At 44.9% G+C, this 144,179-nt stretch overlaps 4 protein-coding genes across 5 annotated transcripts in view; 2 read left to right on the plus strand and 2 right to left on the minus strand.

Moving 5' to 3' along the window:
- The first annotated feature begins 12,143 nt into the window (after nucleotides 1-12,143).
- LOC106606130 (eomesodermin) lies at nucleotides 12,144-19,102 on the plus strand. Its single transcript, XM_045719378.1, has 7 exons — nucleotides 12,144-12,462; nucleotides 14,647-15,297; nucleotides 15,562-15,716; nucleotides 15,862-15,983; nucleotides 16,590-16,745; nucleotides 17,012-17,073; nucleotides 17,889-19,102. The coding sequence occupies exons 2-7, from the start codon at nucleotides 14,774-14,776 to the stop codon at nucleotides 18,655-18,657; spliced, it is 1,788 nt and encodes a 595-aa protein (XP_045575334.1). The 5' UTR covers nucleotides 12,144-12,462; nucleotides 14,647-14,773; the 3' UTR covers nucleotides 18,658-19,102.
- A 10,093-nt stretch (nucleotides 19,103-29,195) lies between these two features.
- On the plus strand, nucleotides 29,196-89,842 carry LOC106593896 (ankyrin repeat and IBR domain-containing protein 1). The gene is made up of 21 exons (XM_045719379.1): nucleotides 29,196-29,511; nucleotides 35,025-35,305; nucleotides 45,009-45,309; nucleotides 55,974-56,150; nucleotides 57,757-57,874; nucleotides 58,563-58,759; nucleotides 59,108-59,125; nucleotides 62,671-62,759; nucleotides 63,673-63,817; nucleotides 64,413-64,579; nucleotides 69,252-69,340; nucleotides 73,257-73,387; nucleotides 77,422-77,556; nucleotides 78,435-78,521; nucleotides 79,210-79,276; nucleotides 79,494-79,639; nucleotides 80,168-80,346; nucleotides 80,544-80,595; nucleotides 82,574-82,676; nucleotides 86,161-86,207; nucleotides 86,555-89,842. The coding sequence occupies exons 2-21, from the start codon at nucleotides 35,118-35,120 to the stop codon at nucleotides 87,497-87,499; spliced, it is 3,381 nt and encodes a 1,126-aa protein (XP_045575335.1). The 5' UTR covers nucleotides 29,196-29,511; nucleotides 35,025-35,117; the 3' UTR covers nucleotides 87,500-89,842.
- Nucleotides 89,843-93,925: 4,083 nt separating this feature from the next.
- LOC106606129 (protein lifeguard 1) lies at nucleotides 93,926-101,957 on the minus strand. Of its 2 annotated transcripts, none has more exons than XM_045719380.1 (10): nucleotides 101,693-101,956; nucleotides 100,894-101,283; nucleotides 98,812-98,890; nucleotides 98,072-98,125; nucleotides 97,091-97,181; nucleotides 96,957-96,994; nucleotides 96,061-96,148; nucleotides 95,196-95,285; nucleotides 94,835-94,882; nucleotides 93,926-94,531 (listed from the first exon to the last, which is right to left on the minus strand). In XM_045719380.1, exons 2-10 carry the CDS (start codon nucleotides 101,243-101,245, stop codon nucleotides 94,382-94,384), a joined length of 990 nt encoding a protein of 329 aa, XP_045575336.1. In that variant the 5' UTR covers nucleotides 101,246-101,283; nucleotides 101,693-101,956; the 3' UTR covers nucleotides 93,926-94,381. The 2 variants fall into 2 exon arrangements, with proteins under 2 accessions (XP_045575336.1, XP_045575337.1); XM_045719381.1 differs by lacking the exon at nucleotides 94,835-94,882 and adding an exon at nucleotides 94,713-94,812 and having other exon boundaries at nucleotides 94,269-94,531; nucleotides 101,693-101,957.
- A 32,921-nt stretch (nucleotides 101,958-134,878) lies between these two features.
- Nucleotides 134,879-144,179, minus strand: part of LOC106606155 (CUB and sushi domain-containing protein 3) — a 492,730-nt gene continuing 483,429 nt past the window's right edge. The window contains 4 exon segments of the mRNA XM_045717778.1: nucleotides 134,879-135,636; nucleotides 135,941-136,079; nucleotides 136,555-136,572; nucleotides 136,575-136,641. Coding sequence (XP_045573734.1) covers nucleotides 135,477-135,636; nucleotides 135,941-136,079; nucleotides 136,555-136,572; nucleotides 136,575-136,641 — 384 coding nt within the window. The 3' untranslated portion in view covers nucleotides 134,879-135,476.

Below are 144,179 nucleotides of genomic sequence, written 5' to 3' on the forward strand. Positions count from 1 at the left end.
GGAGGCTACCAAGGTCAGATAGAGAGATATGGAGGAGGCTACCAAGGTCAGATCCAGAGATATGGAGGAGGCTACCAAGGTCAGATACAGAGATATGGAGGAGGCTACCAAGGTCAGATCCAGAGATATGGAGGAGGTTACCAAGGTCAGATCCAGAGATATGGAGGAGGCTACCAAGGTCAGATCCAGAGATATGGAGGAGGTTACCAAGGTCAGATCCAGAGATATGGAGGAGGCTACCAAGGTCAGATCCAGAGATATGGAGGAGGTTACCAAGGTCAGATCCAGAGATATGGAGGAGGCTACCAAGGTCAGATCCAGAGATATGGAGGAGGTTAACAAGGTCAGATCCAGAGATATGGAGGTTACCAAGGTCAGATACAGAGATATGGAGGAGGTTACCAAGGTCAGATCCAGAGATATGGAGGAGGTTACCAAGGTCAGATCCAGAGATATGGAGGAGGCTACCAAGGCCAGATCCAGAGATGGATTGTGGAGATCGTAGATCCACTGACAGCGACCACAACGATCACGATCATCACAGTGTTGTGAACGTCTTATTGAGGTGTTTCTTCCATCTCGCTTTCTTTTTTCTTTCTTTCTTTCTTCCTTTCTTTCTCTGTGTTTACTGGCTCCCTATTCTCTCCCTCCATCCCCATCTCCTCCTCTCTCCTCTCCATCTCTCCATCCAGCCCCATCTTCTCCTCTCTCCTCTCCATCTCTCCACCCAGCCCCATCTCCTCCTCTCTCCTCTCCATCTCTCCACCCAGCCTCATCTCCTCCCCTCTCCTCTCCATCCCCATCTCCTCCTCTCTCTCCTCTCCATCTCTCACTCCATCCCCATCCCCATGCTCCTCCTCTCTATCTCTCCATCTCTCCCCCCAACCCCATCTCCCCTTCTCTCCTCTCCCAAGCACAGGGAGCAGAGCAGCAGCCTCTCAATTAACGACCTCTCCTCACAGCTCCTCACAGCTCCTCACAGCTCCTCACACCTCGTCTGTTTCTGTTAATCACAGGATTAGTGACTCTGATTAAGATGCATTTAACCCACAGCACCAGCTACCATTCAACCACCATTAAAAACCCTATTAAATGAAGCAGGGTCCTCAATTAGTGACAGACAAAGGCCACAGCACCTAAAGTGTGTGTGTGTGTGTGTGTGTGTGTGTGTGTGTGTGTGTGTGTGTGTGTGTGTGTGTGTGTGTGTGTGTGTGTGTGTGTGTGTGGTTTACCTATCCTTATGAGGACCACAAGATTCAGGGTTGAGGGGGTGGCGTTGATGGGAGCAGGGGGGATACCCTTGTATTTAGCATCTGCCCCAGCAGCTTGGGGGGGGGGAGTAGGAACATAAAAAAGGAGGTAACATGTTTCCGCCTGCGGGTGGGAACCAATTTCCATGACGATTTGTTTTTTGTTAATCTTTGAGCAGCCGAAAGGAATAAAATTGTTAAATGATATGTGTGGCTTCGAATATCCCTTATTTCTCAAGAGCATTTCTAATGTAATTAATTTAGAAAAGGGGTTTAAAAATATAACTTTACATCTCTAAAGTCTGATCACATTTATCTTGTTCGACCTTTGATTTGACGTGAATGCTTCATATTCCTACTCTGTCTGTAGTCCACCTCAGATTCATGGGAACATTTCTACTTCCTTTAAAACTTCTCCCAAAGCCCGTGATGATAACGATCTAGAGTTTACATGATTTATTCATTTAGCAGACGCTCTCATCCAGAGAGACTTACAGTTTGGACAGTTGGGACAGGTCAGACAGGTGGGACAGGTTGGACAGGTAGGACAGTTGGGACAGGTAGACATGTGGGACAGGTGTTAAGGTGGGACAGGTAGACATGTGGGACAGGTGGCAGTTGGGACAGGTAGACATGTGGGACAGGTGTTAAGGTGGGACAGGTAGAACAGGTGGGACAAGTGGACAAGTGGGACAGGTAGACGGGTAGGACTGGTGGGACATGTAGGACAGCCACATATCACAGGCATAGTCAGTACATGGCCTCCTAGGACGCTTGTTATTTCACTGCTGCTGTTTAATTATTTGTTACTTTTATTTTTTCTATTTTCAATTTTTTACTTAACACTTATTTTTTATTAACTTCTTAAAGCTTCATTGTTGATTTAAGGGCCTGTAAGTCAGCATTTCACTGTAAGGTGAATGTGAGAAATAAAATTGGATTTAATTTTATTACATTTTTCCTCAATAAAGTAGTTACCAGCAAGGTCAGAGTTAATCGGGGGGGTCAAGGTCAGAGTTAATCGGGGGGGTCAAGGTCAGAGTTAATCGGGGGGGGGTCAAGGTCAGAGTTAATCGGGGGGGTCAAGTGTGAGTGTTCGTTCACTAAAGGGGGGGGCTGTGGGCTTATTTAAGATACACTTTGAAGAGGTAGGGTATCAGTTATTTTTCTGAAGCTGGCCAGGGACTCCACCAATGGAGTGCCAGGACAGAAAAGAGCTTGGACTCGGCTGAGCGGGAACCCGGGGGTTTGGCCGGGAGTACCGAGAGACCAGAGGCGGTAGAACAGAGTGCTCGAGTTAGGGAGATCTGTACCCCTTCCCCCGTGCCGCCGCTGGGAAACTTAAGGAGCTTACCCATTACCCCCCCTGGGGAAGTGATTAGCCACAGAACCGATAACAGTACATCAAATCAATGAATCCCAACGAAGCCTGAGCATCTCCACTGCTTATTATCTATGTGCTCTGATTACCAATCATCTGTGGAAAAACAATGAAAACAACACAAGAGTCCTTTGCAGGTTGTTAATCCTAAATGTGAGGACAGACTCAGCACATTCCACACCAGAGGCAGGCGTCTTTAGCTCTGAACCGCAATAAGGGCAATAGTAATACCACTCTCCATTTCCTCAGATAATGTATTGTAGGAGCTATTCCTTGGTGGTCACAAGATACATTCTAATTGATATGTATGGGATTGTGTTGACGTTTCTTTGTCTCTCTCTGTCTCTCTGTGTTCTTGTGACAATGAGGAAGTTTGACAATATTTCACTTGTGAGTTGAGCGCTTAGATCAAAATCAAGGAAAATTTAAGACAAAGTTGTTTAATTCAAATGTTTTTTGTTTTTTTGCTTGATGTGAGTGATTTTAATTGATTTGATATTTTAATCTAAGAGCTCTGTTCAAATCTCTCGATTTGTCTTCAGGTAACTAGAGTTTTTGACGTGACATCTCCTCGCATATCGTCCCGGATTTAACGGCAGTAAATAACATCAGCATCGGGTTTTTTCTCGACAGACGTTCAAATTCACTACCTTCTAAAAGTGTGTTGCATCTAAAAAAGAATTATGCTAATAGAATCTAATTAGCAAATGCAAAAGGAGAAAAGCTGAGATGTTCAGCGAGGCAGAAGAGGAGCTCCACAGGAGACCTGGAACATGTCAGCTCGACCACCCACCCCCCCCACGATGGGCACCAAATGTGATGGTCCGCTCCTGCTGCTGCTCTACACAGGACACTGGACTCTACCATTAACAGAAAGGCGGGGGGGGAGAAGAGGGGAAGAGGGTCACTGGAGTTCTTCACCTTCTGGCATCCGTACCTCCCCTCTCCAAAATGTCCCCATGGTACATTTGACTGCATGGAGGGGTTTATGTACTGTTATTCACATTCCAATAATTGTATGTAAAACTGTACACCCCTGAGTCAATCTGAATTCCACTATTTGCTGAGCATCAGATGGTAGGTCTTCCCACTGCCAAATCAGGTTGACAGTTCTAGAAGCAAATCAGAGCTGCGGAGAAAGATGGAACTCACCATTCCACCAATCGCAGCCTCTCACCGGCCCCTGTCATTATGACATCATGAGGAGCGTTGGAGCGTGGTGTTCCTGGCATGGCGCAGGGGGACCGGACCTTCTGCTCTCCGCAGGGTGGGATTGGCCTCACCCTCGGCAGCGGTGGCCTGGGTCACAAGCTCTTTCTTCCTGCCTGGGCACGGCGGGGGGAGGGGGGGGGGGGGCAGGATGGCAAGGTGTCAGAAACAACCCTTTAGACGTGTCAAAAAGAAAACACAGGGGAAGCTGCTCATCAAGCGTGACGGTCGAGATAATCTCCCTTCCGAGACTGTCCACTCTGCATTCAGGAACTCTACTGTTACCCTGTTACATGTCATGTTATCTTAGGTCTCTTTTTATGGTCTCTCTTTATGTAGTGTTGTGTTGTCTCTCTTGTCGTGATGTGTGTTTGTCCTATATATATATATTTATTTGTTTACATTATTATAATCCAAGCCCCTGTCCCCGCAGGAGGGTTTTTGCCTTTTGGTAGGCCATCATTGTGTCACGTCCTGACCAGCAAAGGGGTCATTTTGTTTGTTTTGTGTGTTTCGGGGTTTTTGGTGTATGTTCTATGTTTTCTATTTCTATGTGGGTTTTCTAGTTTTTCTATTTCTATGTTAGTTTTGGGAACGACCTCCAATTAGAAGCAGCTGGTTGTCGTTGCTTCTAATTGGAGGCCATATTTAAGTGGGTTTATTTTCTCTTGTGCTTGTGGGTGGTTGTTTCCATGTTTAGTCATAGTACCTTACAGGACTGTCGTTTTGGTTCAGTGTTCACCAGTAAATAAAAGTATACTTACCACGCTGCGTATTGGTCCGATAATTTCTCCTCTTCAGACGATGAAGAATATGACACATTGTAAATAAGAATTTGTTCTTAACTGACTTGACTAGTTCAATAAAAAAATAAAAATAAAATGGAGGTACAGACCAGATAACATTACACATTATAGAGGTACAGACCAGATAACATTACACATTATAGAGGTACAGACTAGATAACATTACACATTATAGAGGTACAGACCAGATAACATTACACATTATAGAGGTACAGACCAGATAACATTACACATTATAGAGGTACAGACCAGATAACATTACACATTATAGAGGTACAGACCAGATAACATTACACATTATAGAGGTACAGACCAGATAACATTACACATTATAGAGGTACAGACCAGATAACATTACACATTATAGAGGTACAGACCAGATAACATTCCACATTATAGAGGTACAGACCAGATAACATTACACATTATAGAGGTACAGACCAGATAACATTACACATTATAGAGGTACAGACCAGATAACATTACACATTATAGAGGTACAGACCAGATAACATTACACATTATAGAGGTACAGACCAGATAACATTACACATTATAGAGGTACAGACCAGATAACATTACACATTATAGAGGTACAGACCAGATAACATTACACATTATAGAGGTACAGACCAGATAACATTACACATTATAGAGGTACAGACCAGATAACATTACACATTATAGAGGTACAGACCAGATAACATTACACATTATAGAGGTACAGACCAGATAACATTACACATTATAGAGGTACAGACCAGATAACATTACACATTATGGAGGTACAGACCAGATAACATTACACATTATAGAGGTACAGACCAGATAACATTACACATTATAGAGGTACAGACTAGATAACCAATAATGAATGTTGGTTTAAAGGTTTTCCTTCACAAAATGGTTGTAATTTATTAGTTATACTTTACATAGGCAGATCAAATGAATATCAAAATGAACTTGGTTCTGTCAGAGTTGTGATGGGAACATGCAGTAAATCTGTCCCCTCCTGTTGTTACGCTCGTCGTAAACATTGGACCAAGGTGCAGCGTGGTAGACGAACATTTTACTTTTATTTAAAATGAACACCGACAAAACGACAAAATACCAAACGAACGTAAAGTTCTACAGGCTACACAGCAACTATGCAAAAACAAGATCCCACAAACTAAGGTGGGGGAAAAAGGCTGCCTAAGTATGATCCCCAATCGGAGACAACGATAGACAGCTGCCTCTGATTGGGGACCATACCCGGCAAACAAAGAAATAGAAAACTAGAATGCCCACCCAAATCACACCCTGACCAAACCAAATAGAGAAATAAAAAGGCTCTCTAAGGTCAGGGCGTGACACCTGTCCCCTTCTGCCCCTCCCCCTCCTGTCCCTGTTTGCCCCTCTGTCCCCTCCTGTCCCTGTTTGCCCCTCTGTCCCCTCCTGTCCCTGCTCTGTCCCCTCCTGTCCCCTTCTGCCCCTCCCCCTCCTGTCCCTGTTTGCCCCTCTGTCCCCTCCTGTCCTATCCAGTCCCCGTCTGCCTCTCTGTCCCCTCCTGTCCCCTTCTGCCCCTCCCCCTCCTGTCCCTGTTTGCCCCTCTGTCCCCTCCTGTCCTATCCAGTCCCCGTCTGCCTCTCTGTCCCCTCCTGTCCCCTTCTGCCCCTCCCCCTCCTGTCCCTGTTTGCCCCTCTGTCCCCTCCAGTCCCCGTCTGCCTCTATGTCCCCTCCTGTCCTATCCAGTCCCCGTCTGCCTCTCTGTCCCCTCCTGTCCCCGTATGTTCCCTCTTGTCCCCGTCTGCCTCTCTGTCCCCATCTGCCCCTCTGTCCCCTCCTGTCCCCATCTGCCTATCTGTCCCCTCCTGTCCCCGTATGTTCCCTCCTGTCCCCGTCTGCCTCTCTGTCCCCTCCTGTCCCCTCCTGTCCCTGTCTGCCCCTTTGTCCGCTTCTGTCCCCGCCTGCTCCTTTGTCCCCGTCTGCCCCTTTGTCCCCTCCTTTCCCCGTCTGTTCCTCTGTCCCCGTCGTCCCCTCCTGTCCCCGTCTGTCCCCTCTCTCTGTCGCTTTCTCTCGCTACAAGAGGTGTTGAGGGGGCAAGAGGTGTTGAAGGGGTCTGAGCTATGAGAGCGAGGAGAGCCCACCTCTTCACACCTGTGGCTGGCAGCAGAAAGAGTCAATGAGTCACTGAGAACAGCCAATACTCCCACATCTTGAACACACACACGCACACACACACACACACACACACACACACACACACCTATATACCCCCCACACACAAACACACACACACACACACACACACACACACACACACACACACACACACACACACACACACACACACACACACACACACACACACACACACACACACACACACATATACCCCCCACACACAAACACAGACACACATTGTTGCCAACCAACACTTGTTTATCCGTTTGTGTACATGCATCTGTGCGTACATCCTGATGTTTGTGTTCTACTGTCTGTGTGAAGACAGTGATCAAGTGTGTCTTTCGTATCTTCGCTTGAGAACCAAACCCACAAAAACTACATAACCCATCACAACCTGGGCCACACCAGGGGAAGCCAAACCACATGTCTGGCGGCCGACCCAGGGTTTCTCTCTATCTCTCTCACACACTCTCTCACACACACGCACACAGACGCACGCACACACACACAGACGCACACACACACACACACTCACACACACTCACAGACGCACACTCGCACACACAAACCCACACACACACACACACACTCACAGACGCACACACACTCACAGACGCACACTCGCACACACGCACACACAAACCCCCACACACACTCACACACATTTTGCAGTACAATCAATCTCTACAGAGAACAACAAATCAAATCAAAGTTTATTTGTCACGTGGGCCGAATACAACAGGTATAGACCTTACAGTGAAATGCATACTTACAGGCTCTAACCAACAGTGCAAAAAAAAGGTATTAGGTTTAGAATTCTTATAAAAAAATATAATTAAAATCATGTGATAATTGTATTTATTTTTGTTAAATCTTGGAGCATTTTGAAGTACAGGGTTTGCAGACAGCGTTCTGACTCCAAACACCTCCATCTTGGTCTGAGAAGACAGTGATGCAACATCAGGAGTCACTTCTACTGAGGAGGGGGAAGAAAAACGCTTTTTCAAACTCCACATTGGAGCAGGAGTTGGATCTGGGTGTAATGTGGGATGTCTATGTGTGTGTTCCTGAGAGAAAGACGGAGATAAAGAGAGGCCGGAGAGAAGCAAAGCCTTATCAAGGCTGTATCAAAACCGGCCGTGATTGGGAGTCCCATAGGGGCGGAGCACAATTGGCCCAGTGTTGTCTGAGGTGGGCCGTCATTGTAAATAAGACTTGCCTAGTAGCCTTGTGGTTAGAGTGTTGGACTAGTAACCGGAATGGTTGCAAGATTGAATCCCCGAGCTGACAAGGTAAGAATCTGTCGTTCTGCCCCTGAACAAGGCAGTTAACCCACTGTTCCCCGGTAGGCCATCATTGAAAATAAGAATTTGTTCTTAACTGATTTGCCTAGTTAAATAAAGGTCAAATACAAATTACGGTCACAGGACAAGCACAAGAAATGGCAGGCTACTCAGAGTTTGATCAAAACACATATTCATCAGATGAATATACCTTGATAAACACCGTCCTGAAAAGGGGACCGTTTTAACTGGATGCCGTTCAGATTGAATTTAAATTGGTTTTATTAAAACAGGATAAATGAAAAGATAGAGTCTCTGTGGAGTTGATTTGAGGTGGGACAGCTACACTAATCTCTTCACCATCAGCCTGTCTTTCACATGTAAAAGACCCAGTAAGCAGCGTCTGGAGGTTTGACTGTGGCCTTGAAGTTCATGTTGTGACAGGATGTGTTTCAGAGGGTCTTTAAGCTGCTATCAGCTTAAAGAACCCCAACAGATCAACAGATGACCCCCCCAACAGATCAACAGATGACCCCCCCAACAGTTTCACAGATGACCCCCCCCAACAGATCAACAGATGACCCCCCAACAGATGACCCTACAACAGATTCAAGATGACCCCCCAACAGATCAACAGATGACCCCCCCAACAGATCAACAGATGACCCCCCCAACAGATGACCCCCCCAACAGATTCACAGATGAACCCCCCAACAGATTCACAGATGACCCTCAGCCCCAACAGATCAACAGTTGACCCCCCCAACAGATCAACAGATGACCCCCCCAACAGATCAACAGATGACCCCCCCAACAGATCCAGAGATGAATGCTCATCGTCAACACACACCAACACAGTCGTAAAGACCCCTTTTCCCCCTCAGGAGGCTGAAAATACTTTTCATGGGCCCTCATCCTCAAAAAGCTATACAGCTGCACCATTGAGAGCATCTTGACCGGCTGCATCACCGCCTGGTATGACAATTGCTTGTCATCCGATGGCACAGAGGGTAGTGCGTACAGTCGAGTACATCACTGGGGCCGAGCTCCCTGCCATTCAGGACCTCTATACCAGGCGGTGTCAGAGGAAGGCCATAAAAATGATCAAAGACTCCAGCCACCCAAGTCATAAACTGTTCTCTCTGCTACCATACAGCAAGCGGTACCGGAGCACCAAGTCTGGAACCAACAGGATCCTGAACAGCTTCTACCCCCCCAAGCCATAAGACTGTTAAATAGTTAGTTAAATAGTTAACCAATAGCTACCCGGACAGTCTGCATTGACCCTTTTTGCACTAACACATATAGTATACTGCTGTTAATGTTTATTATCTATCCTGTTGTCTAGTCACTTTACCCCTACCTATACATACAGTACATATCTACCTCCATTACCTCGTACCCCTGCACATGGACTCGTACCACATGTATATAGCCATGTTATTACCTCGTACCCCTGCACATGGACTCGTACCACATGTATATAGCCATGTTATTACCTTGTACCCCTGCACATGGACTCGTACCTCGTGTATATAGCCATGTTATTACCTCGTACCCCTGCACATGGACTCGTACCCTGTGTATATAGCCATGTTATTACCTCGTACCCCTGCACATGGACTCGTACCTTGTGTATATAACCATGTTATTACCTCGTACCCCTGCACATGGACTCGTACCCTGTGTATATAGCCATGTTATTACCTCGTACCCCTGCACATGGACTCGTACCTCGTGTATATAGCCATGTTATTACCTCGTACCCCTGCACATGGACTCGTACCGCGTGTATATAGCCATGTTATTACCTCGTACCCCTGCACATGGACTCGTACCTCGTGTATATGGCCAAGTTATTACCTCGTACCCCTGCACATGGACTCGTACCTCGTGTATATGGCCAAGTTATTACCTCGTACCCCTGCACATGGACTCGTACCGCGTGTATATAGCCATGTTATTACCTCGTACCCCTGCACATGGACTCGTACCACGTGTATATAGCCATGTTATTACCTCGTACCCCTGCACATGGACTTGTACCATGTGTATATAGCCATGTTATTACCTCGTACCCCTGCACATGGACTCGTACCGCGTGTATATAGCCATGTTATTACCTCGTACCCCTGCACATGGACTCGTACCTCGTGTATATAGCCATGTTATTACCTCGTACCCCTGCACATGGACTCGTACCCTGTGTATATAACCATGTTATTACCTCGTACCCCTGCACATGGACTCGTACCGCGTGTATATAGCCATGTTATTACCTCGTACCCCTGCACATGGACTCGTACCCTGTGTATATAACCATGTTATTACCTCGTACCCCTGCACATGGACTCGTACCTCGTGTATATAGCCAAGTTATTACCTCGTACCCCTGCACATAGACTCGTACCTCGTGTATATGGCCAAGTTATTACCTCGTACCCCTGCACATGGACTCGTACCTTGTGTATAGAACCATGTTATTACCTCGTACCCCTGCACATGGACTCAGTACTGGTACCCTGTGTATATAGCCAAGTTATTACCTCGTACCCCTGCACATGGACTCAGTACTGGTACCCTGTGTATATAGCCAAGTTATTACCTCGTACCCCTGCACATGGACTCGTACCTCGTGTATATATGGATATCATAAGGTGAATGCACCAATTTGTAAGTCACTCTGGATAAGAGCGTCTGCTAAGTGACTTAAATGTATACAGCCAAGTTATCGTTACTCAGTGTGAATTTATTCCTCATGCTATTATTTTTCTGTTATTTCTCTATTTTTTTTTTATCTCTGCATTGTTGGGAAAGGCCTGTAACTAAGTATTTCACTGTTAGTCCACATATGTTGTTTACGAAACATGTGACAAACACAATTAGATTTGATTTATTCATCATGATGGGATCCAATCACAGCGTGATCAATCTGTTGGTCTTTGATCAGGAAAAGGCCATCACAAAGAGAAACCAGCTCTCAAACAACTTCTACAAGTTTATCCGTTGGCAGCAATGATCAACCATGTCCCTGATACTACCCTGTCTACCCAAAAGCATATATTCTACCGTTAACCTAAACAAAGATATCTGTACCACTAATCTCATCATGTACAATGGACCACTGGTTTATAAAAATCAAATCAATTCACATGTTATTTGTCACATACCCATGGTTAGCAGATGTTAATGCGAGTGTAGCGAAATGCTTGTAAATAATATATATCAAGTCATCTCAGGTTACACAGACCCACAAAGAATTAGAAAACAAACCCAATTTTGATAAACTCCCATATCTACAGGGTGAAATACCACGGTGTGACATCACAGCAGCAAGATGTGTGACCTGTTGTCACAAGAAAAGGTCAACCAGTGAAGAACAAACACCATTGTAAATATAACCATATTTATGTTTATTTATTTTCCCTTTTGTACTTTAACTATTTGCACATCGTTACAACACTGTATATAGACATAATATGACATTTTAAATGTCTCTATTCCTTTTGGGAGTGTAATGTTTAATGTAAATTTTTTAATTTTTATTTCACTTTTGTTTATTATATATTTCACTTTGGCAAGAGAGAGAGAGAGCGAGAGAGAGGGAGAGAGAGAGCGAGACAGAGAGAAAGACATCAAGTACCAAGTAGTTGATTGGTGTGTGATAATGAATTTCAGTCTGATATGACGTGGATGGATGTCAGTCCCCAGTCATGTGCAGGTTTGTGCCTCTAAATACGCCTCATCAGTTGACTAGGAGCATCCTGGCCGTTTCATTACCCCCTATTACTGATGTGTTTTCCCGTTCTGCTCCGACCTTCTACAATCTAACACAACTACAATTAATTAAGCCTGAAATTATACGACTATTCAGGGGGCCGCTAATGAGTATCACCGAGTGAAACAATCGCTACAGCATAACGTGCGTTATTGCTGGCAGCGTGTTTCTCGTGTTGTAGGCCTATATTCTGTATATATTCTGCTTGCCCAGTCACTCTTGGGAATCGAAAGCTACATTTATAAGAGGCTGCTATGTGCGTAACTTCGACACAAGAGAGCGCTCCTAAACGGGGGACGGTTGCAGCTGAACCGCAAGAAAGGATTGTAGAGCCAGTAGTCTACATATAAGCGCATACTTTTAACCATCTCCTTCAAAACAAGGAGAGGAGAGAAGATGCGTTGAAATACTTACAAATTAACGTTCTCTCTTATTTTCATTATTGTGATTGAAAACAAAATATATGTCGCGTATTTATTTATTTCCAAATTGCAGCCTATATTTCAATATTTTTTTATTTTTATGTATTAGCTATATATATTAGCCTCATTTGAAAACGAAGTAGGCCAAACAAGGACCAAGATTGGTAAGTTTGTTCTATTGATTTGTATATAATATAAATCGACTAACCCTATTTAAACATATGTATCGGTATAGATTCATGCATTAACAATTCGTAGGCTATATGTTTTTTATTTTATTGTTTTATTTTACCTTTATTTAACCAGGTAGGCAAGTTGAGAACAAGTTCTTATTTACAATGTTACAAGATAAGTTACAGAAATTATATTTTAAGAATTTCATTTAAAAATATATATTCTGTCAGTGAAATCAGTGCACTATATTTGACTGATCACTGCTGCTACAATTCAGTCGGAGCTTTGTGTCACCAATATGCTTGTATCTGTATAGCAGTTCCTACAGCAGTTCCTACAGCAGGCTGTCGGTTCGGCAATACATCACAGGCTTCTTCAAACGGAAAGATAATTGACCGTTTCCACTCTGTTCACAAAGGGCAGTCCGGTGGGACAGAATAACGTGAACTCGTCTCTCTGGGAAATTAATGCAAATTCATGACTCTAAATTTATTGTGAACTCCGGATGTGAAAATATATTAATTAAATTATCTTAAAATTGAAGGAAATATAGTAAATTATAGCCATAGTCTAAACAAACTGTTTGGAAAATAATTTCTAAAATGATCTAATAATTGTCTGAACAATCCGTTTAGGCTAGCCCTATAGCCTAATCATTTTATAGACAAAAAAAATTACAATTAACAAAATTAAATAGAAGAAAAAAAAACATTGAAAACATTACAGGCCTAGTTAATATATCAGGGAACATAACAAGTCAAACCTTTGTCGCCCAAACGTGATTCCGTGGCGCTACATGAGAAATACCGTGGAAAGCGTGAACACAAAAAATACTAGTAGCTGTTTCGATGAGGGTGACAACTTTCCATAGAGCGTTTTCACACCTTTATACAAACCCTCAGCTCTCGGCTTTTCTGAAAACAAATCTACAATTCGTCATGTGGTTTACAAGAAAACGAATAGTTAAGTGAAAGGTATAAATACCAAGCGATGCAATATTTTACCGTAGCTAATTCCTCTTTATAGGTCTAACAGACGAATTTTACTACAAATATCTTTGCTATCAATTGAATTGCTACACCATAATTAAATTGTTTTTATCATATTGCTGTTATAAATCAGTCTGCCAGAAAAGAGAGCTTAAACAAACATTTAGATGTACCGCGGGGCCCGGGGAGGTAAATCCTATATGTCTTAGTGAAGGCTTCCTTAATGAGGTGATAATTGTCGCTCATCAGCCGGTCAGTGACCTGATGGGCTGTAGAGAGATGGTTCGGCGAGCGTTGTCTGCCGGGAATACACAAATAACTAGAGAGATGGGGGGTGGGGGGACACGGGAAACCTGGATGTACATTTTTATTTAGGATGTTACAAAAAAACAGACACAACATTTACTCCAAGAAGTTCAAATATATAACAAGAAAAAAGACTTTCGTGAACATTCGCACTTGACCCCCCCCCCCTTACTAACTCTGACCTAGCTACTTTATGAGGACAAATGTACTGACTACGACTGTGATATGTGGTTGTCCCACCTAACAATCTGTAGATTAATACACTGACTATAAGTCACTCTGGATAAGACCGTCTGCTAAATGAATAAAATGTATTCAAATAATAATAATAATAATAATAATAAAAAAGCCAAATATAGGCTAGCCATGGGAAGTAGGTTACTCCTTTATTAATAAAATGTACAGAGCAGAATAAGAATCCTTCCTCTCTGACAGGGTCCTTATCTGGGAGATATAGTGCAGCGCAAAGTTTCACTATCAGTCTTACTGCGCAATAATATATTTTATGAACTAAAACATGTTTTTTTATCAGTTAATATCCCACCCCCAAAATGGTAAATCTATGTGGACTGAGCCATCTATCACGATCCATCCTAAAAGCCACACCCATGGCCTTCACAGCAGATTGGGAGTGTGAAACGGGAATCACGTAATCACCCGTGCAGGTTATCACAGGAGATCAGCACGTCAGTCTCCACAGTGGTAACTCAGTGCACACGGCCAGCCAGACTGGCAGGAGGACTTCCCTGCCTCTTGATTTACAGCCTTTAGCCACTTAGCCCGTTTGAGAGTATAGGTCTATAGCCTATGCGATTCTAATTAGGATATTTTTGGATATACTTAAAAACAAAAAATAATTGTACTTTTATTTCTCAAAAGGATGCAGAACTTTTCAGGAAGATCTCTGGTTCCGGTTCGTCTCCAATCCTTCTGACAGAAGCCCCGGACAAGAATAAAAAAGACCGTGGGACCGAATAACATTTAATCTTGCCTGACAAAAATTACCATGCTCGGAGAGGGAGAGAGCAACACCTTTCCTTCCCCCAAGGACGCCCCCCGCCCGGAGGAGAGGAGAAAGTCCCCGGTGGTGGGTGCAGATGACCCGGCTATGGCCGGCAGCGCTAGCCGATACACCGACGGACTCGGGCCGGACCGCTATTATATCTCACCCTCATCCAAACAAACTGGAGACATGGCGAGTCCATGTTCGTTATTCCCTTATTCCCAGTCCGGTACCGTTTACACGGCATCCGGCGGATCCAGATATTCGACATCTCTTCACTTCAGCTCGGTGTTGCCTCCCACGGGATTCTCCTCGGCGGTGTGCGCGGGGCGTAATCAGTTCGGCTCGGCCTACCAGTTAGGACAGGGTGGATGTCTCTACCCTCCATACAGCAGCGGGTCCGGGATCGGCTCGGTGCCCCTACCCTCAGGCACGGGGGTGAGGGCTCAGGTCTACCTCTGTAACCGGCCTCTCTGGCTCAGGTTCCATCGGCATCAGACTGAAATGATCATCACCAAGCAGGGCAGGTGAGTGCGATGTGGCCAACCGCTAAACCGAATGCTTCGGTTCCGCGGGTGCGGAGTGAGCTTTTAAACTCCGTTTAAAATATAGGAAACGGCTCCTGCATGCTGAAAAGGATGCCATCATCAGTTCGATTTTATTTATATTTGATGTTGTGAAACTGTATTCTCTGAAACGCACCCACACATTCATTTGTTGTCAAATTCTCACCAGATCTGGCACATTTAAAAATACACACACACACATTTGAATCCCTGTCTGTTTATCAGGCGGATGTTCCCGTTCCTGAGTTTCAACCTGATGGGTCTGAATCTCTCTGCTCATTACAACGTGTTTGTGGAGGTCATGCTCGCTGACCCCAACCACTGGAGGTTCCAAGGCGGGAAATGGATCACCTGTGGAAAAGCGGACAATAATATGCAGGGTATGATCCTAGAAAGTATAGGCAGTATAAAGATTATAAACTATTTCTAAATAGTTGTTTTTTAAATTACATTAACCACAGCAATTAATAAAACATTTTTTAATTATGAAACAATTTATTTTTTATACCCATTTTCCTTGTTTAGGAAACAAAATGTACGTCCACCCTGAATCTCCCAACACGGGAGCACACTGGATGAGACAGGAGATCTCCTTCGGCAAACTGAAGCTCACCAACAACAAGGGAGGCAGTAACAACAACGCACAGGTGATGCGGTTTATATACCACCTGCATGGGGGATCATTTTAATAAGGAAAAAATATAGATATTCTAATAAGCCTGGGAATGTATTGATTTATGTACAAAATATTTTCATCATTTAAAAGTAAAAAAGTAAAAAAAATCTTCCTACTGTGGTTAATGTGTAACTTCTAGACTCACCCACAATGTTTTAAATGCAAAACAAAATAAACACCTATTTATTTTATTGTTATTATTATGAAGATCATCCATACATACATAGATATCTTGATTAAGTCAAATCCTGAAAACTTTCGCATAAAATTGCATTGATGTCAGTGGTATGTGTCAATATTTTTTTAAATGTATTTTACCTTTAATTTAACCAGGCAAGTCAGTTAAGAACCAATTCTTATTTTCAATGATGGCCCCTGAACAGTGGGTTAGCTGCCTTGTTCAGGGGCAGAACGACAGATATTTACCTTGTCAGGTCTGGGATTCGATCTAGCAACCTTTCGGTTACTGGCTCTAACCACTAGGCTACCTACCTGCCCCACCACCTGCACCTGTATAGGATTTGGCCCACAAATAAGTCTTGTCCATTGACTTTCTGTTCTGTTTTTCTGTGTACAGATGATAGTCCTTCAGTCTCTTCATAAGTATCAGCCGCGGCTGCACATTGTTGAGGTGACAGAGGGGCTGGAGGACATGAGCAGTGACCCAAAGACCCAGACCTTCACCTTCCCTGAAAACCAGTTTATAGCCGTCACTGCTTATCAGAACACTGATGTAAGAATGCATCTTTCACTCTCTCTCTCTCTCTCTGTCCTCTCCCTCTGCTTTCTCTCTCGTTCTCCCTCTGCTTTCTCTCTCGCTCTCTCTCGTTCTCTCCTCTCCCTCTTTCTCTCTCTCGCTCTCTCTCACTCTCTCCCTTTCTCTCTGTCCTCTCTCTCTCTGCTCTCTTTCTCTCTCTCTGTCCTCTTTCTCTCTCTCTCTCAATGTTTATCTCATTATAAGACATTGAGTTTTCTAACTGCTTCTCTCTTTTTCCATAGATCACACAACTGAAAATTGACCACAACCCTTTTGCAAAAGGATTCAGGGATAACTATGATTCGTGAGTATCTTCAATATTTATATTCACTTACAATGACTGTAACACAACAAAGGTTTTTGCGTGATGTCTTATCCCTGTCACATTTCCTTATACACAGAGTGTACAAAACATTAAGAACACCTTCCTAATATTGTGTTGCAGCCCCTTTTCCCAGTCTCAATTTGTCAGGACATGGATTCTACAAGGTGTCGAAAGCGTTCCACAGGGATGCTGGCCCTTGTTGACTCCAATGGTTCCCTCAGTTGTGTCAAGTTGGCTGGATGTCCTTTGGGTGGTGGACCATTCTTGACACACACAGGAAACTGTTGAGTGTGAAAAACCCAGCAGCGTTGCAGTTCTTGACACACTCAAACTGGTGTGCCTGGCACCTACTACCATACCCCGTTCAAAGCCACTTGAGTCTTTTGTCTTGCCCATTCACCCTCTGAATGGCACACATACACAATCCATATATCAAATGTCTCAAGGCTTAAAAATCCTTCTTTAACCTGTCTCCTCCCCTTAACCTGTCTCCTCCCTTAACCTGTCTCCTCCCCTTAACCTGTCTCCTCCCCTTAACCTGTCTCCTCCCCTTAACCTGTCTCCTCCCCTTAACCTGTCTCCTCCTTAACCTGTTATCTAATTCTCCTCCCTTAACCTGTCTCCTCCCCTTCATCTACACTGATTGAAGTGGATTTAACAAGTGACATCAATAAGGGATCATAGCTTTCACATGGATTCCCCTGGTCAGTCTATGTCATGGAAAGAGCAGGTGTTCCTAATGTTTTGTATACTCAGTGTACATTCTCCATCTCTCTTCTCCTGTGGTATTGTAGGATGTACACAGCTCCAGAGGGTGACCGACTGACCCCCTCCCCCACTGACTCCCACCGCTCCCACCAGATCGTCCCAGGTGCCCGCTACGCCATGCAACCTTTCTTCCAGGACCAGGTCATCAACAACCTGCCCCAGAACCGCTTCTACAGCGGTGAGAGGACAGTACCCCAGACCAACAGTCTCTTTTCCCCCCAGCCAGAGGACAGCGCCTCCCAGAGGTGGTTTATCTCCATGCAACAGGGAGGAGCTGGCCCCAACAAGCTGGATCTCAGTTCCTATGAAGGGGACTACTCTAGCAGCCTGCTCCCTTATGGTATTAAGTCCCTGCCTCTACAGAACTCCCACGGTCTCACCTACTACCCGGACTCTCCCTTCACTTCCATGGCAGCAGGATGGGGCTCTAGAGGATCTTATCAGAGAAAGGTGACCACAGGCTTGCCCTGGTCCCCTAGACCCAGCCCCACTGGGTTCCCAGAGGACCAGCTGTCTGTGCCTGACAAAGACAAGGCTCAGGGGGAAGAGATCAACAGCAGTAGTGTTGGTAACATAGCTTCAACGTGGACTGATACTCAGTCTTCCACGCTGAGCCTGGAGAAAGCTGACTCTGGGGCCATGGTGTGTAAAAGGAGACGAGCGTCTCTGAATGGACCCGGCACAGAGAACTCCTCCACTATAAAGTGTGAGGATCTGACTGCTACTAACACCTACAGCAAAGAGTCCTCTGTTTCTAAAAGCATGGCTTACTATTCCTTCTACACAAGCCCTTAATTAGCTTGTTTCTTGTCACCTTTAAAAAAAAATCATCTTTGATGCCAGATTTCCCCCTTTTCGTATTTGTTGGAAGTTCCAAGTCGGTTGATATTCTGCCAAACCAGTGCTACCTGTACCAACCGTACTCACCAGGTGTTTAACAACATGTGACTGGACGGTGTGATTTTTCTTAAAGGGCCAGAGTACTCGATACACCCAGTGGGTTGTGCTCTAATGTGTATTGTCCTTCAATGTACCCAGTGATGTGTGTTTGTACAAAATATGCCTTCACATTGAAGTTTTGTTTACATATGTGACTAATTTATTGAAGGCTTGTGAATATGATATTTGTGCACTGTAAAATGTGAGGGATCTTGTATCAAATATACTGTACATTGCAATGCTAAGAAGTTTTTTGGTTTTTTTTGTAATAAAAAACGCTTCAAGCTTCGTTATCCAACTACTGAAAGAATAGAAGTCTTTGGTCCATCAGAGAAGCGGATTAAGATAACAGCCTAAATCATCGACTATACCATCGACTCTATATCTACAACACAATACGGTCTCCATCTGTACCATTTATATTCTATTTAACTAGGCAAACCATTTAAGAACAAATTCTTATTTACAATGATGGCCTTCCCAGGGAACAGTGGGTTAACTGCCTTGTTCAGGGGGCAGAACGACAGATTTTTACCTTGTCAGCTCGGGGGATTCGATCCACCAACTGTTTTGGTTACTGGCCCAACGCTCCGACCACTAGGCTACCTGCCGACCACTAGGCTACCTGCCGACCACTAGGCTACCTGCCGACCACTAGGCCACCTGCCGACCACTAGGCTACCTGCCGACCACTAGGCTACCTGCCGACCACTAGGCTACCTGCCGACCACTAAGGCTACCTGCCGACCACTAGGCTACCTGCCGACCACTAAGGCTACCTGCCGACCATTAGGCTACCTGCCGACCACTAAGGCTACCTGCCGACCACTAAGGCTACCGTTTCGGATACTGACCCAACGCTCCGACCACTAGGCTACCTGCCGACCACTAAGGCTACCTGCCGACCACTAGGCTACCTGCCGACCACTAGGCTACCTGCCGACCACTAGGCTACCTGCCGCTACCTGCTGCCATCAAGGTCCAGACATCTTGGCAGTTTGTTACTTCGGTTGCTACAGGCTCAGAAATACATATCCTCTCTTTTGGTCACAGAGATATATATATATTTTATTGTCACACACCGGATAGGTGCAGTGAAATGTGTTGTTTTACAGGGTCGGCCATAGTAGTATTATAGGTGCAGTGAAATGGGTTGTTTTACAGGGTCGGCCATAGTAGTATTATAGGTGCAGTGAAATGTGTTGTTTTACAGGGTCGGCCATAGTAGTATTATAGGTGCAGTGAAATGGGTTGTTTTACAGGGTCGGCCATAGTAGTATTATAGGTGCAGTGAAATGTGTTGTTTTACAGGGTCGGCCACAGTAGTACAACGCTCCTGGAGCATATTGGCACGTTATAAAGAGGCAATAGGCTGGATTTGACTCTGATCATCAGTCAGAGCAATGGTCACCAACCTTTTCGGAGTCAAGGTCACCTTCGGAGTCAAGATCACCTTCGGAGTCAAAAAGCAAGCCGAGATCTACCACTCAGATGATTTTTTTTAACCCTGTTGAGTGGATTTCCCAGAAGCCTCAGCAGACTGTCATGAAGGTAGCCCGGTACCAGTTAAAAACGTTAATGGAAGTAGTTTAGTGTCTAAAAAAGGGGTTAAATATGTTTAAAGAAAGCCGTTTCCAGATCTTTCTTATATCTCTGAGATATCAGACAGACGCTTCAAAAAAAACTTCCTTTAGATTTGTTTTTACTATCTGTGTTTCAATGTATGAATCTGTTATTCAATGTGTTTCTATGGGCTAATAGCAGTAAGGCCAATGTTTCATCAAATAATTTGTTAATATATAAATATATTTTATACCTAAAGGGGTCCTAAAATTCAAAATACAGCAGTAGCCCAGGTGAGAGCCCTCCTGGACATCAGCGTGGTGAGAAAGGCTATATTGGAATCCTCCTGGACATCAGCGTGGTGAGAAAGGCTACATTGGTGTCCTCCTGGACATCAGCGTGATGAGAAAGGCTATATTGGAGTCCTCCTGGACATCAGCGCGATGAGAAAGGCTATATTGGAGTCCTCCTGGACATCAGCGTGATGAGAAAGGCTATATTGGAGTCCTCCTGGACATCAGCGTGATGAGAAAGGCTATATTGGAGTCCTCCTGGACATCAGCGTGATGAGAAAGGCTATATTGGAGTCCTCCTGGACATCAGCGTGATGAGAAAGGCTACATTGGAGCAATCCGAGGGGAAGGAGGAGGGCTGAAGCTCGATAATGAGGGCACGCTGAGCTAGGCTAGTATCAAACTTTACTGTTCTCTTTGACAGTCTATCTCTGGTCATGGTTTGAAAGGTTATTAAATCTCACCTAGGCTAGTATCAAACTTTGCTTTGGGGTCGTGGAAGTTGTAGGCACTGTGATTTGAGCTATCTGATTGGCCAGCGCGGTAGGCGTATTTTATTTAGCTCTCCTGGTCACCTGGGTAACCAGGATGTTTATCCCATCAGACAAATGAAATGGTTGAAAATGGGAACACTTTTCCTACCAGGCGCGCAGGGCTTCTGAATGAAGTACACCTACCACCAACAAACCAAGACAAATAGAAAAACAAAATCGGCTTTATCGTTGGCTTTTCCATAGAAATGTTTGGTGATCGACTAGTAATGCCTTGAAGATCGACCAGTCGATCATGATCCACTGGTTAGTGACCACTAAGTCTGAGAGTTTGTCAAACACAAAATAGTATCCTGTATCTGGTAAAGCAAAGCAATCGCTGAAAGAGACTTTCAATAACTTATTTTCTGAAATAATCAGTGTCAGGGAATACTTTATAATCGCTGGATTTCGAACCATGATCAGAATGAAAGGCCGAGGACAATCCTATGTAAATGGAAAGCTCTGAGCCTATCCACAAACAATCACATCCCTCCATTGAGAACAATGAGGGGATTTGAATGAGTCTGTTCCGGGCACGGGTGAAAGTTAATTGCATTGGTTTTGGAACCGGACTGCTTCCAGGGCTTGAACCAGGTTCCCCGCTCTGGCCCACGGTGAACTCTGCTCAAAGGGATGTAAAGGAGAGAACATCATTTATAATAAGGGTTACATGAAGAATATCACACCTCTCTGAAATGAAAATGGATGACCCTCTCTTCAGCAAAATATATTTTACCCAATCCCTCCCTGAATGCTTGGTGGGTGGAAAAAACAAGTGACCCTCCCCTACACCCAAAATAACAATTAAAACAAAGTGGATAGCAGAGAGCGTCTACCATTTAACCTCACGTCTTGGACAGACCAGAGCCGTAGATACGCTGTTTTAGAAAGCGTTCTTCATCCTGTAAGCATTACATGGCAACAAAGGAATTTTGACAGCGCAAACAGGGCTGCGGGCCAGAAGGTTCTGGGTTCGCAGACCACTATGGACAAGAGTAGGTGGTGGAAAGAATCTGCTTAAATATTTAAAAGCATTGCATGAATCTATCATCGTATTTGTAGGTCCAAGAATTTATAAACATTTCAGGGAAATCTAGGTCATTTTACATATTAGCGGAATCTTCCAGGCTAAGAACGGACAGAGAGATAAACCTATGTGTTCATCTGATCATATTTCTCCAAGGCCAAATCACTGTGTCTTGTTTGCAACGAAACTGTCCCCATTTGCAAATAATTAAATCTAAGACTTCATAATGAATCTGAGCATGGTACTTTCAAAAGTACGGCCTACCATTCCACCCCAGACAGAGTAGGCCTACCATTCCTCCCCAGACAGAGTAGGCCTATCATTCCTCCCCAGACAGAGTAGGCCTACCATTCCACCCCAGACAGAGTAGGCCTACCATTCCTCCCCAGACAGAGTAGGCCTACCATTCCACCCCAGACAGAGTAGGCCTACCATTCCTCCCCAGACAGAGTAGGCCTACCATTCCTCCCCAGACAGAGTAGGCCTACCATTCCACCCCAGACAGAGTAGGCCTACCATTCCACCACAGACAGAGTACGCCTAGAACCTTCTGGCCCGCATTCCACCCCAGACAGAGTAGTCCTACCATTCCTCCCCAGACAGAGTAGGCCTACCATTCCTCCCCAGACAGAGTAGTCCTACCATTCCTCCACAGACAGAGTAGGCCTACCATTCCACCCCAGACAGAGTAGGGCTACCATTCCTCCCCAGACAGAGTAGGCCTACCATTCCTCCCCAGACAGAGTAGGCCTACCATTCCTCCCCAGACAGAGTAGGTCTACCATTCCTCCCCAGACAGAGTAGGCCTATCATTCCACCCCAGACAGAGTAGGCCTACCATTCCACCCCAGACAGAGTAGGCCTACCATTCCTCCCCAGACAGAGTAGGCCTACCATTCCTCCCCAGACAGAGTAGGTCTACCATTCCTCCCCAGACAGAGTAGGCCTATCATTCCACCCCAGACAGAGTAGGCCTACCATTCCTCCCCAGACAGAGTAGGCTTACCATTCCACCACAGACAGAGTAGGCCTAGAACCTTCTGGCCCGCATTCCACCACAGACAGAGTAGTTCTACCATTCCTGGAATCCACTGGAATCCTCATCTCTCCCAAGTGGACATTCTCTCTTTCTCCCCTGACCCATTTGTCTATCTCCTCATTTGAATTCCATGCTGTCACAGTTACCAGCCCTTTCAAGCTTAACATCCTTATCATTTATCGCCCTCCAGGTTCCCTTGGAGAGCCTTGATAAGTTCCTTTCCTGAGGATGGCTCACCTTTCACAGTTCTGGGTGACTTTAACCTCCCCACGTCTACCTTTGACTCATTCCTCTCTGCCTCCTTCTTTCCACTCCTCTCCTCTTTTGACCTCACCCTCTCACCTTCCCCCCCTACTCACAAGGCAGGCAATACGCTTGACCTCATCTTTACTAGATGCTGTTCTTCCACTAATCTCATTGCAACTCCCCTCCAAATCTCCGACCACTACCTTGTATCCTTTTCCCTCTTGCTCTCATCCAACACTTCTCACTCTGCCCCTACTCGGATGGTATTGCGCCGTCCCAACCTTCGCTCTCTCTCTCCCGCTACTCTCTCCTCTTCCATCCTATCATCTCTTCCCTCTGCTCAAACCTTCTCCAACCTATCTCCTGATTCTGCCTCCTCAACCCTCCTCTCCTCCCTTTCTGCATCCTTTGATTTTCTCTGTCCCCTATCCTCCAGGCCGGCTCGGTCCTCCCCTCCTGCTCCGTGGCTCGACGACTCACTACGAGCTCACAGAACAGGGCTCCGGGCAGCCGAGCGGAAATGGAGGAAAACTTGCCTCCCTGCGGACCTGGCATCCTTTCACTCCCTCCTCTCTACATTCTCCTCTTCTGTCTCTGCTGCTAAAGCCACTTTCTACCACTCTAAATTCCAAGCATCTGCCTCTAACCCTAGGAAGCTCTTTGCTACCTTCTCCTCCCTCCTGAATCCTCCTCCCCTCCCCCCTCCTCCCTCTCTGCGGATGACTTCGTCAACCATTTTGAAAAGAAGGTTGACGATATCCGATCCTCGTTTGCTAAGTCAAACGACACCGCTGGTCCTGCTCACACTGCCCTACCCTGTGCTTTGACCTCTTTCTCCCCTCTCTCTCCAGATGAAATCTCGCGTCTTGTGACGGCCGGCCGCCCAACAACCTGCCCACTTGACCCTATCCCCTCCTCTCTTCTCCAGACCATTTCCGGAGACCTTCTCCCCTTCCTCACCTCGCTCATCAACTCATCCTTGACCGCTGGCTACGTCCCTTCCGTCTTCAAGAGAGCGAGAGTTGCACCCCTTCTGAAAAAAACCTACACTCGATCCCTCCGATGTCAACAACTACAGACCAGTATCCCTTCTTTCTTTTCTCTCCAAAACTCTTGAACGTGCCGTCCTTGGCCAGCTCTCCTGCTATCTCTCTCAGAATGACCTTCTTGATCCTAATCAGTCAGGTTTCAAGACTGGGCATTCAACTGAGACTGGTCTTCTCTGTGTCACGGAGGCTCTCCGCACTGCTAAAGCTAACTCTCTCTCCTCTGCTCTCATCCTTCTAGACCTATCTGCTGCCTTTGATACTGTGAACCATCAGATCCTCCTCTCCACCCTCTCCGAGTTGGGCATCTCCCGGCGCGGCCCACGCTTGGATTGCGTCCTACCTGACAGGTCGCTCCTACCAGGTGGCGTGGCGAGAATCTGTCTCCGCTCTCACCACTGGTGTCCCCCAGGGCTCTGTTCTAGGCCCTCTCCTATTCTCGCTATACACCAAGTCACTTGGCTCTGTCATATCCTCACATGGTCTCTCCTATCATTGCTATGCAGATGACACACAATTAATCTTCTCCTTTCCCCCTTCTGATAACCAGGCGGCGAATCGCATCTCTGCATGTCTGTCAGACATATCAGTGTGGATGACGGATCACCAGCTCAAGCTGAACCTCGGCAAGACGGAGCTGCTCTTCCTCCGGGGAAGGACTGCCCGTTCCATGATCTCGCCATCACGGTTGACAACTCCCTTGTGTCCTCCTCCCAGAGTGCTAAGAACCTTTGCGTGACCCTGGACAACACCCTGTCGTTCTCCACTAACATCAAGGCGCTGACCCGATCCTGTAGGTTCATGCTCTACAACATTCGCAGAGTACGACCCTGCCTCACACAGGAAGCGGCGCAGGTCCTAATCCAGGCACTTGTCATCTCCCGTCTGGATTACTGCAACTCGCTGTTGGCTGGGCTCCCTGCCTGTGCCATTAAACCCCTACAACTCATCCAGAACGCCGCAGCCCGTCTGGTGTTCAACCTTCCCAAGTTCTCTCACGTCACCCCGCTCCTCCGCTCTCTCCACTGGCTTCCAGTTGAAGCTCGCATCCGCTACAAGACCATGGTGATTGCCTACGGAGCTGTGAAGGGAACGGCACCTCCATACCTTCAGGCTCTGATCAGGCCCTACACCCAAACAAGGGCACTGCGTTCATCCACCTCTGGCCTGCTGGCCCCCCTACCTCTGAGGAAGCACAGTTCCCGCTCAGCCCAGTCAAAACTGTTCGCTGCTCTGGCACCCCAATGGTGGAACAAGCTCCCTCACGACGCCAGGACAGCGGAGTCAATCACCACCTTCCAGAGACACCTGAAACCCCACCTCTTTAAGGAATACCTAGGATAGGATAAAGTAATCCTTCTAAACCCCCCCCCCTTAAAAGATTTAGATGCACTATTGTAAAGTGGTTGTTCCACTGGATATCATAAGGTGAATGCACCAATTTGTAAGTCGCTCTGGATAAGAGCGTCTGCTAAATGACTTAAATGTAAATGTAAATGTAAATGTAATTCCACCACAGACAGAGTAGGCCTACTGACCAAAAGAATGTAAGCTTTAACTGGCTACTCTTCTTCCGTGGCTGAACCCAACGACAGAACTTAACCCAACGACAGAACTTAACCCAACGACAGAACTTAACCCAACGACAGAGACAGAACTTAACCCAACGACAGAAACAGAACTTAACCCAACGACAGAAACAGAACTTAACCCAACGACAGAACTTAACCCAACGACAGAGACAGAACTTAACCCAACGACAGAACTTAACCCAACGACAGAACTTAACCCAACAACAGAAACAGAACTTAACCCAACGACAGAACTTAACCCAACGACAGAACTTAACCCAACGACAGAAACAGAACTTAACCCAACGACAGAAACAGAACTTAACCCAACGACAGAAACAGAACTTAACCCAACGACAGAAACAGAACTTAACCCAACGACAGAGACAGAACTTAACCCAACGACAGAAACAGAACTTAACCCAACGACAGAGACAGAACTTAACCCAACGACAGAACTTAACCCAACGACAGAGACAGAACTTAACCCAACGACAGAGACAGAACTTAACCCAACGACAGAAGGTCACAAATTTTTCCCTAAAAGCTGTCTGGGTTTAAACATCTTCTATTGTACAGGAAGTGAATAGCTTCATCAATTGACAGTGACGGAATTAGATTACTTCCTAGGTCTATTTTTTGTCTCCTCGGCTATAGAAGGTTGTAGCTCAGCCTCTGAACGTCAAAGAAATTAAACAGTGATATTCCCACAATACATCGGAGTCACATCTTTCCCAGGGTACTTTGCAGCTTGTTTCTAGCAGAAAGCATCGCTGGACCAAAGCCCTGTTATTGATCACTTTCTATAATTGGATCTGTATTTAAGCTAACAATGGGTAGGCCTGTGCTTTTTGCCATTTTCTTTCATAAAAAGGTAAGCCTATGGCATAGCCTCTCATAACCCCTCATATTTGAGTCTTGGTTTTAACTTAACAGCCCCTCACTGACATGTAGGTAGGCTGTTTAAAGAGTGTGTGGTGGGTGGAGGAACTGACTGACACATCTCTGGATCAACGGTAGCAGCTTATAGTCTGATTGATTGTCCTGCAGCTGCTGTTTCAAGATTCAGCACCTTAATGTAAGGTACTTGGCTTATTGTGAGGTCAATGACTCTGATAAATACATCATGGGGCAAGAAACATCATTGTTTTTTTAATAAACATCAATTATAGTAGTAGCCAGCTATCAAAGTTGACTTCCAGTCTTCCTTCTCATCTTCGTGCTCTCCTTGTCAAACTGAACAGAACAGCCTATAGGCTAGTCCACGTGGAAGATAGGGAATTTACTTTGGACGGCCTTAATCAAAATAAATAAAATGGGAAGAAACCTTTGATTCTCCTCCTGAACTGCCATCATAGGCAGCACACAGCACAGCCATTGGTTAGACAGCACAGCCATTGGTTAGGCAGCACACAGCACAGCCATTGGTTAGGCAGCACACAGCACAGCCATTGGTTAGGCAGCACACAGCACAGCCATTGGTTAAGCAGCACACAGCACAGCCATTGGTTAAGCAGCACACAGCACAGCCATTGGTTAAGCAGCACACAAACACGTTTTGGATCAGCAAGAGCAGAGCGGGCGGGGCTCAGGGTTGGAATATCCATTTCAGTGTTTAATGCAGCCTAGTTAAGCAATAAGGCACGAGGGGGTGTGGCGTATGGCCAATATACCACGGCTAAGGGCTGTTCTTATGCACGACGCATTGCGGAGTGTTTTTACACAGCCCTTAGCCGTGCTATATTGGCCATATACCACAAAGCCCTTAGGTGCCTTATTGCTACTATAAACTGGTTGCCAATATAATTAGAGCAGTAAAAATAAATGTTTTGTCATACACGTGGTATACGGTCTGATATACCACAGCTGTCAGCCAATCAGCATTCAGGGCTCAAACCACTGTTTATCATTTTATTTATACCATACTAGCAGCTATCTTAGAAGTATAACTTTGCTCTGTGCTTCTCCCAGCATGCACTTCGTACCTTTTAGCCTATATAGGCTATGGATCATTTGATTGAGATCACACTAAATAGCCTACAGGTGAACTTGATATTGTGCACCCAGCAGAGAATCATAGATGAGGTGCGGCATCGGGCACACGTGGATATATAGCCTAATAAGCAACTATTTTTAAAACACTGAGAAATATTTGCATTTAATCAATTACAAATCGCATGACCCTCCACTGGGCTAGATTTGAAGAAAAAAAAATCATAAATCCTCCCATTGACTGAAATTGAAAAAGCAAGACCCTCCCCCATTTTCCTCCATTCTGTATATTTCGACCCATTACCCTCTGGAAAAAAACTAGTTTAATCAACATTGTTTCTACATCATTTAAATAAATAAAATATATGTAAGGATGTTGAATCAATGTGGAAAACTGATTTGATTTGCAAAACAAATCATCCATGTAAAGGCATGGTGACATTTTTTTGTTCATTTCATGTTGAATTCATGTTAGTTGACAACTCAACCAAATGTAAATCAAAACTAGATGTTGAACTGATGTCTGTGCCCTGTATCTAAGCACGTGGAGTAATGAGGATTCTGTGAATGAGTATTCTGTTTTCACATGAAAAAAGGATTGCTTTTGATAAAAAAAACGCTTTGTCTGCCTTGCCAATAAAAACTCGTTTGAAAATTCAAACCTGTATTTTATGGAACAAAGTTATTGTTGCCTATGTTTCTGGACGATGCACCCTGCTGCCTTATTGACAACATGACAGTGGCGCAGTGGGAGCTCCTCCCGCACAGTTAAACGCGTTCATGTCACGGGCCATATACCAGAATCCTGCGGCTTAGCATAATCGAATCCCCCCATTGATTTATAAATACAGATACATCATTGCTTGAGAAAGCCAGGACCAAGAGAAGAATGACCATTGAATTGATGGACTCTGCCGCCCTCGAGTGGGAGAAAGTTACAAATGCTAGTTGTACAAGAGAAAACCACTCATTTGTTTTCCCTATGTGGAGTATTCACTCTCTGGAAGGGTGGAAGCGTTTACCGGTTAATTTAAAGTAAACACACAGGATATGAGCAATTGTTTACATAAAACTATTTTTGAAAGATTCTTCGAAAAAAAAAAGGAATCATTATTTGACTTCAAACTTCCTGGAACGTAAACATCCTGCAATTTATAGTGCAGCCCTGATTCCTGAAAACACTGGACTGGCAGTCTGCTGATTTGAGCGTCAGTGGCTAACAAAACCAGAGGGAGGGCAGAGTGCAGACAGACAGCTACACACTAACAGCTAGAAGAACAGCTAGAAGAACAACACAAGCTTTTGAGTTACACATTCAATATGGAATATCAGCATTGCCTGACAGGATAATAGACACTGGCAGCAGGACAACATTCTGGGGAACCGTACGAACCTCTTTTGTAAGTCTAGTTAGCTAGCTAGGTAATCAATGTTTTTTTATTATCTTGCTAGTTAACAAACACAGAAAAGCCAGAAGTGTAGACATTTTTTTGTAATAAAAAAAAAACCCATGACATTTGCTAGCTAGTCACTGTCAACTACTGCGAGTTGTTAGCTAACGTTGGCTAGTTAGTTAGCTTTCTCCAGGTAGCTAGCTAGGTCAAAACAGCTAGCTAACTTTAGCTAGTTGGCTAGCTAACGATAATTTAGCTAGCTAATCTGCCTAAACACCGATATGTGTTCGCTAACTAGTTTACAAACACGAACAATTAGTAAGTCATTAACTAGCAAGTACCATTTGTACGTTTTTAAAATGTTGGCTTTCGTTGAAACAACTAAAAGTTGGATGATGATGATGCTAACTAGGTAGATACAACAATGCTAGTTACAAAACATGCCAGCCACTTGATATCCCGTAATGGCCTAAAATTAATCTTTACAGTCAAGTCTGGCTCTGGGCATTGCTACTTTATCTGTTGTTGTTGAATATCTTGGTTGCTACGGATTAGCAAGCAGTCAGGCGATGAACATGCAAACATGATCACCTTTGAAAAGGCAGTGCCAATGTGGACAGTGTTTTGGATGACAGTTTTTAGATAATAAATAGCTAGCTGGCTATCATGTTTGCCAAGTTAGTTGTACGTTCTTATCAAAGATTGAACACTCGTATCAACAAGTTACAAGTTATCAAGTGACCCAGTGTTTCCAAGAAACGTGTTATTTCTAACTTCGGCCTTGGTACAGAATGTGCTTAGTGGGCAGTATCATCAACATTTTATTGGGGGGACTAATTCGGGGTCTCAAATTACTGTTGAGTTAGAATAATTAGAATACACAAGGTGCAATTTCGAAAATGTGTTAAGCCCATGTCAGCATTGAAATGTTTTATTGGTATTCCAGGTAATTTATCTAAGATTGTAGTAATGGTTGAATTACCGACAGGGGTGGGGCCATTGATCATCAGTTATTATATTAAAAACGGTAAACATTTGCCTCCACCCTATGGAATTTTTTTTGGGTAGAATTGCAGGAAATTAGCTAAAACTGTTTTTTGGCTTGCGGGGATATGCAGACCCATAAGCCACTGCAGCCCCTCATGAAGAGTTCAGTTGTTTTTTTTTTTTTTGTGTCTCCAACCTCCATCAAAGTTGCCCATCCCTGAGCTAGATGATGAGAAATCTCTAGCTAACACTAGACTGACACAATGTCATGAAACCAGGCCAGATCCAACATACAGCTCCAGACCATTTGACAGTTCTAATAGCTAGGTTACCTGCCACCCGGTATTCATGAATGTTCAATCAGATTTATCATGTCACTCAACTGGACATCTCATGCAGCATCAGGAAAACTAAGGGAACTTCTAAGAATTGTAACTTGTGTTAAGAGACAAACAATGATTACATCTCACCTGCCCAGACCTGCGTGCTGACACCTCCATTCATACTGCCTGCAGTATTGTTTTCCACTTGGCCTTAAATTGTATGAATTAGTTTTTTCTCAGTTGCCCAGGCTATTTCAATAATTAGATTTGGTCTGTTGTTTCGATGATGATGATGATGATGGTGGATTGATTGACTTCCACATTGTTAGTTAAAGTGATTTTTTTTTCGAGATGAGAAGAGAATCGTCTAGCCCATTGGATATCTCACTAGATCTTTTCACATCCAATATTTTCCAGAAGTGATCTGATTGGTCAAAAGAACAATTAGTGTAGAAAAAAAAAAGGTCAGAATTTGTCCGTCTGTGTAAACGAAGCCTAAGAAGTGACTGTTCAACGTTGGTTTGACCAATCGGAATGTATGTTTCCAGATGGACTGGGATGTGATCACGCGGACTGGGATGGGTTCCAGGTTGCCTCTGAGAATAATCATCAATGACGTGAACCCGTGTGGCTCAGTTGGTAGAGCGTGGTGTTTGCAACGCCAGGGTTGTGGGTTCGATTCCCACGGGGGACCAGTATGGGGAAAAAATGAATGAAATGTATGCATTCACTACTGTAAGTCGCTCTGGATAAGAGCGTCTGCTAAATGACTAAAATGTGAAATGTGTACACTGACTCAGTGACTTGAGTTCATCAGGGAGTGCATAGAGCAGTGATCGCCAACCGGTCGATTCAGATCGACTGGCCAATCTTCTTCAAGGCATTCCTAGTCGATCATCAAACATTTCTGTAGAAATGTCTATTTTTCAATTCGTCTTGCGCTGTTTGCGATAGGTGGACTTGATTCTGGATCCCTGGGCGCCTGGTAGGCAGTGTTCCCATTTTTAACCATTTAATCACACAATAGAACCATCAAAACAGCCCCAACAGGTCCCACAATAGAACCATCAAAACAGCCCCAACAGGTCCCACAATAGAATCATCAAAACAGCCCCAACAGGTCCCACAATAGAACCATCAAAACAGCCCCAACAGGTCTCACAATAGAACCATCAAAACAGCCCCAACAGGTCACACAATAGAACCATCAAAACAGCCCCAACAGGTCCCACAATAAAACCATCACAAGACAATCACATTGAATATGTGGAAGCTGAGCCAAGTAAACAAACATTGTGTAACATGCCTTGGAAGAGTTATACAATAACTTGGTTTGTCACATGAATTCCCAAACGTTAGCTAGTAGCATGTTTTGTAATTTGTACTGTTGAGTGGCGCTGAGGTTTTAATACAGTCTGTGCCTTTGTAAGACGTGACAATGTAGTCCTAGTCTACACTGTGTACATGTCTTTGTAATCTATTACAGTACCAAATGTGTACTGTAATAGATTACAGTCTCCCACACTCTGTCTGGGTACTGTCTCCCACACTCTGTCTGGGTCCTGTCTCCCACACTCTGTCTGGGTCCTGTCTCCCACACTCTGTCTGGGTCCTGTCTCCCACACTCTGTCTGGGTCCTGTCTCCCACACTCTGTCTGGGTCCTGTCTCCCACACTCTGTCTGGGTACTGTCTCCCACACTCTGTCTGGGTACTGTCTCCCACACTCTGTCTGGGTCCTGTCTCCCACACTCTGTCAGGGTACTGTCTCCCACACTGTGTCTGGGTACTGTCTCCCACACTGTGTCTGGGTACTGTCTCCCACACTGTGTCTGGGTACTGTCTCCCACACTGCTTCTGGGTCCTGTCTCCCACACTCTGTCTGGGTCCTGTCTCCCACACTCTGTCTGAGTACTGTCTCCCACAGCCTGTCTGGGTACTGTCTCCCACACTGTGTCTGGGTACTGTCTCCTACAGCCTGTCTGAGTACTGTCTCCCACACTCTGTCTGGGTACTGTCTCCCACAGCCTGTCTGGGTACTGTCTCCTACACTCTGAGTACTGTAGAGATGTCCCTATTGTGAGCAGGACAGGATGGTAGTAGGAGCCTGTCCGTGCCCACTGCCCTGTGCCTGTGTGCCCACAACGACATAACAACATATGGCATCGGTGGAGTCCAAGTCCACAATGGGTCTTATGGTTAGTCCCAAATGGCACCCTATTCCAGGGTTAACGTCAAAAGTAGTGCACTACATAGGGAATAGGATTCAATTTGAGCCTGGGCACTGGTCTCAGGGTGAGGACAGTTGGCTGAGGGAAGCAGGAAGCCCCTGGTGATACTAGAGGAAGTCTTGTCTCTCTCTCTCTCTCTCTTTCTCTCTCTCTCTCTCTCTCCTCATGAGATGAGCTGGCATGGTGAGCCAGTCAGAAAATAGCATTAGCCTTAGCAGAACAACACGGTGTATGGGTGGAAAGGGGACTTGTGTGGAAGCAGCCTCTCCTCTTCCTCAGTTTGGACTTGCAGTTACTCAGTTAGGCTACTCTTCTCCCCTGTTTTTTTGTTGGTAAGTAGGCTGGTTTTGTAGGATTTTATGATATTGTGTTTGTTGTCAGTAGAAAAGCTTGTTGTTAGGATAAATCAGAATGACAGTTGAAATGTGACAGTCTTAGCTAAAGCCATTTTTTTTTCTGGTGAACCGATGTTTGGTTTGAGACATCCTGTTGTTGTTGTCTTGTTGAAATCTGGGTCGCGTTCAGTAGGGACCAATGTTGTGGAATGTAAAGACAGAAATATATAGCCTAAAACATACATACCTCTGAGTAAAGGAATCATTTAGATTAAAGGAATGTTATTCCATGTGTTGCACCCTCCTGAATGTTATTCCATGTGTTGCACCCTCCTAAATGTTATTCCATGTGTTGCACCCTCCTGAATGTTATTCCATGCATTGCACCCTCCTGAATGTTATTTCATGCATTGCACCCTCCTGAATGTTATTCCATGTGTTGCACCCTCCTAAATGTTATTCCATGTGTTGCACCCTCCTGAATGTTATTCCATGTGTTGCACCCTCCTAAATGTTATTTCATGCATTGCACCCTCCTGAATGTTATTCCATGTGTTGCACCCTCCTGAATGTTATTCCATGCGTTGCACCCTCCTGAATGTTATTCCATGCATTGCACCCTCCTAAATGATATTCCATGTGTTGCACTCTCCTAAATGTTATTCCATGTGTTGCACCCTCCTAAATGTTATTCCATGTGTTGCACCCTCCTAAATGTTATTCCATGTGTTGCACCCTCCTAAATGTTATTCCATGCGTTGCACCCTCCTAAATGTTATTCCATGTGTTGCACCCTCCTAAATGTTATTCCATGTGTTGCACTCTCCTAAATGTTATTCCATGTGTTGCACCCTCCTAAATGTTATTCCATGTGTTGCACCCTCCTAAATGTTATTCCATGCATTGCACCCTCCTAAATGCGAGCATGATGTATTGTTATGGTCTGATAGAATCACAAACCTAGCCCAGTTCCATTTCTTTGGCTGTAATTTCTTCTCTATCCTCTCTGTCTGCTCTTAGGCCCAGTTCCATTTCTTTGGCTGTAATTTCTTCTCTATCCTCTCTGTCTGCTCTTAGGCCCAGTTCCATTTCTTTGGCTGTAATTTCTTCTCTATCCTCTCTGTCTGCTCTTAGGCCCAGTTCCATTTCTTTGGCTGTAATTTCTTCTCTATCCTCTCTGTCTGCTCTTAGGCCCAGTTCCATTTCTTTGGCTGTAATTTCTTCTCTATCCTCTCTGTCTGCTCTTAGGCCCAGTTCCATTTCTTTGGCTGTAATTTCTTCTCTATCCTCTCTGTCTGCTCTTAGGCCCAGTTCCATTTCTTTGGCTGTAATTTCCTCTCTATCCTCTCTGTCTGCTCTTAGGCCCAGTTCCATTTCTTTGGCTGTAATTTCCTCTCTATCCTCTCTGTCTGCTCTTAGGCCCAGTTCCATTTCTTTGGCTGTAATTTCCTCTCTATCCTCTCTGCTCTTAGGCCCAGTTCCATTTCTTTGGCTGTAATTTCCTCTCTATCCTCTCTGTCTGCTCTTAGGCCCAGTTCCATTTCTTTGGCTGTAATTTCCTCTCTATCCTCTCTGTCTGCTCTTAGGCCCAGTTCCATTTCTTTGTCTGTAATTTCCTCTCTATCCTCTCCGTCTGTCCTTTTAGGAGCTTCGATATGCTGTTCTTCTGCAGTTGGTCAGGTTGAATATCACCAAACACCTTCAGGTTGAAGCTCCTCCTGGTAGAATCTGAGGGGCGATGGGGAACACAGCCATTAAGTTCCGCAAGGCTCTGATCAGCGGTGACGAGAGTCTGGCCTATCAGCTGTATGAGGGGAGCCCCCAGTTTAAAGAGAGCCTGGACCCCAACACTTCGTATGGCGAACCCTACCAGCACAACACTCCTCTGCACTACGCCGCCAGGCACGCCATGACACGACTCATCAGGTGAGGACATGACTGATACGTCTCCCTTTTAAAAAAAATATACAGTGTTACCTGACCCTCTGGCCCATCTTAACTCTATGAAGTCATCTGACATTTTGAGTCATGAAATGTGTTAATAACCTGAAATATGAAAACTGTGGAAAGAACCTGGGGAAAAATGTTTTATTTAACAAAGGAGCTCAAAATGTACTTCGCTCTGTGTGATGGGGTTATAGGAAGGTTTCATAACGTGAATTTTTATTTTGCCGCCCAAGTTTTCTGAGCAAAAACAAAATATATACAGTACCGGTCAAAAGTTTTAGAACACTTACTCATTCAAAGGTTTTTCTTTATTTTTACTATTTTCTACATTGTAGAATAATAGTGAAGACATCAAAACTATGAAATAACACATATGGAATCATGTAGAAAACCAAAAAAGTGTTGAACAAATCAAAATATATTTTATATTTGAGATTCTTCAAATAGCCACCCTTTACCTTGATGGCAGCATTGCACACTCTTGGCATTTACTCAACTAGATTCACCTGGAATGCTTATCCAACAGTCTTGAAGGAGTTCCCACATATGCTGAGCACTTGTTGGCAGCTTTTCCTTCACTCCGCTGTCCAACTCATCCCAAACCATCTCAATTGGGTTGAGGTCGGGTGATTGTGGAGGCCAGGTCATCTGATGCAGTACTCCAACACTCTCCTTCTTGGTCAAATAGCCCTTACACAGCCTGGAGGTGTGTTGGGTCATTGTCCTGTTGAAAAACAAATGATAGTCCCACTAATCACAAACCAGGTGGGATGGCGTATCGCTGCAGAATGCTGTGGTAGTCATGCTGGTTAAGTGTGCCTTGAATTCAAAATAAATCCCAGACAGTGTCACCAGCAAAGCACCCCACGCCATAACACCTCTTCCATGCTTCACGGTGGGAACCACACATGCGGAGATCATCCGTTCACCTACTATGCGTCTCAAACCAAAAGTCTAAAAGTTGGACTCATCAGACCAAAGGACAGATTTCCACCGGTCTAATGTCCATTGCTCATGTTTCTTGACCCAAGTAAGTCTCTTCTTATTGGTGTTCTTTAGTAGTGGTTTCTTTGCAGCAATTCGACCATGAAGGACTGATTCACACAGTCTCCTCTGAACAGTTGATGTTGCGATGTCTGTTACTTGAACTCTGTGAAGCATCTATTTGGGCTGCAATTTCTGAGTCTGGTAACTCTAATGAACTTATCCTCTACAGCAGAGGTAACTCTCTGGGTCTTCCATTCCTCTGGTGGTCCTCATGAGAGCCAGTTTCATCATAGCGCTTGATGGTTTTTGCAACTGCATCTGAAGAAACGTTCAAAGTTCTCGAAATTTTCCATATTGACTGACCTTCATGTCTTAAAGTAATGATGGAGTGTCGTTTATCTTTGCTTATTTAAGCTGTTCTTGCCATAATATGGACTTGGTCTTTTACCAAATAGGGCTATCTTCTATATACCCTCCTACCTTGTCACAACACAACTGATTGGCTCAAACGCATTAAGATTGAAAGACATTTCACAAATTAACTTTTAACAAGGCACACCTGTTAATTGAAATGCATTCCAGGTGACTACCTCATGAAGCTGGTTGAGAGAATACCAAGAGTGTGCAAAGCTGTCATCAAGGCAAAGGGTGGCTACTTTGAAGAATCTCAAATATAAAATATATTTTGATTTGTTTAACACTTTTTTGTTGTTGATTACTACATGAGTCCATATTGTGTTATTTCATAGTTTTGATGTCTTCACTATTATTCTACAATGTAGAAAATAGTAAAAATAAAGAAAAACCCTTGAATGAGTAGGTGTTGTAAAACTTTTGACCAGTAATGTATATATATTTTTGTTGTTAGACATAAAAGACTGTAAAGTGATTTTCATTTTGTAAATCTGTTCCAAAGTATTCCCATGCATAATAGAGATATACACAACATGCTCGTCCAACATCTCATTGCAAAATATGTCCCCCTTTTACTGCTATAACAGCCTCCGCTCTTCTGGGAAGGCTTTCCACTAGGTGTTGGAACATTGCTGCGGGGACTTGCTTCCCTTCAGCCTCAAGATCATTAGTGAGGTCAGGCACTGATGTTGAGCGATTAGGCCTGGCTCGTGGTTCGCCTTCCAATTCAGCCCAAAGGTGTTCAATGGGGTTGAGGTCAGGGCTCTGTGCAGGAAAGTCAAGTTCTTCCACACCGATCTCGACAAACCATTTCTGTCATGGGGGGGGTCATTGTCATGCTGAAATTTGTCAGTGGGATTGCCAGATGGTGAAAGGTGATTCATCACTCCAGAGAACGTGTTTCCACTGCTCCAGAGTCCAGCTTTACACCACTGGAGCTTTACACCACTCCAGCCGATGCTTGGCAATGCGAATGGTGATCTGAGGCTTGTGTGCGGCTGCTTGGCCATGGAAACCCATTTCATGAAACTTTCCGACGAACAGTTCTTGTGCTGACTTTGCTTCCAGAGGCAGTTTGGAACTCGGTAGTGAGTGTTGCAACCGAGGACAGAAGATTTTTACGCGCTTCAGCACTCGGCGGTCCCGTTCTCCTGAGCTTGTGTGGCCTACCACTTCGAGGCTGAGCCGTTGTTGCTCCTAGACGTTTCCACTTCTTCACAATAACAGCACTTACAGTTGACTGGGGCAGCTCTAGCAGGGCAGAAATGTGACGAACTGACTTGTTGGAAAGGCGGCATCCTATGACGGTGCCACGTTGAGTCACTGAGCTCTTCAGTAAGGTTATCCTACTGCCAATATTTTTCTTTGGAGATTGCATGACTGTGTGCTCGATTTTTATGCGTGTCAGCAACGGGTGTGGCTGAAATAGCCGAATCCACTAATTTGAAAGGGTGTCCACTTACTTGTTTATATGTGATCGTATACAAATGTGAGCAAGGTTTGAAATGATTTTTTTTGTTGTCAAATATTACATCTGATTTGGGCTGACCATCCGCGCCAGAAAAAAAAGGACCTGCTGCTGAAATCTAGTTGATGGTCCATGGATTCTAGCATAGATTACCCAGGCCGCTCGCTGGGGAGTGTTCCCGCAGTACCCAGGCCGCTCGCTGGGGAGTGTTCCCGCAGTACCCAGGCTGCTCGCTGGGGAGTGTTCCTGCAGTACCCAGGCTGCTCGCTGGGGAGTGTTCCTGCAGTACCCAGGCTGCTCGCTGGGGAGTGTTCCCGCAGTACCCAGGCTGCTCGCTGGGGAGTGTTCCTGCAGTACCCAGGCTGCTCGCTGGGGAGTGTTCCTGCAGTACCCAGGCTGCTCGCTGGGGAGTGTTCCTGCAGTACCCAGGCCGCTCGCTGGGGAGTGTTCCTGCAGTTTTGTTGTGCAACCTTCCGTTTCGTCCTGAATGTCTTTTGTCTGGACCCAGCAACAAACGGCTTGTTTGGTTTCACCCCTAATTCAATGTGTTTATCTAACCGTTTGTTTAACCTTTTTATTTATCCAGCAACAGCCAGTCAGATGAGATAGTTGCATTTAGGTTACCGTGACGACTTGGAAATGACATTCAGTTGATTTTTTTATTATCTCCAAAAGGACAAAATGGTGGCAGCGAGTTGCACAACAGACAGATGAAAACATGCTTTTTAAAATGTGATTAAATTAAGCGGTTAGTTTTGAAGATGACTTGTCAAGTATTAAAAATGGGGATTGTTTTTCCATTTTTGTTTTCAATGGCTTTTCAAATGGGAGTTATTCACCACTACGTTTATGCTGTAGGAAGCACCTTTTTAGCTGTATAAAGCACCTTTTTAGCTGTATAAAGCACATTTCTTTTAGCTGTATGAAGCCTATGTGGTAGCAGCTATTCCCTGCTCTCTGTGTCCAGGATGGGGGAAGAGTGTTGTGTGTCTCTCTGTCCCATCTGCCCCTGCTAGGAACCATCTGTTAGACACGTCACAGGAATGTTCCACCCTGAGACTGAGCTACAAGCCTCCTTCACTCTCTACCGCTGTAGGTTCTTTTGCAGGACACCAACACCTATAAAGCCAGGGTCGTGTTCATTAGGCACCAAAATGGCACCAAACAGGCACCAAACAGAAGAAATCCTACTGAAACAGGAAGTGACTACCTGGACTGTAGGGTTCCACTACTAGTTCCTCCAGTCTCTAACACCAGGGGCCCCTGTTACAATACGTTATAAATCCTACTGAAACAGGAAGTGACAACCTGGACTGTAGGGTTCCACTACTAGTTCCTCCAGTCTCTAACACCAGGGGCCCCTGTTACAATACGTTATAAATCCTACTGAAACAGGAAGTGACTACCTGGACTGTAGGATTCCACTACTAGTTCCTCCAGTCTCTAACACCAGGGGCCCCTACGTTATAAATCCATCCTTCCTTCCTTGTTGCATTGAGCTAAGCACAGATCTGTAAATGATTTGGACAGGTGGAAACCAAGGTTACCGTTTTATATTACTTCTACCGACCCAGCCAGTTCAGATAGGTGATCACTTCAAAGGAGGGGTCGGAATCGTAGCCTAGTGGTTAGAGCGTTGGGCCAGTTTACCGAAAGGTTGCTAGATCGAATCCCCCGAGCTGACAAAGTATTAATCTGTCGTTCTGCCCCCTGAACAAGGCAGTTAACCCACTGTTCCCCAGTAGGCCGTCATTGTAAATAAGAATTTGTTCTTAACTGACTTTCCTAGTTAAATAATATTCCATTTAAAAACAAAAAGGAAGCACACTAGGCATTTCTGAAGGATTCCAACAGGATGTAGTTCTGTATCAGGGTACCAGTTTCCAGAAAGCCACTACTTAGCTACTACTTAGCTACTACTTAGGTACTACTTAGGTACTACTTAGGTACTACTTAGCGCTATACGTTCTATGAAGGTTTAATAGGGCATGATAGTGAGTGAGTGTGTGTGTGTGTGTGTGTGTGTGCGTGTGTGTGTGTTATTTCTCTAGGACAACTTGCGGCGAACTACATTGACCCGGAGACACTCATTTTCCCAGCATTCTTCATCATACTGTCATTTACTTAGTATGTGTCTCAAATGGCTTCCTATCCTCTATGTAGTACACTTCTTTTGACCAGGTCTCCCTACATACACAGACTTGGCGTTATTGGCTGAACCTGTCAGAGTAGCTGTGTGTGTACTCCTGCTTCAGCTCTCTTGAGTTCATCACACGTTCAGAGAGACGTTTATTCTATGCTGTTATTTGTAATCGATTGTTGGCCGTCAATACTGGTGGCCGTGGTCCTCTGTAAACTTGTGGTTGGTTATTGCTGTGGACACGGGGGTTTTCTAGACCATAGAGAGGATAAATGAGTCAAACGGTTAAAGTCAGATAAGAGTGTTTTCATCATAACAACAGTGGAGTTGACAGTAGCCCCTGGCCTAACCATTACTGTAGAGAACAACCTCCATCTTGTCTGTTAACTGTTCCCACAGGACTGCTACTCTGAAATATGATTTGGTGGTATTTGCTCAGAAATGTTTTTACTTTTTTTCTTGAAGACAACATTAATTTGCTTTGACTCCAGTGTTCCATGTTGACTCCAGGGGTCCATAGTCCTACATGTTGTTGACTCCAGGGGTCCATAGTCCTACATGTTGTTGACTCCAGGGGTCCATAGTCCTACATGTTGTTGACTCCAGGGGTCCATAGTCCTACATGTTGTTGACTCCAGGGGTCCATAGTCCTACATGTTGTTGACTCCAGGGGTCCATAGTCCTACATGTTGTTGACTCCAGGGGTCCATAGTCCCTACAGTTGTTGACTCCAGGGGTCCATAGTCCCTACATGTTGACTCCAGGGGTCCATAGTCCTACACTGTTGACTCTAGGGGTCCTACATGTTGACTCTAGGGGTCCTACATGTTGACTCTAGGGGTCCATAGTACTACATGTTGGCTCTAGGGGTCCATAGTCCTACATGTTGACTCTAGGGGTCCATAGTCCTACATGTCGTTGGCTCTAGTGGTCCATAGTCCTACATGTTGACTCTAGGGGTCCATAGTTCTACATGTTGACTCTAGGGGTCCTACATGTTGACTCTAGGGGTCCTACATGTTGACTCTAGGGGTCCTACATGTTGACTCTAGGGGTCCATAGTCCTACATGTTGACTCTAGGGGTCCATAGTCCTACATGTTGACTCTAGGGGTCCATAGTACTACATGTTGACTCTAGGGGTCCATAGTACTACATGTTGGCTCTAGGGGTCCATAGTCCTACATGTTGACTCTAGGGGTCCATAGTCCTACATGTCGTTGACTCTAGTGGTCCATAGTCCTACATGTTGACTCTAGGGGTCCATAGTCCTACATGTTGGCTCTAGGGGTCCATAGTCCTACATGTTGACTCTAGGGGTCCATAGTCCTACATATTGACTCTAGGGGTCCATAGTCCTACATGTTGACTCAAGGGGTCCATAGTCCTACATGTTGACTCTAGGGGTCCATAGTCCTACATGTTGACTCTAGGGGTCCATAGTCCTACATGTTGACTCTAGGGGTCCATAGTCCTACATGTTGACTCTAGTGGTCCATAGTCCTACATGTTGACTCTAGGGGTCCATAGTCCTACATGTTGACTCTAGGGGTCCATAGTCCTACATGTTGACTCTAGGGGTCCATAGTCCTACATGTTGACTCTAGGGGTCCATAGTCCTACATGTTGACTCTAGGGGTCCTACATGTTGACTCTAGGGGTCCTACATGTTGACTCTAGGGGTCCTACATGTTGACTCTAGGGGTCCATAGTCCTACATGTTGACTCCAGGGGTCCATAGTCCTACATGTTGACTCTAGGGGTCCATAGTCCTACATGTTGACTCTAGGGGTCCATAGTCCTACATGTTGACTCTAGGGGTCCATAGACCTACATGTTGACTCTAGGGGTCCTACATGTTGACTCTAGGGGTCCATAGTCCTACATGTTGACTCTAGGGGTCCATAGTCCTACATGTTGACTCTAGGGGTCCATAGTCCTACATGTTGACTCTAGGGGTCCTACATGTTGACTCTAGGGGTCCTACATGTTGACTCTAGGGGTCCTACATGTTGACTCTAGGGGTCCATAGTCCTACATGTTGACTCTAGGGGTCCATAGTACTACATGTTGACTCTAGGGGTCCATAGTACTACATGTTGGCTCTAGGGGTCCATAGTCCTACATGTTGACTCTAGGGGTCCATAGTCCTACATGTCGTTGACTCTAGTGGTCCATAGTCCTACATGTTGACTCTAGGGGTCCATAGTCCTACATGTTGGCTCTAGGGGTCCATAGTCCTACATGTTGGCTCTAGGGGTCCATAGTCCTACATGTTGACTCTAGGGGTCCATAGTCCTACATATTGACTCTAGGGGTCCATAGTCCTACATGTTGACTCAAGGGGTCCATAGTCCTACATGTTGACTCTAGGGGTCCATAGTCCTACATGTTGACTCTAGGGGTCCATAGTCCTACATGTTGACTCTAGGGGTCCATAGTCCTACATGTTGACTCTAGTGGTCCATAGTCCTACATGTTGACTCTAGGGGTCCATAGTCCTACATGTTGACTCTAGGGGTCCATAGTCCTACATGTTGACTCTAGGGGTCCATAGTCCTACATGTTGACTCTAGGGGTCCATAGTCCTACATGTTGACTCTAGGGGTCCTACATGTTGACTCTAGGGGTCCTACATGTTGACTCTAGGGGTCCATAGTCCTACATGTTGACTCCAGGGGTCCATAGTCCTACATGTTGACTCTAGGGGTCCATAGTCCTACATGTTGACTCTAGGGGTCCATAGTCCTACATGTTGACTCTAGGGGTCCATAGACCTACATGTTGACTCTAGGGGTCCTACATGTTGACTCTAGGGGTCCATAGTCCTACATGTTGACTCTAGGGGTCCATAGTCCTACATGTTGACTCTAGTGGTTCTTCATCTCTCCCGTGACCTATGGGCCAGGGCATTCTTCATCTCTCCCGTGACCTCTGGGCCATGGTTTCTTCATCTCTCCCGTGACCTCTGGGCCATGGTTTCTTCATCTCTCCCGTGACCTCTGGGCCATGGTTTCTTCATCTCTCCCGTGACCTCTGGGCCATGGTTTCTTCATCTCTCCCATGACCTCTGGGCCATGGTTTCTTCATCTCTCCCGTGACCTCTGGGCCATGGTTTCTTCATCTCTCCCGTGACCTCTGGGCCATGGTTTCTTCATCTCTCCCATGACCTCTGGGCCATGGTTTCTTCATCTCTCCCGTGACCTCTGGGCCATGGTTTCTTCATCTCTCCCGTGACCTCTGGGCCATGGTTTCTTCATCTCTCCCGTGACCTCTGGGCCATGGTTTCTTCATCTCTCCCGTGACCTCTGGGCCATGGTTTCTTCATCTCTCCCGTGACCTCTGGGCCATGGTTTCTTCATCTCTCCCGTGACCTCTGGGCCATGGTTTCTTCATCTCTCCCGTGACCTCTGGGCCATGGTTTCTTCATCTCTCCCGTGACCTCTGGGCCATGGTTTCTTCATCTCTCCCGTGACCTCTGGGCCATGGTTTCTTCATCTCTCCCGTGACCTCTGGGCCATGGTTTCTTCATCTCTCCCGTGACCTCTGGGCCATGGTTTCTTCATCTCTCCCGTGACCTCTGGGCCATGGTTTCTTCATCTCTCCCGTGACCTCTGGGCCATGGTTTCTTCATCTCTCCCGTGACCTCTGGGCCATGGTTTCTTCATCTCTCCCGTGACCTCTGGGCCATGGTTTCTTCATCTCTCTCTCTGACCATGCTTAGAATAATGCCTTGTAATGCTTGTTAATGCTTTGTAAGTTAAGCTTTATGCCTTGTATGTGAATCCATTCATTTGACAAAGTAATTAAATACACTTGTATTTAGAATTCCGTTCAGACATTTCTTCATGGTCTATTGCTGTAACTCAGCTCAACTATTGTGTTAGTGATTGTATGTTTTGTTTATTCCATGTGTAACTCTGTGTTGTTGTTTGTTGTGTCGCACTGCTTTGCTTTATTCTTGGCCAGGTCACAGTTGTAAATGAGAACTTGTTCTCAACTGGCCTACCTGGTTAAATAAAGGTGAAATAAAAAATAAAACTGTAGTCTTTTGCATATTGCTATTTATCGTTATGGAGTCAGATAAACATTTTAATAGGCTAGTCTTATTTACGAGTCTCGTGTGTGTGTGTGTGTGTGTGTGTGTGTGTGTGTGTGTGTGTGTGTGTGTGTGTGTGTGTGTGTGTGTATACACATCAAATATTACTTCACTATAGTAAAATAGTCTGAGGTACTCACTATGTACTTGTACTTAAAGGGATAGTTCGGGACTTCCGCAGAGTGTGAGAAATTTGTGGATATAATTTTTATGTCTCTGCATCCAGTATGAAGGAAGTTAGAGCTAGTTTCACGAACCAATGCTAACTAGTGTTAGCGCAATGACTGGAAGTCTACAGGAACAGCTAGCATGTTAGCCATTCCCATAGACTTCAAGTCATTGCGCAAACGCAAGTAAGCAATTTTACGCAAACGCTAGTTGGCAACTTCCTTCAACCTGAACGCAGAGACATAAAAAATGGTATCCACAAGTTCATCTGAATCTGGGGAAGTAGACGTAGGGCCTCATTGCCAAAATCCTGAACAATCCCTTTAAGGGTGACGGTGATATTTTTCAAAAGGGTCATATTAGTACCAAGTAAACCGTGTCCCTTTTTCTTCCCTTCTCCCCTCCAGGTCCTTTCTCTTCAGTAAGGACGGAAACCCCAACAAGCGTAACGTTCACAGTGAGACGTCTCTCCATCTCCTCTGTATGGGCCCCCAGATCCTAATGGGGGAGGGGGCTCTGCAGCCGCGGCTGGCCCGGCCTGAGCTGGACGAGATGAAGAGGGCAGAGTGTCTCCAGATCATCCTGAAATGGACCGGAGCCAAGCTGGACCAGGGAGAGTATGAGAACGCTAACCTCCATGCTACTGATAACAAGAAGAATACAGCGCTGCATTACGCAGCCGCCGCAGGGATGAAGAAGTGTGTTGAGGTGCGAACCCCTATAGCCCTAACACTAACCCTTAAACACTTCCCCTACCCCTATAGCCCTAACACTAACCCTTAAACACTTCCCCTACCCCTATAGCCCTAACACTAACCCTTAAACACTTCCTATAGCCCTAACACTAACCCTTAAACACTTCCCCCTACCCCTATAGCCCTAACACTAACCCTTAAACACTTCCCCCTACCCCTATAGCCCTAACACTAACCCTTAAACACTTCCCCCTACGCCTATAGCCCTAACACTACCCCTTAAACACTTCCCCCTACCCCTAACACTAACCCTTAAACACTTCCCCCTACCCCTATAGCCCTAACACTAACCCTTAAACACTTCCCCTACCCCTATAGCCCTAACACTAACCCTTAAACACTTCCCCCACCCCTATAGCCCTAACACTAACCCTTAAACACTTCCCCCACCCCTATAGCCCTAACACTAACCCTTAAACACTTCCCCTACCCCTATAGCCCTAACACTAACCCTTAGACACTTCCCCCTACCCCTAACCCTACCCCTGCCCCTTAGACACTTCCCCTACCCCTATAGCCCTAACACTAACCCTTAAACACTTCCCCTACCCCTATAGCCCTAACACTAACCCTTAAACACTTCCCCTACCCCTATAGCCCTAACACTAACCCTTAAACACTTCCCTATAGCCCTAACACTAACCCTTAAACACTTCCCCTACCCCTAACCCTAACACTAACCCTTAAACACTTCCCCCTACCCCTATAGCCCTAACACTAACCCTTAAACACTTCCCCTACCCCTATAGCCCTAACACTAACCCTTAAACACTTCCCCCTACCCCTATAGCCCTAACACTAACCCCTTAAAGACTTCCCCTACCCCTATAGCCCTAACACTAACCCTTAAACACTTCCCCCTACCCCTATAGCCCTAACACTAACCCTTAAACACTTCCTATAGCCCTAACACTAACCCTTAAACACTTCCCCCTACCCCTATAGCCCTAACACTAACCCTTAGACACTTCCCCTACCCCTATAGCCCTAACACTAACCCTTAAACACTTCCCCCTACCCCTAACACTAACCCTTAAACACTTCCCCTACCCCTATAGCCCTAACACTAACCCTTAAACACTTCCCCCTACCCCTATAACCCTAACACTAACCCTTAAACACTTCCCCCTACCCCTATATCCCTAACACTAACCCTTAGACACTTCCCCCTACCCCTATAGCCCTAACACTAACCCTTAAACACTTCCCCTACCCCTATAGCCCTAACACTAACCCTTAAACACTTCCCCTACCCCTATAGCCCTAACACTAACCCTTAGACACTTCCCCTATAGCCCTAACACTAACCCTTAAACACTTCCCCCTACCCCTATAGCCCTAACACTAACCCTTAGACACTTCCCCTACCCCTATAGCCCTAACACTAACCCTTACACACTTCCCCTACCCCTATAGCCCTAACACTACCCCTATAGCCCTAACACTAACCCTAACCCTAACCCTAGCCCTACCCCTACCCCTGCCCCTTAGACACTTCCCCCACCCCTATAGCCCTAACACTAACCCTTAAACACTTCCCCTACCCCTAACCCTAACAGTAACCCTTAAACACTTCCCCTACCCCTATAGCCCTAACACTAACCCTTAAACACTTCCCCTACCCCTAACCCTAACACTAACCCTTAAACACTTCCCCTACCCCTATAGCCCTAACACTAACCCTTAAACACTTCCCCCTACCCCTATAGCCCTAACACTAACCCTTAAACACTTCCCCTACCCCTATAGCCCTAACACTAACCCTTAAACACTTCCCCTACCCCTATAGCCCTAACACTAACCCTTAAACACTTCCCCTACCCCTATAGCCCTAACACTAACCCTTAAACACTTCCCCTACCCCTATAGCCCTAACACTAACCCTTAAACACTTCCCCCTACCCCTATAGCCCTAACACTAACCCTTAAACACTTCCCCTACCCCTATAACCCTAACACTAACCCTTAAACACTTCCCCCTACCCCTATAGCCCTAACACTAACCCTTAAACACTTCCCCTACCCCTAACACTAACCCTTAAACACTTCCCCTACCCCTATAGCCCTAACACTAACCCTTAAACACTTCCCCCACCCCTATAGCCCTAACACTAACCCTTAAACACTTCCCCTACCCCTATAGCCCTAACACTACCCCTATAGCCCTAACACTAACCCTAACCTTAGCCCTACCCCTGCCCCTTAGACACTTCCCCCACCCCTATAGCCCTAACACTAACCCTTAAACACTTCCCCTACCCCTATAGCCCTAACACTAACCCTTAAACACTTCCCCTACCCCTATAGCCCTAACACTAACCCTTAAACACTTCCCCTATAGCCCTAACACTAACCCTTAAACACTTTCCCCTACCCCTAACCCTAACACTAACCCTTAGACACTTCCCCTACCCCTATAGCCCTAACACTAACCCTTAAACACTTCCCCCTACCCCTAACCCTACCCCTGCCCCTTAGACACTTCCCCTACCCCTATAGCCCTAACACTAACCCTTAAACACTTCCCCTACCCCTATAGCCCTAACACTAACCCTTAAACACTTCCCCTACCCCTATAGCCCTAACACTAACCCTTAAACACTTCCCTATAGCCCTAACACTAACCCTTAAACACTTCCCCTACCCCTAACCCTAACACTAACCCTTAAACACTTCCCCCTACCCCTATAGCCCTAACACTAACCCTTAAACACTTCCCCTACCCCCATAGCCCTAACACTAACCCTTAAACACTTCCCCCACCCCTATAGCCCTAACACTAACCCTTAAACACTTCCCCTACCCCTATAGCCCTAACACTAACCCTTAAACACTTCCCCTACCCCTATAGCCCTAACACTAACCCTTAAACACTTCCCCTATAGCCCTAACACTAACCCTTAAACACTTCCCCCTACCCCTATAGCCCTAACACTAACCCTTAGACACTTCCCCTACCCCTATAGCCCTAACACTAACCCTTAAACACTTCCCCCTACCCCTATAGCCCTAACACTAACCGTTAAACACTTCCCATACCCCCATATACCCTAACACTAACCCTTAAACACTTCCCCTACCCCTATAGCCCTAACACTAACCCTTAAACACTTCCCCCTACCCCTAACCCTAACACTAACCCTTAGACACTTCCCCCTACCCCTATAGCCCTAACACTAACCCTTAAACACTTCCCCTACCCCTATAGCCCTAACACTAACCCTTAGACACTTCCCCTATAGCCCTAACACTAACCCTTAAACACTTCCCCCTACCCCTATAGCCCTAACACTAACCCTTAGACACTTCCCCTACCCCTATAGCCCTAACACTAACCCTTAAACACTTCCCCCTACGCCTAACCCTAACACTAACCCTTAAACACTTCCCCTACCCCTATAGCCCTAACACTAACCGTTAAACACTTCCCATACCCCTAACCCTAACACTAACCCTTAAACACTTCCCCTACCCCTATAGCCCTAACACTAACCCTTACACACTTCCCCTACCCCTATAGCCCTAACACTACCCCTATAGCCCTAACACTAACCCTAACCCTAACCCTAGCCCTACCCCTACCCCTGCCCCTTAGACACTTCCCCCACCCCTATAGCCCTAACACTAACCCTTAAACACTTCCCCTACCCCTTACACTAACCCTTAAACACTTCCCCTACCCCTATAGCCCTAACACTAACCCTTAAACACTTCCCCCTACCCCTATAGCCCTAACACTAACCCTTAAACACTTCCCCCTACCCCTATAGCCCTAACACTAACCCTTAAACACTTCCCCCACCCCTATAGCCCTAACACTAACCCTTAAACACTTCCCCTACCCCTATAGCCCTAACACTAACCCTTAAACACTCCCCTACCCCTAGCCCTAACACTAACCCCTAAACACTCCCCTACCCCTATAGCCCTAACACTAACCCCTAAACACTTTCCCCTACCCCTATAGCCCTAACACTAACCCTTAAACACTTCCCCTACCCCTATAGCCCTAACACTAACCCTTAAACACTTCCCCCACCCCTATAGCCCTAACACTAACCCTTAAACACTTCCCCTACCCCTATAGCCCTAACACTAACCCTTAAACACTTCCCCTACCCCTATAGCCCTAACACTAACCCTTAAACACTTCCCCCACCCCTATAGCCCTAACACTAACCCTTAAACACTTCCCCTACCCCTATAGCCCTAACACTAACCCTTAAACACTTCCCCTAACCCTAACACTAACCCTTAAACACTTCCCCCTAACCCTAACACTAACCCTTAAACACTTCCCCTACCCCTATAGCCCTAACACTAACCCTTAAACACTTCCCCCACCCCTATAGCCCTAACACTAACCCTTAAACACTTCCCCTACCCCTATAGCCCTAACACTAACCCTTAAACACTTCCTATAGCCCTAACACTAACCCTTAAACACTTCCCCTACCCCTAACCCTACCCCGTAGACACTCCCCCTGCCCCTTAGACACTTCCCCTACCCCCACCCCTAGCCCTACCCCTGCCCCTTCGACACTTCCCCTACCCCTATAGCCCTACCCCTTAGACACTTCCCCTATCCCTACCCCTATCCCTACCCCTTAGACACTTCCCCTATCCCTACCCCTATCCCTACCCCTTAGACACTTCCCCTACCCCCATCCCTAACCCTACCCCTTAGACACTTCCCATAGCCCTACCCCTGCCCCGTAGACACTCCCCCCGTAGCCCTACCCCTTAGACACTTCCCATAGCCCTACCCCTATAGCCCTACCCCTTAGACACTTCCCCTATCCCTAACCCTATCCCTACCCCTTAGACACGTCCCCTACCCCCACCCCTAACCCTACCCCTTAGACACTTCCCATAGCCCTACCCCTGCCCCTTAGACACCTCCCCTACCCCTATAGCCCTACCCCTTAGACACTTCCCATAGCCCTAACCCTACCCCTTAGACACTTCCCCTATCCCTATCCCTAACCCTATCCCTACCCCTTAGACACTTCCCCTACCCCCACCCCTAACCCTACCCCTTAGACACTTCCCATAGCCCTACCCCTGCCCCTTAGACACTTCCCCTACCCCTAACCCCTTAGACACTTCCCCTATCCCTACCCCTAACCCTATCCCTACCCCTTAGACACTTCCCCTACCCCCACCCCTAACCCTACCCCTTAGGCACTTCCCCCCCGGTGCCCTACCCCATTGACACTTGTTCCCTAATGCCCCTTTCCCCTAAGCCAGGGCTCTCCATCCCTGTTCCAGGAGATCTACCCTCCTGTAGGTTTTCACTCCAACCTGATTAAAAAAATAAACGGTTAATTATTAGAATCAGGTGCGCTAGATGAGGGTTGGAGTGAACCTATAGGATGGTAGTTCTCTAGGAAGAGGCTTGGACAGCCCTGTTCTAGACACCTCTGTAGGGTTGGAGTGAACCTATAGGATGGTAGTTCTCCAGGAAGAGGCTTGGACAGCCCTGTTCTAGACACCTCTGTAGGGTTGGAGTGAACCAATAGGATGGTAGTTCTCCAGGAAGAGGCTTGGACAGCCCTGTTCTAGACACCTCTGTAGGGTTGGAGTGAACCAATAGGATGGTAGTTCTCTAGGAAGAGGCTTGGACAGCCCTGTTCTAGACACCTCTGTAGGGTTGGAGTGAACCAATAGGATGGTAGTTCTCCAGGAAGAGGCTTGGACAGCCCTGTTCTAGACACCTCTGTAGGGTTGGAGTGAACCAATAGGATGGTAGTTCTCTAGGAAGAGACTTGGACAGCCCTGTTCTAGACACCTCTGTAGGGTTGGAGTGAACCTATAGGATGGTAGTTCTCCAGGAAGAGGCTTGGACAGCCCTGTTCTAGACACCTCTGTAGGGTTGGAGTGAACCAATAGGATGGTAGTTCTCCAGGAAGAGGCTTGGACAGCCCTGTTCTAGACACCTCTGTAGGGTTGGAGTGAACCTATAGGATGGTAGTTCTCCAGGAAGAGGCTTGGACAGCCCTGTTCTAGACACCTCTGTAGGGGTTGGAGTGAACCAATAGGATGGTAGTTCTCCAGGAAGAGGCTTGGACAGCCCTGTTCTAGACACCTCTGTAGGGTTGGAGTGAACCTATAGGATGGTAGTTCTCCAGCAAGAGGCTTGGACAGCCCTGTTCTAGACACCTCTGTAGGGTTGGAGTGAACCAATAGGATGGTAGTTCTCTAGGAAGAGGCTTGGACAGCCCTGTTCTAGACACCTCTGTAGGGTTGGAGTGAACCAATAGGATGGTAGTTCTCCAGGAAGAGGCTTGGACAGCCCTGTTCTAGACACCTCTGTAGGGTTGGAGTGAACCAATAGGATGGTAGTTCTCCAGGAAGAGGCTTGGACAGCCCTGTTCTAGACACCTCTGTAGGGTTGGAGTGAACCAATAGGATGGTAGTTCTCTAGGAAGAGGCTTGGACAGCCCTGTTCTAGACACCTCTGTAGGGTTGGAGTGAACCAATAGGATGGTAGTTCTCCAGGAAGAGGCTTGGACAGCCCTGTTCTAGACACCTCTGTAGGGTTGGAGTGAACCAATAGGATGGTAGTTCTCCAGGAAGAGGCTTGGACAGCCCTGTTCTAGACACCTCTGTAGGGTTGGAGTGAACCAATAGGATGGTAGTTCTCTAGGAAGAGGCTTGGACAGCCCTGTTCTAGACACCTCTGTAGGGTTGGAGTGAACCAATAGGATGGTAGTTTTCCAGGAAGAGGCTTGGACAGCCCTGTTCTAGACACCTCTGTAGGGTTGGAGTGAACCTATAGGATGGTAGTTCTCTAGGAAGAGGCTTGGACAGCCCTGTTCTAGACACCTCTGTAGGGTTGGAGTGAACCTATAGGATGGTAGTTCTCTAGGAAGAGGCTTGGACAGCCCTGTTCTAGACACCTCTGTAGGGTTGGAGTGAACCAATAGGATGGTAGTTCTCCAGGAAGAGGCTTGGACAGCCCTGTTCTAGACACCTCTGTAGGGTTGGAGTGAACCAATAGGATGGTAGTTCTCCAGGAAGAGGCTTGGACAGCCCTGTTCTAGACACCTCTGTAGGGTTGGAGTGAACCAATAGGATGGTAGTTCTCCAGGAAGAGGCTTGGACAGCCCTGTTCTAGACACCTCTGTAGGGTTGGAGTGAACCAATAGGATGGTAGTTCTCTAGGAAGAGGCTTGGACAGCCCTGTTCTAGACACCTCTGTAGGGTTGGAGTGAACCTATAGGATGGTAGTTCTCTAGGAAGAGGCTTGGACAGCCCTGTTCTAGACACCTCTGTAGGGTTGGAGTGAACCTATAGGATGGTAGTTCTCTAGGAAGAGGCTTGGACATCCCTGTTCTAGACACCTCTGTAGGGTTGGAGTGAACCAATAGGATGGTAGTTCTCCAGGAAGAGGCTTGGACAGCCCTGTTCTAGACACCTCTGTAGGGTTGGAGTGAACCAATAGGATGGTAGTTCTCTAGGAAGAGGCTTGGACAGCCCTGTTCTAGACACCTCTGTAGGGTTGGAGTGAACCAATAGGATGGTAGTTCTCCAGGAAGAGGCTTGGACAGCCCTGTTCTAGACACCTCTGTAGGGTTGGAGTGAACCAATAGGATGGTAGTTCTCTAGGAAGAGACTTGGACAGCCCTGTTCTAGACACCTCTGTAGGGTTGGAGTGAACCTATAGGATGGTAGTTCTCCAGGAAGAGGCTTGGACAGCCCTGTTCTAGACACCTCTGTAGGGTTGGAGTGAACCAATAGGATGGTAGTTCTCCAGGAAGAGGCTTGGACAGCCCTGTTCTAGACACCTCTGTAGGGTTGGAGTGAACCTATAGGATGGTAGTTCTCCAGGAAGAGGCTTGGACAGCCCTGTTCTAGACACCTCTGTAGGGTTGGAGTGAACCAATAGGATGGTAGTTCTCCAGGAAGAGGCTTGGACAGCCCTGTTCTAGACACCTCTGTAGGGTTGGAGTGAACCTATAGGATGGTAGTTCTCCAGGAAGAGGCTTGGACAGCCCTGTTCTAGACACCTCTGTAGGGTTGGAGTGAACCAATAGGATGGTAGTTCTCTAGGAAGAGGCTTGGACAGCCCTGTTCTAGACACCTCTGTAGGGTTGGAGTGAACCAATAGGATGGTAGTTCTCCAGGAAGAGGCTTGGACAGCCATGTTCTAGACACCTCTGTAGGGTTGGAGTGAACCAATAGGATGGTAGTTCTCCAGGAAGAGGCTTGGACAGCCCTGTTCTAGACACCTCTGTAGGGTTGGAGTGAACCAATAGGATGGTAGTTCTCTAGGAAGAGGCTTGGACAGCCCTGTTCTAGACACCTCTGTAGGGTTGGAGTGAACCAATAGGATGGTAGTTCTCCAGGAAGAGGCTTGGACAGCCCTGTTCTAGACACCTCTGTAGGGTTGGAGTGAACCAATAGGATGGTAGTTCTCCAGGAAGAGGCTTGGACAGCCCTGTTCTAGACACCTCTGTAGGGTTGGAGTGAACCAATAGGATGGTAGTTCTCTAGGAAGAGGCTTGGACAGCCCTGTTCTAGACACCTCTGTAGGGTTGGAGTGAACCAATAGGATGGTAGTTTTCCAGGAAGAGGCTTGGACAGCCCTGTTCTAGACACCTCTGTAGGGTTGGAGTGAACCTATAGGATGGTAGTTCTCTAGGAAGAGGCTTGGACAGCCCTGTTCTAGACACCTCTGTAGGGTTGGAGTGAACCTATAGGATGGTAGTTCTCTAGGAAGAGGCTTGGACAGCCCTGTTCTAGACACCTCTGTAGGGTTGGAGTGAACCAATAGGATGGTAGTTCTCCAGGAAGAGGCTTGGACAGCCCTGTTCTAGACACCTCTGTAGGGTTGGAGTGAACCAATAGGATGGTAGTTCTCCAGGAAGAGGCTTGGACAGCCCTGTTCTAGACACCTCTGTAGGGTTGGAGTGAACCAATAGGATGGTAGTTCTCCAGGAAGAGGCTTGGACAGCCCTGTTCTAGACACCTCTGTAGGGTTGGAGTGAACCAATAGGATGGTAGTTCTCCAGGAAGAGGCTTGGACAGCCCTGTTCTAGACACCTCTGTAGGGTTGGAGTGAACCTATAGGATGGTAGTTCTCTAGGAAGAGGCTTGGACAGCCCTGTTCTAGACACCTCTGTAGGGTTGTAGTGAACCTATAGGATGGTAGTTCTCTAGGAAGAGGCTTGGACAGCCCTGTTCTAGACACCTCTGTAGGGTTGGAGTGAACCAATAGGATGGTAGTTCTCCAGGAAGAGGCTTGGACAGCCCTGTTCTAGACACCTCTGTAGGGTTGGAGTGAACCAATAGGATGGTAGTTCTCCAGGAAGAGGCTTGGACAGCCCTGTTCTAGACACCTCTGTAGGGTTGGAGTGAACCAATAGGATGGTAGTTCTCCAGGAAGAGGCTTGGACAGCCCTGTTCTAGACACCTCTGTAGGGTTGGAGTGAACCAATAGGATGGTAGTTCTCCAGGAAGAGGCTTGGACAGCCCTGTTCTAGACACCTCTGTAGGGTTGGAGTGAACCAATAGGATGGTAGTTCTCCAGGAAGAGGCTTGGACAGCCCTGTTCTAGACACCTCTGTAGGGTTGGAGTGAACCAATAGGATGGTAGTTCTCCAGGAAGAGGCTTGGACAGCCCTGTTCTAGACACCTCTGTAGGGTTGGAGTGAACCAATAGGATGGTAGTTCTCCAGGAAGAGGCTTGGACAGCCCTGTTCTAGACACCTCTGTAGGGTTGGAGTGAACCAATAGGATGGTAGTTCTCCAGGAAGAGGCTTGGACAGCCCTGTTCTAGACACCTCTGTAGGGTTGGAGTGAACCAATAGGATGGTAGTTCTCCAGGAAGAGGCTTGGACAGCCCTGTTCTAGACACCTCTGTAGGGTTGGAGTGAACCAATAGGATGGTAGTTCTCCAGGAAGAGGCTTGGACAGCCCTGTTCTAGACACCTCTGTAGATCTGATCAGATTTCACAACAATGAAAATCTGTCTTGTCGATTTTCCTCTAACATCTTATATACAGGTAACTGCCAAGATAAATGAGGGATACAAAGTATATTGAAAAGCAGGTGCTTCCACACAGGTGTGGTTCCTGTGTTAATTAAGCTATTAACATCCCACCATGCTTAGGGTCAGGTATAAAAATGCTGGGCAGGCCATTATTTTTGTCTCCCATGGCTATGTCCCCATAGAATGACAATGCCCCGATCCAGAGGACAGTGATCACTGAATGGTTTGATGAGCATGAATATGATGTAAACCATATGCCATGGTGGCCGTCTGTCACCAGATCTCAACCCAGTTGAACATTTATCTGAGATTCTGAAGCGGCGCCTGACACGGCGTTTTCCACCACCATCAACAAAACACCAAATGATGGAATTTATTGTGGAAGAATGGAGTGGCATCCCTCCAATAGAGTTCCAGACACTTATAGAATCTACGCCAAGGTTCATTGAAGGTGTTCTGGAGGCTGGTGGTGGCCCAACGCCCTATTAAAACACTTTATGTTGGTGTTTCCTTTATAACAGTGACTCTCCTCTCCCTCTAGTTCCTAGGCAAGAGAATCCATCCTGTTTGACTATTCTCTCTTTCCAATGAATGCCATGTCTCTTCTGTCCTCTCTCTAGATTCTAGTAAATAGGGAAGCGGACCTGTTTGCTGAGAATGAGGACCGTGAGACGCCGTGTGACTGTGCAGAGAAGCAGCACCACAAGGAGCTGGCCCTCAGCCTGGAGTCTCAGATGGTCTTCAGGGTGACCCCAGAGGGCGTAGAGACAGAGTACACTGCTCTGGACCACAGAGAGGTAGGCTAGATACTAGATATCTCTACTGTAGAGAGATACTGTAGTTATCTCACCATGTCTTCAGTCTGGCCCCAGATGGCGTAGAGACAGAGTACACTGCTCTGGACCACAGAGAGGTAGGCTAGATACTAGATATCTCTACTGTAGAGAGATACTGTAGTTATCTCACCATGTCTTCAGTCTGGCCCCAGATGGCGTAGAGACAGAGTACACTGCTCTGGACCACAGAGAGGTAGGCTAGATACTAGATATCTCTACTGTAGAGAGATACTGTAGTTATCTCACCATGTCTTCAGTCTGGCCCCAGAGGGCGTAGAGACAGAGTACACTGCTCTGGACCACAGAGAGGTAGGCTAGATACTAGATATCTCTACTGTAGAGAGATACTGTAGTTATCTCACCATGTCTTCAGTCTGGCCCCAGATGGCGTAGAGACAGAGTACACTGCTCTGGACCACAGAGAGGTAGGCTAGATACTAGATATCTCTACTGTAGAGAGATACTGTAGTTATCTCACCATGTCTTCAGTCTGGCCCCAGAGGGCGTAGAGACAGAGTACACTGCTCTGGACCACAGAGAGGTAGGCTAGATACTAGATATCTCTACTGTAGAGAGATACTGTAGTTATCTCACCATGTCTTCAGTCTGGCCCCAGAGGGCGTAGAGGCAGAGTACACTGCTCTGGACCACAGAGAGGTAGGCTAGATACTAGATATCTCTACTGTGAGAGATACTGTAGTTATCTCACCATGTCTTCAGTCTGGCCCCAGATGGCGTAGAGACAGAGTACACTGCTCTGGACCACAGAGAGGTAGGCTAGATACTAGATATCTCTACTGTAGAGAGATACTGTAGTTATCTCACCATGTCTTCAGTCTGGCCCCAGAGGGCGTAGAGGCAGAGTACACTGCTCTGGACCACAGAGAGGTAGGCTAGATACTAGATATCTCTACTGTAGAGAGATACTGTAGTTATCTCACCATGTCTTCAGTCTGGCCCCAGAGGGCGTAGAGGCAGAGTACACTGCTCTGGACCACAGAGAGGTAGGCTAGATACTAGATATCTCTACTGTAGAGAGATACTGTAGTTATCTCACCATGTCTTCAGTCTGGCCCCAGATGGCGTAGAGGCAGAGTACACTGCTCTGGACCACAGAGAGATACCACTTTACCTTCAGAGGATGTCAGACCCAACCAAGGTCATCTTCAGTGCAACTTAGCAGAAGGTATTTTTCAATACAGGGGACTGTCTTTCACAGCAGTCCAATGTTGTTGTAGGAAATGAGCTGACCACTTGAACAGCCAGGCAGAACTGTCAGCTGCAGGGCTAATGGCCAAACTACAGAAACATTATTAGTGTTGGAGTCCCATGCATGTGACTGTCCTGCTCTCTGTTTTTCTCGTCTCTCTCTCTCTCTCTCTCTCTCTGTCGCTCTCTGTCTCTGTATCTGTCTCTCTCTCTCTCCCCTCTCTGTGTCTCTCTGTCTCTCTCGTCTCTCTGTCTCTGTCTGGGTGTCGCTCTCTGTCTCTCTGTCTGTCTCTCGTCTCTCTGTCTGTCTGTGTCTCTCTGTCTCTCTCTCTGTCTCTCGTTCTCTCTCTCCCTCCAGCTATACGAGGGTCTGAGGCCTCAGGAGCTGCGTCGTCTGAAGGACATGCTGATAGTGGAGACGGCAGACATGCTGCAGACCCCCCTCTTTACTGCTGAGGCTCTGCTCAGAGCGCATGGTATGGACTACACACACACACACACACACACACACACACACACACACACACACACACACACACACACACACACACACACACACACACCCCTTTTGTTATTACACTGCTGCTACTCGCTGTTTATTATCAATGCCTGGTCATTTTACAAATTACCTCGACTAACCTGTACCCCCACACATTGACTCGGTACCTTTTTCTTCCTGTGCAGACAAAAGACTGGCGTAAATGATTGCTTTGCACTAATTTGCAGGTGCTGACCAGATTGTCTCTCTCTGCTGTGCCACAGACTGGGATCTAGAACCTGCTGGAGGATGTAGTGGAGAGTACAGCCTTCAGACTGTAAAGGGTATTACCTAACTAGTGTTTTCTATCTCTCCTGCTGTAGACTGGGACAGAGAGAACCTGCTGGAGGATGTAGTGGAGAGTACAGCCTTCAGACTGTAAAGGGTATTACCTAACTAGTGTTTTCTATCTCTCCTGCTGTAGACTGGGACAGAGAGAACCTGCTGGAGGATGTAGTGGAGAGTACAGCCTTCAGACTGTAAAGGGTATTACCTAACTAGTGTTTTCTATCTCTCCTGCTGTAGACTGGGACAGAGAGAACCTGCTGGAGGATGTAGTGGAGAGTACAGCCTTCAGACTGTAAAGGGTATTACCTAACTAGTGTTTTCTATCTCTCCTGCTGTAGACTGGGACAGAGAGAACCTGCTGGAGGCCTGGATGTCTAACGCTCAGGAATGCTGCCAGCGGTCTGGGGTCCACATGCCCAGTGCTCCTCCTAGTGGGTACAACGCCTGGGACACCCTGCCCTCCCCTCGTACCCCCAGGACCACCCGCTCCTCCATCACCTCCCCTGATGAGATCAGCCTCACCCCCGGGACGACGGTAGAACACTGGTGAGAGCAGGGAACATCGCGAGAGGAGGAGACACATACAGGGAAACACAACTATAATATAATGTGTTGGTCACATACACGTGGTTAGCAGATGTTATTGGGGGTGTAGCTAAATGCTTGTGCTTCTAGCTCCGACAGTGCAGTAATATCTAACAATTAATATCGAACAGTTTCACAACATATATACCCAAAATACACGTCAATCTAAGTAAGGAATCGATTAAGAATATAACACACACACACACACACACACACACACACACACACACACACACACACACACACACACACACACACATACACACACACTGGTGCTTATAGATTCATCTAATCAAAGACTGGGGGCATCTCAATAGTGTAGAGTGGCTTCCCTTCCTCTCTTATCTCTGGTGAAAAGGAGACTTACTTATAGTTTCATGTGTCAGAGACAAGGAAAGGAAGCCATGAGTCAGTATTGAGATTTACTCCCAGTTTCATGTGTCAGAGACAAGGAAAGGAAGCCATGAGTCAGTATTGAGATTTACTCCCAGTTTCATGTGTCAGAGACAAGGAAAGGAAGCCATGAGTCAGTATTGAGATTTACTCCCAGTTTCATGTGTCAGAGACAAGGAAAGGAAGCCATGAGTCAGTATTGAGATTTACTCCCAGTTTCATGTGTCAGAGACAAGGAAAGGAAGCCATGAGTCAGTATTGAGATTTATTCCCAGTTTCATGTGTCAGAGACAAGGAAAGGAAGCCATGAGTCAGTATTGAGATTTACTCCCAGTTTCATGTGTCAGACACAAGGAAAGGAAGCCATGAGTCAGTATTGAGATTTATTCCCAGTTTCATGTGTCAGAGACAAGGAAAGGAAGCCATGAGTCAGTATTGAGATTTACTCCCAGTTTCATGTGTCAGAGACAAGGAAAGGAAGCCATGAGTCAGTATTGAGATTTACTCCCAGTTTCATGTGTCAGAGACAAGGAAAGGAAGCCATGAGTCAGTATTGAGATTTACTCCCAGTTTCATGTGTCAGAGACAAGGAAAGGAAGCCATGAGTCAGTATTGAGATTTACTCCCAGTTTCATGTGTCAGAGACAAGGAAAGGAAGCCATGAGTCAGTATTGAGATTTACTCCCAGTTTCATGTGTCAGACACAAGGAAAGGAAGCCATGAGTCAGTATTGAGATTTATTCCCAGTTTCATGTGTCAGAGACAAGGAAAGGAAGCCATGAGTCAGTATTGAGATTTACTCCCAGTTTCATGTGTCAGAGACAAGGAAAGGAAGCCATGAGTCAGTATTGAGATTTATTCCCAGTTTCATGTGTCAGAGACAAGGAAAGGAAGCCATGAGTCAGTATTGAGATTTACTCCCAGTTTCATGTGTCAGAGACAAGGAAAGGAAGCCATGAGTCAGTATTGAGATTTATTCCCAGTTTCCTACAGAGTCTCTAGTACTTATTGGGTTGTGTCATGGATCGACCAGACAAATACGATTTGGAGAAAAATCACATATCATCTCTGACATGAAAATGAACTAATAACAATTTATGTCAGACTTTATCAGCAAATCAACTCAGTGGGGGAGGAAACCAGTGAACAGCTAGACCAGTCCTGAACCTGACTGTTAGGTTACACTGTGTTGTATTGTTCCAGTGAATAGTTAGACCAGTCCTGAACCTGACTGTTAGGTTATACTGTGTTGTATTGTTCCAGTCCTGAACCTGACTGTTAGGTTACACTGTGTTGTATTGTTCAGTTAGACCAGTCCTGAACCTGACTGTTAGGTTATACTGTGTTGTATTGTTCCAGTCCTGAACCTGACTGTTAGGTTACACTGTGTTGTATTGTTCCAGTGAATAGCTAGACCAGTCCTGAACCTGACTGTTAGGTTATACTGTGTTGTATTGTTCCAGTCCTGAACCTGACTGTTAGGTTACACTGTGTTGTATTGTTCCAGTGAATAGTTAGACCAGTCCTGAACCTGACTGTTAGGTTATACTGTGTTGTATTGTTCCAGTGAATAGCTAGACCAGTCCTGAACCTGACTGTTAGGTTATACTGTGTTGTATTGTTCCAGTCCTGAACCTGACTGTTAGGTTACACTGTGTTGTATTGTTCCAGTCCTGAACCTGACTGTTAGGTTACACTGTGTTGTATTGTTCCAGTGAATAGCTAGACCAGTCCTGAACCTGACTGTTAGGTTATACTGTGTTGTATTGTTCCAGTCCTGAACCTGACTGTTAGGTTATACTGTGTTGTATTGTTCCAGTCCTGAACCTGACTGTTAGGTTACACTGTGTTGTATTGTTCCAGTGAATAGCTAGACCAGTCCTGAACCTGACTGTTAGGTTATACTGTGTTGTATTGTTCCAGTCCTGAACCTGACTGTTAGGTTATACTGTGTTGTATTGTTCCAGTGAATAGCTAGACCAGTCCTGAACCTGACTGTTAGGTTATACTGTGTTGTATTGTTCCAGTTGAACTGTAGCTAGACGCCAGTCCTGAACCTGACTGTTAGGTTACACTGTGTTGTATTGTTCCAGTGAATAGTTAGACCAGTCCTGAACCTGACTGTTAGGTTATACTGTGTTGTATTGTTCCAGTCCTGAACCTGACTGTTAGGTTATACTGTGTTGTATTGTTCCAGTCCTGAACCTGACTGTTAGGTTATACTGTGTTGTATTGTTCCAGTCCTGAACCTGACTGTTAGGTTATACTGTGTTGTATTGTTCCAGTCCTGAACCTGACTGTTAGGTTATACTGTGTTGTATTGTTCCAGTCCTGAACCTGACTGTTAGGTTATACTGTGTTGTATTGTTCCAGTCCTGAACCTGACTGTTAGGTTATACTGTGTTGTATTGTTCCAGTCCTGAACCTGACTGTTAGGTTACACTGTGTTGTATTGTTCCAGTCCTGAACCTGACTGTTAGGTTATACTGTGTTGTATTGTTCCAGTCCTGAACCTGACTGTTAGGTTATACTGTGTTGTATTGTTCCAGTCCTGAACCTGACTGTTAGGTTATACTGTGTTGTATTGTTCCAGTCCTGAACCTGACTGTTAGGTTATACTGTGTTGTATTGTTCCAGTCCTGAACCTGACTGTTAGGTTACACTGTGTTGTATTGTTCCAGTCCTGAACCTAACTGTTAGGCTACATACTTTGTTGATTGACCAATTCTCTGCTCAAGGGTCCTTTCTGAAGGTTTTAGTAGATGGGATTACAAGCTTCTCTTTCAGAGATCAATACAGTCATTGTTGAATTCCAGTGGGTGCCTCACAGTCCATTGTTCCTCTTCAGACTCTACAACAAGGAAGCAGTGTGTGGAGTAGAGTGGGCCTGGGCATTGCATTGTATTTTAATGGGATAGACATTTTGTCAAAAGACATGATGACGTTTTTCTTGGTTGTTCTCCACCATCACAGATAGTCAAGTCTAAAATGTGTATTGGTTAAGAAAGAACTTCCTGTTCACTGTAACACTGTAGCCAGATCCTCAAACTTATCCAAGCAGGATATTTGTGTTTTCAATTTTAATTTGTACTAAACGGAATCTAAAATATTGCCTGTCATTCTGTCAGTCTTGTGTTTTCTCTTCTCCTGATGCTCTGACAATCTAAGCAGCTATTTCATTTGTGTTAGTTTTGTAATATATTTTTCTGTAAAGAGACTTTGTAATTCCTGTCAAAATATGTGTTTCCTGTCATTCCTCCGTCCTGTGTTGTTCTCCCTGTGCCTTTTTTGAAAAAAGTTCATAAAGATTGTTGAACAGTTTTTAGATTGTCAAAACATATCGAAGCAGCTATTAAGCCCATGTGAGCTGGGCATCCTTGAAGATGAATGGCACTATATTAATACAATCAATCAATCAATCGATCTGTAAGCATTTACATTGTGTTCTTCTCCCTGTCTCTCTGACAGTGTGGTATCTGCATGTGCCCCCTCTCTATCTTCGAGGAACCAGTCGACATGTCATGTGGTCACGAGTTCTGCCGAGCCTGCTGGGAAGGGTGAGCTTATTCCTTCCATAAAACAATGGCTGCGGCCCAACTGGCACCTTCTATTCCCTACGTAGTGCACTACTTTTGACCAGTGCCCTGTTCAAGTGAAGGGCACTACATGGGGAGTAGGGTGCCATTTGGGATGCAGATTGGTTATCTCTGGGGTTTCTTCATTGATTTTAACTGAGTTGTTTTTTCTAGGACTAAGTGTGATTAATAGGGGGAAGATAAACCACTAGTAGGATACTTAACTTTAAGCCTCTGTCTGTCTGTCTGTCTGTCTGTCTGTCTGTCTGTCTGTCTGTCTGTCTGTCTGTCTGTCTGTCTGTCTGTCTGTCTGTCTGTCTGTCTGTGTCTGTCTCTCTCTCTCTCTCTCTCTCTCTGTGTCTCTCTCTCTCTGTCTCTCTCTCTCTCTCTGTCTCTCTTTCTGTCTCTCTCTCTCTCTCTGTCTCTCTCTGTCTCTCTCTCTCTCTCTGTCTCTCTCTCTCTCTCTCTGTCTCTCTGTCTCTCTGTCTCTCTCTGTCTCTGTCTCTCTCGCTCTCTCTGTCTCTCTCTCTCTCTCTCTCTCTCTCTCTCTCTCTCTCTCTCTCTCTGTCTCTGTCTCTCTCGCTCTCTCTGTCTCTCTCTCTCTTTCTGTCTCTCTCTCTCTCTCTGTCTCTCTCTCTGTCTGTCTCTCTCTCTGTCTCTGTCTCTGTCTCTCTCGCTCTCTCTGTCTCTCTGTCTCTCTCTCTGTCTCTGTCTCTCTCTCTGTCTCTGTCTCTCTCGCTGTCTCTGTCTCTCTGTCTCTGTCTCTCTCTCTGTCTCTGTCTCTCTCTCTCTCTCTCTCTCTCTGTCTCTCTCTCTCTGTCTCTCTCTCTCTCTCTCTCTCTCTCTCTCTCTCTCTCTCTCTCTCTCTCTCTCTCTGTCTCTCTGTGTGTGTCAGGTTTCTGAATCTGAAGATCCAGGAGGGGGAGGCTCACAACATCGTCTGCCCGGCGCACGACTGCTTCCATCTGGTTCCTGTGGAGGTCATAGAGAGTGTCGTCTCCAGAGAGATGGACAAGCGCTACCTGCAGTTCGACATCAAGGTACACACACACACACACACACACACACACACACACACACACACACACACACACACACAGACACAGTACACACAGACACAAATGTACACACACACACACACAGAGGCACACACACAGACACAAAGGTACACACACTCACACACAGACACAGACACAGACACAAAGGTACACACACACACACACACACACACACACACACACACACACACAGACACAGAGGTACACAAGCTACACCTGCAGGCAGGCAAACTGAAAAGGAAGGAAATGATTTATTTATCTTTGAATGTCAAGCTGTATTAATTTAAACATGTATTTTAATGAGGAGAGAAGACATCTGCTGCTGTCCCTGACCCTGTCCCAGTACATAGGGTCAGAGACTGTGTGTACTAACCGCAGGCGGCGCTGGCCCTAACCGCAGGCGGCGCTGGCCCTACTAGCAGGCGGCGCTGTAATGAACCCGTAGTCTTAAGTGGCACAGATGTTACAGTTTAGAAATGTTTCAGCTATGTTGCAAAACACTGCTCTCTCTCCCTCAGTTCTGTAGCTAAATATTAATACTGTATTCATGTGTTTTTTTAATGTATTTCCTCCCTAGGCGTTTGTGGAGAACAACCCAGCTATCCGCTGGTGTCCCAAGGCGGGGTGTGAGCGGGCGGTCCGTCTCTCATCCCAGGGTCCAGGTAGCAGCTCCTCGGACCCTTTCAGTCTACCTCTCCTCAGAGCGCCTGCTGTGGACTGTGGCAAGGGACACGTCTTCTGTTGGTCAGTTCTACTCTGATATTCATACATCAGATTATAAAGGCTTTATAGAGAATTCATATAGGCTTCATAAGCGCTACATGCCTTGTTAACCTCTATGGGCTAGGTGGGACGCTAGCGTGCCACCCGTGGTGCACTCCATCAACAGCAGGTGCATTTCAAGAGCGGCAAATTTGAATCCAAATAAATGTCAAAATTCAAATTTTTGAAACATACAACTATTTTACACCCTTTGAAAGATAAACATCTCCTTAATCTAACCACGTTTTACGATTTCAAAAAGGTTTTACGGCAAAAGCATAAATTTAGAGTATGTTAGGACAGTACATTTACAAGAGTTGTGTGTAATGTTTTGTCAAGTCAAAGACAGGGTCACCAAAACAATAAAACCAGCTAAAATGATGCACTAACCTTTTACAATCTCCATCAGATGACACTCCTAGGACATTATGTTAGACAATGCATGCATTTTTAGTTCTATCAAGTTCATATTTATATCCAAAAACAGCGTTTTACTATGGCATTGATGTTGAGGAAATCGTTTCCCTCCAATAACCGGCAGTCAAGTCAGCAACACAAATTAAATAATTAAAATTAGAAAACATTGGTAAAATATTATATTGTCATTTAAAGAATTATAGATTTACATCTCTTGAACGCAATCAACTTGCCAGATTTAAAAATAACCTTACTGGGAAATCACACTTTGCAATAATCTGAGCACTGCGCCCAGAAAAATACGCGTTGCGATACAGACTAGACGTCATGTTGGGGAGATCTAAAATCGAAAATACTATGTAAATAATCCATTACCTTTGATTCTCTTCATCAGATGTCACTTCCAGGTATCACAGGTCCATAACGAATGTAGTTTTGTTCAAAAAAGCTCATCATTTATGTCCAAAAATCTCCGTCTTGTTAGCACATGATCTAAGCCAGCCGGACTTCTCGTCATGAACGAGGGGAAAAAATATATTTACGTTCGTTCAAACATGTCAAACGTTGTATAGCATAAATCATTAGGGCCTTTTTAACCAGAACATGAATAATATTCAAGGTGGACGAATGCATACTCTTTTATAACGTATTGGAACGAGGGTACCCAACATGAACTCGCGCGCCAGGTGTCTAATGGGACATCATCGTTCCATGGCTCTTGTTCGGTCAGATCTCCCTCCAGAAGACTCAAAACACTTTGTAAAGGCTGGTGACATCTAGTGGAAGCAATAGGAAGTGCCAAAATATTCCTAAACCCCTGTGTTTTTCAATGGGATAGGTTTAAAGGTAATACAACACATCAGGTATCCACTTCCTGTCAGAAAATGTCTCAGGGTTTTGCCTGCCAAATGAGTTCTGTTATACTCACAGACACCATTCAAACAGTTTTAGAAACTTTAGAGTGTTTTCTATCCATATATAATAAGTATATGCATATTCTAGTTACTGGGTAGGATTAGTAACCAGATTAAATCGGGTACATTTTTTTTATCCAGACGTGCAAATGCTGCCCCCTAGCCCTAACAGGTTAAATAAAGATTAAATCAATAAAAAATATTTAAAAAAATACATAGACTGTGGCAAGGGACACCGTTTCCCTGGTCAGTACTGCTGCTCTGTTTTCCATAGGGGTCATTATATGTGATGCACTTGGAACAACAGCTTATAAAGGCTTTATAGAGCATTGATAAGCACTACATACGTAGATCAGGGACTATCGACTGTGGCAGGGCACACGTCTTCTGCTGCTGCTGCTGTTTGGTCCACAGGGGCCATTACATGTGTTAATAAGGTGAACTAACAGCAGCTTATAAAGGCTTTATAGGCCACTGCATAGGTGCTTCACAGATCATTCATAAGCATTACATGTGCTGTGCGACATTACACATCTCCTTTGTCAGCTGTTCTTTGTCAATAGGGGGAACACACAGATACCGGCCTAAATATACATTTGTAAATTTGCATTTTAAAATGCAAAGAACGTCTCTGCTGTCAGACATCTATTTTCATGTAGGCTATGGTGCCCTGCAATATTCACTAACGAACTTAGCAGAAGTTATTTTAACCACTTTAGTTCTTCTCTTGCTGTTAATGTTAACTCACCTGTTTCTCCTCAGAGAATAGGATTAGAATCTACATGTATACATTAGCGGTGTTAACGTTTAAAACCTTTAAATGAAATTGGGATCGTTCATGGTAAGAAAAATCCCTAACAGGAAAATGCTTTTTTCTTTTTGGTTCACCACAAAATGTAAATCCCAGCTGGCTGGTCTGCTCTCTCTCTTCGCTCACGATGCCAGTGTGTGTTCAGTCTGTTGCGTGTAGAATATCCTAGCATATTAATTGATGACTGGCCCTGCTTTACTGAGTGTGCAAAGCTGTCATCAAGGCAAAGGGTGGCTTACTTTGAAGAATCTACAATATATAATATACACTTTTTTTGATTACTACATGATTCCATATGTGTTATTTCATCATTTTGATGTCTTTACTATTATTCTAAAATGTAGAAAATAGTAAAAATAAAGAAAAACCCTTGTGTGAGTAGGTGTGTCCTAACTTTTGACTGGTTCTGTAGGTATGTACGGCAGGACCAAATCAGAGACATCGGTAGGAGCAGGTCCATGTAATGCATTGTAGGTTAGCAGTAAAACCTTTATCAGCTACTAGCCTTAACAAGACAGTATCAAAAATACATAGGATTGTTTTTATTCTCCATCATTCAGGTTGGAAAAGTAGGCTGATCGAGCAGCAGTGAGGGCTCTTCGATACTGCACGGTACTGTCTTTCCAAGCTAGTCGGAAGACTTCAAATTTGGTGGAGCGCCATTTCCGTTTTTCTGGAAGCTTGCTTCAGAGCTCGGGTATTTTCTGCATACAAGGCAGCTAGGTTCTTCGCGAGGTTAAGTTTAGATCCTCGGTTAGGTGATTAACTGATTTTTGTACTCCAACGTCCTTCGGTAGTTGGAGGGAGTCTGGAAGGGCATCTAGGAATTCTCAGACAATCTTTGGGTTGTCTAAGAATTTATAGTGTGGCTTTCGATAATCCTTGGTTGGGGTCTAAGTGAATAATTTGTTGCAAATGTAATAAGATGGTTGTCTTGATAGTCCAGGATTAAGCTGAATCAACTGGGGTTTGATTGAAAACCTACAGGAGGGTAGCACTCCAGGACCAGGGTTGGAGAGCCCTGTCCTATCAGATATCTTAGCTACATGTTTATCTAGTCAGCTAGCTAGCATAGTAGCTAATAACGCCACAGATGAAAGGGTTAGTTATCATAGTCTTTGATGGTAGCTAATATAGCTAGTTAGATAACATCAACGGGGCTGTAGTGGTGTTAATTGGGGCCTGTTCATTGCATTTAAAAAAATATATATTCAGGTAACTGCCGAAGTAAAAGAAACACCAACATAAAGTGTTTTAATTGGGCATTGGGCCATCACCAGCCTCCATAACACCTTCAATGAACCTTGGCGTAGATTCTGGTGTTGGAAAACGCTGTCTCAGGCGCCGCTTCAGAATCTCCCATAAGTGTTCAATTGGCTTGAGATCTGGTGACACACACACACACACACACACACACAGAGATCTCTTCTAGCTATGGTAGACAAAATAATGGGCAACTGGGCATTTTTATACCTGACCCTAAACATGATGTGGAAGCACCTGCTTTCAATATACTCTCTATCCCTCAATTTACTCAAGTGTTTCCTTTATTTTGGCAGTTACCTGTATATATTTATTCTTGTTATTTTTCTAAATGTTTCATATTTCAAGATATTACACATTTCATGATTTAGAATGTCAGATGACTTCATACAATCTGACATTTAGATGGGTCAGGTACATTCAAGGTCAAGGACGTTTCTACATTGTTCAAAGGCAGTGCTTCTCAATCTTGGTCCAGGGGACCCAACGGGCGCACACCCCCAGCCCCGCACACCCCCAGCCCCGCCCCGCACACCCCCAGCCCCGCCCCCCACCCCCCAGCCCCGCACACCCCCAGCCCCGCACACCCCCAGCCCCGCCCCGCACACCCCCAGCCCCGCCCCCCACACCCCCAGCCCCCCACACCCCCAGCCCCGCACACCCCCAGCCCCGCACACCCCCAGCCCCGCACACCCCCAGCCCCGCACACCCCCAGCCCCGCCCCGCACACCCCCAGCCCCGCCCCCCCACACCCCCAGCCCCGCACACCCCCAGCCCCAGCCCCGCACACCCCCAGCCCCGCCCCACACACACCCCCAGCCCCGCCCCCACACACCCCCCGCCCCCACACACCCCCAGCCCCCACACACACCCCGCCCCCACACACCCCCCAGCCCCGCCCCCCACACAGCCCCGCCCCGCCCCCATACACCCCCGCCCCCCCACACCCCCAGCCCCGCCCACACACACCCAACCCCAATGAGAGGTTCGATATAGACCTAGGGATCTCACAGTGTTTTGATTCTGCATTCTATCCTGTCTAGTCATTAGATTAGATGTGTGGTATGAGCAGTAAGACATCTCTTACAATCTTGTTAGAACACAGAGATGTTTTGATACTGCATTCTATTGTCTACTCCTTTCATGTCTGTGGTAGTCTGAGTAATGCTTAGGATGTGTTCCCAGACAGAACATAAACAGACAGTATGATGTGTCTGGAGGGTAAAGTCGTCTGTCTGTCTGTCTCCAGGGAGTGCCAGGGAGAAGCCCATGAACCATGCGACTGCCAGACATGGAAGATGTGGCTGGCTGAAGTTACTGAGATGAGACCCCAAGAATGTAAGCATCTCTACTATTGATGAGTTCGTTTTCTAAAGGAAAACCCAGTGGACTTCCTCATCTGATGTTGTTGTTGTTGTTGTTGTGCATCTCTTGCTCTTTTACCTCAGTAGACTGTTTATACCTCTTCACATACTAAATATGGCTTCTGTCCTTCATTACACATTACAACAATGTCTTTTGACAGAAGCAGAAATGTGGAATCAGTCACAGATGCTCTATTTATGAAAGCCGTTCAGTCACCCAAACAGCTTGCTACTGAGGGAGCCACAACCCCAAAATGTTTGTTTCCTGTGTGATGATATGGACACGTTGTCTTTTAGAAATCAAATAATCCCAAAACAAATTCAGCTGTATCAAGTCAGTGCTGCTAGGTTTGATATCTACCATCCATTGATGGACAGTTCAACTTCATGGACTCAAATGTCACCCTATTCTCTTTATAGTGCACTACTTTTGACTTGAGCCCTATATAGGGAATAGGATGCAATTTGGGACTCAGCACTGCTCACATCACCACTTCAGATGCTAGCGACAGACAACACTAGGTTTCAGATGCTAGCTACAGGCAACACCAGGTTTCAGATGCTAGCTACAGGCAACACTAGGTTTCAGATGCTAGCTACGGGCAACACCAGGTTTCAGATGCTAGCTACAGGCAACACCAGGTTTCAGATGCTAGCGACAGACAACACTAGGTTTCAGATGCTAGCTACAGGCAACACTAGGTTTCAGATGCTAGCGACAGGCAACACTAGGTTTCAGATGCTAGCGACAGACAACACTAGGTTTCAGATGCTAGCGACAGGCAACACTAGGTTTCAGATGCTAGCTACAGGCAACACTAGGTTTCAGATGCTAGCGACAGGCAACACTAGGTTTCAGATGCTAGCTACAGGCAACACTAGGTTTCAGATGCTAGCTACAGGCAACACCAGGTTTCAGATGCTAGCTACAGGCAACACTAGGTTTCAGATGCTAGCTACAGGCAACACTAGGTTTCAGATGCTAGCTACAGGCAACACTAGGTTTCAGATGCTAGCTACAGGCAACACTAGGTTTCAGATGCTAGCTACAGGCAACACTAGGTTTCAGATGCTAGCGACAGGCAACACTAGGTTTCAGATGCTAGCTACAGGCAACACCAGGTTTCAGATGCTAGCTACAGGCAACACTAGGTTTCAGATGCTAGCTACAGACAACACTAGGTTTCAGATGCTAGCTACAGGCAACACTAGGTTTCAGATGCTAGCTACAGGCAACACTAGGTTTCAGATGCTAGCGACAGACAACACTAGGTTTCAGATGCTAGCGACAGACAACACTAGGTTTCAGATGCTAGCGACAGACAACACTAGCTTTCAGATGCTAGCGACAGGCAACACTAGATTTCAGATGCCAGCTACAGGCAACACTAGGTTTCAGATGCTAGCTACAGGCAACACTAGGTTTCAGATGCCAGCTACAGGCAACACTAGGTTTCAGATGCTAGCTACAGGCAACACTAGGTTTCAGATGCTAGCGACAGGCAACACTAGGTTTCAGATGCCAGCTACAGGCAACACTAGGTTTCCGATGCCAGCTACAGGCAACACTAGGTTTCAGATGCCAGCTACAGGCAACACTAGGTTTCAGATGCTAGCTACAGGCAACACTAGGTTTCAGATGCTAGCTACAGGCAACACTAGGTTTCAGATGCCAGCTACAGGCAACACTAGGTTTCAGATGCCAGCTACAGGCAACACTAGGTTTCAGATGCCAGCTACAGACAACACTAGGTTTCAGATGCCAGCTACAGGCAACACTAGGTTTCAGATGCCAGCTACAGGCAACACTAGGTTTCAGATGCCAGCTACAGGCAACACTAGGTTTCAGATGCCAGCTACAGGCAACACTAGGTTTCAGATGCCAGCTACAGGCAACACTAGGTTTCAGATGCCAGCTACAGGCAACACTAGGTTTCAGATGCCAGCTACAGGCAACACTAGGTTTCAGATGCCAGCTACAGGCAACACTAGGTTTCAGATGCCAGCTACAGGCAACACTAGGTTTCAGATGCCAGCTACAGGCAACACTAGGTTTCAGATGCCAGCTACAGGCAACACTAGGTTTCAGATGCCAGCTACAGGCAACACTAGGTTTCAGATGCCAGCTACAGGCAACACTAGGTTTCAGATGCCAGCTACAGGCAACACTAGGTTTCAGATGCCAGCTACAGGCAACACTAGGTTTCAGATGCCAGCTACAGGCAACACTAGGTTTCAGATGCCAGCTACAGGCAACACTAGGTTTCAGATGCCAGCTACAGGCAACACTAGGTTTCAGATGCCAGCTACAGGCAACACTAGGTTTCAGATGCCAGCTACAGGCAACACTAGGTTTCAGATGCCAGCTACAGGCAACACTAGGTTTCAGATGCCAGCTACAGGCAACACTAGGTTTCAGATGCCAGCTACAGGCAACACTAGGTTTCAGATGCCAGCTACAGGCAACACTAGGTTTCAGATGCCAGCTACAGGCAACACTAGGTTTCAGATGCCAGCGACAGGCAACACTAGGTTTCAGATGCCAGCTACAGGCAACACTAGGTTTCAGATGCTAGCTACAGGCAACACTAGGTTTCAGATGCCAGCTACAGGCAACACTAGGTTTCAGATGCCAGCTACAGGCAACACTAGGTTTCAGATGCCAGCTACAGGCAACACTAGGTTTCAGATGCCAGCTACAGGCAACACTAGGTTTCAGATGCCAGCTAGCTACAGGCAACACTAGGTTTCAGATGCCAGCTAGCTACAGGCAACACTAGGTTTCAGATGCCAGCTACAGGCAACACTAGGTTTCAGATGCTAGCTACAGGCAACACTAGGTTTCAGATGCCAGCTACAGACAACACTAGGTTTCAGATGCCAGCGACAGACAACACTAGGTTTCAGATGCCAGCGACAGACAACACTAGGTTTCAGATGCTAGCTACAGACAACACTAGGTTTCAGATGCTAGCTACAGGCAACACTAGGTTTCAGATGCTAGCTACAGACAACACTAGGTTTCAGATGCCAGCTACAGGCAACACTAGGTTTCAGATGCCAGCTACAGGCAACACTAGGTTTCAGATGCCAGCTACAGGCAACACTAGGTTTCAGATGCTAGCTACAGGCAACACTAGGTTTCAGATGCTAGCTACAGGCAACACTAGGTTTCAGATGCTAGCTACAGGCAACACTAGGTTTCAGATGCTAGCTACAGGCAACACTAGGTTTCAGATGCCAGCTACAGGCAACACTAGGTTTCAGATGCCAGCTACAGGCAACACTAGGTTTCAGATGGTAGCTACAGACAACACTAGGTTTCAGATGCCAGCGACAGACAACACTAGGTTTCAGATGCTAGCTACAGACAACACTAGGTTTCAGATGCTAGCTACAGGCAACACCAGGTTTCAGGCAGGAATAAAAGGTGTTATTGTTGTGCTTTGAAACCAGTTTCACTGGGTGCTTTTGTTCAGGCTTTAAAAGCTGTCACGGTTCCATTCTGTTCAGTCAGTGATTTTTCTCAAAAGTTACCCTATTCCCTACATAAGGCTCTGGTCAAAAGTAGTATACTATGTGCCCTATGTACCCTGGTCAAAAGTAGTGTACTATATAGGGAATAGGGTGCCAATTAGGATGCTACCAGAGAATAAAGACGCAGTGTTTCAATAGCAGCGATTACCGTCAGGTTGAATGGGCTATTAGAGAGGAAAAAACAAACACACACACACACACACACACACACACACACACACACACACACACACACACACACACACACTGTAGGTTGTAGGAACACTACCACTTTTCCCCCTCTCTGAATGCTGAGCTGTGGAATGAGTCGTGTCCAGTTATCGGTCTGTTGTGTTGTTGTTTTCCCTGGGAAGTGGCTGGTGTGAGTGAAGCCTATGAAGATGCAGCCAACTGCTTGTGGTTACTGTCAAACGCCAAACCCTGCGCCAACTGCAAGTCCCCTATTCAGAAGAACGAAGGCTGCAACCACATGCAGTGTGCTAAGGTAGGTAGGCCACAGTGTCTTGGATTGAGTACCAAATGGCACCCTACTCCCTATATATAGTGCACTACTTTTGACCAGAGTCTATGGGGCCCTAGTCAGAAGTAGTGCACTAAATAGGGAATAGGGAGCCGGTTGGGAGGATATCTATCTGAGGAATGTTATAATTAAGCAATAAGACCTGAGGGGGTGTGATATATAGCCAATATACCACGGCTAAGGGCTGTTCTTAAGTACGACGCAACGCAGAGTGCCTGGACACAGCCCTTAGCTGTGGTATATTGGCCATATATCACAAACCTTCGAGGTACCTTATTGCTATTATAAACTGGTTACCAACTTAATTAGAGGTAGTAAAAATACATGTTTTGTCATACCCATGGTATACGGTCTGATATACAACGACTGTCAGCCAATTAGCATTCAGGGATGGAACCACCCAGTTTATAATGTTAGATACGCCAGAGAATGTATTTGAGGACCTAGAGTTATCTGGAAAATGCTGTTTTGGAAAATGCTGTCAGGGGAAAGTAGGGCAACTCTGACGGTGTGGCGCTCTAAGGGTCTAATCACATTCAACCCTTTGAAACTTGGATCTCTCTTTTATATACAGTGCTTTCTGAAAGTATTCAGACCCCTTGACTTCTTCCACATTTTTGTTACGTTACAGCCTTATTCTAAAATTGATTATATTCATTTTCTTCCTCATCAATCTGCAATACCCCATAATGACAAAGCAAAAAAACAAGATTCTTCCTAGAGCTGGCCGCCTGGCCAAACTCTGTAATCGTGGGAGAAGGGCCGTGGTCAGGGAGGTGACCAAGAACCCGGTTATCGCTCTGACAGAGCTCCAGAGTTCCTCTGTGGAGATGGGAGAACCTTCCAGAAGGACAACCGTCTCTGCAGCACTCCACCAATCAGGCCTTTATGGAAGAGTGGCCAGACGGAAGCCACTCCTCAGTAAAAGGCACATGACAGCCCGCTTGGAGTTTGCCAAAAGGCACCTAAAGGACTCTCAGACCATGAGATACAAGATTCTCTGGTCTGATGAAACCAAGATTACTCTTTGCCCTGAATGCTAAGCATCACGTCTAGAGGAAACCTGGCACCATCCCTACATTAAAGCGTGGTGGTAGAATTATGCTGTGGGTATGTTTTACAGCGGCAGGGACTGGGAGACTAGTCAGGATCGAGGGAAAGCTGAACGGAGCAAAGTACAAAGAGATCCTTGATGAAGGAGCGCTCAGGACCTCAGACTGGGTCGAAGGTTCACCTTCCAACAGGACAGCGACCCTAAGCACACAGCCAAGACAATGCAGGAGTGGCTTTGGGACAAGTCTCTGAATGTCCTTGAGTGGCCCAGCCAGAGCCCGGACTTGAATCCGATCGAACATTTATGGAGACACTTGAATATAGCTGTGCTGCGACGCTCCCCATCCAACCTGACAGAGCTTGAGAGGATCTGCAGAGAAGAATGGGAGAAACTCCCCAAATACAGGTGTGCCAAACTTGCAGCGTCACACCCAAGAAGACTTGAGTCTGTAATCACTGCCAAAGGTGCTTCAACAAAGTACTGAGTAAAGGGTCTGAATAGTTACGTAAATGTGATATTTGATATTATGTGATATTATTTGAACTACATTTGCAAAAGAATTTGACCTGTTTTTGCTTTGTCATTATGAGGTATATTGTGTGTAGATTGACAAGTGAAAAAAACAATTTAATCAATTTTAGAATAAGGCTGTAACGTAACAAAATGTGGAAGAAGTAAAGAGGTCTGAATACTTTCTGAATGTACTGTACCTTCAGAATGTATTCATACCCCTTGACTTATTCCACATTTTGTTTTATTACAGCCTGAATTCAAAATTGATTAAATGTTTTTCTCACCACTCTACACAAAATACCCCTTAATGACAAAGTGAAAACATGTTTTTAGAAATGTTTGCAAATTGATTGCAAATGAAATATTTAAATTTGATATTTCTGTAAGTATTCATGCCCCTGAGTCACACATTAGAATCACCTTTGCCAGTGATTACAGCTGTGAGGCTTTCTGGGTAAGTCTCTAAGACCTTTACACACCTTGATTGTACAATATTTGCACATTATTCTTTAAAAAAATTCTTCAAGCTTTGTCAAGTTGGTTGTTAATCAGTGCTAGACAGCCATTTTCAAGTCTTGCCATAGATATTCAAGCTGCTTTTTAAGTCAAAACATGATGTTGTAGGGCTGTAGTGACAGGCCTGTTGTACTACATGATGTTGTAGGGCTGTAGTGACAGGTCTGTTGTACTACATGATGTTGTAGGGCTGTAGTGACAGGTCTGTTGTACTACATGATGTTGTAGGGCTGTAGTGACAGGTCTGTTGTACTACATGATGTTGTAGGGCTGTAGTGACAGGTCTGTTGTACTACATGATGTTGTAGGGCTGTAGTGACAGGTCTGTTGTACTACATGATGTTGCAGGGCTGTAGTGACAGGCCTGTTGTACTACATGATGTTGTAGGGCTGTAGTGACAGGCCTGTTGTACTACATGATGTTGTAGGGCTGTAGTGACAGGCCTGTTGTACTACATGATGTTGTAGGGCTGTAGTGACAGGCCTGTTGTACTACATGATGTTGTAGGGCTGTAGTGACAGGCCTGTTGTACTACATGATGTTGTAGGGCTGTAGTGACAGGCCTGTTGTACTACATGATGTTGTAGGGCTGTAGTGACAGGCCTGTTGTACTACATGATGTTGTAGGGCTGTAGTGACAGGCCTGTTGTACTACATGATGTTGTAGGGCTGTAGTGACAGGCCTGTTGTACTACATGATGTTGTAGGGCTGTAGTGACAGGCCTGTTGTACTACATGATGTTGTAGTTCTCTCTCTCTTCTCTCTTTCTCTCTCTCTCTCTCTCTGTTTCTCTCTCTCTCTTCTCTCTCTGTTTCTCTCCCTCTCTGTTTCTCTCTCTCTGTCTCTCTCTCTCTCTCTCTCTCTCTCTCTCTCTCCCTCTCTGTCAGTCACTATATAGTATAGATTATCTTGAGTGTCGTCCAAGTCCTGTCTCCTCAGGACAACAGCGGTTTCAGCAGTTGGCTTTGTGTTTTAGTTTCCTTTTTACATTTTCACCACACCAGACAGCAAAGCAGTGTTTCTAGTGGGAATGACCGAGGGCTGAATAGGACTGGAAATCATGTTGAAAGGTAGTAGTGTTTGGTGGTTTTAACTCTTGTCGAACATTTCCCCCAGATGGATAGATCTGTATGCAGTGTGTAAACGGATGGTCTGTCTCCCTGGTGACAGATCAAAAGAACACATAGAGGACCATTGATTAGTTTTAAGCCACAGGGGAAAACTCTTGTTCAGTCCGCGTTCCAGCAACCTCTGAGCTTCAGGCCAGCTATCTTTGGCCGGCTCCCTTATGGGTCCCAGGCTTTAGAGGTTAGGGCCTTGCTATTTCCTGCTACTGACTGACTACCTTTAACCATGCCAGAGGTTAGGGCCTTGCTATTTCCTGCTACTGACTGACTACCTTTAGCCATGCCAGAGGTTAGGGCCTTGCTATTTCCTGCTACTGACTGACTACCTTTAACCATGCCAGAGGTTAGGGCCTTGCTATTTCCTGCTACTGACTGACTACCTTTAGCCATGCCAGAGGTTAGGGCCTTGCTATTTCCTGCTACTGACTGACTACCTTTAGCCATGCCAGAGGTTAGGGCCTTGCTATTTCCTGCTACTGACTGACTACCTTTAGCCATGCCAGAGGTTAGGGCCTTGCTATTTCCTGCTACTGACTGACTACCTTTAACCATGCCAGAGGTTAGGGCCTTGCTATTTCCTGCTACTGACTGACTACCTTTAGCCATGCCAGAGGTTAGGGCCTTGCTATTTCCTGCTACTGACTGACTACCTTTAGCCATGCCAGAGGTTAGGGCCTTGCTATTTCCTGCTACTGACTGACTACCTTTAGCCATGCCAGAGGTTAGGGCCTTGCTATTTCCTGCTACTGACTGACTACCTCCTCTTCCGTCTTTCCCTCTCTGCAGTGTAAGTATGACTTCTGCTGGATCTGTCTGGAGGAATGGAAGAAACACAGCTCGTCTACTGGAGGGTACTACCGCTGTACCCGCTATGAGGTCATCAACCAGGTGGAGGAGCAGAACAAAGACATGACTGTGGAGGTGTGGAACACACACACACACACACACACACACACACACACACACACACACACACACACCAACTCTAGACTTCAGAGAGAAACTCAGTGACAGTCCACCTCCATCACAGATGACCAGAGGGTCATCAACCTGTTGGTAATGTACTTCTGCACTACACCTTTGTCCTGTGTTATATTCCTGTACTCCACTCAACAAGACCAGCCCTGCCAGGGAGAGATGAGACACTGGAGGCAATAAGAATCGCTTGTTTAGTCGTTTAGCTGGCAGAGCACACTGTGGCTGGCTGAATCGACACCCTATCCTCATAGGCTCTGGTTAAAAGTAGTGCACTATATAGGGATTATGATGCCATTTGGGACACACTGTGAGTCTGGAGGCTAGAGCGGGGTGGGGAAACGTTTTGTCTGGAAGGCCACATCGGGAGTCTGGAGACTAGAGAGGGGTGGGGAAACGTTTTGTCTGGAGACTTGAGCGGGGTGGGGAAACGTTTTGTCTGGAGGGCCACATCGGGAGTCTGGAGACTAGAGCGGGGTGGGGAAATATAAAATATAGGTCCGTTATAATTTATATAAATATATAGGTCCATTATAATTTATATAAATATATAGGTCCGTTATAATTGATATAAATGTATAGGTCCATTATAATTTATATAAATATAAAGGTCTGTTATAAGCTATAGAAATGTATAGGTCTGTTTATAATTTCTTCATAGTTTCTATCTAGTTTTAGACAGTCGGGTGAAGTGTTTTTTTTTGTTTGTTTTTAAAAAAAATACTCAAACCTCCCGGATCAGGATTAAATGGGCTCGGGGGCCGTAGTTTACCCAACTCTGGACCAGAGGTAACACTGTCTGTCTTGTCTTCTTGTCATTGCAGGCTGAGAAGAAGCATAAGGGCTTCCAGGAACTGGACCGCTTTATGCACTACTACACCCGCTTCAAGAACCATGAACACAGCTACCAGGTAAGAACTGGACCAGTACCAGAACCATGAACACAGCTACCAGGTAAGAACTGGACCAGTACCAGAACCATGAACACAGCTACCAGGTAAAATCTGGACCAGTACCAGAACCATGAACACAGCTACCAGGTAAAAACTGGACCAGTACCAGAACCATGAACACAGCTACCAGGTAAAAACTGGACCAGTACCAGAACCATGAACACAGCTACCAGGTAAAAACTGGACCACTACCAGAACCATGAACACAGCTACCAGGTAAAAACTGAACCACTACCAGAACCATGAACACAGCTACCAGGTAAGAACTGGACCACTACCAGAACCATGAACACAGCTACCAGGTAAGAACTGGACCACTACCAGAACCATGAACACAGCTACCAGGTAAAAACTGAACCACTACCAGAACCATGAACACAGCTACCAGGTAAAAACTGAACCACTACCAGAACCATGAACACAGCTACCAGGTAAGAACTGGACCACTACCAGAACCATGAACACAGCGACCAGGTAAAAGGGTCTGTGGTGCATTTTTGTAACACTTGCCAGTTTGTATTATGATGTCCTTGTGCAGCCTGACACCCTGTCCAGGTAAGTAGGGCAGCGGTGGGTTTGTTTAACTGTCATGTAGCTTTAGTAAGTCCTGTAGTGGGTCCTTTACCTTGACTGTCCTTCTATCTAGCTGGAGCAGCGCCTGTTGAAGACAGCCAAAGACAAGATGGAACAGCTGAGCAGAGCCTTGAGTGGAAGTATGTGGATATTTCTCAATGTTTTTTCATAGTTTTGTTCAGATAGACATTTCACATAAATAGACCAACACACAGACTACAATCATACAGTGGAGATGTATTAATGACACTCTAAACTACTTGAAATCTATCACTTCTTCTTCTTCTGAATGTAATATGATGTGTTTGTGTGTATGAGAGAGGGAGTAATCCTGATCCGTGATCTCTTCTCTCTCAGGAGACGGAGGCCCACCCGACACTACGTTCATTGAAGATGCGGTGCTGGAGCTGCTGAAGACTCGCAGCATACTCAAGTGCTCTTACCCCTACGGCTTCTTCCTGGAGATCAAATCCACCAAGAAAGAGATTTTTGAACTTATGCAGGTACGGACGGATCTTAGAGAAAGGTTTCGTATATAAAACATCTGAAATGTCTTGTCAAAAACCTACTTCCTCTTAAACACTGAGGTTTTAAAACGACTTCCTCTCAAACACTGAGGTTTTAAAACGACTTCCTCTTAAACACTGAGGTTTTAAAACGACTTCCTCTTAAACACTGAGGTTTTAAAACGACTTCCTCTTAAACGCTGAGGTTTTGAAACTACTTCCTCTCAAACACTGAGGTTTTAAAACGACTTCCTCTTAAACGCTGAGGTTTTGAAACTACTTCCTCTCAAACACTGAGGTTTTAAAATAACGGATCTTGTTGTGAAGAACCCTTTTTACTCTCTTCGTTAATGACTTCCTCACACGGCTGGCCTGTTCATTAGGCGGGATTAGGCGTCCGCCTATGGCGGCAGATTGACGAGGGCTGGCCCTGCTTCCTCACGGTTTAAAATTATACAGCTAAGAGTTACTTTTTCCTCTACAGTTTGTAGACTTTTTGTCTTGCCTCTTCCTGTCTGTGTGTAGACTGACTTGGAGATGGTGACAGAGGACCTAGCTCAGAAAGTCAACCGTCCTTACCTCCGAACTCCCCGTCATAAGATCATCCGAGCGGCCTGTTTGGTGCAGCAGAAGAGACAGGAGTTCCTGGCCTCCGTCGCCCGGGGGGTGGCCCCCAGCGACTCCCCAGAGGCCCCTAGACGCAGGTGGGAATCCCTGACCCCTCACAAACCGTTTCAGTCCCCAACTCAATCAATTGTAGATAAAGGTCACCCCCAATGTGGGTTCACTCAGAATGTTTTCTTGTGCAGTTGTTGTGTTCTGTTTTCTCTCTCCACTAATTGAATTGTTTTAATAACATAACAGAATAACTGCTATTACGTTGTACTTTTTGTATTTCTAGTTTTGGAGGTGGAACGTGGGACTGGGAGTATTTGGGCTTTGCATCTCCTGAGGTAAGTAAATATCTAGCTAGCTGTTGTAGGTCTGAATATCTAGCTAGCTGTTGTAGGTCTGAATATCTAGCTAGCTGTTGTAGTTCTGAATATCTAGCTAACTGTTGTAGGTCTGAATATCTAGCTAGCTGTTGTAGGTCTGAATATCTAGCTAACTGTTGTAGGTCTGAATATCTAGCTAGCTGTTGTAGGTCTGAATATCTAGCTAGCTGTTGTAGGTCTGAATATCTAGCTAGCTGTTGTAGTTCTGAATATCTAGCTAGCTGTTGTAGGTCTGAATATCTAGCTAGCTGTTGTAGGTCTGAATATCTAGCTAGCTGTTGGAGGTCTGAATATCTAGCTAGCTGTTGGAGGTCTGAATATCTAGCTAGCTGTTGGAGGTGAATATCAAGCTAACTGTTGTAGGTCTGAATATCTAGCTAGCTGTTGTTGGTCTGAATATCTAGCTAGCTGTTGTAGGTCTGAATATCTAGCTAGCTGTTGTAGGTCTGAATATCTAGCTAGCTGTTGGAGGTCTGAATATCTAGCTAGCTGTTGGAGGTCTGAATATCTAGCTAGCTGTTGGAGGTCTGAATATCTAGCTAGCTGTTGTAGGTCTGAATATCTAGCTAACTGTTGTAGGTCTGAATATCTAGCTAGCTGTTGGAGGTCTGAATATCTAGCTAGCTGTTGTAGGTCTGAATATCTAGCTAGCTGTTGTTGGTCTGAATATCTAGCTAGCTGTTGTAGGTCTGAATATCTAGCTAGCTGTTGTAGGTCTGAATATCTAGCTAGTTGTTGTAGGTCTGAATATCTAGCTAACTGTTGTAGGTCTGAATATCTAGCTAACTGTTGTAGGTCTGAATATCTAGCTAGCTGTTGTAGGTCTGAATATCTAGCTAGCTGTTGTTGGTCTGAATATCTAGCTAGTTGTTGTAGGTCTGAATATCTAGCTAACTGTTGTAGGTCTGAATATCTAGCTAACTGTTGTAGGTCTGAATATCTAGCTAGCTGTTGTAGGTCTGAATATCTAGCTAGTTGTTGTAGGTCTGAATATCTAGCTAGTTGTTGTAGGTCTGAATATCTAGCTAGTTGTTGTAGGTCTGAATATCTAGCTAACTGTTGTAGGTCTGAATATCAAGCTAACTGTTGTTGGTCTGAATATCTAGCTAGCTGTTGTAGGTCTGAATATCTAGCTAGCTGTTGTAGGTCTGAATATCTAGCTAGTTGTTGTAGGTCTGAATATCTAGCTAGTTGTTGTAGGTCTGAATATCTAGCTAGCTGTTGTAGGTCTGAATATCTAGCTAGCTGTTGTAGGTCTGAATATCTAGCTAACGGTTGTAGGTCTGAATATCTAGCTAAATGTCAACAACCTCTGTTAATGTCTAGTTGATCAGTATGTGAGGGTTAATTTCTGCCACTGTCATGTGACTATTTGCCTAGTTAAATGAAGATTAAATTATTATTATTATATATATTTTTTAAATCCTGTGACTATTAGGAAGTGAATAGAGCTACTTAATACATCATGCGACTATTAGGAAGTTGGAGCTGCTACAGTTATAAATTGCACAATAATTATACATTCATGGCTTTTTTAAAGGTATTGTTTTCTGTTTATTCAACCCGGCACCCACCCACCCTTCATCCACACAATATTTTATACCCACCCGCCCTGAGGATATAACCGTTGGGGGGCTGCGGGTTATGAGTCAACCCTGCGCATCACTATCAGACAGTGGATGTCTGGAGAATGTGACTCTGTCTCAATGTGTCTTCCTGTGAGTCAGTGTATCCCATGCCCTCGCCTCCTTTAACTGGATTGGATGAGAATATCAGAAGTCCCTCCCTTCTGATCTTCTCATCCAACGGGTTTTTAAAATAGAGGTGAGTAGAGAGGACGTCAGGAGTCAATTGAGATTCTCCCAATGTGTGTGTGTGTTTACGTTATGATGTACGACCTGTGACGTCATGGTGTGTCATGTAACTGACCCTACAGGAGTATGCAGAGTTCCAGTACCGGAGGAGACACAGGGATCGTCAGCAGAGGAGACAGAGAGGGGACATTCCCCATCTTGACGACCCTAGCGACAGCACTTTAGGTAATAATGAATCAATAAGTAAAAGATACATGGATAGATACTATAGCTTATTCTAGACGCTCACAGTGCTTCAGACTAGCCGTCTCGGGGCTTCAGACTAGCCGTCTCGGGGCTTCAGACTAGCCGTCTCGGGGCTTCAGACTAGCCGTCGCGGCGCTTCAGACTAGCCGTCGCGGCGCTTCACGTCTCGGCGCTTCACGTCTCGGCGCTTCAGACTAGCCGTCTCGGCGCTTCAGACTAGCCGTCTCGGCGCTTCAGACTAGCCGTCTCGGCGCTTCAGACTAGCCGTCTCGGCGCTTCAGACTAGCCGTCTCGGCGCTTCAGACTAGCCGTCTCGGCGCTTCAGACTAGCCGTCTCGGCGCTTCAGACTAGCCGTCTCGGCGCTTCAGACTAGCCGTCTCAGTGAGAGAAAATAAAGATTACATTCAACTGAAAGATGATACCCAGAGTTTGTCTGTGATGTCAGGGTGTTGTTACGCAACCTATCGTTTCACTTCCTGTGTGAGAACCGTGAGCACAGGATGTCTGACTTGGCTCTGCTGTACCGTAGCCAAATAGCCTTCCGCCAGCGCCAATTTCCTAATTTAGCTTACCAAAGGTTTAGATAAGGTTAGCATGCTAGCTAGCTACCGTGATCGTTGTCCGTGTCAGAGCCCTAGTGGTTATGTTTCTCTCCAGTCCACGTGGAATTCACCCCCACGTTCAGACCCCCAATTCCTGAATATTTAGCCTGTCTGTCTGTCCTCAGCAATAGGCTAGGCCAAGGCTTGTCCATCTGCCCTCCCTCCCTCCCTCCCTCAGCAATAGGCTATGCCAAGGCTTTTCTCTCTCTCTCTCTCTCTCTGTCCGTCCGTCCATCCGTCCTCCCTCCCTCCCTCCCTCCCTCCCTCCCTCCCTCCCTCCCTCCCTCCCTCCCTCCCTCCCTCCCTCCCTCAGCAATAGGCTAGGCCAAGGCTTTTTCTCTCTCTCTCTCTCTGTCCGTCCTCCCTCCCTCAGCAATAGGCTAGGCCAAGGCTTTTTCTCTCTCTCTCTCTCTCTCTCTCTCTCTCTCTCTCTCTGTCCGTCCTCCCTCCCTCAGCAATAGGCTAGGCCAAGGCTTTTCTCTCTCTCTCTCTCTCTGTCTGTCCGTCCTCTGGAGCATGAGGTGAGCAGCTGGAACCAGTTTCAGCTGGACATAAACTGAATGTTTTATTGAGTTGTAATTGGCTGAAACAGATGACAACCTCTCTCAGTTCTCATCACATTTACATTACATAACCACACACGTGTTAAATAAACAGAGGACTGGTCCAGTTAGTAAATCTATTTTAATTGCAGATACCCGAGACCCGTGGAAATTTTATCATAACCCAATCCGGACCCGCTCGGGTCCTGGGTCGGGATCTCGTAATTTCTGGGTCTACTGGAACCGTGAGGACCTCTAGTTCACGCCCCCCAATTCCTGAATATATATTCGGAGGGAAGTAAACAGGCATTTCCCCTCTAGGACAGGAATTACGTTGAAATATGGGCCGCCCTCTGGGTGTGGCTTTAAACAAGCCATCACACTGCCAACTCACATCATCTCACTACTAATGTGTAGCACCCATGTGTTTCCTGGTATCTGTCTACCTGGTATTTCTATAGGATATCCAGCTATGACTGGATGTGTTTCCAGGTATCTGTCTACCTGGTATTTCTATAGGATATCCAGCTATGACTGGATGTGTTTCCAGGTATCTGTCTACCTGGTATTTCTATAGGATATCCAGCTATGACTGGATGTGTTTCCTGGTATCTGTCTACCTGGTATTTCTATAGGATATCCAGCTATGACTGGATGTGTTTCCAGGTATCTGTCTACCTGGTATTTCTATAGGATATCCAGCTATGACTGGATGTGTTTCCAGGTATCTGTCTACCTGGTATTTCTATAGGATATCCAGCTATGACTGGATGTGTTTCCAGGTATCTGTCTACCTGGTATTTCTATAGGATATCCAGCTATGACTGGATGTGTTTCCAGGTATCTGTCTACCTGGTATTTCTATAGGATATCCAGCTATGACTGGATGTGTTTCCAGGTATCTGTCTACCTGGTATTTCTTCAGGATATCCAGCTATGACTGGATGTGTTTCCAGGTATCTGTCTACCTGGTATTTCTATAGGATATCCAGCTATGACTGGATGTGTTTCCTGGTATCTGTCTACCTGGTATTTCTATAGGATATCCAGCTATGACTGGATGTGTTTCCAGGTATCTGTCTACCTGGTATTTCTATAGGATATCCAGCTATGACTGGATGTGTTTCCAGGTATCTGTCTACCTGGTATTTCTTCAGGATATCCAGCTATGACTGGATGTGTTTCCAGGTATCTGTCTACCTGGTATTTCTATAGGATATCCAGCTATGACTGGATGTGTTTCCAGGTATCTGTCTACCTGGTATTTCTATAGGATATCCAGCTATGACTGGATGTGTTTCCAGGTATCTGTCTACCTGGTATTTCTATAGGATATCTAGCTATGACTGGATGTGTTTCCAGGTATCTGTCTACCTGGTATTTCTATAGGATATCCAGCTATGACTGGATGTGTTTCCTGGTATCTGTCTACCTGGTATTTCTTCAGGATATCCAGCTATGACTGGATGTTTCCTACACGTTTACTAAAAGGCTGATGTGTTTCTGGCCCCCCCATTAATGGGGTCAGTGTTTTCACTACATGAATGGCTTCGATCCTGGAAAACAGTAACAAAAGGAATAATCTCTAGCTTTTCCTTCGCTGGGAAGACCTTGAATAGTTTGAGCTGTGAGTTTGTCAGTGTGATTGTTCTGTAACATTGACTGACTGTGGGGTTTATCTTTCTTCATAAAGCAGACACACAGGAAATGGGAGGTGGGTTGACTGACTGACTATGGGGTTTTTTTCATAAAGCAGACACACAGGAAATGGGAGGTGGGTTGACTGACTGACTGACTGTGGGGGTTTTCTTCATAAAGCAGACACACAGGAAATGGGAGGTGGGTTGACTGACTGACTGACTGTGGGGTTTATCTTTCTTCATAAAGCAGACACACAGGAAATGGGAGGTGGGTTGACTGACTGACTGACTGTGGGGTTTATCTTTCTTCATAAAGCAGACACACAGGAAATGGGAGGTGGGTTGACTGACTGACTGACTGACTGACTGTGGGGTTTATCTTTCTTCATAAAGCAGACACACAGGAAATGGGAGGTGGGTTGACTGACTGACTGACTGACTGACTGTGGGGTTTATCTTTCTTCATAAAGCAGACACACAGGAAATGGGAGGTGGGTTGACTGACTGACTGACTGTGGGGTTTATCTTTCTTCATAAAGCAGACACACAGGAAATGGGAGGTGGGTTGACTGACTGACTGACTGTGGGGGTTTATCTTTCTTCATAAAGCAGACACACAGGAAATGGGAGGTGGGTTGACTGACTGACTGACTGTGGGGTTTATCTTTCTTCATACAGCAGACACACAGGAAATGGGAGGTGGGAGAAGACGAGGTCCCCCCATGGTGAGTTCAGTGTGTTTTTCATGTCGTCTGTGTATTCGTCTTTACCACTTATTAAACATAAGCCAGATAATTTTTTTGTCTGTCGAATAAACTAAGTTGTTGTGTGCCAATGTGAAGTTCAGTCTTGCCGATTTCTAAAATGGTTTTATTTCTTGCTTTTTCTAACATTTTTCTATACCGTCTGTCTTCACAGACATATATCTTGCGTCATAACATCATTTTACAAGACATATAAACAGCACCAATAGTCTTAAACAGATGAAATATTTTCTATTCTACAAGGCCTTCGTCCCTTTCCACATGACATGCGTACTTTCCCCCATTCCTTCTGTTTATGTGTTAAACAGGGCTCATTGGATGAGGACGATCCCAACATCCTATTGGCTATCCAGCTGTCACTCCAAGAGTCTGGGTTGGCGATGGCCGGGGACACTCCAGAGTTCTTGTCCAATGAGGCGTCCCTGGGGGCCATCGGCACCTCCCTCCCGTCCAGATTGGACGCGGAGCCCCAGGGGGTGGAAGTGGGGCCCCGGGGAGCCATCAGCAGCTCAGAACTCCTGGAGCTGGAGGATCGTGTCATGAGACTAGGCAACATGGGGAACATCAGCAGCCAGCGCCTGTATGAAGGGGTTCCAGGGGTCTATGCCTTACACCACCACCCATCCCAGCAGCACTACAGCAATCACAATCTCAACCCATTCAGGGAGCCTTCTTCAGGTGAGGCTCTGTTCTCGTCCTCCAGTGATACTACGGACTCCACTACCACCACATCAACGGGGCTCCAGGACCCCTCACACCCCAACACCAACCTGCTGGGCAACATCATGGCCTGGTTCCATGATATGAATCCTCAGAGCATCACCCTCATCCCCTCCTCCACCAACACCACCTCCTCGGACACAGACCTAGACTTCAACACGGCAGCACAGACCACGGCCAACACAGCCTCCGTGGAGGAGGATGTCCAAGCTGACCTCCACCAGCCCCGTGCCAAGCTCCAGAAAGGTGAGGGCGAGCTGGGGGAAGATGGGGACTGTTTCCCTTTCCTTTCCCAGGGTCTGGAGGAGAAGGAGGCTGAGAGGGAGAGACCCACCCATCTAGACCTTACGGTGGGGTCAGAGGTCATGGCCCCGTCCTGCATGGTGACTACCGGGACAGGGGACAGGGCCGGGGAGAGGCTCGCTGGGGGTAACGTCGTTCACGTAGACACGCCCATGTGTGACTCTGTGACCTCTGACCTTTTGCCTAGCACCAGCTCTTCAGAATGGGAGGAGCAGATACACCTGGTCTGATTGGTGGGAAAATCTAAGTGGGAAGAAGAAGATGCACCTGGTCTGATTTGTGATTGGAAGAAAATTCCGAGTTGGTGGAGCAAATCCACCTGTTATGACTCTGATTGGAGGAAACATCTGAGTGGGAGGAGCAAACTCTCCTGGTCTGATGGAAGACAGAAGCCTTCAGAGGGGTCAAACCACTGACATGCAGAGAGAGAGAGAGGACCAATCCTGACTGAGAGGGGACAGTAGCCAGTGATGGTGTTGGAGGAATTTAATCCTGACTTGATTGTAGTGCAGGAGGAGATATATTATGATGGGAGTGTATTTCTCTTTCCAGTGTTTACAAGTACACATCAAACACTTGATAGCTGGTCTATACTGGCATGAGATGCCCTCCCGGGGGAAAGACGGACGGAGGACTGGGTGGATTCCTAAAAAGCGGGATGGAAGGTGTTTGAATGAGTGTTATTGGTATTATATTACCCACAATTGATATTTGCTGATAAAATGATGAACAAGTTGCTTCTTTCAGATGATCTGTTTTAGATTACAACATGAGGTGATTATAGTGCATTATTATAGTGAATACACTTTGCAGGAGTTTTTGATCTAGTATTTTTTTTATATTGATGATTAATATTTTTAAGTGTTTTCCGCTGAAGTATACTGTATTGTGTTTGGACTTGGTTCTGAGGGAGGCTGTAATCAGCTGTACAGGAGAGTTCTGAGGGAGGCTGTAGTCAGCTGTACAGGTGAGTTCTGAGGGAGGCTATAATCAGCTGTACCATGGAATTCTGAGGGAGGCTGTAATCAGCTGTACAGGAGAGTTCTGAGGGAGGCTGTACATGAGAGTTCTGAGGGAGGCTGTAATCAACTGTACAGGAGAGTTCTGAGGGAGGCCGTACAGGAGAGTTCTGAGGGAGGCTGTAATCAGCCGTACAGGAGAGTTCTGAGGGAGGCTGTAATTGGCTGTACAGGAGAGTTCTGAGGGAGGCTGTAATCAGCTGTACAGGAGAGTTCTGAGGGAGGTGTAATTGGCTGTACAGGAGAGTTCTGAGGGAGGCTGTAATCAGCTGTACAGGAGAGTTCTGAGGGAGGTGTAATTGGCTGTACAGGAGAGTTCTGAGGGAGGCTGTAATCGGCTGTACAGGAGAGTTCTGAGGGAGGCTGTAATCAGCTGTACAGGAGAGTTCTGAGGGAGGCTGTAATCAGCTGTACAGGAGAGTTCTGAGGGAGGCTGTAATCAGCTGTACAGGAGAGTTCTGAGGGAGGCTGTAATCAGCTGTACAGGAGAGTTCTGAGGGAGGCTGTAATCAGCTGTACAGGAGAGTTCTGAGGGAGGCTGTAATCAGCTGTATCATGGAATTCTGAGGGAGGCTGTAATCAGCTGTACAGGAGAGTTCTGAGGGAGGCTGTACATGAGAGTTCTGAGGGAGGCCGTACAGGAGAGTTCTGAGGGAGGCTGTACAGGAGAGTTCTGAGGGAGGCTGAAATCAGCCGTACAGGAGAGTTCTGAGGGAGGCTGTAATCAGCTGTACAGGAGAGTTCTGAGGGAGGCTGTACAGGAGAGTTCTGAGGGAGGCTGTAATCAGCTGTACAGGAGAGTTCTGAGGGAGGCTGTACAGGAGAGTTCTGAGGGAGGCTGTAATCGGCTGTACAGGAGAGTTCTGAGGGAGGCTGTAATCGGCTGTACAGGAGAGTTCTGAGGGAGGCTGTAATCGGCTGTACAGGAGAGTTCTGAGGGAGGCTGTAATCAGCTGTACAGGAGAGTTCTGAGGGAGGCTGTAATCAGCTGTACAGGAGAGTTCTGAGGGAGGCTGTAATCAGCTGTACAGGAGAGTTCTGAGGGAGGCTGTAATCAGCTGTACAGGAGAGCAATGCTGTGCTACCTGCTTCTAGTAGTGTTATTATCCCAATATAACAGTGTACAGTCTGACTGAGCAGAAAAACCTGCTCTCAGTCCCGTCCAGATCTGCCTAATGTATCGCTAAGTTGTTAAGTGTCAAACACTGGCTAACAAAAGCACAGTTTTGTAATCACCAAGTGGACTCCAAAACGAATTGTGCCTGCTCAGATCTATTCCATGTTGTTGTACTGAACCCATTAGAAGACTGTCTGACTGACAGCCTGATGTCAAGTATTCATGAAGATGGACAAGGCTAGTAGCCCTGAAGGGACAATAGAGAGGAACAATCTGCTGCTGTTCACTCCAATAGGAAAATAACAGTAGTTAAAGAAGAATTGGAATCAGATATGTTCTTAGTGTTTTATACCTAATAATGATGTCACTGGTTCATTCTGAACTATTTTAGGGCTGCTTTCTCAGACTTACCCCTTGGTCCTGGACTAAACATCACTTTCAATGAAGATTCTCCCTGCTTTCTAGTCCAGAACTAGGTTTAGGCCTAATGAGGAAACCAGCCCATTATAAAGCTATTTATAAAAACCTATTATGAAAGTTTAAGCCTTGATGGGACTCAGCAACTACAGTAGATGGGTTCAGCGGGTCGTAAAAACGGTTCTCTACGCAATTCATTACAGTGCCTTTTATGTCAATCTTTTAAAGTGTATTGCCACATTTTCCTGAGGTCTTACAGTAAGTAATGGTGTGTGTAGCTACGCTATATATACAAAAGTATGTGGACACCCCTTCAAATTAGTGGATTCGGCTATTTCAGCCACATCTGTTGCTGACAGGTGTATAAAATCAAGCACAAAGCAATGCAAACTCCATAGACAAACATTGGCAGTAGAATAGCCTTACTGAAGAGCTCATTGATGTCCGTGGCACCGTCCTAGGATGCCACCTTTCCAACAAGTCAGTTTGTCAAATTTCTGCCCTGTTAAAGCTGCCCTGGTCAACTGTAAGTGCTTTTATTGTGAAGTGGAAACGTCTAGGAGCAACAACGGCTCAGCCGCTAAGTGGTAGGCCACATAAGCTCACAGAACGGGACCACCGAGTGCTGAAGCGCGTAGCGCATAAAAATCATCTGTCCTCGGTTGCAACACTCACTACCGAGTTCCAAACTGCCTCTGGTAAGCAACGTCAGCACAACAACTGTCCGTTGGGAGCTTCATGAATTGGGTTTCCGTGGCCGAGCAGCCGAACGTAAGCCTAAGATCACCATGCGCAATGCCAAGCGTCGGCTGGAGTGGTGTAAAGATCACCACCATTGGACTCTGGAGCAGTGGAAAAACATTCTCTGGAGTGATGAATCACACTTCATCATCTGGCAGTCTGACGGAGGAATCTGGGTTTGACGGATGCCAGGAGAAAGCTACCTGCCTGAATGCATAGTGCCAACTGTAAAGTTTGGTGGAGGAGGAATAATGGCCTGGGACTGTTTTCATGGTTCGGGCCCCTTAGTTCCAGTGAAGGGAAATCTTAACGCTACAGCATACAATGACATTCTAGATGATTCTGTGCTTCCAACTTTGTGGCAACAGTTCCCCGTTCACAAAGTGAGTTCCATACAGAAACGGTTTGTTGAGATCAGTGTGGAAGAACTTGACTGGCCTGCACAGAGCCCTGACCTCAACTCCATCGAACACCTTTGGGATGAATTGGTTCGCAGACTGCGAGCCAGGCCTAATCGCCCGACATCAATGCGCCGACTTCACTAATGCTCTTGTGGCTGAATGGAAGAAAGTCCCCTCAGCATTGTTCCAACATCTAGTGGAAAGCCTTCCCAGAAGAGTGGAGGCTGTTATAGCAGCAAAGGGGGGGGACCAACTCCAGATTTAATACCCATGTTTTTTTGGAATGAGATGTTGGACGGGCAGGTGTCCACATACCTTTGGTCATGTAGTGTACAAACTACAAACACATGTTTATAGAAATTCCACTCACAACACTAACACGTGTCCAAACATGATACTTTTTTTTAAAGACATTTTTATAATTGGAGCGTCTCTTTAGTGTGATATCAGATTGTTTCCAGAGTGTTTTATATAATGCATTTATTAATGAATAACTCTGATTTGACCTGATGATATTCAACACTGTTCTACTGGTTTGTTTGTTATTTTGTTGTGGATGGGCTGTAGGGGGTTGTTCTTGGATGGACAGACATATCTGTGGGTCGATAACTGAACTACAAGTTTATGACGAGTGTTGACTTTGGAAAGGTATTTGTAAAGTGTATCCTGGATCAGAAAACACAATGCAGGACAGTGGGGGGGGAAAAACAGATGTATTTATTTAAATTTAAAGTGTCTTATTACGATTGAAAATAAATATCAAGATATAATGAATAACTCATTTTAAAAAAATAAGATGTATTGATTGGTTGTCTATAAATTATTAGTGAAATATAAATGATATTGATATTTCAAAGTTTCACATTTTGGAATTGATCTTTTAGCCAAAACTAGTGTGATTTTTATTGAAGTAATTGTAAAGTGACTATTGAAACAACCACTGAAGAAACGTATTGCTGTGAGTGCCGTACACGGAGCTGGTGAACTTGTGGGACTTCAGTCATGTAAATTGGTTGAGTTGTCCTTGATGTAACAGTATGCTGTGCATGAAATGAGTAAAACAGAAAATTATATTGAATTTGGACTTTCTTGGCATTTTACTTAAAGAAATATATTTAAAGAAAAAAGGCAAACATGTTGTAAGCTGTTACATTTTTATTATAAAGTAACTAATCCTTGAAAATACTATTTGCACTTTCATAGTCTATACTTTATACATTCCCTCTTTTAAATGAAAAACATACTGTTTTGATGTGTGGCCAATAAACATGGAGTTTTACTACTGGGGTGGATTGTATTTTCTTTCAATACAAAAACATAAACATATCAATCATAACCAGTGCTTTCTATGGAGTTTTACATGTATATTTGAGTCATTTAGCAAGCTGTTATTTTTCTTATAAAACGTTCAAATCTATATCAATCATAACCAGTGCTTTCTATGGAGTTTTACTTCTGAGATGAATGTTATCTTCTATCTTTTATTATAAAACATTCAAAATAAAATGTTCACCAATGCTTTCCATTATCTACATTCATACAGTCCTGTCAAAGTATTCATACCACAATGACCAAGTGAAAACATGTTTTTAGAATTTCTTTGCAAATGTATTGAAAATGAAATACAGAAATATCTCATTTACACAAGTATTCACACCCCTAAATCCATACATGTTAGAATCCCCTTTGCCCAGTGATTACAGCTGTGAGTCTTTCTGGGTAAAAGGCTTTGCGTGGTCAATTCAAGACAGCCATTTTCAAGTCTTGCCATAGATTTTCAAGCTGATTTAAGTAAAAACTGTAACTAGGCCTCTCGGGAACATTACATGTCGTCATGGTAAGCAACTCCTGTGTAGATTCGGCCTTGTGTTTTAGGTTATTGTGCTGCTGAAAGGTGAGTTTGTCTCTCCGTGTCTGGTGGAAAGCAGACTGAAGCAGGTTTTCCTCTAGGATTTTGCCTGTGCTCAGCTCTATTCCATTTATCTTTATCCTAAAGATGTAACGAAACAAAATGTGGAAAAAGTCAAAAGGTCTGAATACTTTCTGAATGCATTGTATATGGCACAGCTGTCAATGTTTTGGTCCTTAAATTAAACTGGTAGTCTTTTATTCGTCACAATTTTCTTTAACCAATTTTGGTCTTTAATCCAGGGCCGACAGACAACTTTCTTGCCTTTTCCCCCTTCCACTTGCCTCTTCCATTTTTGCGATAATGCTGCAATTAGTTGGTTGTAATTTTGGGTAGAGCAGACATTTCTATATATTGTTGTTAGCTGCGTGTGTGACATAACTCCACCATTCCTATTTCTGATATAATTTACAAAGATTATACTGTTTTTAAAAATGTATCTCCAAAACTAACATTTTTTAAAATCAATTAGTATAATTGAATTTAATCATAATATTTGTTCTTTCTTTTCTGGTAGATTAAATTGAAATTGCAAACAACTTCATGAGGCTGTGGAGGGATCCAAATTGTGGATTTAAAAGAAATCATGAATCATTAGCATACAATGACACCTTTGTTTTTAAGCCCTGGATTTCTAGCCCCTTGATATTATTGTTGGATCTGATTTTGATGGCCATAATAAAAAGATATGCCGATAGTGAACAACCTTGTTTTTTCTCTCCTCTTTTTTCTCCTCTTGACAGTTGAATACTTTCTGAGAAGTAGCCAATATTTACTATTATACACCTAGGGTTACTATACATAACTTTAACCCATTATATAAGAGATTCTCCTAAATTGAAATATTCCAGGCACTTATATATATATAAACCCCAGTTGTACTTTATCAAAAGCCTTTTCAAAGTCAGCTATAAATACCAGGCCTGGCTTCCCAGATTTTTCATAGTGTTTTATTGTTTCCAGTACTTGTCTTATATTGTCTCCAATGTATCGTCCATGTAAAAAACCTGTCTGATTAGGATGAATAATATCAGACAATACCTTTTTAAATGTTGCATTTCATTTTTATTTAATTAGTAAACATTTCTAAAAACACAATTCCACTTTGACATTATGGGGTATTGTGTGTAGGCCAGTGACATAAAATTACAATTAAAATTAAAATTCAGAATGTAACACAACAAAATGTGGAAAAAGACAAGGCGTGTGAATACTTTCTGAAGGTATTAAGTTGCATAACATGTAATGTCAATATGGTAATTTATACATCAAAGAATACGAAACATGGAAGTGCTTTCTTTGGCTGAATCTTTGATGCCGATCTACTGTTGGAGCTAGGAACACAAGCATTTTGCTACACTCTCAATAACATCTTCTAAATAGGTATATGTGACCAATACATTTGATTTGATTTATTAAAGGCATTATCCTAATTCCTACTCCACGCTCGTCCCTCCACTACATCAGGGCAGGTGGTCTTGTTGCGCTATCTGACCTAAAACGACGTATTAACGGCTGAGTCCAATGAGTGCCAGTAGCATGGTGAACAGACCGATAATGTCCAGGTACAGGTTGAGAGCAGCAAAGACGTACTCCTCTGGTGAAATGCTGTATTTGTGTTTCCCACCCAGTATGAGCTGGGTGTCCATCACCAGGTACTGGAGAGATATACACACATATACACGAATCAGTTTGTTATATTGCTAAATAATATATTACTGTGTAGGTTGTTTCTGACTGTTTTACAGAATGAATCATACACATCTTTTTCATTTTAAAAACCCCACATGGGTGACCATTCCAAAGCTTCTTAAAGATTGTGTATAAAGGACTACATACATTTTTATAGAGATGCCAGCGAACGTGTATTGCTTGGTGGTATGAAGGTGTCCTTGAAAGGGATAGCTTTCTCAACCACCCTAGCCAATGAATGGAATAGCTGGAGGAAGAATGTTACTTACCAAAGAAAATAGCAAGGTTCCCAGGCAAGCATACACAATGTACAGGTACTATAGATTAAAACACAAGACTAAGTTAGTTTCTGAACAAGTGTAAAACTGAAACATGGTCAATGTTCTTCAATCTCCATTTACAATATACAATTTAAAGGGGCAATCTGCGATGGGTACATCCATTTTCGGGCCAGTCAATACATCCATAGCCTATGAATTTGAGAGTGGTTACATTTGTCCAGACCCATTCTTCAGCTGTTTACCAAAATAGTGGCGGGGATGGCATTGCTACTGTTTATTAAACAGCAGATTACCTCTTTTGAAATATTTTGTACATACTGGTATACCTGTGAAATGACTGTTGACTTACCTGGGATCGCATGATTCCACACAACAATGCAAAGGATATGAGAGTCCAACAGAACACCCACAAGCCCCCACTGGTTAAGGTGAAGTCCCACTATAACAGAAATGAGGTAAGATGGTAGACTGCTTGAAAGCTACATTTTAGTCATTTAGCAGACGCTCTTAATCAGAGCCACTTAGTCAGTGCATTTAATGAACTAAGATACACTATGTGACCAAAATTATGTGGACACCTGCTCGTCTAACATCTCATTTAAAGATCATGGGCATTGATATGGAGTTGGTTTCCCCCCTTTGCTGCTATAACAGCCTCCACTCTTCTGGATGAAAAGGTCAGAGCTCCCTCCCTTCTGACCTTTTCATCCAATGGGTTTTGAGAAGGAGGGACCTCTGACCTTGTCATCCAATGGGTTTTGAGAAGGAGGCGAGGAGAGAGGACGTGACGAATCAAGGAAATGCTATTGAGATTCTCCCCATTTTGAAGTAGTCATTTGAATTCCATTCAGGTCATCAGGAGGGGTCAGCCAATTATTTAAACTCCTCAGCAAACATTCCATAACTGCAGTAAATCAGTAAATCACCAACCTGACTTTATACCTGTTCAGACTGTACACACTCTAGGTGGCAGTAAATCACCAACCTGACTTTATACCTGTTCAGACTGTACACACTGCAGCACAGTAGATGGTGGTATGCAGTGTGTTATTGTTTCTTCATAGATTACCAGTACACTCACAAGTTGAAGGAGAGGAAATGGACTACTTTAAAATGGAGATAGCCACAATGGCGCTGCCCATGCTTTCACAGAACACGTTCATTACAAGGATTTCAGGTGTGTCATCTTTCTATATCTAAGGGAGAGGACGTACTCTGGACTGCATGGCGAAGACACTCAGAGCCAGGGAGACCAGTGCTGTGGCACCCACAGCCCACATAACAGCTTCCGCCTCATAGAACCTACAACACAAACCAAACTCTCATCTTTCACTGAAATAGGGTTGCAACAGTTCTGTAACTTTCCCCCAAATTCCCGAGGCTTTTACAGAAATCCTGGTTGGACGATACCCCCGGAATTGGGGGGGAATAAGAAGGAAAGCAGGAATTCTCCAACCATGATTTCTGGAAAATTTCCACATTTTGGGAAAGTTACTGGAGTTTATCAACCCTACACTGAAATATCACTGCATAGATTAGAGTCAGAGTTTATCAACCCTACACTGAAATATCACTGGATTTATTAGAGTCAGAGTTGATCAACCCTACACTGAAATATCACTGGATTTATTAGAGTCAGAGTTTATCAACCCTACACTGAAATATCACTGGATTTATTAGAGTCAGAGTTTATCAACCCTACACTGAAATATCACTGGATTTATCAGAATCAGAGTTTATCAACCCTACACTGAAATATCACTGGATTTATTAGAGTCAGAGTTTATCAACCCTACACTGAAATATCACTGGATTTATCAGAATCAGAGTTTATCAACCCTACACTGAAATATCACTGGATTTATTAGAGTCAGAGTTTATCAACCCTACACTGAAATATCACTGGATTTATTAGAGTCGGGTTTGCTTTGGAGGAAACTTTTATACTGCAAACCTCCCATGGAGGAATGGTTTAGACATAAGTTTATACTACAAACCACTCACTGCCAACCCGCCGTGTGCATGACTGACATGCTGGTTTGTAAAGGATTTAGTCTATCCAGCAGAGATCAAGTACATCAGGGTCACTCCAGAGGCATACAGTACTCACACAGTCATAGAGCCCAGCAGTAGACCTTCTGCAATGGTCTGCACAGAAAAATAACACAGAAAATAACACAAAGGTCAGACAATACAACTAACGTGTTTTCATTTAATTGATGCCTTTTTGGAATTGATACTTACAAACAGTCCCAAGGCTAGGAAATTGAACGGGACCTTCCGACGTATATTGACACAACAGGACAAGGCAATGATGATGACAAGCACCACTGCCCTGTTCAGGAAACAACAGTACAATATATCAATACAATATAGTACAATCACAGAGCTTAATATCAAGGTCTTCATGTGGGGTTAATTTGTCCACTGTTTAGATATCAGGGCCTGTATTCAAAGTGACTCAGAGTCGGAGTGCTGATTTGGCATCAGGTCCAATGTCCATGTCATGGCATTCACTATGATTGTGAGAGACAATTTACGTATTTACCTGAATTATTTGATATTAATTGTTAACCATTAATATTTAAGTAGTAGTAAGACATTTCTGTCCTGCTAGTGTCTCTGTTTTTATGGTCTCCACTCTAGCTTCCTGCAGCTAATCTGGGCGTATAGTCACTATAGATGGCTTGAGCTGACAAATGACTTAAAAACTGCATTACCTAGACAAGAATGTGTTTTACTAGAGATAGCTTAGTAGAACAATCCCTCATTATCTCAAAATCATCCTTGCATCGGGGAAACTAAGCCAGGGTGGGGTTATGACAACAACCCTGTGCAGATAATGACCGGATGAACCCAGAGTGGCTTATAATGCTCCTTGGTCTGCATGGGAGGGGTTGAACCAACCATGACTAAGCATTCTTAGTGTCAGTTGTATAAAGAACTCTGCATTTGTGTAAAGGTTAGGATATTCGGTCCAGTACTCAACGGTGTTGGGTCGACCAGCCTCATTATTGCAATAATCAATCGATATTGAATAAAGATGATTGTTTGAAGAAATGACAAAGTTTTCTCTCACTTGATTAGAATATTCCACAACATGATCTAAAAGACCAATCAGATCCTAGGTCAGCACTCCTGCTGTGAGAAGGTTTCTGAATACTGGCCCAGGACTCAAAGTAGAGAGATTCTGTAGAATTCAGTGGATGTCATGACATTACTTACATCATGCAGGAAGAAAACCAGTAGGTGTTCATAGACCAGACCCTCAGAGCCTCCCTACGATTACAGAAGACAACTCATCTCTTTGTTTTATACACTTCTTGTAGGTACATTATAAAGCTGTGGTATTGTGGAGTTAAAAAAATGTAACATTGAATCTAACAGGAACTGCTTTCAACACTTCAAAGTGTTGGGCAACTGAAAGTGTTGAAGTCTTTAAGTGTTGAAGTCTTAAAGTGTTGAAGTGTTTAGGTGTTAAAGTTTTAATGTTGGGTAACACTTAAAGTGTGGAAGTGTTAAAAATGTTAATGTTAAGTAACAAAGTGTTGAAGTTTTAAAGTTGGGTAACACTTAAAGTGTTGAAGTTGTTAATGTTAAGTAACAAAGTGTTGAAGTTTTAATGTTGGGTAACACTTAAAGTGTTGAAGTTGTTAATGTTAAGTAACAAAGTGTTGAAGTTTTAATGTTGGGTAACACTTAAAGTGTTGAAGTTGTTAATGTTAAGTAACAAAGTGTTGAAGTTTTAATGTTGGGTAACACTTAAAGTGTTGAAGTTGTTAATGTTAAGTAACAAAGTGTTGAAGTTTTAATGTTGGGTAACACTTAAAGTGTTGAAGTTGTTAATGTTAAGTAACAAAGTGTTGAAGTTTTAATGTTGGGTAACACTTAAAGTGTTGAAGTTGTTAATGTTAAGTAACAAAGTGTTGAAGTTTTAATGTTGGGTAACACTTAAAGTGCCTCACCAATACAGAAAGGCGCAGATGATTCCAAAGGTGACTAGAAGCTGAATCATCAGAGTCAGGTATACCTTCTTTATAAAGCCTGTGGAAACAAATCCCTTAACTGTAACCAGGTGTTTACCGTAGGCCCACTGAGTTAGGTACACCTTCTTTATAAAGCCTGTGGAAACAAATCCCTTAACTGTAACCAGGTGTTTACAATGGGCCCACTGAGTCAGGTACACCTTCTTTATAAAGCCTGTGGAAACAAATCCCTTAACTGTAACCAGGTGTTTACAATGGGCCCACTGAGTCAGGTATACCTTCTTTATAAAGCCTGTGGAAACAAATCCCTTAACTGTAACCAGGTGTTTACAATGGGCCCACTGAGTCAGGTATACCTTCTTTATAAAGCCTGTGGAAACAAATCCTTTAACTGTAACCAGGTGTTTACAATGGGCCCACTGAGTCAGGTATACCTTCTTTATAAAGCCTGTGGAAACAAATCCCTTAACTGTAACCAGGTGTTTACCGTAGGCCCACTGAGTCAGGTACACCTTCTTTATAAAGCCTGTGGAAACAAATCCCTTAACTGTAACCAGGTGTTTACAATGGGCCCACTGAGTCAGGTATACCTTCTTTATAAAGCCTGTGGAAACAAATCCCTTAACTGTAACCAGGTGTTTACAATGGGCCCACTGAGTCAGGTACACCTTCTTTATAAAGCCTGTGGAAACAAATCCCTTAACTGTAACCAGGTGTTTACAATGGGCCCACTGAGTCAGGTATATCTTCTTTATAAAGCCTGTGGAAACAAATCCTTTAACTGTAACCAGGTGTTTACCGTAGGCCCACTGAGTCAGGTATACCTTCTTTATAAAGCCTGTGGAAACAAATCCCTTAACTGTAACCAGGTGTTTACCGTAGGCCCACTGAGTTAGGTATACCTTCTTTATAAAGCCTGTGGAAACAAATCCCTTAACTGTAACCAGGTGTTTACCGTAGGCCCACTGAGTCAGGTACACCTTCTTTATAAAGCCTGTGGAAACAAATCCCTTAACTGTAACCAGGTGTTTACAATGGGCCCACTGAGTCAGGTACACCTTCTTTATAAAGCCTGTGGAAACAAATCCCTTAACTGTAACCAGGTGTTTACAATGGGCCCACTGAGTCAGGTATACCTTCTTTATAAAGCCTGTGGAAACAAATCCCTTAACTGTAACCAGGTGTTTACCGTAGGCCCACTGAGTTAGGTATACCTTCTTTATAAAGCCTGTGGAAACAAATCCCTTAACTGTAACCAGGTGTTTACAATGGGCCCACTGAGTCAGGTACACCTTCTTTATAAAGCCTGTGGAAACAAATCCCTTAACTGTAACCAGGTGTTTACAATGGGCCCACTGAGTTAGGTACACCTTCTTTATAAAGCCTGTGGAAACAAATCCCTTAACTGTAACCAGGTGTTTACCGTAGGCCCACTGAGTCAGGTATACCTTCTTTATAAAGCCTGTGGAAACAAATCCCTTAACTGTAACCAGGTGTTTACAATGGGCCCACTGAGTCAGGTACACCTTCTTTATAAAGCCTGTGGAAACAAATCCCTTAACTGTAACCAGGTGTTTACAATGGGCCCACTGAGTTAGGTTTACCTTCTTTATAAAGCCTGTGGAAACAAATCCCTTAACTGTAACCAGGTGTTTACAGTGATCCCACTAGTTAACTTCAGGGAAATAAGACAGAACACAGCAGTAGGGCTGCTTTCACCACAACGCTTGTTTATTCAATGGCGTCAGGGGCCGTGTGTATCAAGCAGTAGGGTTGCTGATCTAGGATCAGGTTTCCCCTGTCCACACAATCGTATTAATTATGATCTTAAAGGGAAAACTGATCCTAAATCAGCACTCTTACTCGGAGAGGTTTGATGCGGCTCCAGATCATCATGATACAAGGACACCAACCCCCCAAAAAACCCTGTGTCCGAGTCTCAAATGGGCCCCTATTTCCCTATGTAGTGCACTACTTTTCAACAGAACCCTATGGGCGCTGGTCAAAAGTAGTGCACTACATAGCAAATAGGTACCATTTCAGACGTAGGCACTGACTAACCTCTTCTTATAGCTTTATCATCAAAGCAGCCGGTGTCCTCCAGCCCGGTGGAATAGTCAGGTGGTAGTGGAGCCCATTGTTGTCGCTGGTCCTCGGGATGACCCTGACCCATGTCGTCATACTGACCCGCTGGAGAGACCACTGCTATGTTGCCAGGACCAACGTTCAGACCATAGTGGGGAGAACTGTAGTTCTGTTGACCATAGGTGTTCTGTTGACCATAGGTGTTCTGTTGACCATAGGTGTTCTGTTGACCATAGGTGTTCTGTTGACCATCGGTGTTCTGCTGGCCATAGTCCTGAGAGTAGGGCGATGGGGGTTGGGCTTCTCTGCTTCTTTTCGATTGATCCATGTTTACCCTCCTAAAGGATGTCTGTCAGGTAATAAGTCCTAATCATTCACACACAGAGAAATATACCTGCGTCATTAACTGGCAATAAACCTTCCTCTTCCTTTCACTGTCCTGATAGACACAAGATCCTGTTGAATGATCCGTGAAATGGAGAGAAAAGCACTAGTAATCGCAGCAGAATTATGAACTACAAAGATATAAAATATATTCATATTTCATCTAAAAAAAATACAATTATATTTGTAAATCATATAGGTAAAATCCAACTCTAAATTTTCCCCTGCCATTGTGGAATAACCCACCACTGTTGATAAGGAACCTTTATTTAAACTAGGCAAGTCAGTTACTGACATACATCATACATGTAATATACAACAGCAGTTGGCGTAACAAATCCTTTAATAAACACATTGATTGTCTTATAATTCTACCCTCAGATCTACTCACCTTACCTCTTACACAGGGCTCCGGTCGTTCTCTTCCTGTAACAGTCCCGCCAGGGCAAAGTCTACCTGTAATCAGTTGGCTTGCATCCTAAATGGAGACCTATTCACCTAATCCCTATGTGGTGCACTACTATACAGGGAATAAGTTACCATTTGGGACGTAACCATGGTTTCTCCAGAGACAGAACTTTGCTTTCAGCAAAGGAAAGGTTAGGGTTAAGGGTTAGCTAAGATGCTAAGTAGTTGCAAAAATGCTAAAATTGTCCGTGAGGCGATTTGAATACGCCACCTTTGATTTGTTATACGCCCACCAATCCACCCCGAACAACCACCGTCCTTTAGTTTTTGCCTTAAGTAACCTTCAGTCTTATGTAACATTACCATACGTAACATATCATGCTAATTTGAGTGTCACCGGATTTACGATAAATATGTTACGTCTAGTCTGTGAGACCAGGCTGATAATTCATTCATGTGAAGAGGACATTACATTCAGTATCAAAAAGAAACCCAACAAACCTTTATCCTGGTGTAAATCCCTTTTGGTGTTTCTTCTAAAACAGGCCCAAGACCAAACGTAACTATTTATATTAGCTTTAAAATAATTGAGGATGTAAACAACAGATCAATCACATATCTGATATATGATATTGTTTCTCATGATTTAGCAGGATACTTCTCCTGCCACTGACCTGACTACATCTAACAGCAGGATAAACCAGACTGACTACATCTAACAGCAGGATAAACCAGACTGACCTGACTACATCTAACAGCAGGATAAACCAGACTGACTACATCTAACAGCAGGATACACCAGACTGACTACATCTAACAGCAGGATACACCAGACTGACTACATCTAACAGCAGGATAAACCAGACTGACTACATCTAACAGCAGGATAAACCAGACTGACTACATCTAACAGCAGGATAAACCAGACTGACCTGACTACATCTAACAGCAGGATAAACCAGACTGACTACATCTAACAGCAGGATAAACCAGACTGACTACATCTAACAGCAGGATAAACCAGACTGACTACATCTAACAGCAGGATAAACCAGACTGACTACATCTAACAGCGGGATAAACCAGACTGACTACATCTAACAGCAGGATAAACCAGACTGACTACATCTAACAGCGGGATAAACCAGACTGACTACATCTAACAGCAGGATAAACCAGGACTGACTACATCTAACAGCAGGATAAACCAGACTGACTACATCTAACAGCAGGATAAACCAGACTGACTACATCTAACAGCAGGATAAACCAGACTGACTACATCTAACAGCAGGATACACCAGACTGACTACATCTAACAGCAGGATAAACCAGACTGACTACATCTAACAGCGGGATACACCAGACTGACTACATCTAACAGCAAGATAAACCAGACTGACTACATCTAACAGCAGGATAAACCAGACTGACCTGACTACATCTAACAGCAGGATACACCAGACTGACTACATCTAACAGCAGGATAAACCAGACTGACTACATCTAACAGCAGGATACACCAGACTGACTACATCTAACAGCAGGATAAACCAGACTGACTACATCTAACAGCAGGATACACCAGACTGACTACATCTAACAGCAGGATAAACCAGACTGACTACATCTAACAGCAGGATAAACCAGACTGACTACATCTAACAGCAGGATAAACCAGAACTGACTACATCTAACAGCAGGATAAACCAGACTGACTACATCTAACAGCAGGATAAACCAGACTGACTACATCTAACAGCAGGATAAACCAGACTGACTACATCTAACAGCAGGATACACCAGACTGACTACATCTAACAGCAGGATAAACCAGACTGACTACATCTAACAGCGGGATAAACCAGACTGACTGACTACATCTAACAGCAGGATACACCAGACTGACTACATCTAACAGCAGGATAAACCAGACTGACTGACTACATCTAACAGCAGGATAAACCAGACTGACCTGACTACATCTAACAGCAGGATAAACCAGACTGACTACATCTAACAGCAGGATACACCAGACTGACTACATCTAACAGCAGGATAAACCAGACTGACTACATCTAACAGCAGGATAAACCAGACTGACCTGACTACATCTAACAGCAGGATAAACCAGACTGACTACATCTGACAGCGGGATACAATAACCATGAAGATAATTGAATACTGTTCATCCTAGTGTGTATCTTTAGTGTAATCATCAATGCTGTTATGAGGTGATGATCCAGAAGATTTAAACCACTGGTACAATGAGAGAACAACAGACGTAGTGTCTGTTTATCACCTGGACTGTTTGATCTGAACATATCTGGAATGATACCTCTGGAATGGGTGAAGTAGAGAGACATCCCAGTGATATTACCACAAACAGACTCTGGATGGGTGAAGTAGAGAGACATCCCAGTGATATTACCACAAACAGACTCTGGATGGGTGAAGTAGAGAGACATCCCAGTGATATTACCACAAACAGACTCTGGATGGGTGAAGTAGAGAGACATCCCAGTGATATTACCACAAACAGACTCTGGATGGGTGAAGTAGAGAGACATCCCAGTGATATTACCACAAACAGACTCTGGATGGGTGAAGTAGAGAGACATCCCAGTGATATTACCACAAACAGACTCTGGATGGGTGAAGTAGAGAGACATCCCAGTGATATTACCACAAACAGACTCTGGATGGGTGAAGTAGAGAGACATCCCAGTGATATTACCACAAACAGACTCTGGATGGGTGAAGTAGAGAGACATCCCAGTGATATTACCACAAACAGACTCTGGATGGGTGAAGTAGAGAGACATCCCAGTGATATTACCACAAACAGACTCTGGATGGGTGAAGTAGAGAGACATCCCAGTGATATTACCACAAACAGACTCTGGATGGGTGAAGTAGAGAGACATCCCAGTGATATTACCACAAACAGACTCTGGATGGGTGAAGTAGAGAGACATCCCAGTGATATTACCACAAACAGACTCTGGATGGGTGAAGTAGAGAGACATCCCAGTGATATTACCACAAACAGACTCTGGATGGGTGAAGTAGAGAGACATCCCAGTGATATTACCACAAACAGACTCTGGATGGGTGAAGTAGAGAGACATCCCAGTGATATTACCACAAACAGACTCTGGATGGGTGAAGTAGAGAGACATCCCAGTGATATTACCACAAACAGACTCTGGATGGGTGAAGTAGAGACATCCCAGTGATATTACCACAAACAGACTCTGGATGGGTGAAGTAGAGAGACATCCCAGTGATATTACCACAAACAGACTCTGGATGGGTGAAGTAGAGAGACATCCCAGTGATATTACCACAAACAGACTCTGGATGGGTGAAGTAGAGAGACATCCCAGTGATATTACCACAAACAGACTCTGGATGGGTGAAGTAGAGAGACATCCCAGTGATATTACCACAAACAGACTCTGGATGGGTGAAGTAGAGAGACATCCCAGTGATATTACCACAAACAGACTCTGGATGGGTGAAGTAGAGAGACATCCCAGTGATATTACCACAAACAGACTCTGGATGGGTGAAGTAGAGAGACATCCCAGTGATATTACCACAAACAGACTCTGGATGGGTGAAGTAGAGAGACATCCCAGTGATATTACCACAAACAGACTCTGGATGGGTGAAGTAGAGAGACATCCCAGTGATATTACCACAAACAGACTCTGGATGGGTGAAGTAGAGAGACATCCCAGTGATATTACCACAAACAGACTCTGGAATGGGTGAAGTAGAGAGACATCCCAGTGATATTACCACAAACAGACTCTGGATGGGTGAAGTAGAGAGACATCCCAGTGATATTACCACAAACAGACTCTGGATGGGTGAAGTAGAGAGACATCCCAGTGATATTACCACAAACAGACTCTGGATGGGTGAAGTAGAGAGACATCCCAGTGATATTACCACAAACAGACTCTGGATGGGTGAAGTAGAGAGACATCCCAGTGATATTACCACAAACAGACTCTGGATGGGTGAAGTAGAGAGACATCCCAGTGATATTACCACAAACAGACTCTGGATGGGTGAAGTAGAGAGACATCCCAGTGATATTACCACAAACAGACTCTGGATGGGTGAAGTAGAGAGACATCCCAGTGATATTACCACAAACAGACTCTGGATGGGTGAAGTAGAGAGACATCCCAGTGATATTACCACAAACAGACTCTGGATGGGTGAAGTAGAGAGACATCCCAGTGATATTACCACAAACAGACTCTGGATGGGTGAAGTAGAGAGACATCCCAGTGATATTACCACAAACAGACTCTGGATGGGTGAAGTAGAGAGACATCCCAGTGATATTACCACAAACAGACTCTGGATGGGTGAAGTAGAGAGACATCCCAGTGATATTACCACAAACAGACTCTGGATGGGTGAAGTAGAGAGACATCCCAGTGATATTACCACAAACAGACTCTGGATGGGTGAAGTAGAGAGACATCCCAGTGATATTACCACAAACAGACTCTGGATGGGTGAAGTAGAGAGACATCCCAGTGATATTACCACAAACAGACTCTGGATGGGTGAAGTAGAGAGACATCCCAGTGATATTACCACAAACAGACTCTGGATGGGTGAAGTAGAGAGACATCCCAGTGATATTACCACAAACAGACTCTGGATGGGTGAAGTAGAGAGACATCCCAGTGATATTACCACAAACAGACTCTGGATGGGTGAAGTAGAGAGACATCCCAGTGATATTACCACAAACAGACTCTGGATGGGTGAAGTAGAGAGACATCCCAGTGATATTACCACAAACAGACTCTGGATGGGTGAAGTAGAGAGACATCCCAGTGATATTACCACAAACAGACTCTGGATGGGTGAAGTAGAGAGACATCCCAGTGATATTACCACAAACAGACTCTGGATGGGTGAAGTAGAGAGACATCCCAGTGATATTACCACAAACAGACTCTGGATGGGTGAAGTAGAGAGACATCCCAGTGATATTACCACAAACAGACTCTGGATGGGTGAAGTAGAGAGACATCCCAGTGATATTACCACAAACAGACTCTGGATGGGTGAAGTAGAGAGACATCCCAGTGATATTACCACAAACAGACTCTGGATGGGTGAAGTAGAGAGACATCCCAGTGATATTACCACAAACAGACTCTGGATGGGTGAAGTAGAGAGACATCCCAGTGATATTACCACAAACAGACTCTGGATGGGTGAAGTAGAGAGACATCCCAGTGATATTACCACAAACAGACTCTGGATGGGTGAAGTAGAGAGACATCCCAGTGATATTACCACAAACAGACTCTGGATGGGTGAAGTAGAGAGACATCCCAGTGATATTACCACAAACAGACTCTGGATGGGTGAAGTAGAGAGACATCCCAGTGATATTACCACAAACAGACTCTGGATGGGTGAAGTAGAGAGACATCCCAGTGATATTACCACAAACAGACTCTGGATGGGTGAAGTAGAGAGACATCCCAGTGATATTACCACAAACAGACTCTGGATGGGTGAAGTAGAGAGACATCCCAGTGATATTACCACAAACAGACTCTGGATGGGTGAAGTAGAGAGACATCCCAGTGATATTACCACAAACAGACTCTGGATGGGTGAAGTAGAGAGACATCCCAGTGATATTACCACAAACAGACTCTGGATGGGTGAAGTAGAGAGACATCCCAGTGATATTACCACAAACAGACTCTGGATGGGTGAAGTAGAGAGACATCCCAGTGATATTACCACAAACAGACTCTGGATGGGTGAAGTAGAGAGACATCCCAGTGATATTACCACAAACAGACTCTGGATGGGTGAAGTAGAGAGACATCCCAGTGATATTACCACAAACAGACTCTGGATGGGTGAAGTAGAGAGACATCCCAGTGATATTACCACAAACAGACTCTGGATGGGTGAAGTAGAGAGACATCCCAGTGATATTACCACAAACAGACTCTGGATGGGTGAAGTAGAGAGACATCCCAGTGATATTACACAACATTTAAACACATTGTTATTATTTCTACCACAAACAGACTAAATAGATATTATACAATGTGGTTTGACTTGATGGTGTACATCAGGGCTGTCCGACCCTGTTCCTCGAGAGCTACCCTCCTGTCGGTTTTCACTCCAACCCCCCAGCTGTAACCAACCCGACTCAGGTTTTCAACAAGCTAATTATTAGAATCAGGTGCTCTAGATGAGTGTTGGACAGCCCTGGTGTACATAATAAAATCCCAAGGACATCAAACAACATTTAAATACCTTATTATTATTATTTATACCACAAATAGACACCGGAGGGCGCTAGGCTCCATCAGTTTCATAATTGCAGTGATTTTGGCTGTTTAAATTCACCACAATAACTTCAGAAGGAACACATCTAGGGAAATATAACTGCTCTGTGTAGAACACCTCTCATCTCTCATAGATTAGATCAGACAGAGACAGCTAGCTTTATAGGAAATAACAAGCTGGTTAGTTTACAGCAGTGGTTCCCAACCAGGGGTGTACTTGGACCCCTGCGGGTACTTGAGAAGACTAATGAGGCCATAGGCTTACTGGTAAAATCCACACGAGGGGGTAGATCACGGGCACTCCGGGGCAGGTAGTGGTACGGTAACAGAAAAAAAGGTTTGGAACCGTTGTTTTTTACAGGAAATAAGGTGATGATTGTTTTCCAGGAAATTATTTGAGTATTTGGGGCTGGTGCCGTCGTGTCAGAGAGGAGTGAAAGTGTTGCTGGTGCCATAGGAACAGCACAGTGGATTTCACAAGAGCTGCGTTACATCCCAAATGGCACCCTATTCTCTATATTGTGTACTACTTTAGACCAGGGCCCCATACACCATGGTGTACTATATAGGGAACAGGGTACCATTTGGGATTCAGACTGAGAGTGACAAAGGAGAAGGAGAGACCGGCTGAGGAGAGAGAGAGAGAGAGAGAGAGAGAGAGAGAGAGAGAGAGAGAGAGAGAGAGAGACAGAGAGCGAGATAGAGAGAGAGAGAGAATGAGAGAGACCGAGAGACAGAAAGAGACAGAGAGAGAGAGACAGAGAGAGAGAGACAGGGACAGAGAGAGACAGAGAGAGACAGAGAGAGACAGAGAGAGAGAGAGAGAGAGAGAGACAGAGAGAGAGAGAGAGAGAGAGAGAGAGAGTTAAGAAGGAGGAAGCCAGAGCCTGGCAGAGGTCGAGGAGAAAGAGAGAGGGTTAATTAAGAGGGAGGCCATTTTCTGTGTGATGTTCCATGTCAAAGGAAACACTTCATTCTAGATGTTATTCATACAAAGAAAATGGATTTGTCATCATAACCCGTGACAGCCATGACAGAACATAACTAATAGTGGCGTTTCTTCCACGCTTCAGAGGAGAGAGTCTTGCCACCACGACCTCTTAACTGCCAGACAGTCAAAATTGGTTTGGTTTGGTTTTCGAAATGCAGCTGCTCAGTTTCTATAGAATTTTTAAGAAAGTAGATTTTCTAATGTTGGGAAGATAAGATCATTTTAAGATCATTTAAAACTCCCACACACTATGAATTGCATTTTGTAACATGCTGAAGCATGACGAACAAGGCTCACAAGTCAACTTCTACTTATAAGCAATAAAGGCACGAGGGGATGTGGTATATGTCCAATATACTGTTCTTAGAAACGAAGCATCGCGGAGTGTCTGGATAAAGCCCTTAGCCGTGGTATATTGGCCATATACTACAAACCCCCAGGTGACTTACTGATATTATAAACTGGGTATTAAAGCAATTAGAGCAGTAAAAATACATGTTTTGTCATACCCGTGGTATACGATCTTTTATACTCCGGGTTGTTCGAACCCTGAATGCTGATTGGCTGACAGCTGTGGTATATCAGACTGTATACCATGTGTATGACAAAACATTTCTTTTACTGCTCTAATTACGTTGGTAACCAGTTTATAACAGCAATAAGGCACCTTGGGGGGTTGTGGTATATGGCCAATATACCACGGCTAAGGGCTGTGTCCAGGCACTCCGCGTTGCGTCGTGCATAAATATACCACTGCTGTCAGCCAATGAGCATTCATGGCTGGAACCACCCAGTTCATACTTGGAGTTAGATATGAATTGGTGTTCAAAACGAACTCCAGCTTCGGTTAGTAGAAGACGATGCAGTACATGATCTCACGAAGATAGTATTTGAACATTGATCCATACAACTCAAGGCCTACTTAGTATGATACAAGACCCATCAGCACATATTGTTCTCATAGGAAACAACGGCATCTCAAAAAGCACTCTGTTCCCTACTTAGTGCACTACTTTGACCATGGCCCATAGGGTTATGGTCAAAAGGAATTCACTACGCAGGGAATAGAGTGCTATTTGGGATGCAACCCATGTCTCCAAAGAGAGTTATCTTCCTTCTGCTCTAAGATGAAGAGTTTCAGATAACGTCCTGTACTGTACTGTTCTCCCTCCAGATAGCATCCTGTACTGTTCTCCCTCCAGATAGCATCCTGTACTGTACTGTTCTCCCTCCAGATAGCATCCTGTACTGTACTGTTCTCCCTCCAGATAGCATCCTGTACTGTACTGTTCTCCCTCCAGATAGCGTCCTGTACTGTACTGTTCTCCCTCCAGATAGTATCATGTACTGTACTGTTCTCCCTCCAGATAGTATCCTGTACTGTACTGTTCTCCCTCCAGATAGCATCCTGTACTGTACTGTTCTCCCTCCAGATAGCATCCTGTACTGTACTGTTCTCCCTCCAGATAGCATCCTGTACTGTACTGTTCTCCCTCCAGATAGTATCCTGTACTGTACTGTTCTCCCTCCAGATAGCATCCTGTACTGTACTGTTCTCCCTCCAGATAGCGTCCTGTACTGTACTGTTCTCCCTCCAGATTTCATCCTGTACTGTACTGTTCTCCCTCCAGATAGCATCCTGTACTGTTCTCCCTCCAGATAGCATCCTGTACTGTTCTCCCTCCAGATAGCATCCTGTACTGTACTGTTCTCCCTCCAGATAGTATCCTGTACTGTACTGTTCTCCCTCCAGATAGCATCCTGTACTGTACTGTTCTCCCTCCAGATAGCATCCTGTACTGTTCTCCCTCCAGATAGCATCCTGTACTGTTCTCCCTCCAGATAGCATCCTGTACTGTACTGTTCTCCCTCCAGATTTCATCCTGTACTGTACTGTTCTCCCTCCAGATAGTATCCTGTACTGTACTGTTCTCCCTCCAGATAGCGTCCTGTACTGTACTGTTCTCCCTCCAGATTTCATCCTGTACTGTACTGTTCTCCCTCCAGATAGCATCCTGTACTGTTCTCCCTCCAGATAGCATCCTGTACTGTTCTCCCTCCAGATAGCATCCTGTACTGTACTGTTCTCCCTCCAGATAGTATCCTGTACTGTACTGTTCTCCCTCCAGATAGCATCCTGTACTGTACTGTTCTCCCTCCAGATAGCATCCTGTACTGTTCTCCCTCCAGATAGCGTCCTGTACTGTACTGTTCTCCCTCCAGATAGCATCCTGTACTGTACTGTTCTCCCTCCAGATAGCATCCTGTACTGTTCTCCCTCCAGATAGCATCCTGTACTGTACTGTTCTCCCTCCAGATAGCGTCCTGTACTGTACTGTTCTCCCTCCAGATAGCATCCTGTACTGTTCTCCCTCCAGATAGCATCCTGTACTGTACTGTTCTCCCTCCAGATAGCATCCTGTACTGTTCTCCCTCCAGATAGCATCCTGTACTGTTCTCCCTCCAGATAGCGTCCTGTACTGTTCTCCCTCCAGATAGTATCCTGTACTGTACTGTTCTCCCTCCAGATAGCATCCTGTACTGTACTGTTCTCCCTCCAGATAGTATCCTGTACTGTACTGTTCTCCCTCCAGATAGCATCCTGTACTGTACTGTTCTCCCTCCAGATAGTATCCTGTACTGTTCTCCCTCCAGATAGCATCCTGTACTGTTCTCCCTCCAGATAGTATCCTGTACTGTTCTCCCTCCAGATAGTATCCTGTACTGTTCTCCCTCCAGATAGCATCCTGTACTGTTCTCCCTCCAGATAGCATCCTGTACTGTTCTCCCTCCAGATAGTATCCTGTACTGTACTGTTCTCCCTCCAGATAGCGTCCTGTACTGTACTGTTCTCCCTCCAGATAGTATCCTGTACTGTACTGTTCTCCCTCCAGATAGCGTCCTGTACTGTACTGTTCTCCCTCCAGATAGCGTCCTGTACTGTACTGTTCTCCCTCCAGATAGTATCATGTACTGTACTGTTCTCCCTCCAGATAGTATCCTGTACTGTACTGTTCTCCCTCCAGATAGCATCCTGTACTGTACTGTTCTCCCTCCAGATAGCATCCTGTACTGTACTGTTCTCCCTCCAGATAGCATCCTGTACTGTACTGTTCTCCCTCCAGATAGTATCCTGTACTGTACTGTTCTCCCTCCAGATAGCATCCTGTACTGTACTGTTCTCCCTCCAGATAGCGTCCTGTACTGTACTGTTCTCCCTCCAGATTTCATCCTGTACTGTACTGTTCTCCCTCCAGATAGCATCCTGTACTGTTCTCCCTCCAGATAGCATCCTGTACTGTTCTCCCTCCAGATAGCATCCTGTACTGTACTGTTCTCCCTCCAGATAGTATCCTGTACTGTACTGTTCTCCCTCCAGATAGCATCCTGTACTGTACTGTTCTCCCTCCAGATAGCATCCTGTACTGTTCTCCCTCCAGATAGCGTCCTGTACTGTACTGTTCTCCCTCCAGATAGTATCCTGTACTGTACTGTTCTCCCTCCAGATAGTATCCTGTACTGTTCTCCCTTCAGATAGCATCCTGTACTGTACTGTTCTCCCTCCAGATAGCATCCTGTACTGTTCTCCCTCCAGATAGTATCCTGTACTGTACTGTTCTCCCTCCAGATAGCATCCTGTACTGTACTGTTCTCCCTCCAGATAGCGTCCTGTACTGTACTGTTCTCCCTCCAGATAGTATCCTGTACTGTACTGTTCTCCCTCCAGATAGCGTCCTGTACTGTACTGTTCTCCCTCCAGATAGTATCCTGTACTGTACTGTTCTCCCTCCAGATTTCATCCTGTACTGTACTGTTCTCCTTCCAGATAGCGTCCTGTACTGTACTGTTCTCCCTCCAGATAGTATCCTGTACTGTACTGTTCTCCCTCCAGATTTCATCCTGTACTGTACTGTTCTCCCTCCAGATAGTATCCTGTACTGTACTGTTCTCCCTCCAGATAGTATCCTGTACTGTACTGTTCTCCCTCCAGATAGTATCATGTACTGTACTGTTCTCCCTCCAGATAGTATCCTGTACTGTACTGTTCTCCCTCCAGATAGTATCCTGTACTGTATTGTTCTCCCTCCAGATAGTATCCTGTACTGTATTGTTCTCCCTCCAGATAGTATCATGTACTGTACTGTTCCCCCTCCAGATAGTATCACGTACAGTTCTGTTCTCCCTCCAGATAGCATAATGTACTGTACTGTACGGTTCTCCCTCCAGAAATAATCATGTACTGTACCGTACTGTTCTCCCTCCAGATAGCATAATGTACTGTAATGTTGTCCCTCCAGATAGCATCATGTACAGTATTGTACTGTTACATTTACATTTTAACATTTTAGTCATTTAGCAGACGCTCTTATCCAGAGCAACTTACAATGAATGCATACATTTCATACATTTATTTTTTTCATACTGGCCCCCCGTGGGAATCGAACCCACAACCCTGGCGTTGCAAATACCATGCTGGCGTTGCAAACACCATGCTCTACCAACTGTTGTCCCTCCAGATAGCATCATGTACTGTACTGTTGTCCCTCCAGATAGCATCATGTACTGTACTGTTGTCCCTCCAGATAGCATCATGTACTGCACTGCACTGTTCTTCTTCCAAATTATGCTTGAGTCAGCATCTTTGCCATACAGTTTTTTAGACAGCATACAGTGCCTTCAGAAAGTATTCACACCCCTTGACCTTTCACACATTTTGTTATGTTAGAGCCTGAATTTAAAATTGATTAAATTGAGATTTTGTGTAACTAGCCTACATACAATACCCTATAATTTCAAAGTGGAAATTATGTTTTTTGAAATTGCTGAAGTTTCTTGAGTCAATACGTATTCAAGTCCTTTGTTATGGCAAGCATAAATAAGTAACGACATGAATGAATGTCACTCTGAACTACCCATTCTAACCACGACAGAGAGCGAGAGAGGGCGGACAAACTCTCCAACAGAAACAAACTTTTCAACAGAGATCCCGACGACACACTGAGTGTAAATATATATATTGATTGCAATTATTCCCAAATGAGTGAGTGTTCATGTGCAAAGGACTAGTATTTCAATTGTTATAATTATCAACTCTGAAGTGCCTTCTCAGCTGACCCCCACTCCCCTTTTGTCTAACAAGCCGCCATGCCGGTTTAGCCCACTAGGGCACATTCCCGCTATGATGTCTTTATAACCATATCTACTGTTTGTTATGCATTTCTGTGAATTACTTAGTTAGTAAATAAATTATTTTAAGACAAGTGATGTATGGATGACCCATAGTGAAGACTGGGTTCGTGCAGATAACCAACAATTTACGACGTTCGGAATGAGACTAACGTGAGGTAAATAATAATTCATTAATTCGAAGACTAATTGATCAGATATTAAAATATCTGAAAGTTATATTAGGAAAATTATAACTTTGTAATCTGAATGTTTTCCTTGGTGCCCCGACTTCCTAGTTAATTACAGTTACATGATTAATCAGGTTAATCGCGTAATAATAATTACAGAGTTTTAATGATGCCAAAGACACGACATGTGTATATGTATTTTTTTTTTTAAATATGTTGAATCCATTTTGAATTCAGGCTGTAACACAACAAAATGTGGAATGGGATATGAATACTTTCTGAAGGCACCGAATGTACTTCCAAAATGTCAGGATGACCATAAGGCCCTAATGTAGTTCACCCATATAGTATAGTGGACTAGGATGCCATTTGGGAAGCATCTTCAGGTTCAGATAATATGAAAGATATAATGTCTGTAATCAACTCTGTAGTAATACATCCCAGGTTCAGATAATCTATTATAAACGGTGAGCTATCTTGTCTGTTATTATACAGAAACATGTCAATGTCAAACTTGAATCCACAGCTGTCTCTGTTTAGTCCCCTCTGTTCACGCTGTTACATGATGGAGGCTAATGGGGATATGTGAACATGCATTCCGTGTTGTGTCCACTCTAAACCAAAGGAAGTAGGATAAATAGTTCCATGTCGTTATCCATAGAAATAGAATCGGTTAAACTGTATATTATATGACTATGGATTCATTTTATCTGTTTAACATAGAAGACATTTAGGTTGGATTCAATCGGATTAAGCCTTAAAAGCCCTTTCTCAACAAGGTCCAATGCAGCTGTTTTTTTTATCTCAGAATTAAATCATTTTCTGGGTAACAATTAAATACCTTACTGTGATTGTTTTCAATCACAATGACTGAAATTAAACATAAATGGTTTCTTAGCAAAGAGCAATTTCTCAAGCTAGAATTTTGCTACAACTATGTGGGATTGGAGTGGCCTGAGTGGGGAGGGAAAAAGTGAAAACTAGCTGTTATTGGCAGAGAGGTTTTGAACTATTTTTCTCATTAACTTATTTACCACCTTGTGATGTCAGCAGGCAGGCCAAAACTCCATCCCACCAAAACAGGCAGAAATTTCAGGTGGTCTTTTCAAACAGTTTTCACAGTCTCATTCCAACCTCCTAGTATGGAAATATATATAAAACACAGGAAAATCCTGTTTTTGACTGCACTAGGCCTTTAGCCGGTGAAAGCTAACACCCCAAATAGCTGGTGTTTTGACGATGTCGGAGGTGTAACTGCATTAGTACTGTCATATCGTGAGCGACTGCTTGTGTGGTCATTGTCATGAAGACACACCCGAGTTCAGAACCAGGAAGTGTAGGGTGAAAATCATAAAACAAAATAACAGGGATTTATATCAGCCTAATTGAGGTTTAAATCACAACATTACAGTGTTTGAATTTGTAACAAGGCTGCATGGGATTATTACTAATGAGACTCGGCCCATCCGATGGTAATGTCCCTGATAGAGCAGTTTCCTGAGTTGACAGCTCCAGTGGTTACACCTCCAACATCGGCTAACTAAAAACAATGATTGTCAATTAACGCGTGGGTCAAGTCAGAACTGGTTTAATCTAGCCCTTATTCTAAAACTAAAGAGTATCTAGGGTTAGGGTTGTGACTGGAGCTAGGGTTGGAGTTGTGACTGGAGCTAGGGTTTGGGTTGGAGTTGTGACTGGAGCTAGGGTTAGGGTTAGGGTTGTGACTGGAGCTAGGGTTAGGGTAGTGACTGGAGCTAGGGTTAGGGTTGTGACTGGAGCTAGGGTTTGGGTTGGAGTTGTGACTGGAGCTAGGGTTAGGGTTGTGACTGGAGCTAGGGTTAGGGTTGTGACTGGAGCTAGGGTTAGGGTAGTGACTGGAGCTAGGAGGTTGTGACTGGAGCTAGGGGTTGTGACTGGAGCTAGGGGTTGTGACTGGAGCTAGGGTGGGTTGTGACTGGAGCTAGGGTGGGTGTGACTGGAGCTAGGGTTTGTGACTGGAGCTAGGGTTGTGACTGGAGCTAGGGTTAGGGTTGTGACTGGAGCTAGGGTTAGGGTTGTGACTGGAGCTAGGGTTAGGGTTGTGACTGGAGCTAGGGTTAGGGGTTGTGACTGGAGCTAGGGTTAGGGTTGTGACTGGAGCTAGGGTTAGGGTTGTGACTGGAGCTAGGGTTAGGGTTGTGACTGGAGCTAGGGTTAGGGTTGTGACTGGAGCTAGGGTTAGGGTTGTGACTGGAGCTAGGGTTAGGGTTGTGACTGGAGTTAGGGTTAGGGGTTGTGACTGGAGTTACGGTTAGGGTTGTGACTGGAGCTAGGTTAGGGGTTGTGACTGGAGCTAGGGTTTGGGTTGTGACTGGAGCTAGGGTTTGGGTTGTGACTGGAGCTAGGGTTAGGGTTGTGACTGGAGCTAGGGTTTGGGTTGTGACTGGAGCTAGGGTTTGGGTAGTGACTGGAGCTAGGGGTTAGGGTTTGGGAGATAGAGCAACACTACACTAGCAGGAGTTTTGTTCATATAAACTCAGCAAAAAAATAAACTTACCTTTTTCAGGACCCTGTCTTTCAAAGGTAGTTGCTAAAAATCTAAATAACTTCACAGATCTTCATTGTAAATGGTTTAAACACTGTTTCCCATGCTGTTCAATTAACCATAAACAATTAATGTACATGCACCTGTGGAACGGTCGTTAAGACACTAACAGCTTACAGACGGTAGGCAATTAAGGTCACAGTTATGAAAACCTAGGACACTAAAGAGGCCTTTCTACTGGCTCTGAAAAACACCAAAAGAAAGATGCCCAGGGTCCCTGCTCATCTGCATTAAGGTGCAATGTCTGTACTGTGAGACGCCTAAGACAGCATTACAGGGAGACAGGACGCACAGCTGATCGTCCTCGCAGTGGCAGACCACCTGCACAGGATTGGTACATCCGAACATCACATACACCAGGAACGCACAATCCCTCCATCAGTGCTCAAACTGTCCGCAATAGGCTGAAAGAGGCTGGACTGAGGGCTTGTAGGCCTGTTGTAAGGCAAGTCCTCACCAGACATCACTGACAACAACGTCGCCTATGGGCACAAACCCACTGTAGCTGGACCAGACAGGACTGGCAAAAAAGTGCTCTTCACTGACGAGTTGCGGTTTTGTCTCACCAGGGGGGATGGTCGGATTCGCATTTATCGTCGAAGGAATGAGCGTTACACCAAGGCCTGTACTCTGGAGCGGGATCGATTTGGAGGTGGAGGGTCAGTCATGGTCTGGGGCGGTGTGTCACAGCATCATCGGACTGAGCTTGTTGTCATTGCAGGCAATCTCAACGCTGTACGTTACAGGGAAGACATCCTCCTCCCTCATGTGGTACCCTTCCTGCAGGCTCATCCTGATATGACCCTCCAGCATGACAATGCCACCAGCCATAGTGCTCGTTCTGTGCGTGATTTCCTGCAAGACAAGAATGTCAGTGTTCTGCCATTGCCAGTGAAGAGCCCGGATCTCAATCCCATTGAGCATGTCTGGGACCTGTTGGATTGGAAAGTGAGGGCCAGGGCCATTCCCCCCAGAAATGTCTGGGAACTTGCAGGTGCCTTGGTGGAAGAGTGGGGTAACATCTCACAGCAAGAACTGGCAAATCTGGTGCAGTCTATGAGGAGGAGATGCACTGCAGTACTTAATGCAGCTGGTGGCCACACCAGATACTGACTGTTACTTTTGATTTTGACCTCCCCTTTGTTCAGAAACACATTATTCAATTTATGTTAGTCACATGTCTGTGGAACTTGTTCAGATTATGTGTCATTTGTTGAATCTTGTTCTGTTCATGTACACATGCTAAGTTTGCTGAAAATAAACGCAGTTGACAGTAAGAGGACGTTTCGTTTTTTGCAAAGATTAGTTGCACAGTTTGTCTGAACAACCATTAGGCCTATTCCTAAACCACAAAACACACCACCACATCACAACCCGGTTGGATAATGATTACTCAAATGAAAAATGGATGTTTGTAAATTTTGCCTGGTGTTTTCCATTAATTGGCTTGTAATAAAATTGTTAGTGCTTTTGTAACATACAGCTTATTTCTAGTTTCCATGGTTTCCATTGTCAGATTGTTTGTGTGTGTGTGTGTGTGTGTGTGTGTGTGTGTGTGTGTGTGTGTGTGTGTGTGTGTGTGTGTGTGTGTGTGAGAGAGAGAGAGTGCTGTAGTTGTTCAATGGAGGATCTGAATAAAATATTCCATGCCTCATTTCAATTAGAAATGGCACATTGATCAAAGAAAACCTCTTCCACGTGTTCTTGGTGGGTGTGTGTGTGCGTGAGCATGTGTGGTTGTATGTGTGTTGGCGCATGAAAAGAGTGTTCCTAAGGGTTCTGACAAGGGGGGTAGTTACTGTACTGTATCTATTGACCTCTGACGGTTGGCTGGTGGATATACTCCAGAAACATGTTAGAATACCAGTAGTATCTGTGATATGAAGCCAGTAGTATCTGTAATATAAACCCAGTAGTCATCTGTGATATAAACCCAGTAGTATCAGTGATTTAAAGCCAGTAGTATCTGTAATATGAAGCCAGTAGTATCTGTAATATGAAGCCAGTAGTGTCTGTGATATGAAGCCAGTAGTATCTGTGATATGAAGCCAGTAGTGTCCTTGATATGAAGCCAGTAGTATCTGTAATATGAAGCCAGAAGTATCTGTGATATGAAGCCAGTAGTATCTGTAATATGAAGCCAGTAGTGTCTGTGATATGAAGCCAGTAGTATCAGTGATTTAAAGCCAGTAGTATCTGTAATATGAAGCCAGTAGTGTCTGTGATATGAAGCCAGTAGTATCTGTGATATGAAGCCAGTAGTGTCCTTGATATGAAGCCAGTAGTATCTGTAATATGAAGCCAGAAGTATCTGTGATATGAAGCCAGTAGTATCTGTAATATGAAGCCAGTAGTATCTGTGATATGAAGCCAGACGGAGCTGTGATATGAAGCCAGTAGTATCTGTGATATAAAGCCAGTAGTATCTGTGATATGAAGCCAGTAGTATCTGTAATATGAAGCCAGTAGTATCTGTGATATAAAGCCAGTAGTGTCTGTGATATAAAGCCAGTAGTATCTGTCATATAAAGCCAGTAGTATCTGTGAAATGAAGCCAGTAGTATCTGTAATATGAAGCCAGTAGTATCTGTGATATGAAGCCAGTAGTATCTGTAATATATAGCCAGTAGTATCTGTAATATATAGCCAGTAGTATCTGTCATATAAAGCCAGTAGTATCTGTGATATAAAGCCAGTAGTATCTGTCATATAAAGCCAGTAGTATCTGTGATATGAAGCCAGTAGTATCTGTGATGTAATGCCAGTAGTATCAGTAATATAAAGCCAGTAGTATCTGTGATATAAAGCCAGTAGTATCTGTGATATGAAGCCAGTAGTATCTGTGATATAAAGCCAGTAGTATCTGTGATATAAAGCCAGTAGTACTGTATCTGCTGTGATGTAAAGCCAATAGTATCCGTGATATAAAGCCAGAAGTATCTGTGATATAAAGCCAGTAGTATCTGTGATATAAAGCCAGTAGTATCTGTGATATAAAGCCAGTAGTATCTGTGATATAAAGCCAGTAGTATCTGTGATATAAAGCCAGTAGTATCTGTAATATAAAGCCAGTAGTATCTGTGATATAAAGCCAGTTGTATCTGTGATATAAAGCCAGTAGTACTGTATCTGCTGTGATGTAAAGCCAGTAGTATCTGTGATATGAAGCCATTAGTATATGTGATATAAAGCCAGTAGTATCTGTGATATAAAGCCAATAGTATCTGTGATTTGAAGCCAGTAGTATCTGTAATATGAAGCCAGTAGTATCTGTGATGTAAACCCAGTAGTATCAGTGATATAAAGCCAGTAGTGTCTGTGATATAAAGCCAGTAGTATCTGTGATATAAAGCCAGTAGTATCTGTAATATAAAGCCAGTAGTATCTGTGATATGAAGCCAGTAGTATCTGTAATATATAGCCAGTAGTGTCTGCTGTGATATAAAGCCAGTAGTATCTGTGATATAAAGCCAGTAGTATCTATGATATAAAGCCAGAAGTGTCTGCTGTGATATAAAGCCAGTAGTATCTGTGATATAAAGCCAGTAGTATCTGTGATATAAACCCAGTAGTATCTGTGATATAAACACAGTAGTATCTATGAGATAAAGCCAGAAGTGTCTGCTGTGATATAAAGACAGTAGTATCTGTGATATAAAGCCAGTAGTATCTGTAATATAAAGCCAGTAGTATCTGTAATATAAAGCCAGTAGTATCTGTGATATAAAGCCAGTAGTATCTGTAATATAAAGCCAGTAGTATCTGTAATATAAAGCCAGTAGTATCTGTGATATAAAGCCAGTAGTATCTGTAATATAAAGCCAGTAGAATCTGTGATATAAAGCCAGTAGTATCTGTGATATAAAGCCAGTAGTACTGTATCTGCTGTGATGTAAAGCCAGTAGTATCTGTAATATAAAGCCAGTAGTATCTGTGATTTGAAGCCAATAGTATCCGTGATATAAAGCCAGTAGTATCTGTGATATGAAGCCAGTAGTATCTGTAATATAAAGCCAGTAGTATCAGTGATATAAAGCCAGTAGTATCTGTGATATAAAGCCAGTAGTATCTGTAATATAAAGCCAGTAGTATCTGTAATATGAAGCCAGTAGTAGCTGTGATATAAAGCCAGTAGTATCTGTGATATAAAGCCAGTAGTATCTGTGATATAAAGCCAGTAGTATCTGTGATATGAAGCCAGTAGTATCTGTGATATAAAGCCAGTAGTATCTGTGATATAAAGCCAGTAGTAGCTGTGATATAAAGCCAGTAGTATCTGTGATATAAAGCCAGTAGTATCTGTGATATAAAGCCAGTAGTATCTGTGATATGAAGCCAGTAGTATCTGTGATATAAAGCCAGTAGTATCTGTGATATAAAGCCAGTAGTATCTGTGATATGAAGCCAGTAGTATCTGTGATATAAAGCCAGTAGTATCTGTGATATAAAGCCAGTAGTATCTGTGATATAAAGCCAGTAGTATGTGCTGTGATATAAAGCCAGTAGTATCTGTAATATAAAGCCAGTAGTATCTGTGATATAAAGCCAGTAGTATCTGTGATATAAAGCCAGTAGTATCTGTGATATAAAGCCAGTAGTATCTGTGATATAAAGCCAGTAGTATCTGTGATATAAAGCCAGTAGTATCTGTGATATAAAGCCAGTAGTATCTGTGATATAAAGCCAGTAGTATCTGTGATATAAAGCCAGTAGTATCTGTGATATAAAGCCAGTAGTATCTGTGATATAAAGCCAGTAGTATCTATGAGATAAAGCCAGAAGTGTCTGCTGTGATATAAAGACAGTAGTATCTGTGATATAAAGCCAGTAGTATCTGTGATATAAAGCCAGTAGTATCTGTAATATAAAGCCAGTAGAATCTGTGATTTAAAGCCAGTAGTATCTGTGATATAAAGCCAGTAGTATCTGTGATATAAAGCCAGTAGTACTGTATCTGCTGTGATATAAAGCCAGTAGTATCTGTAATATAAAGCCAGTAGTATCTGTGATATAAAGCCAGTAGTATCTGTGATATAAAGCCAGTAGCACTGTATCTGCTGTGATGTAAAGCCAGTAGTATCTGTGATATAAAGCCAGTAGTATCTGTGATATAAAGCCAGTAGTATCTGTGATATAAAGCCAGTAGTATCTGTAATATGAAGCCAGTAGTATCTGTAATATAAAGCCAGTAGTGTCTGTGATATAAAGCCAGTAGTATCTGTGATATAAAGCCAGTAGTATCTGTGATATAAAGCCAGTAGTATCTGTGATTTAAAGCCAGTAGTAGCTGTGATTTGAAGCCAGTAGTATCTGTGATTTGAAGCCAGTAGTATCTGTGATATGAAGCCAGTAGTATCTGTGATATAAAGCCAGTAGTATCTGTGATATAAAGCCAGTAGTATTGTGATTAAAGCCAGTAGTATTGATTGAAGCCAGCAGGTATCTGTGATATGAAGCCAGTAGTATCTGTGATATAAAGCCAGTAGTATCTGTGATATGAAGCCAGTAGTATCTGTGATATAAAGCCAGTAGTATCTGTGATATAAAGCCAGTAGTGTCTGTGATATGAAGCCAGTAGTATCTGTGATATAAAGCCAGTAGTATCTGTGATATAAAGCCAGTAGTATCTGTGATATAAAGCCAGTAGTACTGTATCTGCTGTGATGTAAAGCCAGTAGTATCTGTGATATAAAGCCAGTAGTATCTGTGATTTAAAGCCAGTAGTATCTGTGATATAAAGCCAGTAGTATCTGTGATATGAAGCCAGTAGTATCTGTGATATAAAGCCAGTAGTATATGTGATATGAAGCCAGTAGTATCTGTGATATAAAGCCAGTAGTATCTGTGATTTGAAGCCAGTAGTATCTGTAATATAAAGCCAGTAGTATCTGTGATATAAAGCCAGTAGTATCCGTGATATAAAGCCAGTAGTATCTGTGATATAAAGCCTCATGCACACACTGTATATAGATTTTTTTCTATTGTGTTAATGACTGTACGTTTATTTACTCCATGTGTAACTCTGTGTTGTTGTTTGTGTCGAACTGCTTTGCTTTATCTTGGCCAGGTCGCAGTTGTAAATGAGAACTTGTTCTCAACTGGCCTACCTGGTTAAATAAATGTGAAATCAAATCAAAATAACGCCAGTTGTACGTGCTGTAACATGAATACCAGCGTTACTGAGACGAGATGAAATATTCATTTTTCCAGAACTCCATGTAGTTATGCAGTTCATCATAACATAACATCAGAACAATAGTTGAAAACCTTGAGAGCTGAAATAGGCTGAATTGAATTTCTTTGCTGTCACATCTTCAGTTGCTTATTCATTTTCTTAATTGCATGTCACCCTCTCTGCTCTTCACTTCCAGTAGTTTGTCCTACATTGACGGTGTTGAGAATTAGCTCTAATTCAGGAGACTTGAAAGCAACATTTTAAACTAGTTGCCTTCAACACAGAGTCATTTGATAAAATTGCTGCTCTGCACGTTTTATTATACCAGTAATTAAAGTTGTCCAGGGTCACGGTTGCCACAGTCCATGTGATGGCAGGCCACACATAGTATCAGATTACATCAGTTTGTTGGATAAATTCAACCGTACTGTGTATTGGTCACATGCTATCCTACTGCATACTGGCCTTCTCTAGAAATACCATCTTCATGTTATTGCATGGCGTCCGTCCAGCCATGACTGTTCTCTCTCCCTCGTGTCCCCTTTCTTCCACTAAACTACTTCTCCTTCTCTCTGGTCGAGATCACAACCAAACCCACCTCCACCCATGTTGCCACCCACGTTGCCTACCACAAGACGATGCCACGCACCCGAGGGCCACCATGAAGACATACCCAGCTGCCTCCACTGCTGCATATTCATTCCACCACCAACACCAACTCACCCTCCAAGCCTCCTATTCATTCAACCAACACCAACTCACCCTCCAAGCCTGATATTCATTCTACCAAACACAACTCGGACTCCAAGCCTCAAATCAGGCCTCTAAGACTTTGACCCAGGTCCCCAAACCAGCTCCGGACCTGACTTCTCCCCCAGCCTCGGATTACAAATTCTGACACAGCCCAAGTCCCTGCAGTTGCAGCTCCGCCCGACGACCCAGCAGGCCGGCTTTCCTCTCTCTCTATAATACCTGGACACAGGTACACATCCCTCTCCCCTATCCCCTCTCTCTATAATACCTGAACACAGGTACACATCCCTCTCCTCTAACCCCTTTATCTCCTCTAACCCCTCTATCTCCTCTATCCCCTCTAACCTCAGCCTTCTCTCACTACAGAGACCTCATCCGCTTAGCTCAGCCTTCTCTCACTACAGAGACCTCATCCGCTTAGCTCAGCCTTCTCTCATCCGCTTGGCTCAGCCTTCTCTCACTACAGAGACCTCATCCGCTTAGCTCAGCCTCTTACTACAGAGACCTCATCGCTGGCTCAGCCTTCTCTCACTACAGAGACCTCATCCGCTTGGCTCAGCCTTCTCTCTGCTAGCAGTTGGATGACTACCATTCCATTGTTATGGATCTGGTTGTTTGTTTTGGCGGCTCGACAATCTACTACTGCCATTGTCTGCTTTGGGTTGTCACTGCCTCCAGACTCCTGCATTGGAATGCCAGCACATATTGGGGCGATCTCTTCGCCAGCAGGGTTAAAAATCACCTTCGACCTCTGTGATTGTCCATCCCACCCTGCCTGCATCCTGTCTGCCCTGACACCAGTGACCCCTGATGCATCCCCCGCCCTGCCACTGCTTACTGCTCGGCTCCTCTATGCTCCCCTTCCTTCCTCTGGACAACTCTCAACCTTTGCTTCCTTGTATGTGGCGAGGAACAGTTGTCGTTCCCCATGCTGAGACGACCTGGTTACTACGATTACCATCGACACCCATTCGACACTCCAGTGGTGGCTCACCTCCTCTCACAGTCTTCCAGTCCCTGCCTCTTTTCACGGACACCATCTACCTCACTCACCGTATCCTACCCAACCAGCCAAAAGAGGATTGGCTCCCCTGCTGAGCCTGGTTTCCCTCAGGTTTTTCATTTGTTCAAGGGAGTTTTTTCCTTGACACGTTACTTCTGCTTTCTCTCCTGGGGTCGAAGGTCGGGTCACTCCTTGGGCATCTCATTCATATACCTGTACTACCTCAAATCAACTTTTATTGGTCACATGCAGATGTTATTGCGAGTGTAACGAAATGCTTGCGCTTCTAGTTCCGACAATGCAGCAATATCAACAAGTAATCTAACAATTTCACAACAACTACCTAATACACACAAATCTAAGTAAAGGGATGGAATAAGAATATGTACATATAAATATATGGATGAGCGATGACCGTGTGGCAAGATGCAATAGACGCTATAAAATACAGTTTGCCATCACCTCAACATATCGTCAACCATTCAGCACCTGCAGACCAGAATAGCTCACTTCCTTTTCAGGGTCCTACTAACTTGGAGGTCCATTTTTGGGGGATTGCCATCACCACACCACAGCAGCCTAACTACGACGGCCTGATGGGGATGTCTTCCTGAAACTCCAAGCTAAACCCTCTGCATCCTTCATCTAGAGCCCTCTGCTTCACCTGGTCTATTCTCATTCCCAACTGAATCCTTCATCTGCATCCCTCTACTTTATCCGGTCCATTCTCATTCCTTCCTGAATCCTTCATTTACTGACCTCTACTTCATCCGGTCCATTCTCATTCCTTCCTGAATCCTTCATTTACTGACCTCTACTTCATCCGGTCCATTCTCATTCCTTCCTGAATCCTTCATCTGCTTCCCTCTACTTCATCTGGTCCATTCTCATTCCCCTCCTGAATCCTTCATCTGCATCCCTCTACTTCATCTGGTCCATTCTCATTCCCCTCCTGAATCCTTCATCTGCATCCCTCTACTTCATCTGGTCCATTCTCATTCCCCTCCTGAATCCTTCATCTGCATCCCTCTACTTCATCTGGTCCATTCTCATTCCCCTCCTGAATCCTTCATCTGCATCCCTCTACTTCATCTGGTCCATTCTCATTCCTTCCTGAATCCTTCATCTGCATCCCTCTACTTCATCCGGTCCATTCTCATTCCCCTCCTGCATCCTTCATCTGCATCCCTCTACTTCATCTGGTCCATTCTCATTCCTTCCTGAATCCTTCATCTGCATCCCTCTACTTCATCTGGTCCATTCTCATTCCCCTCCTGAATCCTTCATCTGCATCCCTCTACTTCATCCGGTCCATTCTCATTCCCCTCCTGAATCCTTCATCTGCATCCCTCTACTTCATCTGGTCCATTCTCATTCCTTCCTGAATCCTTCATCTGCATCCCTCTACTTCATCTGGTCCATTCTCATTCCTTCCTGAATCCTTCATCTGCATCCCTCTACTTCATCCGGTCCATTCTCATTCCCCTCCTGCATCCTTCATCTAGAGCCCTCTCCTTCATCCGGTCCATTCTCATTCCCCTCCTGAATCCTTCATCTGCTTCCCTCTACTTCATCCGGTCCATTCTCAAACCATTCCATTTCCTGAAGTAATATTCTAAACCTATTTCAATGTCTGAATCCTCAATTATTTTCCTTCCTGTTGTCTAAAAGCAATTGTCTGATTCTGGGGTTATTATCTAAATGCTAGTACAGTCTGTCATCTCTCTCATATCTCTCTCTATCTCTCCCTCTCTCTCTCCCATCTCTCTTTCTCTATCCCTGTCTCCCTCTCGCTCTGTCTCCCTCTCTCTCTCTCATCTCTCCCTCTCTCCCTCATCTCTCTCTAACCCTGTCTCCTTCTCTCTCTCTCCCTCGCTCATCTATCCCTCTCTCATCTCTCCCTCATCTCTCTCTCCGTCTCCCTCTGTCTCCCTCTCTCTCTCTCCCTCGCTCATCTCTCCCTTTCCCTCTATCTCTCTCATCTCTCCCTCTCTCTCGCGCTCTTTCTTTCCTTCTCTGTCCAAAGAAATACAATTCAGTCCATCATCATTATATCACTCCTCTGTCTGTCACAAATGTACTACCTTCCAGATGGCTAGTAATGCACTATGTAGTGAATAGGGTTCCACTTGGGACTCAGCCGTTGTGAGATTGTCCTCAGGCTAACTTCTTTCTAGAACTTTGTAACCCATCAATATTTGCTACTACCGCAGCATGACTTTACAATAACAACTTGTTGTTGAAGTTTCACTGTGTTGTGTAGTTTACCAATGTGTGATCTTCTACAGTGTTTGGTTTCTTGGAGAGTGTGGTTCCAAGGCCTGCTATAGCTATTCTATTCTACTTTCTCTCTTCACTACCGCTCTGTTAGCCTGGGTACCAGTCTGTTTGTCTCCTACCTCTCTGTTAGCCTGGGTACCAGTCAGTCTGTCTCCTACCTCTCTGTTAGCCTGGGTACCAGTCAGTCTGTCTCCTACCTCTCTGTTAGCCTGGATACCATTCTGTTTGTCTTCTACCTCTCTGTTAGCCTGGGTACCATACTGTTTGTCTTCTACCTCTCTGTTAGCCTGGGTACCAGTCTGTCTCCTACCTTTCGGTTAGCCTGGGTACCATTCTGTTTGTCTTCTACCTCTCTGTTAGCCTGGGTACCAGTCTGTCTCCTACCTTTCTGTTACACTGGGTAACAGTCTGTTTGTCTCCTACCTCTCTGTTAGCCTGGGTATCATTCTGTTTGTGCCATCATGCCACTCTTTGTCAGGATAAACATCACAATGAGCTGACAAGAACACAAACAAATCTGGGACCAGGCTGTCTCTCATCTGTATCTGTGGAATTGTCTAAGAATTGACAATGTTTATCAAATATAAATGGCACATCTCAGTGATACATGCTCTCAAAACCGACACCTTGAGCTGTGTCTAAACAGAAAAGCTACCTGCTAGACTAAACAGAAGCTAACTGCTAGACTAGACAGAAGCTAACTGCTAGACTAAACAGAAGCTAACTGCTAGTCTAAACAGAAGCTAACTGCTAGTCTAAACAGAAACTAACTGCTAGTCTAAACAGAAACTAACTGCTAGTCTAAACAGAAACTAACTGCTAGTCTAAACAGAAGCTAACTGCTAGACTAAACAGAAGCTAACTGCTAGTCTAAACAGAAAAGCTACCTGCTAGACTAAACAGAAGCTAACTGCTAGACTAAACAGAAGCTAACTGCTAGTCTAAACAGAAAAGCTACCTGCTAGTCTAAACAGAAGCTAACTGCTAGACTAAACAGAAGCTAACTGCTAGTCTAAACAGAAAAGCTAACTGCTAGACTAAACAGAAGCTAACTGCTAGACTAAACAGAAAAGCTACCTGCTAGACTAAACAGAAGCTAACTGCTAGACTAAACAGAAGCTAGCTGCTAGTCTAAACAGAAGCTAACTGCTAGTCTAAACAGAAGCTAACTGCTAGCCTAAAGAGAAACTAACTGCTACACGAAACAGAAGCTAACTGCTAGTCTAAACAGAAGCTAACTGCTAGACTAGACAGAAAAGCTACCTGCTAGACTGAACAGAATCTAACTGCTAGTCTAAACAGAAGCTAACTGCTAGTCTAAAAAGAAGCTAACTGCTAGTCTAAAAAGAAGCTAACTACTAGTCTAAACAGAAAAGCTACCTGCTAGACTAAACAGAAGCTAACTGCTAGTCTAAACAGAAAAGCTACCTGCTAGTCTAAACAGAAGCTAACTGCTAGTCTAAACAGAAAAGCTACCTGCTAGACTAAACAGAAGCTAACTGCTAGACTAAACAGAAAAGCTAACTGCTAGTCTAAACAGAAGCTAACTGCTAGACTAAACAGAAGCTAACTGCTAGTCTAAACAGAAAAGCTACCTGCTAGTCTAAACAGAAGCTAACTGCTAGACTAAACAGAAGCTAACTGCTAGTCTAAACAGAAAAGCTAACTGCTAGACTAAACAGAAGCTAACTGCTAGTCTAAACAGAAAAGCTACCTGCTAGTCTAAACAGAAGCTAACTGCTAGACTAAACAGAAGCTAACTGCTAGTCTAAACAGAAAAGCTACCTGCTAGACTAAACAGAAGCTAACTGCTAGACTAAACAGAAAAGCTACCTGCTAGACTAAACAGAAGCTAACTGCTAGACTAAACAGAAGCTAACTGCTAGTCTAAACAGAAGCTAACTGCGAGTCTAAACAGAAGCTAACTGCTAGACTAAACAGAAGCTAACTGCTAGTCTAAACAGAAGCTAACTGCTAGTCTAAACAGAAGCTAACTGCTAGTCTAAACAGAAGCTAACTGCTAGCCTAAACAGAAACTAACTGCTACACGAAACAGAAGCTAACTGCTAGTCTAAACAGAAGCTAACTGCTAGACTAGATAGAAAAGCTACCTGCTAGACTAAACAGAATCTAACTGCTACTCTAAACAGAAGCTAACTGCTAGTCTAAACAGAAGCTAACTACTAGTCTAAACAGAAGCTAACTGCTAGTCTAAACAGAAGCTAACTGCTAGACTAAACAGAAACTAACTGCTAGACTAAACAGAAACTAACTGCTAGTCTAAACAGAAAAGCTAACTGCTAGACTAAACAGAAAAGTTACCTGCTAGTCTAAACAGAAGCTAACTGCTAGTCTAAACAGAAAAGCTACCTGCTAGACTAAACAGAAGCTAACTGCTAGCCTAGACAGAAAAGCTAACTGCTAGTCTAAACAGAAACTAACTGCAAGACTAGACAGAAACTAACTGCTAGACTAAACAGAAACTAACTGCTAGACTAGACAGAAGCTAACTGCTAGCCTAAACAGAAACTAACTGCTAGTCTAAACAGAAGCTAACTGCTAGACTAAACAGAAGCTAACTGCTAGTCGAAACAGAAACTAACTGCTAGCCTAAACAGAAACTAACTGCTAGTCTAAACAGAAAGCTAAATGCTAGCCTAAACAGAAGCTAACTGCTAGTCTAAACAGAAAAGCTACCTGCTAGCCTAGACAGAAAAGCTAACTGCTAGTCTAAACAGAAAAGCTAACTGCTAGTCTAAACAGAAACTAACTGCAAGACTAGACAGAAACTAACTGCTAGACTAAACAGAAACTAACTGCTAGACTAGACAGAAGCTAACTGCTAGACTAGACAGAAACTAACTGCTAGCCTAAACAGAAACTAACTGCTAGTCTAAACAGAAGCTAACTGCTAGACTAAACAGAAGCTAACTGCTAGTCTAAACAGAAACTAACTGCTAGCCTAAACAGAAACTAACTGCTAGTCTAAACAGAAACTAACTGCTAGCCTAAACAGAAGCTAACTGCTAGTCTAAACAGAAACTAACTGCTAGTCTAAACAGAAGCTAACTGCTACTCTAAACAGAAGCTAACTGCTAGTCTAAACAGAAGCTAACTACTAGTCTAAACAGAAGCTAACTGCTAGTCTAAACAGAAAAGCTAACTGCTAGACTAAACAGAAGCTAACTGCTAGTCTAAACAGAAACTAACTGCTAGCCTAAACAGAAGCTAACTGCTAGCCTAAACAGAAACTAACTGCTACACGAAACAGAAGCTAACTGCTAGTCTAAACAGAAGCTAACTGCTAGACTAGACAGAAGCTACCTGCTAGACTGAACAGAATCTAACTGCTAGTCTAAACAGAAGCTAACTGCTAGTCTAAACAGAAGCTAACTGCTAGTCTAAACAGAAAAGCTAACTGCTAGACTAAACAGAAGCTAACTGCTAGTCTAAACAGAAAAGCTAACTGCTAGTCTAAACAGAAGCTAACTGCTAGTCTAAACAGAAAAGCTACCTGCTAGACTAAACAGAAGCTAACTGCTAGACTAAACAGAAAAGCTAACTGCTAGTCTAAACAGAAGCTAACTGCTAGACTAAACAGAAGCTAACTGCTAGTCTAAACAGAAAAGCTAACTGCTAGACTAAACAGAAGCTAACTGCTAGACTAAACAGAAAAGCTAACTGCTAGACTAAACAGAAAAGCTAACTGCTAGACTAAACAGAAGCTAACTGCTAGTCTAGACAGAAAAGCTAACTGCTAGTCTAAACAGAAGCTAACTGCTAGACTAGACAGAAGCTAACTGCTAGACTAAACAGAAACTAACTGCTAGACTAAACAGAAGCTAACTGCTAGACTAGACAGAAGCTAACTGCTAGCCTAAACAGAAACTAACTGCTAGTCTAAACAGAAGCTAACTGCTAGACTAAACAGAAGCTAACTGCTAGTCTAAACAGAAACTAACTGCTAGCCTAAACAGAAGCTAACTGCTAGTCTAAACAGAAACTAACTGCTAGCCTAAACAGAAGCTAACTGCTAGTCTAAACAGAAACTAACTGCTAGCCTAAACAGAAGCTAACTGCTAGTCTAAACAGAAACTAACTGCTAGTCTAAACAGAAGCTAACTGCTAGCCTAAACAGAAGCTAACTGCTAGACTAAATAGAAACTAACTGCTAGACTAAACAGAAGCTAACTGCTAGTCTAAACAGAAACTAACTGCTAGTCTAAACAGAAACTAACTGCTAGCCTAAACAGAAGCTAACTGCTAGTCTAAACAGAAGCTAACTGCTAGAGAAGCTAATGGCTAGGAAGATATGCAACAGATTTTGTATGGGTTTGCTGAAATGGTTTTACAAAAAAATCTGTTGGCGGTCAATTGCAAAAAATACTGTGTTTGTCCACCACCCCAATGCATCCCCTTACAAACAAAATGTCAATGACAAAGCTTCATAGTTGACATTTTTTATATATAAATTAAGGATTTATACACTGGCAATAAAGAAAAAAATACAAAACATTTTTTTTTTTTTTAAATCTTACATGACATTTACATATGAAAATGTACACAACATATTTAATAACTTACAAATGCTTTAATTGCATAAAAATATATCTCTTTACGAAAGGTTTGAATATATATATACATCTACATTGGCTCTGAATTTGTTTTATATTAGGAGTACTACTGCTTTATACAGTGATTAGCATTCTAAACTAGTTACCGATTTGTACAGTGAATAGCATTCTAAACTTGTTTCAAGTCTTTGATTTTAAGACAAAGTTTCAATATATACCAGATGCATTTTTCATTGTTGTCAATAAGAAATGTGAGATTGTGATATTACATATTGATAAAACAAAGACATTTGCCAAAGAGAATGCCATCAAGTATCAAAACTGTATAAATGTACAAAAAACAAAACAAATGCAATGACAAGATAAGATACACATGGTAGAAACATCTACAGCAGCAATGCTATACCACGACGTGATCATCTTTGGCAGACATGCACAAGTACGAGCCGCGTTCAGCATGTCTCTTCAACATAAGGAAGGCTGACAGAAAATACAGTAAATCAACATCCCAGTATGGCACCCTATTCCCTATGTAGTGAACTACTTTTGAGCAAAAGTTCTGGGCAAAAGTAGGGCACTATATAGGGAATAGGGTGCCATTTGCTAAATCAACCCCCACCACCCCCCCCAAAAAGATAGATGATTTACACACTGGTGTGTTACTGATGAAATTATAATACTGGTTTCTTTAACACTATGCCTATACAATATTTGACAAGGCACTGTCAGGATTTATTTAATGATTTTACAATGTTCCTTATTCCGTTATGACGGAACTGGCACGTAAAACGATGAGATATTGACGACAATGGCAACCGATTTCAAAATCGCGTGCAAAATATATACAGGAATGTAAATGGAGGCCGACGATCCTAGACGCTTAAAGAGAGAAAAAAGTTGCGATCTAGAATACAGAAGGGTTCTTTGGCTGTTCCCCGTTGGAGAACCCTTTGCAGAAGACTTTGGGGATTTTGGGGGGGGGGGGTTTTCATGTAGAAGAACAGCCGAAGAAGCCTTTTGGAGCCTTTTTATTTTAAGAGCGTTCTGTTTCAGTAAAAACAAACACCCATTTATTCCAGTCAACATCCATGGGACAGACACAGAGCAACATGTACAGCATGTGCAGTAACTCTCTCAGACTCATTGGCTAGAGGATACACAACTATCTCAAAACTCACCCCCCAAAAAAACCTTGACTCAGAAAAAAGGAAATTCATGTTCTCTCCATCACACAAAGAAAATACTGTACTTTGATGATAACATTTCTCCTTAAGTTCTCAGTCAGGGTAGACACATAACACATCCTTAATTAAGTTCTCAGTCAGGGTAGAGACATGATACATCCTTAAGTTTTCAGTCAGGGTAGACACATAACACATCCTTAATTGAGTTCTACGACGACACATCCTTAATTAAGTTCTCAGTCAGGGTAGAGACATAACACATCCTTAATTAAGTTCTCAGTCAGGGTAGACACATGACACATCCTTAATTGAGTTCTCAGTCAGGGTAGAGACATAACACATCCTTAATTAAGTTCTCAGTCAGGGTAGAGACATAACACATCCTTAATTAAGTTCTCAGTCAGGGTAGACACATGACACATCCTTAATTGAGTTCTCAGTCAGGGTAGACACACGACACATCCAATCTTAAGTATCATTGGCGTCCAGTACTGTGATATTACATACACTGACAGTACAGAACAGTATTCAAAGAGCGAGACGGGCCTTTCTTGTTTCCCTGTCTCTCTCTGACATCACACAGGGTGGGAAATGAACAGCACAGATCACTTTGATCGACTCACGCTGAGAGGAACTCTTACGTTCAAATTAGATTCGCTTTAGCCAACATCCGCATCGCTGATGTTTTGATGTGTCGGAGGTGGAACTGCTTTAGAGCTGTCAAATCCACAAGCGGCTCCCGGCATTATACCTTGTCATTGGCTACACAGAGTCTCATTAAGAGAAATCCAATGCAGCCTTGTTTACAAGTTTGAACACTGGAATGTGAGATATAATCTACACCTCGATTAGGCTGATAGAAATCCTCATTATTTAGTTTGATGATTTTATCATATCGATATAACCTACACTTTCGCGGTCTGAATTTCTAACGCGAGTGGGGCGGGGTTTGGCTTCATGACAATGATCACAAGAGCAGCTGCTCATCGATTTGACGGCTCCAACGCAGTTCCACTTCCTTTGACAGCTCCAACGCAGTTCCACTTCCTTTGACAGCTCCAACGCAGTTCCACTTCCTTTGACAGCTCCAACGCAGTTCCACTTCCTTTGACAGCTCCAACGCAGTTCCACTTCCTGACGGCTCCAACGCAGTTCCACCTCCTTTGACAGCTCCAACGCAGTTCCACCTCCTTTGACAGCTCCAACGCAGTTCCACTTCCTTTGACAGCTCCAACGCAGTTCCACTTCCTTTGACAGCTCCAACGCAGTTCCACCTCCTTTGACAGCTCCAACGCAGTTCCACTTCCTTTGACAGCTCCAACGCAGTTCCACTTCCTTTGACAGCTCCAACGCAGTTCCACTTCCTTTGACGGCTCCAACGCAGTTCCACTTCCTTTGACAGCTCCAACGCAGTTCCACTTCCTTTGACGGCTCCAACGCAGTTCCACTTCCTTTGACGGCTCCAACGCAGTTCCACTTCCTTTGACGGCTCCAACGCAGTTCCACTTCCTTTGACAGCTCCAACGCAGTTCCACCTCTGACATCGCTAAATCATCAGGTATGTGGGTGTCTGGTATCGCCGGTTAATGCTTGATCTGATTGAGGCCTTAAGTCTGAGACACTTTCTAAAATCAGATCCAGGGGAATTAAACCTAGCCATGCAGAGAGAGGGGATAGATACTACTACTACTGAGGGGGAAAAAAACTAGCAGACAGACCTGGGTTCAAGTAAGATTTGATACATTTGTATTGTATTGTTGTGATCAGACGAATGAGTCAACTCTATATGTATTTTAAATATGTCCTATAAAATCGATCGATCGATATCATTTAAAATACTTTATTTGGGCTTTATTGAGCTTACTTGTCGCAATCGAACCATAAAGAATAGTCGCAAAAGGACAAACCCCTCCACCCCTCTGGCACTCCGAGGCAGACTAGAACAAAGGCTAAAGGAATTGGAATAGTATTTGAACCCAGGTCTGATAACTACAAGTGGAAAAGACTAGGGTTCCATTTGGTTGCCTTAACAACGCTCCATTGTTTGATGTTGACTAGAGCGTAAACAACTCTGTGTACCAACATGTCGGACGGCGTTATTCACATAGCATCCACTCTCAGAGTGTAGTTAGGAATAACTTCACCAATCAGGTGAACATGTGTTTTAAAAGAGGACAGTGTCATTTTGAACACTGCTTGCTGATTCACCCATCCATCATCCACACACACACAACTATTGTTCCTGAAGGTGTGCTTTGCTGTCCTGTTTCCCGAGGCTGTGCTGTGCAGTCTTCAGAAACTCGTTGCAGAGAGATATTATAAAGACAAGACATCCATTTTTGAAAAACCAAAAGAACTCTCAAGCAATTCCGTTCGTCGCACACGTCAAACACCATCGTTAAACCGCGGTGCGGAGTGTTGCATCAAACCAGTGCCGCATTTCTGAACAAGCTTTCTGTTCGGCAAACTATCGTCAAACCCCGGCGCGTTTGGCACACACACACACATCTTCAAACCACAGTGCACACGGTGTTGAGGTTGGGGTCGAAGCGAACCACTTTCCCCTCCGCAGACTTGGTGTTGGTGTCGTACATGGGGTTCTCATACGTCGCCTGGCCGTTGTTGTTCTCGTGGACTGAACAGCCGGTGTACTGGGTCTGATCTGTTTTCCTACAGTATAGAGTACACACAGTACACACACACAGTACACACACATCTGTCAGTGAGACAATACTACTCCATCAATCTACTGTACATCTGCTGTTTTAAAGTATCAACCACTTCTCAATGTCAAGAACAGCTCTACGAACAGTGAAAAGTGAAATATGTTCCACTTCTCTTTACACAACCAAAACCAATATTAACAAGATGTGGTCGCCGTGTGGCTCGCTGTACACTCACTGCACAGTGTGGCGTGGGAGAGAAGCCTCTGCTAAGTGCTGTGTATTATTACTAGGTTACCGAAGCTACGTACCGTTGTTTGTAGAGATAGAATCCCAGGCCTGCCAACACGAGGCCAAAGAAAGGTACCAGGATGGCTATGGCCATAGAGCTACTGTTGGTGACATGAGGAGGAGCTGTAGTTGTGATGTTGGTCTCTCTCACCTTCATACCTACATGGGGAGGAAACCAGGAGCAGGAGGAGGAGGAAGAGGAGGAGGAGGAAGAGGAGGAGGAAGAAGAAGATGAAGAAGAAGAGGAAGAGGAGGAGGAAGAGGAAGAAGAAGGAAGAGGAGGAAGAGGAGGAAGTGGAAGAGGAGGAAGAGGAGGAGGAGGAGGAGGAAGAAGAAGGAAGAAGAAGGAAGAGGAGGAGGAGGAGGAGGAAGAAGGAAGAGGAGGAGGAGGAGGAGGAGGAAGAAGAAGGAAGAGGAGGAGGAGGAAGCGGAAGAGGAGGAAGAGGAGGAGGAGGAGGAAGAGGAGGAAGAAGAATTGGAAGAGGAGGAGGAGGAAGAAGAGGAGGAGGAACAGGAAGACGATGACGACACAATGTTGGTGGTTACAATTGTAAGATTGAGTTGTTCTAGTCTCTGCAGCCCTACTGTCCATAGTCTTTCCCCTGTATGAAGCCTAGTTCTAAATCCTACCTACCTAGTCTCTGCATCCCTACTGTCCATAGTCTTTCCCCTGTATGAAGCCTTGGAATACAAAACTGCCACCGTCAGGTTCAGCTGAGACCTTTCACAGGAGATAAAAGACAAACAGTGAACTTCTACTTTGTTCAGACACGCAAAACCCATCTCTTTGAAATGACTGAGTTACTGATATCTTCTGTCAATAACTCCTTATAAGAGGTCTGTCTGCCGTACAGTCCTACCATGTTGCTGTCTGTCTGCCGTACAGTCCTACCATGTCGCTGTCTGTCTGCCGTACAGTCCTACCATGTTACTGTCTGTCTGCCGTACAGTCCTACCATGTTACTGTCTGTCTGCCGTACAGTCCTACCATGTTACTGTCTGTCTGCCGTACAGTCCTACCATGTTACTGTCTGTCTGCCGTACAGTCCTACCATGTTACTGTCTGTCTGCCGTACAGTCCTACCATGTTACTGTCTGTCTGCCGTACAGTCCTACCATGTTACTGTCTGTCTGCCGTACAGTCCTACCATGTTACTGTCTGTCTGCCGTACCGTCCTACCATGTTACTGTCTGTCTGCCGTACCGTCCTACCATGTTGCTGTCTGTCTGCCGTACAGTCCTACCATGTTACTGTCTGTCTGCCGTACAGTCCTACCATGTTACTGTCTGTCTGCCGTACAGTCCTACCATGTTACTGTCTGTCTGCCGTACAGTCCTACCATGTTACTGTGTAACTGTCTGTCTGCCGTACAGTCCTACCATGTTACTGTCTGTCTGCCGTACAGTCCTACCATGTTACTGTCTGTCTGCCGTACAGTCCTACCATGTTGCTGTCTGTCTGCCGTACAGTCCTACCATGTTACTGTCTGTCTGCCGTACAGTCCTACCATGTTGCTGTCTGTCTGTCTGCCGTACAGTCCTACCATGTTACTGTCTGTCTGCCGTACAGTCCTACCATGTTACTGTCTGTCTGCCGTACAGTCCTACCATGTTACTGTCTGTCTGCCGTACCGTCCTACCATGTTACTGTCTGTCTGCCGTACCGTCCTACCATGTTACTGTCTGTCTGCCGTACAGTCCTACCATGTTGCTGTCTGTCTGCCGTACAGTCCTACCATGTTGCTGTCTGTCTGCCGTACAGTCCTACCATGTTACTGTCTGTCTGCCGTACAGTCCTACCATGTTGCTGTCTGTCTGCCGTACAGTCCTACCATGTTACTGTCTGTCTGCCGTACAGTCCTACCATGTTGCTGTCTGTCTGCCGTACAGTCCTACCATGTTACTGTCTGTCTGCCGTACAGTCCTACCATGTTGCTGTCTGTCTGCCGTACAGTCCTACCATGTTACTGTCTGTCTGCCGTACAGTCCTACCATGTTAACGTCTGTCTGCCGTACAGTCCTACCATGTTGCTGTCTGTCTGTCTGCCGTACAGTCCTACCATGTTGCTGTCTGTCTGTCTGCCGTACAGTCCTACCATGTTACTGTCTGTCTGCCGTACAGTCCTACCATGTTACTGTCTGTCTGCCGTACAGTCCTACCATGTTACTGTCTGTCTGCCGTACAGTCCTACCATGTTACTGTCTGTCTGCCGTACAGTCCTACCATGTTACTGTCTGTCTGCCGTACCGTCCTACCATGTTACTGTCTGTCTGCCGTACAGTCCTACCATGTTACTGTCTGTCTGCCGTACAGTCCTACCATGTTGCTGTCTGTCTGCCGTACCGTCCTACCATGTTGCTGTCTGTCTGCCGTACAGTCCTACCATGTTACTGTCTGTCTGCCGTACAGTCCTACCATGTTACTGTCTGTCTGCCGTACAGTCCTACCATGTTACTGTCTGTCTGCCGTACAGTCCTACCATGTTACTGTCTGTCTGCCGTACAGTCCTACCATGTTACTGTCTGTCTGCCGTACAGTCCTACCATGTTACTGTCTGTCTGCCGTACCGTCCTACCATGTTACTGTCTGTCTGCCGTACCGTCCTACCATGTTGCTGTCTGTCTGCCGTACAGTCCTACCATGTTACTGTCTGTCTGCCGTACAGTCCTACCATGTTACTGTCTGTCTGCCGTACAGTCCTACCATGTTACTGTCTGTCTGCCGTACAGTCCTACCATGTTACTGTGTAACTGTCTGTCTGCCGTACAGTCCTACCATGTTACTGTCTGTCTGCCGTACAGTCCTACCATGTTGCTGTCTGTCTGCCGTACAGTCCTACCATGTTGCTGTCTGTCTGCCGTACAGTCCTACCATGTTACTGTCTGTCTGCCGTACAGTCCTACCATGTTGCTGTCTGTCTGTCTGCCGTACAGTCCTACCATGTTACTGTCTGTCTGCCGTACAGTCCTACCATGTTACTGTCTGTCTGCCGTACAGTCCTACCATGTTACTGTCTGTCTGCCGTACAGTCCTACCATGTTACTGTCTGTCTGCCGTACCGTCCTACCATGTTACTGTCTGTCTGCCGTACAGTCCTACCATGTTACTGTCTGTCTGCCGTACAGTCCTACCATGTTGCTGTCTGTCTGCCGTACAGTCCTACCATGTTGCTGTCTGTCTGCCGTACAGTCCTACCATGTTACTGTCTGTCTGCCGTACAGTCCTACCATGTTGCTGTCTGTCTGCCGTACAGTCCTACCATGTTACTGTCTGTCTGCCGTACAGTCCTACCATGTTGCTGTCTGTCTGCCGTACAGTCCTACCATGTTACTGTCTGTCTGCCGTACAGTCCTACCATGTTACTGTCTGTCTGCCGTACAGTCCTACCATGTTACTGTCTGTCTGCCGTACAGTCCTACCATGTTGCTGTCTGTCTGTCTGCCGTACAGTCCTACCATGTTACTGTCTGTCTGCCGTACAGTCCTACCATGTTACTGTCTGTCTGCCGTACAGTCCTACCATGTTACTGTCTGTCTGCCGTACAGTCCTACCATGTTACTGTCTGTCTGCCGTACAGTCCTACCATGTTACTGTCTGTCTGCCGTACCGTCCTACCATGTTACTGTCTGTCTGCCGTACAGTCCTACCATGTTACTGTCTGTCTGCCGTACAGTCCTACCATGTTGCTGTCTGTCTGCCGTACCGTCCTACCATGTTGCTGTCTGTCTGCCGTACAGTCCTACCATGTTACTGTCTGTCTGCCGTACAGTCCTACCATGTTACTGTCTGTCTGCCGTACCGTCCTACCATGTTGCTGTCTGTCTGCCGTACAGTCCTACCATGTTACTGTCTGTCTGCCGTACAGTCCTACCATGTTGCTGTCTGTCTGCCGTACAGTCCTACCATGTTACTGTCTGTCTGCCGTACAGTCCTACCATGTTACTGTCTGTCTGCCGTACAGTCCTACCATGTTACTGTCTGTCTGCCGTACAGTCCTACCATGTTGCTGTCTGTCTGCCGTACAGTCCTACCATGTTGCTGTCTGTCTGCCGTACAGTCCTACCATGTTACTGTCTGTCTGCCGTACAGTCCTACCATGTTGCTGTCTGTCTGCCGTACAGTCCTACCATGTTACTGTCTGTCTGCCGTACAGTCCTACCATGTTGCTGTCTGTCTGCCGTACCGTCCTACCATGTTACTGTCTGTCTGCCGTACAGTCCTACCATGTTACTGTCTGTCTGCCGTACAGTCCTACCATGTTGCTGTCTGTCTGCCGTACAGTCCTACCATGTTACTGTCTGTCTGCCGTACAGTCCTACCATGTTGCTGTCTGTCTGCCGTACCGTCCTACCATGTTACTGTCTGTCTGCCGTACAGTCCTACCATGTTACTGTCTGTCTGCCGTACAGTCCTACCATGTTACTGTCTGTCTGCCGTACAGTCCTACCATGTTACTGTCTGTCTGCCGTACAGTCCTACCATGTTACTGTCTGTCTGCCGTACCGTCCTACCATGTTACTGTCTGTCTGCCGTACAGTCCTACCATGTTACTGTCTGTCTGCCGTACAGTCCTACCATGTTACTGTCTGTCTGCCGTACAGTCCTACCATGTTACTGTCTGTCTGCCGTACAGTCCTACCATGTTACTGTCTGTCTGCCGTACAGTCCTACCATGTTACTGTCTGTCTGCCGTACAGTCCTACCATGTTACTGTCTGTCTGCCGTACAGTCCTACCATGTTGCTGTCTGTCTGCCGTACAGTCCTACCATGTTACTGTCTGTCTGCCGTACAGTCCTACCATGTTACTGTCTGTCTGCCGTACAGTCCTACCATGTTACTGTCTGTCTGCCGGTAGGCCTAATGTTCTGTCTGTCGCGACAGTCCTACCATGTTACTGTCTGTCTGCCGTACAGTCCTACCATGTTACTGTCTGTCTGCCGTACAGTCCTACCATGTTACTGTCTGTCTGCCGTACAGTCCTACCATGTTACTGTCTGTCTGCCGTACAGTCCTACCATGTTGCTGTCTGTCTGCCGTACAGTCCTACCATGTTGCTGTCTGTCTGCCGTACAGTCCTACCATGTTGCTGTCTGTCTGCCGTACAGTCCTACCATGTTGCTGTCTGTCTGCCGTACAGTCCTACCATGTTACTGTCTGTCTGCCGTACAGTCCTACCATGTTGCTGTCTGTCTGCCGTACAGTCCTACCATGTTACTGTCTGTCTGCCGTACAGTCCTACCATGTTGCTGTCTGTCTGCCGTACAGTCCTACCATGTTACTGTCTGTCTGCCGTACAGTCCTACCATGTTACTGTCTGTCTGCCGTACAGTCCTACCATGTTACTGTCTGTCTGCCGTACAGTCCTACCATGTTACTGTCTGTCTGCCGTACAGTCCTACCATGTTACTGTCTGTCTGCCGTACAGTCCTACCATGTTACTGTCTGTCTGCCGTACAGTCCTACCATGTTGCTGTCTGTCTGCCGTACAGTCCTACCATGTTGCTGTCTGTCTGCCGTACAGTCCTACCATGTTACTGTCTGTCTGCCGTACAGTCCTACCATGTTGCTGTCTGTCTGCCGTACAGTCCTACCATGTTACTGTCTGTCTGCCGTACAGTCCTACCATGTTGCTGTCTGTCTGCCGTACAGTCCTACCATGTTACTGTCTGTCTGCCGTACAGTCCTACCATGTTACTGTCTGTCTGCCGTACAGTCCTACCATGTTACTGTCTGTCTGCCGTACAGTCCTACCATGTTACTGTCTGTCTGCCGTACAGTCCTACCATGTTGCTGTCTGTCTGTCTGCCGTACAGTCCTACCATGTTACTGTCTGTCTGCCGTACAGTCCTACCATGTTACTGTCTGTCTGCCGTACAGTCCTACCATGTTACTGTCTGTCTGCCGTACAGTCCTACCATGTTACTGTCTGTCTGCCGTACAGTCCTACCATGTTACTGTCTGTCTGCCGTACCGTCCTACCATGTTACTGTCTGTCTGCCGTACAGTCCTACCATGTTACTGTCTGTCTGCCGTACAGTCCTACCATGTTGCTGTCTGTCTGCCGTACCGTCCTACCATGTTGCTGTCTGTCTGCCGTACAGTCCTACCATGTTACTGTCTGTCTGCCGTACAGTCCTACCATGTTACTGTCTGTCTGCCGTACCGTCCTACCATGTTGCTGTCTGTCTGCCGTACAGTCCTACCATGTTACTGTCTGTCTGCCGTACAGTCCTACCATGTTGCTGTCTGTCTGCCGTACAGTCCTACCATGTTACTGTCTGTCTGCCGTACAGTCCTACCATGTTACTGTCTGTCTGCCGTACAGTCCTACCATGTTACTGTCTGTCTGCCGTACAGTCCTACCATGTTGCTGTCTGTCTGCCGTACAGTCCTACCATGTTGCTGTCTGTCTGCCGTACAGTCCTACCATGTTACTGTCTGTCTGCCGTACAGTCCTACCATGTTGCTGTCTGTCTGCCGTACAGTCCTACCATGTTACTGTCTGTCTGCCGTACAGTCCTACCATGTTGCTGTCTGTCTGCCGTACAGTCCTACCATGTTACTGTCTGTCTGCCGTACAGTCCTACCATGTTACTGTCTGTCTGCCGTACAGTCCTACCATGTTGCTGTCTGTCTGCCGTACAGTCCTACCATGTTACTGTCTGTCTGCCGTACAGTCCTACCATGTTGCTGTCTGTCTGCCGTACAGTCCTACCATGTTACTGTCTGTCTGCCGTACAGTCCTACCATGTTACTGTCTGTCTGCCGTACAGTCCTACCATGTTACTGTCTGTCTGCCGTACAGTCCTACCATGTTACTGTCTGTCTGCCGTACAGTCCTACGATGTTACTGTCTGTCTGCCGTACCGTCCTACCATGTTACTGTCTGTCTGCCGTACAGTCCTACCATGTTACTGTCTGTCTGCCGTACAGTCCTACCATGTTACTGTCTGTCTGCCGTACAGTCCTACCATGTTACTGTCTGTCTGCCGCACAGTCCTACCATGTTACTGTCTGTCTGCCGTACAGTCCTACCATGTTACTGTCTGTCTGCCGTACAGTCCTACCATGTTACTGTCTGTCTGCCGTACAGTCCTACCATGTTGCTGTCTGTCTGCCGTACAGTCCTACCATGTTACTGTCTGTCTGCCGTACAGTCCTACCATGTTACTGTCTGTCTGCCGTACAGTCCTACCATGTTACTGTCTGTCTGCCGTACAGTCCTACCATGTTGCTGTCTGTCTGCCGTACCGTCCTACCATGTTACTGTCTGTCTGCCGTACAGTCCTACCATGTTACTGTCTGTCTGCCGTACAGTCCTACCATGTTACTGTCTGTCTGCCGTACAGTCCTACCATGTTACTGTCTGTCTGCCGTACAGTCCTACCATGTTACTGTCTGTCTGCCGTACAGTCCTACCATGTTGCTGTCTGTCTGCCGTACAGTCCTACCATGTTGCTGTCTGTCTGCCGTACAGTCCTACCATGTTGCTGTCTGTCTGCCGTACAGTCCTACCATGTTACTGTCTGTCTGCCGTACAGTCCTACCATGTTGCTGTCTGTCTGCCGTACAGTCCTACCATGTTGCTGTCTGTCTGCCGTACCGTCCTACCATGTTACTGTCTGTCTGCCGTACAGTCCTACCATGTTGCTGTCTGTCTGCCGTACAGTCCTACCATGTTACTGTCTGTCTGCCGTACAGTCCTACCATGTTACTGTCTGTCTGCCGTACAGTCCTACCATGTTACTGTCTGTCTGCCGTACAGTCCTACCATGTTACTGTCTGTCTGCCGTACAGTCCTACCATGTTACTGTCTGTCTGCCGTACAGTCCTACCATGTTACTGTCTGTCTGCCGTACCGTCCTACCATGTTGCTGTCTGTCTGCCGTACAGTCCTACCATGTTACTGTCTGTCTGCCGTACAGTCCTACCATGTTACTGTCTGTCTGCCGTACAGTCCTACCATGTTACTGTCTGTCTGCCGTACAGTCCTACCATGTTACTGTGACTGTCTGTCTGCCGTACAGTCCTACCATGTTACTGTCTGTCTGCCGTACAGTCCTACCATGTTACTGTCTGTCTGCCGTACAGTCCTACCATGTTGCTGTCTGTCTGCCGTACAGTCCTACCATGTTACTGTCTGTCTGCCGTACAGTCCTACCATGTTGCTGTCTGTCTGTCTGCCGTACAGTCCTACCATGTTACTGTCTGTCTGCCGTACAGTCCTACCATGTTACTGTCTGTCTGCCGTACAGTC

Source organism: Salmo salar, chromosome ssa05 (genome assembly GCF_905237065.1).
Source record: "Salmo salar chromosome ssa05, Ssal_v3.1, whole genome shotgun sequence".
NCBI lineage: Eukaryota > Metazoa > Chordata > Actinopteri > Salmoniformes > Salmonidae > Salmo > Salmo salar.

Excerpts from the sequence above, each read along its gene's own strand:
- LOC106593896 (XM_045719379.1), top strand. The coding sequence starts at position 35,118 with ATGGGGAACACAGCCATTAAGTTCCGCAAGGCTCTGATCAGCGGTGAC. Across the intron at positions 77,557-78,434 it reads ACAAAGACATGACTGTGGAG|GCTGAGAAGAAGCATAAGGG; the intron begins GTGTGGAACACA and ends TTGTCATTGCAG. Across the intron at positions 86,208-86,554 it reads GAAGACGAGGTCCCCCCATG|GGCTCATTGGATGAGGACGA; the intron begins GTGAGTTCAGTG and ends TGTGTTAAACAG.
- LOC106606129 (XM_045719380.1), bottom strand. The coding sequence starts at position 101,245 with ATGGATCAATCGAAAAGAAGCAGAGAAGCCCAACCCCCATCGCCCTAC. Across the intron at positions 94,883-95,195 it reads GTGGAATCATGCGATCCCAG|TACCTGTACATTGTGTATGC; the intron begins GTAAGTCAACAG and ends TTTAATCTATAG. Across the intron at positions 94,532-94,834 it reads GAACCTTGCTATTTTCTTTG|TACCTGGTGATGGACACCCA; the intron begins GTAAGTAACATT and ends ATATCTCTCCAG.
- LOC106606130 (XM_045719378.1), top strand. The coding sequence starts at position 14,774 with ATGCTCGGAGAGGGAGAGAGCAACACCTTTCCTTCCCCCAAGGACGCC. Across the intron at positions 15,717-15,861 it reads AGCGGACAATAATATGCAGG|GAAACAAAATGTACGTCCAC; the intron begins GTATGATCCTAG and ends TTCCTTGTTTAG. Across the intron at positions 15,984-16,589 it reads GCAGTAACAACAACGCACAG|ATGATAGTCCTTCAGTCTCT; the intron begins GTGATGCGGTTT and ends TTCTGTGTACAG.